General features: G+C 44.1%; 3 protein-coding genes, 1 long non-coding RNA gene and 1 pseudogene across 12 annotated transcripts in view; 3 read left to right on the forward strand and 2 right to left on the reverse strand.

Annotated features, from left to right (window-relative positions):
* The window catches only part of LOC129838695 (uncharacterized), a 3,736-nt gene extending 2,941 nt beyond the window's left edge, over nt 1-795 (reverse strand). The window contains exon 1 of the long non-coding RNA XR_008756888.1: nt 1-795. This exon is cut by the window's left edge and continues 1,444 nt beyond it. This is a non-coding gene — a long non-coding RNA (uncharacterized LOC129838695).
* Nucleotides 796-13,001: 12,206 nt separating this feature from the next.
* LOC129838842 (inosine-5'-monophosphate dehydrogenase 1b) lies at nt 13,002-35,065 on the forward strand. 4 transcript variants are annotated; one of them, XM_055906063.1, is made up of 15 exons: nt 13,002-13,343; nt 18,937-19,035; nt 19,183-19,263; nt 23,559-23,607; nt 26,298-26,399; nt 26,881-26,955; nt 27,097-27,391; nt 27,586-27,785; nt 28,140-28,230; nt 28,348-28,443; nt 29,123-29,266; nt 30,027-30,171; nt 31,676-31,819; nt 31,912-31,995; nt 33,032-35,065. In XM_055906063.1, exons 1-15 carry the CDS (start codon nt 13,099-13,101, stop codon nt 33,051-33,053), a joined length of 1,872 nt encoding a protein of 623 aa, XP_055762038.1. In that variant the 5' UTR covers nt 13,002-13,098; the 3' UTR covers nt 33,054-35,065. The 4 variants fall into 4 exon arrangements, with proteins under 4 accessions (XP_055762038.1, XP_055762039.1, XP_055762036.1 ...); XM_055906061.1 differs by lacking the exon at nt 13,002-13,343 and adding an exon at nt 16,194-16,459; XM_055906064.1 differs by lacking the exon at nt 19,183-19,263 and having other exon boundaries at nt 13,028-13,343.
* A 397-nt stretch (nt 35,066-35,462) lies between these two features.
* On the reverse strand, nt 35,463-84,610 carry LOC129838841 (proline-rich transmembrane protein 4-like). 2 transcript variants are annotated; one of them, XM_055906060.1, is made up of 3 exons: nt 84,404-84,610; nt 72,677-73,930; nt 35,463-38,406 (listed from the first exon to the last, which is right to left on the reverse strand). In XM_055906060.1, exons 2-3 carry the CDS (start codon nt 73,824-73,826, stop codon nt 36,344-36,346), a joined length of 3,213 nt encoding a protein of 1,070 aa, XP_055762035.1. In that variant the 5' UTR covers nt 73,827-73,930; nt 84,404-84,610; the 3' UTR covers nt 35,463-36,343. The 2 variants fall into 2 exon arrangements, with proteins under 2 accessions (XP_055762035.1, XP_055762034.1); XM_055906059.1 differs by having other exon boundaries at nt 84,400-84,610.
* Nucleotides 84,611-95,571: 10,961 nt separating this feature from the next.
* Nucleotides 95,572-100,190, forward strand: LOC129838522 (uncharacterized; annotated as a pseudogene).
* A 15,399-nt stretch (nt 100,191-115,589) lies between these two features.
* LOC129838520 (uncharacterized) lies at nt 115,590-119,539 on the forward strand. 5 transcript variants are annotated; one of them, XM_055905552.1, is made up of 3 exons: nt 115,590-116,579; nt 118,114-118,756; nt 119,118-119,539. In XM_055905552.1, exons 1-3 carry the CDS (start codon nt 116,490-116,492, stop codon nt 119,477-119,479), a joined length of 1,095 nt encoding a protein of 364 aa, XP_055761527.1. In that variant the 5' UTR covers nt 115,590-116,489; the 3' UTR covers nt 119,480-119,539. The 5 variants fall into 5 exon arrangements, with proteins under 5 accessions (XP_055761527.1, XP_055761528.1, XP_055761530.1 ...); XM_055905553.1 differs by having other exon boundaries at nt 115,592-116,579; nt 118,110-118,756; XM_055905555.1 differs by having other exon boundaries at nt 116,558-116,633; nt 118,110-118,756.
* Nucleotides 119,540-144,179: the final 24,640 nt, after the last annotated feature.

The raw sequence follows: 144,179 nt of genomic DNA on the forward strand, positions 1-144,179 counted from the left end.
AGGAATTAGACTTTAGACTTTTAAGTAGTATTTTACTGGGTTACTTAAAATTTTACTTGAGTCATTTCCTTTTAAGGTATCTTTACTTTTATTCAAGTATGACAACTGGGTACTTTTTCCACCAGACATAATATAGAACCCTACAAACTAAAACTAGTAACTGTATTAGTAGGCCTAACGGTATTTTCTATAGGATAGCTCTCCAAAGATGAGTCACATCATATTTAATATTCTTGAAGCTAACAAGGACCTGCCTAAATGACTATCGACATGTAGCACTCACGTCTGTAGCCATGAAGTGCTTTGAAAGGCTGGTCATGGCTCACATCAACACCATTATCCCAGAAACCCTAGACCCACTCCAATTTGCATACCGCCTGTGATAAGGTGCGTCTCGGTGAGAGGTGTAGGAGTCAGGCGCAGGAGAGCAGGGATACTGAGAAGCGTGTTTAATATATCTATAGTCCACCAATACAAAAATGGCACAGATCCCTCTATATAAGGTCTCACAGTTCATAGAGCAGATCAGTGAAAACAAAACCGAAACTCGTGCAAAACGCACGGAAGAACAAACTCAGTTCCGAAAAAATAAACTACACGTGCGTAAATACGAGAACAAGAAATATCAACGATCAATGAGCGCAAAACCCCCACAAGCTTAATCCCGCACGAAATAAGGCAGGAAACAAGTACCCTATATACACACAGAAATAAACGCAATTGAAACCAGGTGTGAAAATGAACACAGACAAAAAAAACAGAAAAGGAAAAAGGGATCGGTGGCGGCTAGTAAACCGGCGACGCCGAGCTCCGAGCGCTGCCCGAATCGGGAGAGGGGCTATCTTCGGTAGAAGTCGTGACACCGCCCTAACAAATTCACAGATGATGCAATCTCTATTGCACTCCACACTGCCATTTCCCACCTGGACAAAAGGAACACCTATGTGAGAATGCTATTCATTGACTACAGCTCAACGTTCAACACCATAGAGCCCTTTCACCTTTATTTAACCAGGTAGGCAAGTTGAGAACAAGTTCTCATTTACAATTGCGACCTGGCCAAGATAAAGCAAAGCAGTTCGACACATACAACAACACAGAGTTACACATGGAGTAAAACAAACATACAGTCAATAATACAGTAGAAAAAATAAGTATATACAATGTGAGCAAATGAGGTGAGATAAGGGAGGTAAAGGCAAAAAAAAATGTAAAGGCCATGGTGGCGAAGTAAATACAATATAGCAAGTAAAACACTGGAATGGTAGATCTGCAGTGGAAGAATGTGCAAAGAAAGATAGAAATAATGGGGTGCAAAGGAGCTAAAATAAATAAATAAATACAGTAGGGGGAGAGGTAGTTGTTTGGGCTAAATTATAGATGGGCTATGTACAAGTGCAGTAGTCTGTGAGCTGCTCTGACAGCTGGTGCTTAAAGCTAGTGAGGGAGATAAGTGTTTTCAGTTTCAGAGATTTTTGTAGTTCATTCCAGTCATTGGCAGCAGAGAACTGGAAGGCAAGGCGGCCAAAGGAAGAATTGGTTTTGGGGGTGACAAGAGAGATATACCTGCTGGAGCGCGTGCTACAGGTGGGTGCTGCTATAGTGACCAGCGACCTGAGATAAGGGGGGACTTTACCTAGCAGGGTCTTGTAGATGACCTGGAGCCAGTGGGTTTGGCGACGAGTATGAAGCGAGGGCCAGCCAACGAGAGCGTACAGGTCGCAGTGGTGGGTAGTATATGGGGCTTTGGTGACAAAACGGATGGCACTGTGATAGACTGCATCCAATTTATTGAGTAAGGTATTGGAGGCTATTTTGTAAATGACATCGCCGAAGTCGACGATCGGTAGGATGGTCAGTTTTACGAGGGTATGTTTGGCAGCAGGAGTGAAGGATGCTTTGTTGCGAAATAGGAAGCCAATTCTAGAATTACCTTTGGATTGGAGATGTTTGATGTGAGTCTGGAAGGAGAGTTTACAGTCTAACCAGACACCTACGTATTTGTAGTTGTCCACATATTCTAAGTCAGAACCGTCCAGAGTAGGGATGTTGGACGGGCGGGCAGGCAGGTGCAGGCAGCGATCGGTTGAAGAGCATGCATTTAGTTTTACTTGTATTTAAGAGCAGTTGGAGTCCACGGAAGGAGACTGTCTGATTTGTAGGGGTCCAGATTTTGCAGCTCTTTCAGAACATCAGCTGACTGGATTTGGGAGAAGGAGAAATGGGGAAGGCTTGGGCGAGTTGCTCTGGGGGGTGCAGTGCTGTTGACCGGGGTAGGGGTAGCCAGGTGGAAAGCATGGCCCGCCGTAGAAAAATGCTTATTGAAATTCTCAATTATAGTGGATTTATCGGTGGTGACAGTGTTTCCTGTCCTCAGTGCAGTGGGCAGCTGGGAGGAGGTGTTCTTATTCTCCATGGACTTTACAGTGTCCCAGAACTTTTTTGAGTTTGTGTTGCAGGAAGCAAATTTCTGCTTGAAAAAGCTAGCCTTGGCTTTTCTAACTGCCTGTGTATATTGGTTTCTAGCTTCCCTGAAAAGTTGCATATCACGGGGGCTGTTCGATGCTAATGCAAAACGCCATAGGATGTTTTTGTCTTGGTTAAGGGCAGTCAGGTCTGGAGAGAACCAAGGGCTATATCTGTTCCTGGTTCTAAATGTCTTGAATGAGGCATGCTTATTTAAGATGGTGAGGAAGGCATAAAAAAAACAGGCATCCTCTACTGACGGGATGAGATCAATATCCTTCCAGGATACCCCGGCCAGGTCGATTAGAAAGACCTGCTCGCTGAAGTGTTTCAAGGAGCGTTTGACAGTGATGAGTGGAGGTCGTTTGACCGCTGACCCATTACGGATGCAGGCAATGAGGCAGTGATCGCTGAGATCTTGGTTGAAAACAGCAGAGGTGTATTTAGAGGGCAAAGTGGTTAGGATGATATCTATGAGGGTGCCCGTGTTTACGGCTTTGGGGTGGTACCTGGTAGGTTCATTGATAATTTGTGTGAGATTGAGGGCATCAAGCTTAGATTGTAGGATGTCTGGGGTGTTAAGCATGTTCCAGTTTAGGTCGCCTAGCAGCACAAGCTCTGAAGATAGATGGGGGGGCAATCAGTTCACATATGGTGTCCAGAGCACAGCTGGGGGCAGAGGGTGGTCTATAGCAGGCGGCAACGGTGAGAGACTTGTTTTTAGAGAGGTGGATTTTTAAAAGTAGAAGTTCAAATTGCTTGGGTACAGACCTGGATAGTAGGACAGAACTCTGCAGGCTATCTTTGCAGTAGATTGCAACACCGCCCCCTTTGGCCAAAATGTTGTAGTTAGGAATGGAGGTTTCAGAATTTTTGGTGTTCTTCCTAAACCAGGATTCAGACACGGCTAGAACATCCGGGTTGGCAGTGTGTGCTAAAGCAGTGAATAAAACAAACTTAGGGAGGAGGCTTCTAATGTTAACATGCATGAAACCAAGGCTATTACGGTTACAGAAGTCATCAAAAGAGAGCGCCTGGGGAATAGGAGTGGAGCTAGGCACTGCAGGGCCTGGATTCACCTCTACATCACCAGAGGAACAGAGGAGGAGTAGGATAAGGGTACGGCTAAAAGCTATGCGAATTGGTCGTCTAGAATGTGCAAAACAGGGAGTAAAAGGAGGTTTCTGGGGGCGATAAAATAGCTTCACGGTATAATGTACAGACAAAGGTATGGTAGGATGTGAATACAGTGGAGGTAAACCTAGGTATTGAGTGATGATGAGAGAGATATTGTCTCTAGAAACATCATTGAAACCAGGTGATGTCATCGCATGTGTGGGTGGTTGGATAAGGTATAATGAGCAGGGCTAGAGGCTCTACAGTGAAATAAGCCAATAAACACTAACCAGAACAGCAATGGACAAGGCATATTGACATTAAGGAGAGGCATGCTTAGTCGAGTGATCATAAGGGTCCAGTGAGTAGTGAGGTTGGTTGGGGTAACGGCGATTCAGACAGCTAGCTGAGCCATCGGTAGCAAGCTAGCATAGGATGGAAGTCTGATTTTAGCCACCTCGTGCGGTTCCGACAGTAGATTAGTGGGGTTCCGTGTGGTAGAGTGGATCAATCCAATTGGCAAAATAGATATAGTTATAGTGACCCAAGAAAAATTGTCCGATAGATAGACCTATTCAGATAGCAGCCGATAAGACAGCTAACGATTAGCGGGCCGCAGATGGGCGTTCAGGTAACGTCGCGACGGAGGGGCCAGTTTGGATAACTCCCTCGGGCAGATAACGTCGGAAGTCCAGTCGTGAAGGCCCGGTGGGGCTCCGCATCGGCAGTAAAATGGGTCCGGATAGGTGATTGTAGCCCAGGAGTGGCTGATGGAACTTTTCAGCTGGCTAGCTCTGGAATAATTGATGTGTGCTCCGGGATCGACGTAAGCCAATAGTCACACGGATTGCAGCTAGCTAGCTGCGAGATCCAGGTGTAAATATCCAGAGCTTGCGGTTGAAATCCGGGGATATGGAGAGAAAAATAGGTCCGGTATGTTCTGGTCTGAGTCGCGTTGTACAAAACTGGCGATAGCTTTTCGAGCTAAAGGATAGCTGATGACCACAAACCGTGGTTAGCTGAATACTAACATTAGCCAGTAAACTGGCTAGCTTCTGGCTAGCTTCTGGTTAGCTTCTGGCTAGCTTCTGGCTAGCTTCTGGCTAGCTTCTTTTGTGGATTTCAGATTTTACTTAAATAATACTTTAAAAAAAAAAAAATTGGTGAGGCGGGTTGTAGGAGAGTGTTTTGAAGTTGAGTTTTTGGAAAAGAAAATATATAAAAGATATGCAAAGAAAGATGTAAATATATATATACACGTGACACGACAAGACGAGGACAAAGGACGTCTGACTGCTATGCCATCTTGGGACGACAATCAATAAGCTAAGGACCCTAGGACTAAATACCTCACTCTGCAACTGGATCCTAGGCTGCCTGATGGGCCGCCCCCAGGTGGTAAGGGTAGGTAACAACACATCCGCCAAGCTGAACCTCAACACAGGGGCCCCTCAAGGGTGCGTGCTCAGTCCCCTCCTGTACTCCCTGTTCACTCATGACTGCACGGCCAGGCGCGACTTCAACACCAGCATTAAGTTTGCCGATGACACAACAGTGGTAGGCCTGATCACCGACAACGACGAGACAGCCTATAGGGAGGAGGTCAGAGACCTGGCCGTGTGGTGCAAGGACAACAACCTCTACCTCAACGTGATCAAGACAAAGGAGATGATTGTGGACTACAGGAAAAAGAGGACCGAGCAATCCCCCGTTCTCAACGACGGGGCTGTAGTAGAGCAGGTTGAGAGCTTCAAGTTCCTTGGCGTCCACATCACCAACAAACTAACATGGTCCAAGCACACCAAGACAGTCGTGAAGAGGGCACGACATAACCTATTCCCCCTCAGGAGACTGAAAAGATTTGGCATGGGTCCTCAGATCCTCAAAAGGTTCTACAGCTGCACCATTGAGAGCATCCTGACTGGTTGCATCACTGCCTGCTATGGCAACTGCTCAGCCTACGACCGCAAGGCACTACAGTGTGTAGTGCGTACAGCCCAGTACATCACTGAGGCAAAGCTTCCTGCCATCCAGGACCTCTATACCAGGCGGTGTCAGAGGAAGGCCCTAAATATGGTAAAATACTCCAGCCACCCTAGTCATAGACTGTTCTCTCTGCTACCACACAGCAAGCGGTAGCGCCAAGTCTAGGTCCAAGAGGCTTCTAAACAGCTTCAACCCCCAAGCCGTAAGACTCCTGAACATCTAATCAAATGGCCACCCAGACTATTTGCATTGCCCCCCCTCCCTCTTTTACACCTCTGCTACTATCTGTTGTTATCATCTATGCATAGTCACTTTAATAAGTCTACCTACATGTACATATTACCTCAACTAACCGGTGCCCCCGCACATTGACTCAGTACAGGTACCCCCCTGTATATAGTCTCGCTATTGTTATTTTACTGCTGCTCTTTAATTATTAAATTATTAAATTATTTCTTATTATTCTTATTCATATTTTTTTCTTTAAACTGCATTGTTGGTTAGGGGCTCGTAAGTAAGCATTTCACTGTAAGATCTACACCTGTTGTATTCGGGGCGCAAGTAACAAATAAAATTTGATTTGATTTGACTAGGGAATGCCCAGACAAATAATTAGTAGCTTGTCCTCAGAAGGAATGTATGGAGGAAATCACAGGGGATATTGCATTAAAAGTCCATGACCACTAGATGGCGATGATTAACAGTAGAACACCAGGGCAGCAACCTGGGCCCGTTTTCTAAGCGTCTCAGTGTATTAGGGAAAGGGGAATACCTAGTCAGCTGTACAACTGAACACATTCAACCGAAGTGTGTCTTCTGCATTGAACCCTTCTGAATGAGAGAGGTGTATTTAACAATGCCTTAGAGTAGGAATGAGGATCAAGTATCACTTTGCCTTTCAGATCACAATGGATCAGATGATCAGGGACAGGGGTAGAGGACCTGCTCCTAGATCCGCACTCCAACTCTGAGACTCCTCATGAATACTGGCACAGGGGTGTCAAAGTCATTTCACTCAGATTACTATATTTCTGTTCCAGCTAATGCCAGCAGGGAAATATAGATGTGCATTGCGGGTAAAACAATGACAACCTAATGGCTGTGCGGTACAAAATAACCCCCTGTGACACAATATACATTAAAGCAGTAACGCAACGAAAAATAAAATCGCCAACAACACATTTTAAATACTGTATTCAACGAGGCTATATTGCAGTGGAGGTTGGTGGGAGGAACGGGCTGAGAAAAAATTAAGCCTTGAGAAAATTGAGACAAAATTGAGACATTGATTGTGTATGTGTGCCATTCAGAGGGTGGAAGGGCAAGACAAAATATTAAAGTGTCTTTGATTGGGGTTTAGTAGTAGGTGCCAGGTGCACCGGTTTGTGTCAAGAACTGCAATTCTGCTGAGTTTTTCACACTCAACAGTTTCCTCTGTGTATCAAGAATGGTCCACTACCCAAAGGACCTCCAGCCAACTTGACACAACTGTGGGAAGTACTGGAGTCAACATGGGCCAGCATCCCTGTGGAACGCTTTTGACACTCTTGTAGAGTCCATGCCTCGATGAATCGAGTCTGTTCTGAGGACAAAAGGGATGGTGCAACTCAATATTAGGAAGGTGTTCTTAATGTTTTGTATACTCAGTGTAGAGTGGACGTAACAGTAAATGTAAATCCGGGGCACTCAAATTAGTATGATATGTTACGTTTGGTGTGGTTACATAAGACAGAAGGTTAATAACCTTTTACTGCAGTGGGCTAAATTAGGGTTGCACACAGTGACACACACTTTGAAACCAAAGTATACACCTCGCACACATGGTTATGGGCTTAAGAAAAAGAAGACACCTGTACAATGTACCATGTCAGATATAGAGTTTGCATCCCAGTATTACACTTTATTTACATCACCGTCACGTCTATTCCCGCTAATCCCCTCTGGTGTTCGACGTCGCTGGTTTACTAACTACCGGTCCTGGCAACCATCATTACGTGCACCTGTGCTTCATCATGAGGCACACCTGGACTCCATTACCTCACTTATTACCTCCCCTTTATCTGGCACTACATTAGGTTCTCTCCCCAGGCTGTATTGTTTCTGTGTTTCATGTCAATACACTATTCCTGTGTTATATCGTTCTTTGTTATATTAAACTTACCACCTGCTTCTCGTCTCCCAGCGTCTGTTTCTACAGCATTAGTGGATTCCGGAACTTTACTGACCAGACTCTTGCCTCCTCTCTTAACAACACCGCATACCTGCTCTCCTCTCCTTTCCATGTTCAAGCCCTCGATAATCGTTCATTAGGTCCCGGGACCATCACATCCATCACCGACCCACTCACCCTCACCGTGGTCCATCCGTCAGGAGAACATTCCCTTCATCACCAGTGCACCAGCTCACAAGATCATCCTCGGCCTCCCTTGGCTTCAAAGTCATAACCCCATCATCTGATGGTCGGGGATGAAAATCATGGACTGGGCACCCGAATGCCGGAGGGCCTGCATTCCCATCCCCTTTGGTTCCACGTCGGTTGGGAGTCCTGTGGTTGCCCTTCAGCCCAACATCCCGAAGGTATACCAGGACCTGGGGAAGGTATTTTCCAAAACCTGCGCCACATGTCTCCCTCCTCATCGCCCCTGGGACTTTGCCATTGACCTGCTTGCAGGCTCTGCGCCCCCACCCAGACACATCTACCCTCTGTCGGTGGTTGAAACCAAGGCCATGGAGGAGAACATCCATGAGGCGCTCCAACAAAGTTTCATCCACACCTTCTGCAGGCTTCTTCTTCGTGGCCAAGAAGGATGGAGGGTTACGCCCGTGTATTGATTACAAGAGGACACAATGACATCACCACCAAGTACCGTTACCCTCTCCCATTGGTGCCATCGAACAGCTCCGCGTGGCCCGGTTCTTTACCAAATTGAACCTGCGGAGTGCATACAATCTCATCCGCATCCGGGAGGGAGATGAATGGAAGACAGCTTTTAGCACGATGTCTGGTCACTACGAGTACTTGGTGATGCCATTTGGCTTAGCCAATGCTCTGTCAGTGTTCCAGGCATTCATCAATGATGTGTTCCGGGATATGCTCGGAATCCTGGTGTTGTGTATATCGACGACATCCTGGCTACCTTGGAGGATCACATCTCTCACGTCCGAGGAGTCCTGGAACGCCTCCTGGCTAACCAACTGTTTGTCAAGGCTGAGAAGTACCAGTTTCATCAGGAGGCTGTCTCCTTCCTAGACTACCAAATCAGCCCGCAAGGAGTGAAGATGGACGTCAAGAAGGTAGATGCAGTCAGTTTATGGCCAGTCCCAACCACCATAAACGGGTTACATAAACATTTTTGGGGTTTGCCAACTTCTAACGCCATTTCCTCAGGAGCTTTAGCTCCATCGCCACTCCTCTCTCCTCTCTCTTCAAGGGTGGTCCCCAAAGGTTGGTGTGGAGTCCCGGTGTACTAACCACCGGTCCTGGCAACCATCATTACGCACACCTGCGCTTCATCATGAGGCACACCTGGACTCCATTACCTCATTTATTATCTCCCCTTTATCTGGCACTACATTAGGTTCTTTCCCCAGGCAGTATCATATCAAGATGCTACTCCTGTGTTGTATTGTTCCATGTTTGTTATATTAAACTTACCACCTGCACCTGCTTCTCGACTGCCAGCGTCTACGTTACAATCACAGAAGACTGAAATATAACAAAACTGTTTGACATAGAAAACACTGGATTTTTGTTGTAAAAAAAATAAAAAAAATAATAATTAATTATTATTAATAACATTCCACCCATGAGACCAAAGAGGGCACTTTTGATCACTGACTGCAGGAAAGGGGTACGGCCAACACCACCTTGCCACATACTGCACACGAGACCCATTATCATTATGGTAATACAGTGAATGCGTGGGGAGGGGGTCACACACACATGAGCGGAAGGGTCACAGAGTACAAATAATGGACTAAAGTGACCCAACTCCATATGCCATTGTGTGTGTGTGTGTGTGTGTGTGTGTGTGTGTGTGTGTGTGTGTGTGTGTGTGTGTGTGTGTGTGTGTGTGTGTGTGTGTGTGTGTGTGTGTGTGTGTGTGTGTGTGTGTGTGTGTTTGTATATATGCTTTCGAGGTAAACAACACAGAGGGGCACAACGGAACTTGAATTGACACACATATCACATGGATAGCAGTGTGTAATTTCCACGAAAGTTTAGAGTAACAAGCGTGCTGATCTCACGTTAGGCTTCGGCTCCAGTGTTAACCTAGCTGTGAAAAGAGGGTTCCATGGAGTGGTTGACTGGGGGGTTGACTGCACGGACAAGGATGGGGCGTTGCTATGCTCTCCACGGGCAGCATAAGAGGATTTTCCGTCCTCGAGTCTGAACAACTGTCACAAACACTCAGTCACCTGTTCCTGATCCCTTTCAGACACCAGGTCTCGAGTGGGAGAAAGGGGTGATGGGGAGATACCTCTTTCTAGGTGGTACCTATTTCTTTCCCTTTCTCTTTCTCAGCCTCTTTCTCTGACATTGTTTTTAAAAAATGAAGTGAAGAGCACATTTAAGAGATGTTTTCCCCATTGCAAGTTTCTGCCGACATATACAGTGCATTCAGAAAGTATTAATTAGCCTGGCTTGGAAAATAATTTTTCCACATTTTGTTACGTTACAGCCTTATTCTAAAATGGATTAAATCATTTCCCCCCTTATCAATCTACACACAATACCCCATAATGACAAAGCGAAAACAGGTTTTTATAAATGTTTGTACATTTATAAAGAATAAAAAACAGAAGTACTTCATTTACATAAGTATTCAGACCCTTTGCTATAAGACTCGATATTGTGCTCAGGTGCATCCTTTTTCCATTGATCATCCTTGAGATGTTTCTACAACTTGATTGGAGTCCACCTGTGGTAAATTAAATTGATTGGACATGATTTAGAAAAGGCACACACCTGTCTATATAAGGTCTCACAGTTGACAGTGCACGTCAGAGCAAATTCCAAGCCATGAAATCGAAGGAATTGTCCGCAGAGCTCCGAGGCAGGATTGTGTCAAGGCACAGATCTGGGGAGGGCTACCAAAAAATGTCTGCAGCATTGAAGGTCCCCAAGAACACAGTGGCCTCCGTCATTCTTAAATGGAAGAAGTTTGAAACCACCAACCTGGCCAAACTGATCAATTGGGAGAGAAGGGCCTTTGTCAGGGAGGTGACCAAGAACCCAATGGTCACTCTGACAGAGCTCCAGAGTTCCTCTGTGGAGATAGGAGAACCTTCCAGAAAGACAACCATCTCTGCAGCACTCCACCAATCAGGCCTTTATGGTAGAATGGCCAGACGGAAGCCACTCCTCAGTAAAAGGCACATGGAGTTTACAAAAAGGCACCTAAAGACTCTCAGACCATGAGAAACAAGATTCTCTGGTCTGATGTGCAGATGTTTTTTAGCGGGAGGGACTGGGTGACTAGTCAGGATCGAGGGAAAAATGAACGCAAAGTACAGAGAGATCCTTGATGAAAACCTGCTCCAGACCGCTTAGGACCTCAGACTGGGGCGAAGGTTTACCTTCCAACAGGACAACGACCCTAAGCACATAGCCAAGACAACGCAGGAGTGGCTTCGGGACAAGTCTCTGAATGTCCTTGAGTGGCCCAGCCAGAGCCCGGACTTGAACCCGATGTAACATCTTTGGAGAGACCTGAAAAAAACTGTGCAGCGACACTCTCCATCCAACCTGACAGATCTTGAGAGGATCTGCAGAGAAGAATTGGAGAAACTCCCTAAATACAGGTGTGCCAAGCTTGTAGCGTCATACCCAAGAAGACTCGAGGGAGGTTGCTTCAACAAAGTACTGTGTAAAGGGTCTGAATACTTATGTAAATGTGATAATTACATTTTTATTAGCAAACATTTCTAAAATGCTGTTTTTGCTTTGCAATTACGGGTTATTGTGTGTAGATTGATGAGAGGAAAACCATGTGAATCCATTTTAAAATAAGACTGTAACGTAACAAAATGTGGGAAAAGTAAAGGGGTCTGAATACATTCTGAATGCACTGTATATGCCTACTATACAGTATTCACTATGTGGGGCCCATGCTGGAATTGAACCCACTACTTTGGTTGTTGCTATAGCTAGCTCCATGCTCCAGTCAACTGACCCTTTAACATTCTATTCTGTAAGTTGTAAAACACTGTCGGGAAGATGTTAAGAGTACAGACCTCAAACTGTCCTATTTAAAGGTATATCCACACACAGTTTTTGGGAGCAGAATGGTTTGTACTGTGCATATACTGTAGATTGTACTGAACATTTGAGGCCTATTTCAGGGACTATGTAAGAAGCTGTCACCCTTGTGTTAGCTATACTCTCTCCTGTGGTGCAGTGTGAGCACTGTTTGTATGTCCCTGAACCTGTCTGTGTCCAAGGCAAGCCAGGCATCCTCCTCAAGGCCATACTTTGGTACTATCTCAAGCAGTTTGTGGAATTATTGTATATTACTGTGGGTTTGTCCCACGGCCACACACACACACAGAGACACACACGCACACAGACACACACGCACATTGGCGACAGTGCTAGTCTGTTTGGAGTGTGTTTAAGTGCCCCTCTCTGCCTCCTGCATGTATCTCCTGCCCACTGTATTCTAATTCCCCAATCCTCTTTGTGAAAGCGACGTCTGCCACTGACAGAAAACAGGGTTAAGCTGTACGCAGAGAGAGATTCATAGAGCAGCACTCGACTAGACAAAAACACACTGAGTATCCCATTCTGCTTCTCCTCTATCCCAGCAGGCATTCTCTTTCTTTCTTTCTATCCACCTCTCCCTCCCTCTATAAGTCTGGGCCCTTTCTCTCTGCCATCTCACTCCTCCCATTTCCACCACAATCTCCCTTCAGGTCAGTGAGTATTAGTTCTCTCACAGGGGCAAGGGTAACGTTGGGACGGCGACGACTCCACGACGACAAGCCTCTCCAGCATCATTTCCACGACAACGCCATCTCGGCAGGAGCATTACCACGGTGACACCCTCTGCTGACACGCCTAGCGGACACTGTGGGTTGGTTAGCAGGTGCACCCTGCGCATAGACGGGGGAGGGAGGGACATAACTATCTAACTTCTGTCTCTCTCTCTCTCATATCTCTCTGAGTATTTTTGTATCTGACCTGGGATTCGACAACAAAGTGGACGGTAAAGACAACACTGGAGCTATGAGACCAAGATAAGAATGTGTTGAACCAGAGAACGTGTTGTGTCTCTCACAAGTAGCTCTGTTTTTCAAACTCAGGTCCTCAGCTCCTTTGACTCGTCTGGTTGGTTGGCTGAGATCGTTCTAATTCTTTCTGTTCTGTGGGAATTGTTTTGAGCTGGTAGGCCGGTTCAGGGACACCTAGTCCCTACGTGACTTGAGTCCACTTGAGGGACGTCACCGACAGAAGGGTCAGAGGGCGACGGTGAGGTCACCGACCAGAGTGAGAGACTGGAGCAAGAGAGCTTGGCAATTGGACCCAACATGGAAGGGTACGGCTACGAACACTTTGGGGTGGATGGAGAGCGAGACAGCCACCAGATGGACTACCGGAGGATCGTAGGGGACACAGAGCTACCCCGGCCCAGATCCAACCCCTCACAACAAGACGCGGAGCACCTCTTCCCCCTCAGCCCCCATGGGCATGGGCATGGGCACGGGCACGGGCATGAGACGGCCGCACAGCGATACAGCGCCACCCGCATCCAGGCTGGCTTTGTCCCCGAGAGGTGAGTCGGGCAAAGCAAGATTATGGTTAAAGCTGTATTAGAGTATTACTTAGTGAAATAAACTGCCATCCATTTGAAAATAACAACATATTAGTGAAGGGCCAGGCAAAGAAGATTTTTAGATACTTGCTGAAATGTAGAATAGTTTACTTGTGTAGCAACTCTGGAGCTGACTCATGTTGAAATCCAACCTGAGTTGGAGTTGACCACAGGGGGTTGGTGGCACCTAATTGGGGAGGACGGGCTCATGGTATTGGCTTGAGCCAATGGTATCAAATATATCAAACACATGGTTTTAATGTGTTTAATGCCATTCCATTTACTCCCTTCCAGCCATTATTATGAGCTGTCCTGCCCTCAGCACCCACCCGTGAGTTGCACCCCATTTTGCCCTCAGAACAGCCTCAATTCGTTGGGGCATGGACAAGGTGTCGAAAGCGTTCCAAAGGGACGCTGGCCCATGTTGACTCCAATGCTTCCCACAGTCAAGTTGGTTGGATGTCCTTTGTGTGGTGGACCATTCTTGATACACACGGGAAACTGTTGAGCATGAAAAACCCAGCAGCGGTGCACTTCTTGAGACACTCTAACCGGTGGCCTCCCACCTACCAGCATACCCTGTTCAAAGGTACTTAAATATTTTGTCTTGCCCATTCACCCTCTGAGTGGCACACACACACAATCAATGTCTCAATGCTTAGAAATCCTTCTTTAACATGTCTCTTCCCCTTCATCTACACTGATTGAGGTGGATTTAACAGGTGACATCAATAAGGGGTCATAGCTTTAACCTGGATTCACCTGGTCAGTCTATGTCATGGAGAGAGCAGGTGTTTCTAATTTGTTGTACACTCAGTGTATATTTGACTAGTGAGCATTCAAGCTGTAGCATTAGTTCCTCCCACTTCTTCTGACTACTTTTCATTACTCTGCTTTCACCATGGTTACAATATGTAAATACAGCCCATTGAGTAGTATCAGTTTACATAGCCCTGTGTTTAGCCTGGCTTGTAAATAACCTTGAAGTTAAATCTCCTTGTTAGCCTGTAATGAAGCTCTAGGACGCCTGTGTCTTATGTGGTTTATGGCGAGTCATTCTGAGGGTGGCCCCTAAACACATTGAAAAGCTATGATTCAGTGGCGTACTCTGATACCAAAACAACAGTAACTGCCTCAAGGCTATTTTCGGAGTGGCAGGTCCCCCTTATGCCTTGCAGCTTGGGCAGCAGGTGGAGAGCTTAATGGGATCAGATTTGAATCAATGCTTGAAATAGCCACAGGGTGTGCATAGAGGAATCTCTGACCCATATTGTGGGTGACCCACATTTAAAGCAATGAACTCACGCACAGACACAGTACCCGCCAGATCACCTTGGTACTTGTCAAGGCTGGGAAGGCCCTCTGTGCTTTGCTTAGTACTGGAGGAGGGGCTCCTGGTATAGTGCCACACAGGGAGTAGGCCAAGGGACAATATACATCCCCATGATAAATGTACTTGGGGCGAATTATGTTTTAATGCACGGTGGATCACTAGTCACCATTACAAATGCATTTGGTTTTATTTGCTCTGAATATCTGTGTGTTGGTTGAGTGAACACAGCTACAGCAGTCCCACTCCATTTCATCCACAGGATCAAGAGTGCATGGGTTAGAATTCCCCACTCTCCAGGAAACGACGGTGAGAAGGAAGAACAACATTTGAATTTATTGCGACATTGCTTGCGTGATGGTAGGTTGCAATTGTCTGTCAGTGACTACCGTCAGCCACTGATGGTATTGTCAGCAGTGAGCTGGCCGTCCTCCTTTAACAAAAGTGTGTACTTGTGAGGGAGGTCTACTTCATCTGTCTGTGTATGTCTGTGTACGTGTGTGTGTGTGCTCCTCTTCCCAACCCTGAACCACCACAGACATGGGAGAGTGTGGAACTGTTCGGTAAGCAATGCTTGTGGATTCACAGGTCAACATACAGCACAATAGGCCAAGCCTAAATAATTCAGTCTGATTCTCCCAAATCCGTCAGCTTGAATGCCAATGGTCTATTGGCTTTTGTGCTTTTATCATCTGAATGGTCTCGACAGATGATAAAGGAGGGGGCCATTCTCTCTTTCTGTTTTAAACAGTCTGTCCTGTATTTGAAAGTGAAAGTCATACGCCATGATATATAAGATAAGGAGAAAATTAGGGTAAATTCAGTCAATGTGTAGCCTCATCTACTGTAAATGTGTAAAATGTGATCTAGGCTATTTAAGGAGGTATGTAGCCTGGCTGGCTCTACTGGTCAGATGAGATCAATCTAGACTAGAAAATGCCACTGTCATCCGTATAATTGGTTACTAGTAACTGGTTGCATGTGACTTGTAAATCTGACAGTGGTGCTGTTCAGTTAATACCCCCAAACGTTGCACCTCACTGAACCATCTGACAATAGTTGATTTGTGGGTTTTGTCAAAATACAAAAGTCACTTTAGATTGATAAGTAGATAAGCATTATAAAAGTTGATTTCTACACATTTGAATGATTTAAGATTCTTGATTGATCCTGATAATAGAAGCCCAAGGCCTAATGTTCCAAAAACGGATGGTAGGAGGGCCTGCTGTTTATGTGGTTATATGTGGGTTAAACAATGATAATATATGGACATTGGCACTGCCAGACTACAGTGCCAATTTCCCTGTAGCCTAAATGCATGATTTTCTCCTCAAAACGATGTATGGTCTGCACTTTGCAGTGCAGATATTAGGTATATTACATAAATTACAAGGACATAATCTCACTAAAATGCAAAGTCTGTGATTGAGTTGAGATTTTTACCCTCGTGTTTTCGAATTCAATGAGCGCCCCACGTGGGAGGAGAGGGGATGTGACGCATCCATTTTCGACGATTCTGCGAAAATATTATTCTTCATAACGCCGATACACTGTAGCAGCGACAGGCAATCAAATTTGGACCAGCCTCCCATCATCACTTGAGTTTGTAGTAGGGGAATTAATTGTGGGTTGGTTCCCTCCATAGTAGAGAAAGCACACTTTGCTTCCGCTCATTTTGGACTTGCTAGCTAGCTACAGCTGGAAAGTTCGCATTTCCTTACACCTTCAACGCGGTCTGCTTCAAGAGGTAGAAAACGGGCTGGAATTTATTTTTTGTTTCACATTTTCTTAACGTAACTAACATTAGGTAACTGTAAGTAAGACTAAGAACGTGGTGAGGTGGCTAATTGCATAGAATACAGATCTTCAGTAATGAGTTGAAACATGTTAGTTAGCTTGCTAGCCGGCTACCGCTAGCTGACACATGCTCCTGCTGAATAACGCACGCACTCTGATCATTTTGACTTGCGTGGCAATAAATTAGATGGCTAATTTATAGTGCAGCTTTGGTGATAAAATACATTGCAAACGATATGTTAAAGACATGATGGCTGGAAATCTATAACTGCGGACAGTTGGCTAGATTCGTCATTAATCGTTAATATAGACATGTTTTATTCTCCCCGCATGTATTTTGTGCTCAAGGCATTGTAACCATTGTTAGGTACTCAGCTGTACAGTAGCCAGTTAACGTTAGTAAGTGCTAGCGAACTACTGTAGCTAGGCATTGCTCACGGTTCCCTTTCAGCAGCTATCCAGAACACTGTGTAGGTAGTGTGAATAAATATGTGCTTGAAGGAAACGTTTTTGCTGGACAGATCATTGTTTAACATGACTTATTAGCTCATAGTGTCGCTTGATGGCTGTTTTGTTTGCATGGACAGCCACCACAAGCAATACAGATAACATTAGTGTGCTCTATTTTCCTGGTGTTTATCCAGTAAATTGTAAAAAAAAAAAAATGTATATCAAACATGAAAAAAATGTAAAGCAACGTGTTTTATTTAAACATGTAGCTAACATTAGTGCTGCTGCTATTTTTGCCATGGATATTTACACAACAGTGCATTAAGGGGTTAATTTCGTGAGGCTCTATTTTGCCAGCATGACCCTTCTAATAGAAAGGTTTCTTATAGATGTTAGTGGGTCATCCACATTTTGAAAACGCATAGTCGTTAGTGCGCAGCGATCTGTGCGTGTGAGGTCGGTTAGGTTTCAGTTTAACTATTTGAAAAAGTCATGATTTCGGGTTCGATAATAACAACACATAATGAAACGGTGAATAAAATGTCCATGATGGTAGTGACTGTCATTACTGCTTATCAATTAACAATTTATTCACATTATTTTACTTCAATACAAATTTTCAGTTTGGTATATTACGTTTGTTTTATTTGATGACAATTTCATGTCAAGTCATCTCACCTCTATAGAGCTGCTGTCTGACAAAATCACAATTTCAGTATTTCTTCAATGTAAACAGGGCATACTTTTTTGACTGCTGAATACCAACTATCAATTTCAGGTAGAGATACTTTTGTGTATGTGGACACACCTTCAAATGAGTGGATTCGGCTATTTTAGCCACACCCGTTGTTGAGAGGTGTATAAAATCGAGCACACAGCCATGCAATCTCAATAGACAAACATTGGCAGTAGAATGGCCTTACTGAAGATCTCGGTGACTTTCAACGTTTCACCTTCATAGGATGCCACCTTTCCATTAAGGTAGTTAAATTTCTGCCTTGCTAGAGCTGCCCTGGTCAACTGTAAGTGCTGTTATTGTGAAGTGGAAACGTCTGGGGGCAAAAACGGATCAGCCACGAAGTGGTAGACCATACAAGAACACAAAGCAGGAGTGCTGAAGCGCATAGTCTGTAAAAATTCTGTCCTCGGTTGCAACACTCACTACCAACTTCCAAACTGCCTCTGGAAGCAACGTCAGCACAAGAACGGTTCGTCGGGAGCTTCATGAAATGGGTTTCCATGGCCGAGTAGCCACACACAAGCCTACAATCACCATGCACAATGCCAAGCGTTGGCTGGGGTGGTGTTAAGCTCGCTGCCATTGGACTCTGGAATGATGAATCATGCTTCACCATCTGGCAGTCCGATGGACGAATCTGGGTTTGGCGGATGCCAGTAGAACGCTACCTGTCTGAATGTATAGTGCCAACTGTTAAGTTTGGTGGAGGATGAATAATTGTCTGGGGCTGTTTTTCATGAGTGGAGGCTGTTGTAGCAGCAATGTGTCCGTATAAATGCCCATAATTTTGGAATGAAATGTTCGACGAGCAGGTGTCCACATACTTTTGGTCGTGTAGTGTACCTCGTGAAGCAACTGCTCTCCTTTCAAACGAGTATTCTTGTCTCTTTAATGTAGCAAGCTAAAAGAAACACAGATGGACAAGTAGGCATGCAATGGATTATGGTCATTATAGGTAAATACCACGTTTTCCATGCGAAACTATGTAGAATATTGGCCTTTTGGAAGCTACAACTCCCTACTACATCGAACAGTTCGGGCTTGATATCATTTGTCTCTAGAGAAACTGCGTTTTGGGTTAATCACTCAGCACTAATAGTCATTCACAGACGCAAAGCGTCGTCACCTTTTAACCCTTCATCTATTGATGGCTAATTATATTTGAAAATGCATTGAATTTTACACTTGAAACGATGGCTACAATCTAATGCCTGCTTGTCATCCTTTTCATTTGACAGCATGGCTGATTTCCTGATCAGTGGTGGTACGGGCTATGTCCCAGAAGATGGACTCTCCGCACAACAGCTTTTCTCCGTTGGAGACGGCCTCACCTACAAGTAAGTTCAGTTCAACCATAATACAAATGCCAAATAGAACCGGATTGTGCAAGTACGCTCTCGAACTGTCCAAACCTAAGCGCAGGCGATGATGGACGAGATGCGGGCGGCGCTTTGTAATGATGGCCAACACGTTTTGAATCGCAGATCTGCTCAACAACAGTCTGTTGTCGCTGATGGTCAAACGGCAGAAGAGCTATGCTCTAAAGGCGACGGGTTGACTTACAAGTGAGTAAAACGGTTGACTTTTCAACCATTTTGACACTATATACACTATACTGTAAAAACCTCTTGTCAACAAACGATGAGTTCATATAGGGGAAGCAAATGATTGTCCCATTAAAAATAGATTTGAATCAATAAGGTACCTTGTTGATGAATTTGGCAAAAGTAAAAACCACATTCGCCACCAATTGTATTATTGTAATTTTTAGCTGTCTGAGAAAACCACTGATCTATACGGATGAATGAGAAGGGCAGGGTGGTGGGGGTTGATTGCTTAACCTGATCTGCACCATAGGATGATATTTGCTTCCGGTAATGATATGGCTGCATCTTTAACTGCTCTGAACAATCATAGTGCATGAACTGATATTTGATTCTTTGAGACATTCAATCACTATCTAATCTATCTAGTAATGAAATCTGACTGCACTCATATCCTAAGGCCCTTTATCCGCTCATTTCATATTCACTTGTTTTTACTTTCACTGAATAACCCTCAATTCACTTTCACTCTGTTTAAAACTAACTTGATTTCAACAAGTAAAGCATTGGGATGCCCCAATATGGCAGACGGTCATTGCATTGGTATGTTGCCACAGCAAGCTACTTCACTAATTTCACCCCTTTGCCCAAGACTGTTGCCCAAAACTCTGTGCATCGTTTTGCTTCTTGAACATACCTCTGGCTAGAGGACTTGGCAAAAATGACTAACTGCTATAAAATGCTTCCAACACCTACTTAAAATAGAGTAACATTCACATCCTTGTGTTGATGTTGTAGCCTATGTCTTCTGACTATATGTGGTGCCTTCCCAAATGGTACCTTGTCCCCTACATAGTGCATTACTGGAATAGGGTGCCATTCAGAACGCAACCTATGTTACAGATTAAATGGATACCCTAGGGCCTCCCAAGTGGTGCAGCAGGGCTCTGGCGAGCCGGGCGCCTGCACGCTGACACGGTCGCCAGTTGGACGGTGTTTCCTCCGACTCATTGGTGCGGCTGGCTTCCGGGTTAAGCGAGCAGTGTGTCAAGAAGCAGTGCGGCTTGGCAGGGTCGTGTTTCGGAGGACGCATGGCTCTTGACCTTCACCTAAACAGAGCCCGCAGGGGAGTTGCAGCAATCGTACAAGACTGTAACTACCAATGGAATATCATGAAATTGGGGAGAAAAAAGGGGGTTAAAAAAAATATATATATATATTAAAAAAATAATATTAAATGGATAGCCTGTTCATTCTAAACCGATTATGTGGCGTTTGTGAGACAAACAATATTTAGACAACAAGCAGGTACTACTCAACCATTTTGTTTCTTACAGTTTAACCCTAATTGCTCCTGTAAGTTGCGCTGGATAAGAGCATCTGCTAAATTACTAAATGTTATGGTTCAGACTTAACAACATCCGCACAATAAGGGTATTCACTATTTACACTACACATTTGAATGGAGACTTAGTCCCAGTTCACAGGGGTTAATTGATTAGGCAATGTATGTGTGTGTGATACCGGCGCGTCCCTCCTCCTTAATGAAGCACGTCCTGCTTAAAGGCAAGGCAGAGCGCATGACTAGCCCGAGGTACTGTCATGTGAGCGTCTCGGGGCACGACATCAGAGGAAGTGAGGATGCCCTCCTTTGCACCACATCTGGGCCCGTATTACCTGTATCATACAGCTGTGTTTCCACCATGGCAACCACAGACAACTGCCTCACAAACATGGCAACCCAGGGCGGTAGCGACAGTGGCTCAATCTCAATTCGTCTTTCCCTATCTCCTCTGCTCCTTTTTAACCGTATTAAAGGAGAAGGTTTAAAGTCACTCCCCTCTGACTTTCTTCTCCAATGTATTTTGAGAGGGAGTCGGGGAGAGAGGATGCAAGGAATCAAAGGCAAGATAAATTGAGAAAGCCAGATGTATTCTCACTGGCTCGAAGGCCTACTGGCTTTGAGGTGTTTGCTTACCTGTTGCTGCTGTAATCTGGCAGGCTTACTGTCCACACCAAAACACGCTGGAGCTGAATACACGCTCCCTTATGAAAGTGTTCGCCAGGGTGAGCTGAGATATTCTGTCGGGGTCTTAAGGCAATTTCACCAAGCTGGATCAATATTCTTTCAGCAACTCAACATTTTCTAGTACAGCAGATGACTCTGCTGCATGTTATTATCATATATTACCCCTGTCATAAAGAATTAATCAATGCAGTCATTTTTTGTCAATGGCTTCATGGGATGATTCCATGATGATGTCTTATGATCACAGCCACCTAATCATCCTCGGCTTCTAATTAGCCCCATTCAACCCCCTCATCTCTCCAACGCAATTCTCCCCCGGGACATTGGTGTAGAAGACAATGTATTCTCAATCCACTTACGTGGCAACGGGACGAGAAATGAAAAGATTACAATCGTGACATAATTCTAAATGTGTAGTGCACTGCCTTTGCAGAAGTGTAGCGTAGAACAAGGTTATGAAGTAGTGCTATCCAGGCTTGTGTCAAAAATGTCTAGCATGAAATGAAGATGAATCAAGTTGCACCCAGCATTACTAGGGCCTGAAACTGTTTTCATAACAGATGTCATGCAATAGATATTTATACATTAATAGTATGCAAGACTAGACAGGTGAGTGCACTCTAAATCAGATCTACCCACTTTCTCTACTTAGTGGTTGAAGGGTCATAATAATGTCCAACTCGGGCAGTTTGTGGTTGTCTACACCACTGGTGTGGCCGAAATGACATCATGCTTTTCTCCACATTCAACATTCGAATGCAAACCATATTGAAAGGTAGCCAGTGTTGTCTTTGGTATTTAAAACCCTAATGTGTCACGTGTGCCAAGTCACACTCTAGTTAGTTCTTCTCGAATGCCGTATATAATTATTTCCTCCAGTGGACAAAACATACATTTGAACCTGGACAAAAAAACTATTTCATTGCGTTTAGGTGGAGTGCCATCTCCACAAGGAAAGTCCTAATCTAGGTCTTACTCATCAAGATCCCATTTTCCACATTTTCTGTTGCATTCTGGGTCAACCTGGCCGCTTAAGTATAGGTTACAGGTTAAACCCAAGTGACAACTGTAACTTGCATTCTGTAATGGAAATTGGTGGCAAAACTCCTCAAAATAAATAAAATGGCTGCTTATCAACTGATCCAGTGATGCTTTTTACCATTTGGCTCATGCTGGTTAGGGGTTGGTCTGGCTAGTGAGAGCTGATCCAGAATCAGCGGAGGTTTGTGGTTTCCTTAAATGCTGGCAGATGTTTTCCCCTCAGCCTCCCTGTCCCAGACTGTGTTTATGTTTGTGAGGTGTCTGGCGGTTGCAGGAGGACCCCTCCCTGTCCCGTTTGGTAGACATATTTTAGGCCCCATCTTTTCACCCACACAGGCGGAGGAGAGAGGGGAATGGTCTGACGGATGATAAAGGACAGGGGGCCATTTTCTCTTTCAGTTTTTGTTTCTCTCGCTCGCTCCTCCCGTTCTGATTTAGAGCCATTCTCTCCTGCTCTCCTCCATCTTATTCTGGTTTTCACTTTAACCCCCATCTTTCTCTCAGACAAAGACTCACTTATTCGTCTCTCTCTGTCCAGTCTGTTTTCACACCCATCTGCCAAACCACCAGATCCACCCATCTGTGAAAAACACACATCATCCTTCTTTCTCCCTGTCTCATTTGCTCTCTACCGCTCTCTCTCTGCCTGCCATTGTGTTCATACAGTCTAAGAAATTAAGTTGAACCCCAGATGCTTTTGCTAAGCACTGTACTAACAGGGTGAGACAGTGTTTCTCTTTAGACTAGAGTACAAGGCAAAGGGAAGGGGCAGCTTGATCAGCGATAACTAGAGGGCGAACTTATGAGCGTACAATTTTTGGGATCAAGACATTTTCTATTAGTTCTTAACACAAACTCACGTTTAGTTTATTCAAATTTATATCACAGGCAACTTTCGGGTCAGACTCCTCAACCATTGCGAGAACTAGTTTTCCCTATGTCGTTACCAGGCTCGGTCGAAGTGGCAGTTCTAGGGGCTAATTTGCACATATTCCCCTTTTGGCTTTCAACACTTCCTGCTTTGGACCCAACTCCAACATGGTGGAGGTACTTGTTAACTTTGAAATTGGGTGGGGAAAATGGTGAGGGGTTTTTATAGGCCACTTCTGACCCACTCACCAGTTGGCTGGCAGTTGTATTGCACTGCACTATGAATCTTGTAGTCCTCTTGTCTTAAGCCATCTTTCTTTAGCCATGACAACCTGTGAACCTTGACCCCTGACCTCTTGCTCTGTCTGTCTTTCAGCGACTTCCTGATTCTGCCGGGCTTCATTGATTTTACCTCAGACGATGTGGTGAGTAGTCCTCTCTTCTCTGACTGTCAAGACCTTCCAGAAAGCTAAGACAATTCAATATGGGTTTTGAGCTACAGACTAGCCTTCGACCTACCTTCAGCATACTGTTCTGTTCATGGGCTCAATTCCACTGTTCCGAGACCCTCTTCCCTAGCCCAGTCCTCTTAAGTGTTCACCGATAGAGTCATGGGTAGGTAGGTGCAAGCCATACCATGAAGGCTGCTCTTAGCCTGTTGAACTTGGTAGTGTTCTCCAGTTTTTTTCATATAACCTTTATATAACTAGGCAAGTCAGTTAAGAACAAATTCTTATTTACAATGATGGCCTACCTGGGAACAGTGGGTTAACTCCCTTGTTCGGGGGCAAAACTACTAAATAAAAAAACTACACTTTTTTACCTTGTCAGCTCAGGGATTCGATCCAGCAACCTTTCGGTTACTGGCCCAACGCTCTAATCACGAGGCTACCTGCCGCCCCAGACTGTTTTTTCCAGATCTCTGAAAACTACAGGGATAATGATTATGGGTGCACCAAGTGGGAGCAGTATTGCTTCCTACACATTCCTTATTATTTCAGCAGACACTCCTTGCCAGAGCCACGTCTGAAACCAAAGCCTTTTTACAGTATGCTGTGTCCACACAGATGCACAAACCACCCTCTGCATTCAAAACCTCATTCTGTAATTGCAGCTTTTCCAAAAATACATTTTGCTCTCAGCTTCCTTCGTCATCCCTAACCTCCTAGCCACCCTATTTTTACCAAGATGGCCTCCCACGCCTGGTCTCTCTCTCTCCCTCTCTCTCGCTCTCTCTACACGGTTGTGCCTGGTTGGTTGCTCACTCTTCTCTCAGGGGATGATGTGAGCGTTAATCTCAGGCTTTATGTGAAATCCCCCTGCCCTTCTCTCTCATCCATCAGGAGTTTTTAATCTAATTTCTATCTCTAATCTCCTTTTTTGTCCAGACTAGAACACAACCTGTCTGCGTTGTTGCCGTGGCGTTGTGGGTAGTCTCCGTAGGGTTGTAACCTGGCCTATTTTCTTGAAGGTGGAGTCAGTCTCTGATAACTGGGACGAGGCTGTGTCTGTCTCTCAACTGTGAATACAGTCAAAGGTCATGCAATAATATTTGTTTAGACTGTATTCTAAAATAGACCCCCCCACCCTCTTCCACACAGGGGTGTTTTATAAGTGTGAGGTGGGCCTCTGTCTGGTGTTTCAATGTGCAGAGGTGGTCTCTCAATTTTAAAGGTTAGTAGAAGTTGGCAGGGTAGTGCAGTTGCGCTAACAAAATGGCTGCCAGTGTCTAGTCTTTTTCTTCACCCTCCCATTTCAGAAACACAATAGTTGGTATGGTAGTTTACATTTGCCAAAGATAAGGGAGGAAAGCTCTTGATGTCATAAAATGCACGCTCTGGTTTTCTCATGGGTGAGGAATGCCATGTTTTCCCTCCCAGCTGAGAAGACCGTGGAAGTGTTTTTATTTATTTTAGAGAAGGGAACTTTCCCAGTGTTGGCAGAGTTTCTAACAAGGTCACGGCCTGATTGTGCAAAAACATCTGTCACATGTATCTGTTTAGTCAAAGCAACATCGGTCTTGTCTCTCTGATGACAGATTTTAAAATATATTTTTTATTTTATTTAACTAGGCAGTTAAGAACAAATTCTTATTTACAATGACGGCCCAGCCCGGATGATGCTGGGCCAATTGTGCGCCACCCTATGGGACTCCCAATCACGGCCGGATGTGATGCAGCCTGGATTCGAACCAGGGACTGAGATACAGTGCCTTACACTGCTGCGCCACTCGGGAGCCCAGATAAAATGCACCTGATAATTTACGTTTAGGCCAGATGGCGATGTCTGCTTTCCAGTTGCATGTTCTTTACTTGCTGTTGCCACTCTCGTCTGAGACTTTAAAACTCATCGTCCAGTCAGCCATTGAAAGCATGCTTGAGAGCCGTGACCAAAAGCTGTCATTTTCCTTAGGCCAATCCACAAAGGACAAACTTGCTTGTTGGAGCATGTATGCCCCCTAGTGGACAACTGAGAAAGCAACCTTTACCATTACAAGCAATGATGGTCAAGGTTCTCTTTTCTTCATGAAGTAAATGACTTACACTCTACTCTGTATTAGAAATGAATAATATTGAGTATATTTCCTCAGTGTGGACATTTACACTCACTGCAACAGATTGTAATACCTCAATTGAGCCGACCAACACAGTGGCTAACCGGGCTATCTGCATTGTGTCCCACCCGCCAACCCCTCTTTTACGCTACTGCTACTCTCTGTTCATCATATGCATTTTCACATTAACCATATCTACATGTACATACTACCTTAATCAGCCTGACTAACCGGTGTCTGTATATAGCCTCGCTACTGTATATAGCCTCGCTACTGTATATAGCCTCGCTACTGTATATAGCCTGGCTACTGTATATAGCCTGTCTTTTTACTGTTGTTTTTATTTCTTTACCTACCTATTGTTCACCTAATACCTTTTTTGCACTATTGTTTAGAGCCTGTAAGTAAGCATTTCACTGTAAGGTCGACACCTGTTCTATTCAGCGCACGTGACAAATAAACTTTGATTTGATTTAATATTATCTAGTGTGCTGAGTGACTGATTTCCTGAACATGTTGTGGGTTATTGAGCCAAGATGTCCTCCTTACTTTCTCCACCAGGACCTGACCTCTGCCCTGACCAGGAAGATCACCCTGAAGACGCCTCTCATCTCCTCCCCCATGGACACAGTCACAGAGTCATCGATGGCCATCGCCATGGCGGTAAGACCTTGCCGCCTGACATGCGAGCCAGTAAAACATATATATGTGTGTTTTCTATGCTAGAAATTACTGTGCGCTTTCCACGGCAGTCACATTGGAAGTCACATACCTCCCGGGTGGTGCAGTGGTCTAGGGCACTGCATCGCAGTGCTAGCTGCGCCACCAGAGTCTCTGGGTTCGCGCCCAGGCTCTGTCGCAGCCGGCCGCAACCGGGAGGTCCGTGGGGCGACGCACAATTGGCATAGCGTCGTCCGGGTTAGGGAGGGTTTGACCGGTAGGGATATCCTTGTCTCAGTATGTAAAATGTAATAAAATGTATGCACTCTACTGTAAGTCACTCTGGATAAGAGCGTCTGCTAAATGACTAAAATGTAAATGTAAAATGTAAGTGTTTTGTGTTGCTGGGGGGGAAACATACCATAAACAGTATTGCGGCTCCTAAAAGTGATTTTTATTTGTCGGGTGTTTTTGATGCCTTCAGCTCATGGGAGGCATCGGCCTCATCCATCACAACTGCACCCCTGAATTCCAAGCCAACGAGGTCCGCAAGGTTAAGGTAAGACCCCATAAACGCCTATGAAAACATTTACCCTTTGTAGTTAATGACTTTTATCATTTGATGTTGATTGGTATTAAATGGGTTGCAGTGCATCTATACACATGATAGTTTATTAACAGATATCTGTTGTTTGTCCAGAGGTTTGAGCAGGGCTTCATCACAGACCCTCTTGTAATGAGCCCGCGTCACACGGTGGGGGACGTGTTCGAGGCCAAGACTCGCCACGGCTTCTCCGGCATCCCCGTCACCGAGACCGGCAAGATGGGCAGCAAGCTGGTGGGCATCATCACCTCCAGAGACATCGACTTCCTCTCCGAGAAGGACCACAGCCGACCATTGGAGGAGGCCATGACTAAGAGGGAGGAGTTAGTGGTGGCCCCAGCCGGTGTCACGCTGAAAGAGGCTAACGACATTCTACAGCGGAGCAAAAAAGGTGAGCCAGTCGGTACAGTCCATGTCTATTGTGGCCTGTTTTCTGGTACGTTGTTCTATTGTATAATCCTCAACTTATTATTGATGAGGTTTTCTTTGGTTTGCTGTACATTGTCATTTATGAACGGTTTGAGGTTAGCTGGCAGAATTACTTGGTCACCTTTAACAAAGTCTCTTCGCTCTCCCCCCCACCAGGCAAGCTGCCCATCGTGAACGACAGTGACGAGCTGGTGGCCATCATCGCCAGGACAGACTTGAAGAAGAACAGGGACTACCCCCTGGCCTCTAAAGACTCTCGCAAACAGCTGCTGTGCGGAGCCGCCATCGGCACCAGGGACGACGACAAGTACCGACTGGACCTACTGATGCAGGCTGGGGTCGACGTGGTCGTACTGGTGGGTTTGAGGTTGGGGTTATGGTTATGGTTAGGATCCAGATGGGGTTTAGGTTGGGATCCAGTTGCGGTAGGTGGGAGGGTTGGGTTAGGGGTTGACCTGTTCATGTAGTTTAGGTGGACATGGTGGTTAGGGGTTGACCTGTTCATGTAGTTTAGGTGGACATGGTGGTTAGGGGTTGACCTGTTCATGCAGTTTAGGTGGACATGGTGGTTAGGGGTTGACCTGTTCATGCAGTTTAGGTGGACATGGTGGTTCCGGGTTGCGGTCGGGTTACGGCTGGGTTTCAGTTCTAATTGGCAGTAGACCGTGGCACTGCAGTGCAGACATGACTTGTTTTCTCTGTTTCTGCAGGATTCCTCACAAGGCAACTCTGTGTATCAGGTCAACATGATCAACTACATCAAACAGAAGTACAGCGAGCTGCAGGTGGTGGGTGGGAACGGTGAGAGAGGAGCGCTGGGACAGGATTTGTCACTATATGGCAGCTTCAGATCTTAGACACTTACACTCTAAACCTTTTTTCCTGCCGTCTGATGATGTTGTGTTCTGTCTCTTGTAGTGGTGACGGCAGCCCAGGCCAAGAACCTGATTGATGCAGGAGTGGACGCTCTGAGAGTGGGCATGGGCTGTGGCTCCATCTGTATCACCCAGGAAGGTAGCGACCCCACCCCCTGATACTATTAACGTTACAGGATCAATTCACATCTGAATGCAGGAGAGGATTGTTGCTGGTTTTAAATTTCAACCCACTTGCAGAATTGACTGAGTTGAAATGGAATTGACCCAACCCAGAATGCTACACCTTGAGTGCAGTGTGCGATTTGGAATAGTAGTATTACGACTAAATGTTATGATATATGAGTGTAGTGATATTAAGTAGAAATGTGATAGTACGTGTAGGATTCTCTACCCATAGCAGCTGGCTTTGGATCAGTTCTAATGTAAGGTCAACCGCTGAAGCTACATCGCAAAACTGGAGAAGGATCAGAGCAGCGAGTAACCAACCAAGATGCTACGCTGGTTGCTAGTCTCTGTCGTCATGGTGATTTATGAAGGCTCTGTTCTCGGTTACCATGGCGACGACTTTCTCCACAGCATTACTACGTTCAGCAAATGATGGCAAACGTTTTTCAAGCGCAAAACAAACATCCTTATTGGAAGAACTTAGACATATTCAATCATTTTTTTTTACTGAACACTTCGATTCTGATAATATAACTTCCGTAAAAAAATCCATCCATCCATCGGGCCCAACCAAACATCGCCTGACTACACCGGTCATAGGATATGTTACCATGGTAAGGTGACGCATTTCCTGTCTCCGTCTCCCGTAGTGATGGCGTGCGGGCGGCCTCAGGGCACCTCGGTGTATAAGGTGGCAGAGTATGCTAGACGTTTCGGTGTGCCAGTCATCGCAGACGGCGGCATTCAGACCGTGGGCCACGTGGTCAAGGCTCTCTCACTTGGGGCATCCACAGGTACCTTTCATTCACTTATTAATGAATGTGTTCACTCTTTCATAGTCATGCATTCATTACCATTCACTCTTCTGTTGTCACTTATTCACCCATTCATTCATTCGCTTAATCCTTCATTAACCCCTTTTATAGCATGCAGTAGGTCAATGTGGTTAATTTCATAGGCTAGAATAGGTGTATAGCAGGGCTGTCCAATGTCGGTCCTGGAGGGCCCAAACACTTCTGGTTTTCATTCTCTCCTTCTAATCAGGGACTATTTCAGACCTGGGAAACCAGGTGAACCAGGTGAGTGCAATTAACTACCAGGTAGAACCAGAAACCAGAAGTTTTTCAGCCCTTCAGGAACAGAATTGAACAGCCCAGGTCTATAGTCTTACAGTATCTTGATGTCTTTGCGCTAGTTTTCTGTTTACCACTGTTGATCTCATGTCTATTCCTCTAATCCACTGTTGATCTCATGTCTATTCCTCTAATCCACTGTTGATCTCATGTCTATTCCTCTAATCCACTGTTGATCTCATGTCTATTCCTCTAATCCACTGTTGATCTCATGTCTATTCCTCTAATCCACTGTTGATCTCATGTCTATTCCTCTAATCCACTGTTGATCTCATGTCTATTCCTCTAATTCATTCAAAGCTGATTTAAAGCTAATGTGAAGCTAATCGATGTAACAAAACACTAGCTGTACTGACAGTTAGTTGGAGAAATGCTTACCAACCAATGACTTTGAGTTATGACCTCTTCCGCCCCTCCCCAGTGATGATGGGCTCGTTGCTAGCGGCGACCACGGAGGCTCCGGGGGAGTACTTCTTCTCGGACGGCGTGCGGCTGAAGAAGTACCGCGGCATGGGCTCTCTGGACGCCATGGAGAAGAGCACCAGCAGCCAGAAACGCTACTTCAGGTAGGGAGGCCATCACACACTAGAGCTGCAGCCCATATCACATCCTATTCCCTGGCCTGTATAGTGCACTACTTCTGACCTGGGGGAATAGGGTGCCATTTGGGACGTAGACTAACTCTTGATCAGACACTAGAACTCATTGGAGGGTTGGAAAGAAGACCAGGTTAACCAAGTTGTTGCACATCAACTGTTGCTGACCTGTTACTGCTAGACGTTCCGCTAACGGAACCCCTCGACAACATCTGGTGAAATGGCAGAGCGCCAAATTCAAATTAAATTACTATAAATATTAAACTTTCATGAAATCACACATATGCAGTACACCAAAAAGGCTTTACGGCGAAAGCAAACCATGCTATAATCTGAGAATAGCGCCCCATCAAACACAGACAATCATATTTCAACCCTCCAGGCGCGACACGAAACTCAGAAATATAGATATAATTCATGCTTTACCTTTGACAAGCTTATTCTGTTGGCACTCCAATATGTCCCATAAACATCACAAATGGTCCTTTTGTTCGATTAATTCCGTCGTTATATATCCAAAATGTCCATTTATTTGGCGCGTTTGATCCAGAAAAACACCAATTCCAACTCGCGCAACATGACTATAAAATATCTCATAAGTTACCTGTCATCTTTGTCCAAACATTTCAAACAACTTTCCTAATACAACTAGGTATTTTTTAACGTAAATAATCGATAAAATTTAAGACGGGATAAACTGTGTTCAATACCGGAGGAAAACAAAGTGGAGCGTGCTTTCAGGTCACGCGCCTCTAACAAACAGTACACTTCACTCGACCCTCATTCTGAACAGGGCTACTTCTTCATTACACAAAGGAAAAACATCAACAAATTTCTAAAGACTGACATCTAGTGGAAGGGATAGGAACTGCCTTAGAATTCTAGATTCCCATTAAAAAAAAACATTGAAAAAGAGAGTGACCTCAAAAAATTTCCTGGATGGTTTGTCCTCGGGGTTTCGCCTGCCAAATAAGTTCTGTTATACTCACAAACATCATTCAAACAGTTTTAGAAACTTCAGTGTTTTCTATCCAAATCTACTAATAATATGCATATCCTAGCTTCTGGGCCTGAGTAGCAGGCAGTTGACTTTGGGCACGCTTTTAATCTGGATGTGAAAATACTGCCCCCTAGCCCGAAGAAGTTTTAATCGCTGATGAATGAAATTAATATTTTATGTCTGATTATATACATGTATTTATTGGTTTGTCCTTAATTCAGACGGTTCACATTGTGATACAATATATGACAAATGTAAGTCATTTTCTCAAAACAAAAGATGCCAACTTTCCTGGGTTTAAGCTGCTCTCTGTGCTCTCATTTGAGAATTTTGCTGTCCATCAGCAGTGTCTAAACCGTCTCTCTTCTGACTGGCTGATTCCACAGCAGTGTCTAAACCGTCTCTGTATTCTGACTGGCTGATTCCACAGCCGTGTCTAACCCGTCTCTGTGTTCCGACTGGCTGATTCCACAGTGAAGGGGACAAGGTGAAGGTGGCTCAGGGTGTGTCCGGCTCTGTCCAGGACAAGGGCTCCATCCACAAGTTTATCCCCTACCTGATCGCTGGCATCCAACACGGCTGTCAGGACATCGGCGCCAAGAGTCTCTCTGTTCTACGGTGAGTTGTGAGTGAGGGAGAGGGGACCAGTGTGTGATCTCTGATAGTAGTGTGTGTGACTGAGTGATCTCTGATATTGTGTTTTTCCACAGCTCCATGATGTACTCTGGAGAGCTGAAGTTTGAGAAGAGGACCACGTCCGCTCAGGTGGAAGGAGGAGTCCATGGGCTTCACTCGTACGTTGGACTCTGTCTCCCACACACACACACACACACACACACACACACACACACACAGTGGAATTTAAATGTGTGTAGCAGTAGATAGCCATGACTTTTCTACGACTGATAGTGTTGACTCTTTCTCAGACATCAGTCCTCTTCCTCTCTCTGTCTTTCACCATAGATGCTCTGTTGTTCCATGTAAGTACATAGACCTGTGAAGTGAAGGGTGTGGCCTAGTGGAGGGCCCCACATAGCCATTTGCATGTAGAACAACTCTCCCCTTGTTTCTAAATTGATTGGCTAAGTTTGCTTCTTGATTAAATGATCCAGGTGGGAAATGTAAATCTTCCCTTTAGAGAAGTGCTTCCCATCTTGATGTTTGAATCTGGCAGCTAGCCTATAATGACGGCTAATATGGCGATGTGACGTTCCCCGTCAGATTATTATCTTGTTAGTGGGAGGAGGGGTGCTCGCCATTACGTATTTCATCTTTGAATGGGTATGAATTATGGGAAGCTTTGTTAGTCTCCTCTCTCTGTCCACTAGCCTCCTTCCCTCCTCTCCTTCCCCAGTTATCCATAGGCCGATACCCCTGTAATAAATATACTGGCAATATGATGGGGGATTGAATGGGATTTGTCAACCTTTGTTTTATAGTTGAATCAGTATGATATTGCTTAGACAGATTGATAGCTGATGTAGTAGGAAAGGGTAATTGATAAGTTCTATCCAGTTGTTTTAGGGCAGGTAATATGAAATGTTCTGTGTGTTTTAGGGCAGATAATAGGAATTGTTTTGTGTGTTTTGGGGCAGATAATAGGAATTGTTTTGTGTGTTTTAGGGCAGATAATAGGAATTGTTTTGTGTGCTTTAGGGCAGGTAATAGGAATTGTTTTGTGTGTTTTAGGGCGGGTAATAGGAATTGTTTTTGTGTGTTTTAGGGCAGGTGATAGGAATTGTTTTGTGTGGTCGTTATATTGTTGATTATCATTGATCACTGATTGATGGTATCATTATTGTGTTTTCACGATGCCCTCTCTCTCTGCAGTTACGAGAAACGACTTTACTGATGAAGGGGCCAGAAAGAAGCGGACTAGGGCCGCCCCCGACGCCCCCACCCCTGTTGTGACCAAACGTAACCGCCACATCTGACACCCACCTCATCACTCTCCCTGCCGACACCCCGCACACCCCACGGGAGAGGTCTGGGGGGAACACCTGCAAAACAAACACCATCACCTGGGAAACATGGGATTTTGCACTTACGAAGCGGAATATCAGGGTTTTCACCATAACCCCCTCCCAGAATACTGGTGTGTGTGGGAGTTTGTTGAAGGAAGTATTTGATTGTGTGTGTGTGAGAGAGAGAGAGTGTGTGTGTGTGAGGACAAACTCAGTGAAGAAGGTGCTGTTGTGCCAACTTCCTCTTCCTGGTGAAACTGAGAGAGCCATGCTGTTACCCCTCTGTATTCTTTGGGATCTGCTCGTACCGGCACCTCCACATCAGAAGCCACAAACATCCCAATCAAACTACATATGTGGAAAAACACTTGTCTTGCTACTCTGTGTGCAAGTGTATTGTGGCAATCCTCCTTTATCTATGTAGTTAGCTCTGTTTATGCAGAAAGATGTTAACTGGTCTGAGAAAAGTCTATTGTTCTGTTAAACTTTTGACTGTGATTCAACCGACAGACTCATTGGCTGGGACTATAGACTAGGTGACGTTCCCTCGCCGTAGTGGCCATGTCAAAACCCCGTTAGTCGACGTGAACCAATAAACGAATGGCCTATCACAATGCTTCTAGTGTGTTGAGAGCACGGTCGGGGCCAAAAGATAGACATCGGCCATAGATCAAGGAACGTGTTTAAAACCACAGTGTCGGTCAACGATGGGTAATACGGTCATCTTTTAGAATGGAATGAAACGAGTTTAGAGAGAATTGTTTGATTTAAAAGCTGTAAACCAGGGTTCCCCAACTGGCAGCCCACGTGGTTTCATTTGGCCCAGTGAATAAATAAATAATTATTATGCTTGGAACAAAAGAGTGTAAAAACACCAGTTAATTAGAACCAAGTGATTTTATTTTTGGAAACCTGTTCCCAAATATTCCTACAGATAATACAGAGATGTGATCGTATACAAAAGGTAAGCAAGGTTTGCAATGATTAAGTCATATTATATCTGTTTGGGCCTCCTGCGGTCAATTTGCAGTCTACAAATGATTTGTAATTATGTTCCGGCCCATCCACCCAGGAAATGGTCCCGCGGCTGAATGTAGATGCCGATCTCTGCTGAAGAACGTCCCAGTGGCTCTAAGGAGCATGAAGGCTTTTCATATGCATGCTTTTTAGTTTTTTAAAGCCAACGCGGCTCTATTTATATTCCGCTTTTTTCTAATTCCGTACATACTGCCAAATGTATCAACATGCTCTCTGTGACACTTTGGTGTTATTCATACTTAAAGCCCAAATGAAAGCTATGAATCGCCAGCAGTGTAGTCCCTCGCTCCACCCCTGTCCCAGATTGTGGCACCGATTGCTAGCAGCTTTGACCTGTTCTGATTACCAGAGTTATGCCTTGAAATGGGGGTAGATGATGACCGCACACGACGGAAAGTCTTAAATTCCCGTAAGAACTGTGTTGTATGTGCATGGCGCTATACGTCCTCCTCACCCCCTTTCTCACTGTTTTGAGATACTGTATATCATTCAGCTTATGTAGGAATAGATTTTTCTAAAGTTTTTCGTAAACAGATGTCCTTTTTGCCAGATGTTTTTTTTAGGATGTCTCTAAGCTGTAGGAGTGACTTTCTTTCCGTTTTGTGCTCATGTACTTTGCCCTACCGGGACCTCACTTGACTAACAGTACTCTTACAGCTGACATGAATATTAAGTAAATATGTACATGAAGATGTATGGAGAGTTATATACCTGTATCCTGTTTTAAATGGTTGTTTGCCGTCTCCCACCTTTTAGTTATGAAAATCCCCACTGACTATGAAACAGGCCTTGTTTACAATGGGATTACAACAGAAACCAGTTGCTAATGCTGTAAAAAAAAATAAAAGTCAAAATATGTTGATTTGTGGGTTGTTATTAAGGCTGGGAATTGCCAGGGACCTCAGGATGCAATATATTATCACGATACTTGTGTGCTGATACGATATGTATTACGATTCTAACGATACTGTATGTAATGCGATTCAATGTTCCAAACATATTTCTCACCATATGTCTGTTGCAGAGGGACAAGAGTCATGAGTTTTGATCAGTCATGGAAGTAAAAGTGTTGAATACAAATTGTCTACCTTCCTTAAAAAGCTGGAGATCAAGCTATGAAGGAAAAATACTGGTGTTTTGGGGCAGGTACAGCCAACTGGTGCAAAAATAATATTGCCTTGTCAAAAATATCCCCAAATGTAACGATAGAAGATACATTATACATGACCTGAAACTTGGTGAAAACAAAACATACACACTTAAATGTTGACATTTCTCTTTATTTAATCATGTTTTGAGTAAAGTTTTTTTAAACATTAATAAAATATTAAGCGGCTCATATAAAATGTACTGTGTGTCAGTCAGAAGTTAAAGCACAATAGTATCGGCGCTATCCTACCAGTATAGTTCACTGCTGCTCCACTACAATGTTGCTGTTAGTTCAAATCAAGCTTTCCTTTATTGGATGGATCTTAAAGCACATCTCTAACATGTCTAATTCTTGATGTAGAGGCTCACAAACAATATATTTTACTGAATTGAAACAACTGCATTGAATTACAATCTTACTCTATGAAAATGTAAAGTACATTTGTTTTATAAGTCCCGTGTAGCTCAGTTGGTAGAGCATGGTGCTTGCAACACCAGGGTTTGATTCCCACGGGGGACCAGTATGGAGAAGAAGAAAAAGTATGCACTCACAATCTGGATAAGAGTATGCTAAAATGTTAAAATAAGATTTCAGTAGTTGTTTATTAAGTGCTTATTTCAATCACAGTGTTATTTATTTGAATGCAAAACGTTTTGTACAAATCTATTTTGCTTTCCTGTTCCCCTCTTGAAATGTACAGGAAAACGCAACTTTTATTAACGTATCAAACTTCATCATCCAATAGCAAATGTGAAAAAAATGTCACAAATTTCTCCTTGGCATGTGGCATTCTGTGCCACTTAAAAGACTCTTGTCAACATTCTCAAACAATCCTTCAGTTCATTTACTCAAACATTTGGCACTATTTTACCTTTCTTGACAATGAAGGCTAGCTTGTTGCTCCTTACAGATTGTGACGCCATCTTGAATCCTTCTTCACAACACCTTATTTCAGTCCAGTCCTCAGTCTTTAGCCCTTAACTGCCCTGCCTACAGGTCAATTGTCTCACTGCAGATGCTCATCGCATCAATCTGTCTGCAGACATTGATGAACTCCTCTTGTACGGACCGGTTGGCTTCAGACTCTAGGTCAAGACTCTCCTGTGAGGTTGACCCCAGTGTGCGATAATGTCTCTGCATGTGTGAGCCCTGGTGACTGGAGGCTGTAATGCGGCTTGAGCTAACGCCTAGGGATGGGGGTTGGGCGTGCCCCTCTGGGCTGGAACAGAGGACCAGAGAGGACCCCCCTAGTGAGGGTCTGTACAGGGAGCAGGAGGAGGAACTTCCCCTCCAGCGTTCTGGGGAAGAGCAGCTGGAGTTGGAGGACAGGGAGGGAGATGGTGGAGCACCCAGGATGGTGTCGCCCGCCATAGGTTGGTTTGGTATAGGGGTTGGGGGCGGAGGGACCATCTCCACGCAGGAGGTCGTCCGGTACAGGCCTGGGTCGGCTGAGAGGGTCTCTCGAAGCACCTGGCCACCATTGGGCAGGGTGGACGTTGAGTAGGGGATGTTGAGTGACAGGTCACTGCAGCAAAAGGGTATGGACGGTCTGAAGAGGCTTATGGGAAAGAGGTCCTCGCTGAAGAGTGCCTCGTCAATACTACGGCGCAGGTTGATGGGCGATGGCGGCCGCAGGTCAGCCGTGGAGTCGCTGGTGAAGGAGGAACCCCCGGACACCTCTCCACCACCCCTGTCCTCGGGCTTGCTGGAGCCAGGCAGATCCAAATTCAGGTCCAGGTCTCTGTAAGCCAAGGCCCGGTTGCTGTGGTACAGGAGGTCCAGGCCGTTCAAGCTGCTGCCTAGCCTTTCATCCACCAGCGTGTAGAGGGGCAGGCATTCTGTCTCCCCGTGCCCAATGTCGCAGATGGCCAGCTTCTGCTGGCTCAGGGTCCACTGGTAGGTTCCCGGCATAATGGGCGACTTGATCGCCAGCAGCTCCGTCCAGCAGCTTCCAGGCTGGGGAAGGTGGTCAGAGCAGTAGATTGGCTGGGCCACCACCAGGGCTAGGGTGAGACAAACTCCGGCCTCACAAACCCTACAGCTGAGCTGGAAGGTCCACCAAGGCCAGGGGCGGAACACATCTGCTCCTCCGGCGAGCCCCAGCGAGTGGAGCATGGCGTACAGCTGCAGCCCGGCGCATGCCAGGCAGAACAGAGCCGAAAGGCACACTGTCGCAGCCGCACGGTCCCAGTCCCTGCTCTCTGCGAATGGACAGCGGTTGTATCGCTCAGCTGGCGTGGGCGAGGTGTTATTGAGGTGGTAAATATGCTTTGAGTCCGCCCGTACGTAGCAGAAGAACACAAAATAGGCGACCGATAGAAAAGAAACCAGCGCCACAAACGCTCCCCGGGAGATGAGCAGGATGAAGAGGCAGAAGGGCACCCTCCTTTGGTAGAGCCTCAGCAGTGCGATGGGACCGAAAGCTGCTGCGAAGTGCAGCAACACCAGACAGGCCAGGAAACAGGGTCTCTGGAAGGCTGAGTAGGATAGCTGCATCCTGGAGCGCATGGAGAGGAGCAGGAAGACCAGGCCGAAGGCTGCAGTCAGGCAGGGGAATGGGGCTTCGTAGAGCAGCAGGGAGGCCTCGGTGGAGGGCAGCCGGTCCTGGTGGCCGTAGGCATCGTAGAGGAGGGAGAAAGCCCTGGTACACCCTGCAGCCAGGAGGAAGACGCTGACCAGAGCGAAGTAGCCACAGCCGGAAGGGCAGCGCAGGGGCAGGCACAGCAGGTTGAGTGCCGAGGCCAGGGTCACCATGGCGAAGATGGAGCCAAGACCGTACACGTGTGCATCCCAGGCTAACCCCCAGGCGGCCATGGCGCTGTTCCAATCAGAGTGCAGGGATATGAACATGGGCCGGGCCAGAATCAGGAAGGGGTTATTTGATTGGTTAGCGGGGGGGGTGTTGGCGGTGGGGAGGACGTCAGAGGTGGTAGGCGGCGCCCAGGTGTCGGAGATGTTGCAGATTCCCGAACGTTCCTGATTGCAGTCTGGGAGGTAGGTTGCTTCACTGCCCGTTGGGTCAGACAGCCAGTCTTCAGGATCAGGAAGGTTACCTGAAAAAAACATTGGGAAAATATAGAATTTCAATTTCGATTACGTAAAAAATTTGGTCGCTTCCTAAAAAAACAATTTGTCATGAGGTTTGACATGTGAAATCCACCTGTGGCCATCTGACCGTCCAAAATATAGATCAATACCATATGCAGCAGCGTCTATACAGCGCAATGCTGCACAGCCACATCCGTCCTCACGATGCTGTTTTCTGATAACAGCATAGTCATACAATTTACCAGCAGAGGGCAACACCCAAGAGATTCCATCCTAAACAGGCACACATGAGAATACACAACGTTTACTCAACATTCGAGCCTAGACACCAATGGGCTGAGGGCCAAGTCTGCGAAAGCATGTATAAAAGGCAGAAGCTGTAAGGAGGCAACTTCCAACCGGACTGGGCCTAGAAAGGGGGGAGGAGAAAAGGGCAGATCAGTGGGTCCTGAAGACCACAGAGCTGGTTCCTTCTTTCTATGACATTAACAGCCAGTGAACATCTGTTGTTTCCATACAAACATGGCTGACGATGATTGTATTATAAATGTTATATAGGGCACCGTGGGAGGAAATGGCTGTTTGTGGCTTGGTTTGGGACAGACTGAGAGTGTCCCTTTTTAAATTTTCCATGCGTGTATGTATGAACTCTGGCTTGGCTGCAAGACTCATCTGCACTGTTAAACGTATATGTTTATAAAGGCTACTGGTAAGATCAATGCATGGAAGATGACTTGGATGTGTACCTAGTAGTCATTACACACAAACAAATGCATCACGGATGGGCACCAGCGACGGTTTCCCTCGCACGGTTTTAGGCTCTTCCTTTTCAAAGCGAGCTTTACAGACTTCGCCAGCCAACATCTTACATGACGTCCCTAATAGCCATTAGCCAAAGCATTATCCTCAATCAATGCCACTTCAGTAAAACAGATCAGCTAGGACATCAAACAGACCAGTGGGTACCCATTTATTTCCATGCTGCTCCTCACTCCTCCTATAGAAGAGGTGAAAACAGAGAGAAACAGGCCGAATTACATCTTGTATCCAGACACAGACACACAGCCTCATCAGTCATTCAAGCCCAGCCCTATCAGATATCATCTACAGGAGGTTGGTGGCACCTTAATTGGGGAGGACGGGCTCGTGGTAATGGCTGGAGCAGAATTAATGGAATGGTATCATTCCGTTCGCTCCGTTCCAGACATTATTATTATGAGCCGTCCTCCCCCAAGCTCCTTATTGGGCTACAGAGACGGGGACAAACGAGCAGGATATCCCGGTATACAGGGAGGTACTAGCAGTTTATTTGTAGGCTGCTGGATGTAGAGTACCTTGTGACTGTGAAACGTCTGTCTGTGATAGTGGTGTGAAGTGGACTGTGTGGGTTGGATTTGAGTAAAATAAGGATGCGTTTGAATATTGTATAATACAACCCAGACATTTGTCAAATGGTCCCAAAATGTGGTCTTTATGGTACTAAAATGCAGTTTGGATGATAAAGTGGTCAGGTGGTACATTGATTGCATGTTGGTATACAACCTCGATTTATGTACAAACTTCTGTGCCACAAAACTAAGTCATGTATTTATACATTTAAGTTGTCCCTTTTCTCTTGTGATATATGAAACCCTAGCTCCTCTGATTGTGTTGTGAGGTAGCTGTCTGTTACCCCACCCCGTCTCAGTCCCAGACCCGTAATGGACTGTTTTGTTTGTGACGTCTCTTTTATACTGGTCCTGTTTCCTCCCTCGAAGACCACTCTTTTTTTCTCTTTCTCTGACACACACGCTCTCTCTTCCTCTCATAACCTCTACCCCATATTTTTGTGTGTCTCTCTCTTCCTCCTGCCTTGCCCCTTCTCTCTCTCTCACTCTCTCCCTGTCTAAATACATTGCCTGGCAAACACTGGCTCAATTGAGCTCTAATGTGAATAGCTTTGGGTATGGTGTGCGTGCATGTGGCCCTGCAACCATATTGTGGATGCTGAAACACAAAACCCAGTGCCTTTTTCTCTCTGTTTAATGCAAGAGTGCTTCCTGTTAACATGGTGTGTTGTAGAAAGGTTGTCATTAAGACTGTATTCTCCACTTCCCATCAGCTTCGCTGGTCCCTCTCATTAGCCGACCAAAGAAACCTCTCCACTCTAATCAGGAAGGCCAACCCACAACACTGACTCCTGAACATTTCTATCAAAGACTGACTCGAGTGGCTGATCCTTTTAAAGAGGGGCTTTAACATAAACCTCGGCGCTGTTCTGCAGAGTACTGATTGTTTTCTTTTGGCACTCGTTTAGTCTTCATTCCGTGCTCAGCCACCGACTCCCGAGATTCGGTGCGAGTTGATGACGAAACCGTCAAGCTCAGGGAAATATGAACCTGAGTGAGCGATTTGTCTCGCGGCACGACATCACCATTTATATTTTACCTCTGACAGACGGTTACGAGACGGGCGACCGTGGCTTTAATCATGGCGCTAATGCGGTGAAATACTGACTGACAATGTTTTAAGAGGCTTTGTTTTTCCCTGATGCAGGGTTTTTTAATTAGGCCCGCTGAATCTTTAATGGGCAGAAATGAAAAGCGGTTAAAGCGGTTCCACCGTGCATCGTTCCATGATGTTTCTCTATCTCTCTCTAGCCCCCTGTAGGATATAGTATAGCCTAGCACAACATGGCTATTGATAAATTCCCTTTAAGTTTTGCACAGTTGCACATTTAATGAGTGTCCGTTCAGCTGAATATATAGCAGACTCTGCAGTTACAACAGTCTTGTACACGTCTAAAATCCACTGAGGTGAATCAGCACACTAACAGCTCTGACACAGTTTATTACTCAACTAATCTGGAGGGTGAACTGAACAATACATTGTATTTGTTCTGCCAGGGTTAGAATTACACTGGCTGCCAGGGGTTCTGGGCACTCCCATAACAAATCACTGCCCCTCCCCAAAAGCAATAACATGGCACCCCCATAGAATATTAGTGTTGGTTCAGCACACTATTTTTCAGCCACCTGTATGAGTCAGTAACTCATTGGAACCATCCCTGATGATGACACCTACAGACAGTAGTTCAATTGTAATAATGTTATGATAAGAGGTGGTGCCTGATATGTTGCTTATCTGTCACTAAAAGATTCCTTTTGAAGATGGCTATTACTACAGGAGAGACGAGAAGCAGTGTCGTAACAATAATGATGTAATATTGTCATACCAGACACCCTGCCTGCACAGTGGGAGATGTGGGCGGGGTAAAACACAAACAGGAAGCGCCAGGCGAGGCAACTGCCACTGATAAGTGCGGTCATGTTGTGACAGGCCAGTCGCTTGTTCCGCCCGTTTGTTTACTTTCCTGGGCGATGCCGTAGCTGCCCCGCGGGCACAGTGGAAAACGTGACTGGCGTTTCTGGACTAGAGCCAAGGGTTCCTGCCTGTCTCGCTCGGGTCAAATAATCGCCCATCGGAGCGTCCAGCAAGTCAGCCAGTCCGCCGGCCTGGATATTTTTATAGATCATTAGAAAATAGAGAAAAATAAGGAAATTCCAACTCATCAGGTGCAGGACAGAAGGAACGTATTCAAGAAAAAGATGACCTGACGATGATCCAACCCGGATCAAAGTGTTGTATTTTTTGTAAGTCTGATTAAATTGCCATTGAAACATACCCGAGTTGCGAACATACTGTAAGGTTCCCATAGTTCAATAGAAGTTGAGAGATTAGTATCAGACAAACTTTTACTATTTTAATGTTTCCATGGTGATATATGTCTCCTACCTCAGCAGTTATGCCTTAAAGGCCCAATGCATCTGTTTTTATCTCAATATCAAATCATTTCTGGGCAACAATTAAGTACCTTATTGTTATTTTTTTCAATTAAAATTGTAAAAAAATAAACAAATTGCTTCTTAGAAAATACATATTTCTCAAGCAAGAATTTTGCTAGGACTATAGTAGTGGTCTGAGTGAGGGGCCTAAGCTTTATGGGAGGGATATGGAACCTCAAAACTAGCTGTTATTGGCAGAGAGGTTTAAAACTCTCTTTGTTATTGGTCTATGGGCGGCAGATAGCCTCAAGGTTAGTGTTGGGCCAGTAACAGAGCCGACAAGGAGAAAAGTCTGTCGCTGTGCCCTTGAGCAAGGTACTAATTGCTTCAGGAGCACTGGCTGTGACCCTGGCCGTGACCCCACTCTCTGTGGGTGTCTCAGGGAGAGTTGGGATATGCAAGAAACACATTTCCATTGTACACTTGTGTGTAACAGGACAAATATACGCACCCCCAAATGATTATTAACTATTGCCTGTCGCCAGGCAGTCCAAAACTACATCCCCACTGAGCAGGCAGAAATCGCAGCCGGTCTTGTCAAACAAAGCTCTTACGTTAATACGGCATTATCAGCATTTTCACAATTTCACACTATTATTCCAACCTCATAGTGTGGAAATACAGGTAACTGACAAAATAATGGAACCACCAACATAAAGTGTCATAATAGGGCGTTGGGCCACCACGAGGCACCTGAACACCTTCAATGTGCCTTGGCAAGTTGGCATAGATTCTACAAGTGTCTGGAACTCTATAGGAGAGACACCATTCTTCCACGAGAAATTCCATCATTCGGTGTTTTGTTGATGGTGGTGGAAAACACTGTCTCAGGTGCCGCTCCAGAATCTCCCATAAATGTTCCGTTGGTTGAGATCTGGTGACTGAGACGGCCATGGCATATGGTTTACATGGTTTTCATGCTCATCAAACCATTCAGTGACCTGTGGATGGGGGCTCCACTCCCATCAGGATAGACATGATTCACCATAGGTTGAAGGTGATCACTCAGAATGGCTGTGTATTCATTGACAGTTACCTTGCCCTCAAAGGGATCGAGTGGACCTAAACCATGCTAGGAAAATGCACCTCACAGAGCCACCAGAACCTTCATTTACTCAAGGGTTTCCATTATTTTGACAGTTACCTGTATATATAAAACACAGGGAAATCACGTTTTTGACAGCACTGGGCCTTTAATACTCTTAATATTCCCCCCTTTTATTGATTTTCATCACATCAACTGATAGGTAAATAAGAACATCAGTGGTCATGAAGGAAATAGGAGGAAAGGAACCAGTTGAAGACTCTTTGGTCCAGGATCCCAGTGTAAACCTTGACACCTGACTGCAGAACTCAACTCCCACCGACATCCTCCCCTCCATCTTTCTAATTGGTCTCCTGTTGTCCCCGCGTCAGGAAAATCCAAGGCTTCATTTAGCTTTCATCTGTTTTCCTTCACTTTCAATTTCACTGTCCTCAGAAAGGCAATTCAGCCGGAACGAGTGTTGGAGCAGCTGTCGTGCACATTGAAGAGGAGAGAATTGTATTTTGTGGCAAAATGGGTTGAGTGGAAAGATCTGATATGTTCTAAAAACTCCTTTACATCAACAGACCCTGGCCTGCTACAGTCCTACATAGGAACATGTTATGGACTAATTTGATAATTGTTAGGATATTTGATTTGCATGATAAGGAGGCAGATTCTCTGGAAGAGTTCAAATTCTCTCTCTCACACACACAAGCCTCTGTGGTGACACGTCATCTGCAGTAGCACATTTAACTAGTCTATTTTTAGTATTCGGCTGAATAGATCGGCTATTTCTGGGCAGTAATGTGGGTTACATCTGCTGCGGAGAAGTGGGTTTCAAATGAACTTCTTAATTAACACATGATGAATCATTACTGACCAACCACCAGACGTTTCTACTTCCTCCCTACCTGGGATGTTCTTCTGAAAAGGGTTGCTGCTAATCAAACAGAGAGAGGAGAGAGAGGAGAAGAGAGAGGAGAGAGAGGAGAGGAGAGAGAGAGAGAGGAGAGAGAGAGCAGAAAAGAGAGAGGAGAGGAGAGAGAGAGGTCCTTAGCTAGACTCCGGCTGGTAATTGTTCAACAACACGGTTCCAACCAACAGTCACCTCCCTTTGGAGGCAATTAGAGACTGTAGGAAGGGCTGAGGGAAATGTTTCTGCCTGGCTGCTATGACTCTCAGACAGATTACAGCAAGTTTGACAGATTGTAACAGTAATAGGCTGCTTTGCTCTTCAAACTGACAGTGTGTTGAGCTAGATCGGGAAAGTAAGTAAGCGAGGAGTGATTGGAGGGCTTGTGATGTATTCAAGTGTGTGTGTGTGTGTGTGTGTGTGTGTGTGTGTGTGTGTGTGTGTGTGTGTGTGTGTGTTTCTAAGGGTGTGTGCGTACGTATCTTTGTGTGTCCAGTATCTTATTTGTGTTTGTGTGATGTTAAGTGCGATCCAGTTACCTGTAATCAGTGGCTTTAATGTTGTCGTCGTAATGACTCCTGGTGGTGTTTGTATTTATTATGGATCCCCATTAGTTCCTGCCGAGGCAGCGGCTACCCTTCCTGGGGTTTATTATGGATCCCCATTAGTTCCTGTCAAGGCAGCAGCTACCATTCCTGGGGTTTATTATGGATCCCCATTAGTTCCTGTCAAGGCAGCAGCTACCCTTCCTGGGGTTTATTATGGATCCCCATTAGTTCCTGTCAAGGCAGCAGCTACCATTCCTGGGGTTTATTATGGATCCCCATTAGTTCCTGTCAAGGCAGCAGCTACCCTTCCTGGGGTTTATTATGGATCCCCATTAGTTCCTGTCAAGGCAGCAGCTACTCTTCCTGGGGTTTATTATGGATCCCCATTAGTTCCTGCCAAGGCAGCAGCTACTCTTCCTGGGGTTTATTATGGATCCCCAGTAGTTCCTGCCAAGGCAGCAGCTACTCTTCCTGGGGTTTATTATGGATCCCCATTAGTTCCTGCCAAGGCAGCAGCTACTCTTCCTGGGGTTTATTATGGATCCCCAGTAGTTCCTGCCAAGGCAGCAGCTACTCTTCCTGGGGTTTATTATGGATCCCCATTAGTTCCTGCTGAGACAGGGGTTTATTTATCCTGGGGTTTATTATGGATCCCCAGTAGTTCCTGCCAAGGCAGCAGCTACTCTACCTGGGGTTTATTATGGATCCCCAGTAGTTCCTGCCAAGGCAGCAGCTACTCTTCCTGGGGTCCAGCAAAATTAAGGCAGTTATACACTTTTAAAAACATTACAATACATTCATAGCAGATTTCACAACACACTAAGTGTGTGCCCTCAGGCCCCTACTTCACTAAGGTGTATTTTATTTATTTTTATCCGTTTTTTTATATGATTCTACTGCTGGCATTAGTTACCTGATGTGGAAAAGAGTTCCATGTAGTCATGGCTCCATGTAATACTGTGCGCCTCCCATAGTCTGTTCTGGACTTGGGGACTGTAAAGAGACCTGTGGTGTCATGCCTTGTGCATAGATGTCTGAGCTGTGTGCTAGTGGTTTGAACAGACAGCTCTGTGTTTTCATCATGTCAATACCTCTAACAAATACAAGTAGGGATAAAGTCTATCCTCCACTTTGAGCCAGGAGAGATTGACATGCATATTATTAATGTTTGCTCTCTGTGTACATCCAAGGGCCAGCCGTGCTGCCCTGTTCTGAGCCAATTGTAATTTTCCTAAGTCCCTCTGTGGCACCTGACCACACAACTGAACAGTAGTCCAGGTCGACCAAACTGGGGACTGTAGGACCTGCCTTTTTGATAGTGTTGTTAAGAAAGCAGAGCAGCGCTTTATTATGGACTGACTTCTCCCCATCTTAGCTACTGTTGTATCAATATGTTTTAACCATGACAGTATACAATCCGGGATTACTCCAAGCAGTTTAGTCACCTCAACTTGCTCAATTTCCACATGATTTATTACAATATTTAGTTGAGGTTTAGGGTTTAGTGAATGATTTGTCCCAAATACAATGCTTTTAGTTTTTGAAATATAAAGGACTAACTCATTCCTGTGGTGTCCTCTCTACAGGATCCACCCCATCTTCATCCCCATCGTGCCGCTCCTCATCAGGCACCACTGAGGAGATAGAGTTACGCAATTCAAACTCTGAGACAATAGAAAACAACATACTTTAGGGTACAGTACTGCACATGACTTAAATCACGACCGCTCTGAGATCGTTAGAGCAACACAGATTACGGGAATACTCTGTAATCTGCAGGTCGCCGAGAGAAAATGACAGTTTAATCCTGAACTGGCGTGTCTTGGAAGGCAGTTGAGAGATGGGCATGGCAGAATGGGAGGAAGATTTCATAACCCAGATATGTCAAATGCATCCTTCTCTCATCCGTTTAGCCGTAGCCAGCCATCCGTGGTCCAGTAGCCGGGCCTGTGTAGTCTAATCACATTGACTTCTTCCTCTCTGTGTGCGTGTGTGTGTGTGTGTGTGTGTGTGTGTGTGTGTGCCTGTGTGTGTGTGCGTGTGTGTGTGGATATGCATCCTGACCTGTTACAGCCTGACATCAACGTCTCTGCCACATCATCCATCTTACAGATGTAACAAGGGCAAAACAACGGCAGACAATTTCCATTTATCTCAAGTCAAAGCACTCATACAGAACAGACAGAACAGACTGAACAGAACAGAGACTGCCTTATTCTAAAGCCATCTCTCTCATTCTCTCTCACGCACTCGCTCCCTCTCTCCTCTCTCTTCTCTCCTTTCGATGCATCTTAAGCACTTATCTAGTATCAGCGTACCACAACTCAAACTCTTAATTCTTAATCTATCGCCAGTCCACCATTCCAAACCTCTTGGCCTAAAGGTCCATTCCCTGACAGACTTGGGTCTAAAGCAGAGCTCACCCATTCCCTGACAGACTGGGGTCTAAAGCAGAGCCCACCCATTCCCTGACAGACTGGGGTCTAAAGCAGAGCCCACCCATTCCCTGACAGACTGGGGTCTAAAGCAGAGCTCACCCATTCCCTGACAGACTGGGGTCTAAAGCAGAGCCCACCCATTCCCTGACAGACTGGGGTCTAAAGCAGAGCCCACCCATTCCCTGCAGAGCCCACCCATTCCCTGACAGACTGGGGTCTAAAGCAGAGCCCACCCATCCCCTGACAGACTGGGGTCTAAAGCAGAGCCCACCCATTCCCTGCAGAGCCCACCCATTCCCTGACAGACTGGGGTCTAAAGCAGAGCTCACCCATTCCCTGACAGACTGGGGTCTAAAGCAGAGCCCACCCATTCCCTGCCAGACTGGGGTCTAAAGCAGAGCTCACCCATTCCCTGACAGACTGGGGTCTAAAGCAGAGCCCACCCATTCCCTGACAGACTGGGGTCTAAAGCAGAGCTCACCCATTCCCTGACAGACTGGGGTCTAAAGCAGAGCCCACCCATTCCCTGCCAGACTGGGGTCTAAAGCAGAGCTCACCCATTCCCTGACAGACTGGGGTCTAAAGCAGAGCTCACCCATTCCCTGACAGACTGGGGTCTAAAGCAGAGTCCACCCATTCCCTAACAGACTGGGGTCTAAAGCAGAGTCCACCCATTCCCTAACAGACTGGGGTCTAAAGCAGAGTCCACCCATCACTGCATCACTCTGTTGACCTCTGCACAGCTGGATCCATACCTTGGCCAAATGAGAGGCTGAATTATGAGGAGTGCAGATGTGGTGACACACACACACTGGTATACACAGAGAGACACAGGGCATGTATACACACATGGCATCAATACACACACTGGCATACACAGAGAGACACACACGTGCTGGGTAGAGAGCTCTTGGTTCAGAAGCTGACAGCTCTTATGCCTGTCAGGAGAGTATTATCTGCAACCCTCAGCAGGCTGATACAACCTCAGTTAACTATTCAACCCTACACTACTGTCTCACTATAGTTGATACAACCTCAGTTAACTATTCAACCCTACACTACTGTCTCACTATAGTTGATACAACCTCAGTTAACTATTCAACCCTACGCTACTGTCTCACTATAGTTGATACAACCTCAGTTAACTATTCAACCCTACACTACTGTCCCACTATAGTTGATACAACCTCAGTTAACTATTCAACCCTACACTACTGTCTCATTATAGTTGATACAACCTCAGTTAACTCTATTCAACTCTACACTACTGTCTCACTATAGTTGATACAACCTCAGTTAACTATTCAACTCTACACTACTGTCTCATTATAGTTGATACAACCTCAGTTAACTCTATTCAACCCTACACTACTGTCTCACTATAGTTGATACAACCTCAGTTAACTCTATTCAACCCTACACTACTGTCCCACTATAGTTGATACAACCTCAGTTAACTATTCAACCCTACACTACTGTCCCACTATAGTTGATACAACCTCAGTTAACTATTCAACCCTACACTACTGTCCCACTATAGTTGATACAACCTCAGTTAACTCTATTCAACCCTACACTACTGTCTCACTATAGTTGATACAACCTCAGTTAACTCTATTCAACCCTACACTACTGTCTCACTATAGTTGATACAACCTCAGTTAACTATTCAACCCTACGCTACTGTCTCACTATAGTTGATACAACCTCAGTTAACTATTCAACCCTACACTACTGTCCCACTATAGTTGATACAACCTCAGTTAACTATTCAACCCTACACTACTGTCTCATTATAGTTGATACAACCTCAGTTAACTCTATTCAACTCTACACTACTGTCTCACTATAGTTGATACAACCTCAGTTAACTATTCAACTCTACACTACTGTCTCATTATAGTTGATACAACCTCAGTTAACTCTATTCAACCCTACACTACTGTCTCACTATAGTTGATACAACCTCAGTTAACTCTATTCAACCCTACACTACTGTCCCACTATAGTTGATACAACCTCAGTTAACTATTCAACCCTACACTACTGTCCCACTATAGTTGATACAACCTCAGTTAACTATTCAACCCTACACTACTGTCCCACTATAGTTGATACAACCTCAGTTAACTCTATTCAACCCTACACTACTGTCTCACTATAGTTGATACAACCTCAGTTAACTCTATTCAACCCTACACTACTGTCTCACTATAGTTGATAAAACCTCAGTTAACTCTATTCAACCCTACACTACTGTCTCACTATAGTTGATACAACCTTAGTTAACTCTATTCAACTCTACACTACTGTCCCACTATAGTTGATAAAACCTCAGTTAACTCTATTCAACCCTACACTACTGTCCCACTATAGTTGATACAACCTCAGTTAACTCTATTCAACCCTACACTACTGTCTCACTATAGTTGATACAACCTCAGTTAACTCTATTCAACCCTACACTACTGTCTCACTATAGTTGATAAAACCTCAGTTAACTCTATTCAACCCTACACTACTGTCCCACTATAGTTGATACAAAAAAAACTTGAAAAACTCCAAGAGGAGATGGAATACACAGCACCCATTATCGCGTCTTCATTCCCTCTACATTGAGTGACCAGATAATCCAAGTTTATCATGCTAATCCCATGAGTGGCCATCTTGGAGTTAAGACGTATCGAAGACTACAAGAGGTGGTTTACTGGCCGGGCATGTGGGTTGATACCTGGAAGTTTGTACAGCAGTGTGAAGTCTGACAGAAATACAAACCAAACATTGGCAGACCTGCTGGAAAAATGCAGCAGACCGTGGTGAACCATCCAAATGAAATGTTGGGAATTGACCTCATGGGACCTTTTCCTCCCAGCCGGGGGACCCGGAATAAATTGTTATTGGTGGTAGTGGATTACTACACACACTGGGTGGAGTTGTTTCCACTCCGCAAAGCCACTGCATCAGCCATTGCTCTAATTCTGCGACGGGAGGTCTTTACCAGATTCGGAATTCCAGACCAAATCCTCTCTGACCGAGGTCCGCAGTTCATATCAGGAATATACAAAGAGCTTTGTACCTACTGGGGTGTAATTGCCAAGCTGACCACAGCCTACCATCCTCAGACCAACCTGACCGAGAGGGTAAACCGTACCCTGAAGGGGATGATTGCTTCATTCGTGGGGGATCAGCACACTAGGTGGGATCAGCATCTCCCTGAATTTCGCTTTGCACTGAACTCTGCCGTGCAGGAGACTTCTGGGGTCACTCCCGCCGAACTCCACCTGGGAAGACCACTGAAAGGTCCGATGGACAGAGTCTTGCAAAGTTCCAATGTTTCACCTGACTGCCCAGCGTTTGATGCCGTACAACACCAAACACCATAAATACCGCTACAATACCACCTCAGTTAACTCTATTCAACCCTACACTACTGTCTCACTATAGTTGATACAACCTCAATTAACCTCTAACACCTCACAAACCCGGATCCGGGAGCACCCCCATCAGTAGAAAAGCTACTAGCATAGCCTAGCATAGCGTCACAAGTAAATACTAGCATCTAAATATCATTAAATCACAAGTCCAAGACACCAGATGAAAGATACACATCTTGTGAATCCAGACATCATTTCTGATTTTTAAAATGTTTTACAGGGAAGACACAATATGTAAATCTATTAGCTAACCACGTTAGCAAAAGACACCACTTTTTTTACTCCGACAGTTTTTTACTCCATCAGTAGCTATCACAAATTCGACTAAATAAAGATATAAATAGCCACTAACCAAGAAACAAATTCATCAGATGACAGTCTGATAACATATTTATTGTATAGCATATGTTTTGTTAGAAATATTTGCATATTTCAGGTATAAATCATAGTTTACCATTGCAGCCACCATCACAACTCGACTGGAATAACTACAGAGAGCAACGTGTATTACCTAATTACTCATCATAAAACATTTCTTAAAAATACACAGCGTACAGCAATTGAAAGACACAGATCTTGTGAATCCAGACAATATTTCAGATTTTCTAAGTGTTTTACAGCGAACACACAATATAGCGTTATATTAGCATACCACAATAGCAAACATCCCAACCGCATTGATTCAAGCCAAACATAGCGAATACGTATAAACCACCAAAAGATATTAATTTTTTCACTAACCTTCTCAGAATTCTTCAGATGACAGTCCTATAACATCATATTACACAATGCATATAGAGTTTGTTCGAAAATGTGCATATTTAGCGGCACAAATCGTGGTTATACAATGAGAAAAGTAGCAAAGCTGCCCAGAAAATGGCAGGAGAAATCTTTGAAGAGGCACCTATTCTAATCAGTAACTATTCCAAAACTTGACAAAAAAAATACAGGTTGGACAGCAATTGAAAGACAAATTAGTTCTTAATGCAATCGCTGGGTTACATTTGTAAAATTAACGTTACTTCAAGCATACAGCGTGCGCTAAAGCGAGACCGCACCATAATTCATGGCGGAATTATTATCTGACATTTGTCAACATAAGTACGAATTAACAGCATAAAGACTGCTTACTATTAGCTGAGCTTCCATCAGAATCTTGGGCAAGGTGTCCTTTCTCCAGAACAATCGTCTTTGGGTTGAAAGATGTCCTCTTGTCCGGTCGAAATAGCCGCTAATGTTAGCCGCCAACTGGAGTGGTGTCCAACTCGTGAAAGCGCATGGCAAAGAAATCCCAGAAAATCACACTAAACTGCTGTAAACTGCTAAGTCGGTTTAAATTAACTACCTTATGATGTCTTTAACACCTATAACGAATAAAAACATGACCGGAGATATAGAACTACTAAAACGAAAGCGTTTGCAGGACGCCATTGTGATGTCTTCATGCGTCAAGCGCACCGTTGAAAAGGACGGTACTTCCGTTCCACGGTCTATATATAGGGCCCAGATTGCGCAATCCACTCCATTCAAATTCTCCCCGCTTACTGACATCTAGAGGAAGACGTATGCAGTGCATGTAGCCCGATGGCTTACATTGGGACTTATAAACTGACCCCAGAACAGGGACCTCGATTTCTGAAATCTCACTCCCTGACAGGAAAAGTGCTGCAGAATGAGTTCTGTTTCACTCAGAGAAATAATTCAAATGGTTTTAGAAACTAGAGAGTGTTTTCTATCCAATAGTAATAATAATATGAATATTGTACGAGCAAGATTTGAGTACGAGGCAGCTTAATTTGAGAACGATATTTTACAAAGTTGAAATGGCGCCCCCATAGGCTCAAGAAGTTTTAACTATTCAACCCTACACTACTGTCTCACTATAGTTGATACAACCTCAGTTAACTATTCAACCCTACACTACTGTCTCACTATAGTTGATACAACCTCAGTTAACTATTCAACCCTACACTACTGTCCCACTATAGTTGATACAACCTCAGTTAACTATTCAACCCTACACTACTGTCCCACTATAGTTGATACAACCTCAGTTAACTCTATTCAACCCTACACTACTGTCTCACTATAGTTGATACAACCTCAGTTAACTCTATTCAACCCTACACTACTGTCTCACTATAGTTGATACAACATCAGTTAACTATTCAACCCTACACTACTGTCTCACTATAGTTGATACAACCTCTGTTAACTATTCAACCCTACACTACTGTCTCACTATAGTTGATACAAACTCAGTTAACTCTATTCAACCCTACACTACTGTCCCACTAGTTGATACAACCTCAGTTAACTCTATTCAACCCTACACTACTGTCTCACTATAGTTGATACAACCTCTGTTAACTCTATTCAACCCTACACTACTGTCCCACTATAGTTGATACAACCTCAGTTAACTATTCAACCCTACACTACTGTCCCACTATAGTTGATACAACCTCTGTTAACTCTATTCAACCCTACACTACTGTCTCACTATAGTTGATACAACCTCAGTTAACTCTATTCAACCCTACACTACTGTCTCACTATAGTTGATAAAACCTCAGTTAACTCTATTCAACCCTACACTACTGTCTCACTATAGTTGATACAACCTTAGTTAACTCTATTCAACTCTACACTACTGTCCCACTATAGTTGATAAAACCTCAGTTAACTCTATTCAACCCTACACTACTGTCCCACTATAGTTGATACAACCTCAGTTAACTCTATTCAACCCTACACTACTGTCTCACTATAGTTGATACAACCTCAGTTAACTCTATTCAACCCTACACTACTGTCTCACTATAGTTGATAAAACCTCAGTTAACTCTATTCAACCCTACACTACTGTCCCACTATAGTTGATACAAAAAAAACTTGAAAAACTCCAAGAGGAGATGGAATACACAGCACCCATTATCGCGTCTTCATTCCCTCTACATTGAGTGACCAGATAATCCAAGTTTATCATGCTAATCCCATGAGTGGCCATCTTGGAGTTAAGACGTATCGAAGACTACAAGAGGTGGTTTACTGGCCGGGCATGTGGGTTGATACCTGGAAGTTTGTACAGCAGTGTGAAGTCTGACAGAAATACAAACCAAACATTGGCAGACCTGCTGGAAAAATGCAGCAGACCGTGGTGAACCATCCAAATGAAATGTTGGGAATTGACCTCATGGGACCTTTTCCTCCCAGCCGGGGGACCCGGAATAAATTGTTATTGGTGGTAGTGGATTACTACACACACTGGGTGGAGTTGTTTCCACTCCGCAAAGCCACTGCATCAGCCATTGCTCTAATTCTGCGACGGGAGGTCTTTACCAGATTCGGAATTCCAGACCAAATCCTCTCTGACCGAGGTCCGCAGTTCATATCAGGAATATACAAAGAGCTTTGTACCTACTGGGGTGTAATTGCCAAGCTGACCACAGCCTACCATCCTCAGACCAACCTGACCGAGAGGGTAAACCGTACCCTGAAGGGGATGATTGCTTCATTCGTGGGGGATCAGCACACTAGGTGGGATCAGCATCTCCCTGAATTTCGCTTTGCACTGAACTCTGCCGTGCAGGAGACTTCTGGGGTCACTCCCGCCGAACTCCACCTGGGAAGACCACTGAAAGGTCCGATGGACAGAGTCTTGCAAAGTTCCAATGTTTCACCTGACTGCCCAGCGTTTGATGCCGTACAACACCAAACACCATAAATACCGCTACAATACCACCTCAGTTAACTCTATTCAACCCTACACTACTGTCTCACTATAGTTGATACAACCTCAATTAACCTCTAACACCTCACAAACCCGGATCCGGGAGCACCCCCATCAGTAGAAAAGCTACTAGCATAGCCTAGCATAGCGTCACAAGTAAATACTAGCATCTAAATATCATTAAATCACAAGTCCAAGACACCAGATGAAAGATACACATCTTGTGAATCCAGACATCATTTCTGATTTTTAAAATGTTTTACAGGGAAGACACAATATGTAAATCTATTAGCTAACCACGTTAGCAAAAGACACCACTTTTTTTACTCCGACAGTTTTTTACTCCATCAGTAGCTATCACAAATTCGACTAAATAAAGATATAAATAGCCACTAACCAAGAAACAAATTCATCAGATGACAGTCTGATAACATATTTATTGTATAGCATATGTTTTGTTAGAAATATTTGCATATTTCAGGTATAAATCATAGTTTACCATTGCAGCCACCATCACAACTCGACTGGAATAACTACAGAGAGCAACGTGTATTACCTAATTACTCATCATAAAACATTTCTTAAAAATACACAGCGTACAGCAATTGAAAGACACAGATCTTGTGAATCCAGACAATATTTCAGATTTTCTAAGTGTTTTACAGCGAACACACAATATAGCGTTATATTAGCATACCACAATAGCAAACATCCCAACCGCATTGATTCAAGCCAAACATAGCGAATACGTATAAACCACCAAAAGATATTAATTTTTTCACTAACCTTCTCAGAATTCTTCAGATGACAGTCCTATAACATCATATTACACAATGCATATAGAGTTTGTTCGAAAATGTGCATATTTAGCGGCACAAATCGTGGTTATACAATGAGAAAAGTAGCAAAGCTGCCCAGAAAATGGCAGGAGAAATCTTTGAAGAGGCACCTATTCTAATCAGTAACTATTCCAAAACTTGACAAAAAAAATACAGGTTGGACAGCAATTGAAAGACAAATTAGTTCTTAATGCAATCGCTGGGTTACATTTGTAAAATTAACGTTACTTCAAGCATACAGCGTGCGCTAAAGCGAGACCGCACCATAATTCATGGCGGAATTATTATCTGACATTTGTCAACATAAGTACGAATTAACAGCATAAAGACTGCTTACTATTAGCTGAGCTTCCATCAGAATCTTGGGCAAGGTGTCCTTTCTCCAGAACAATCGTCTTTGGGTTGAAAGATGTCCTCTTGTCCGGTCGAAATAGCCGCTAATGTTAGCCGCCAACTGGAGTGGTGTCCAACTCGTGAAAGCGCATGGCAAAGAAATCCCAGAAAATCACACTAAACTGCTGTAAACTGCTAAGTCGGTTTAAATTAACTACCTTATGATGTCTTTAACACCTATAACGAATAAAAACATGACCGGAGATATAGAACTACTAAAACGAAAGCGTTTGCAGGACGCCATTGTGATGTCTTCATGCGTCAAGCGCACCGTTGAAAAGGACGGTACTTCCGTTCCACGGTCTATATATAGGGCCCAGATTGCGCAATCCACTCCATTCAAATTCTCCCCGCTTACTGACATCTAGAGGAAGACGTATGCAGTGCATGTAGCCCGATGGCTTACATTGGGACTTATAAACTGACCCCAGAACAGGGACCTCGATTTCTGAAATCTCACTCCCTGACAGGAAAAGTGCTGCAGAATGAGTTCTGTTTCACTCAGAGAAATAATTCAAATGGTTTTAGAAACTAGAGAGTGTTTTCTATCCAATAGTAATAATAATATGAATATTGTACGAGCAAGATTTGAGTACGAGGCAGCTTAATTTGAGAACGATATTTTACAAAGTTGAAATGGCGCCCCCATAGGCTCAAGAAGTTTTAACTATTCAACCCTACACTACTGTCTCACTATAGTTGATACAACCTCAGTTAACTATTCAACCCTACACTACTGTCTCACTATAGTTGATACAACCTCAGTTAACTATTCAACCCTACACTACTGTCCCACTATAGTTGATACAACCTCAGTTAACTATTCAACCCTACACTACTGTCCCACTATAGTTGATACAACCTCAGTTAACTCTATTCAACCCTACACTACTGTCTCACTATAGTTGATACAACCTCAGTTAACTCTATTCAACCCTACACTACTGTCTCACTATAGTTGATACAACATCAGTTAACTATTCAACCCTACACTACTGTCTCACTATAGTTGATACAACCTCAGTTAACTCTATTCAACCCTACACTACTGTCTCACTATAGTTGATACAACCTCTGTTAACTCTATTCAACCCTACACTACTGTCCCACTATAGTTGATACAACCTCAGTTAACTATTCAACCCTACACTACTGTCCCACTATAGTTGATACAACCTCTGTTAACTCTATTCAACCCTACACTACTGTCTCACTATAGTTGATACAACCTCTGTTAACTCTATTCAACTCTACACTACTGTCCCACTATAGTTGATACAACCTCAGTTAACTATTCAACCCTACACTACTGTCCCACTATAGTTGATACAACCTCTGTTAACTCTATTCAACCCTACACTACTGTCTCACTATAGTTGATACAACCTCTGTTAACTCTATTCAACCCTACACTACTGTCTCACTATAGTTGATACAACCTCAGTTAACTATTCAACCCTACACTACTGTCTTACTATGGTTGATACAACCTCAGTTAACTATTCAACCCTACACTACTGTCTCACTATAGTTGATACAACCTCAGTTAACTATTCAACCCTACACTACTGTCTCACTATAGTTGATACAACCTCAGTTAACTATTCAACCCTACACTACTGTCTCACTATAGTTGATACAACCTCAGTTAACTATTCAACCCTACACTACTGTCTCACTATAGTTGATACAACCTCAGTTAACTATTCAACCCTACACTACTGTCTCACTATGGTTGATACAACCTCAGTTAACTATTCAACCCTACACTACTGTCTCACTATAGTTGATACAACCTCAGTTAACTATTCAACCCTACACTACTGTCTCACTATAGTTGATACAACCTCAGTTAACTATTCAACCCTACACTACTGTCTCACTATAGTTGATACAACCTCAGTTAACTATTCAACCCTACACTACTGTCTCATTATAGTTGATACAACCTCAGTTAACTCTATTCAACCCTACACTACTGTCTCACTATAGTTGATACAACCTCTGTTAACTATTCAACCCTACACTACTGTCTCACTATAGTTGATACAACCTCAGTTAACTCTATTCAACCCTACACTACTGTCCCACTAGTTGATACAACCTCAGTTAACTCTATTCAATCTTGCACTACTGTCTCACTATAGTTGATACAACCTCAGTTAACTCTATTCAACCCTACACTACTGTCCCATTATAGTTGATACAACCTCAGTTAACTCTATTCAACCCTACACTACTGTCTCACAATAGTTGATACAACCTCAGTTAACTCTATTCAACCCTACACTACTGTCCCACTATGGTTGATACAACCTCAGTTAACTCTATTCAACCCTGCACTGCTGTAACTTATCATCAAGACCGGTATGATTCACATGTTGTTATGGTAAGATAGTATGGAGTGTATTGTTGACATTGTGTAATCACTAAGTTCACACAGAGTGCTCGATCACTGCACTGTTTTTGGTGTGCAGGTCTAAGAGTGTTCCTCTTGCGTTAGTGGTAATTAGCATGAGTAACGAGCTCTGCACAAAGCGAGAGGGGGACAGTTAACGAGAGGCTGGTACTCCCACTACACACAAGTGCACATCCTTAGGATTGGCAGAGTTCTGTGCTTACTCCCAAACCCCCAGGGTGCGAAGAAGGGAATGCACACACAATATTTTCTCTCTCTTTCTCTCTCTCTCTTTCTCTTTCTCTCTCTCTCTTTCTCTCCTGCACCAGAACACAGAGAGGAGCAGGGATATTAGAACTGTACTCACACTGCTGATACCATTTTATCTGGTCATCACAAAGTTACATAAACCACTATATTAGCACCTCACATGGAAGATACTGGTGATCAGCTAATGTTGGGGATAATGAGAGAAAGATGGGGAGAGAGGTGGGGTGGTGGTGTTGAGGGCTGTTATCATTTTATCCTGATGAATATATATCACACTGTGCCTACGTTCTTATAAGCATAGCTTGTTGTATCCATATCATTTCCTGCTTAGTTATTACCTTTATCTGAACTGATCTGTTCTTACGTTGATTGCCTCTAGGTTCTAATGTCCATCTGTCTGTTAGCAGTGCTAAGGTTTATCCCTCTCTCCACTCTTAGAGGACATTTCTAATGTGCGTGTGTATAATGAGTGGCAGGATTATTTATAGATCTTGTTTGTGTACCCTCTTGACTTGGTTTTCTCTCGCTCTGTGTGCGTGTGTGTGTCAAAGTTCATATTTTTAGGTGTGATTCGCCACAGCTCCAGTATTAAAAGGATCTGGCTCAGTTTCTCTGCGTTGCATGGTTGGATACACAACCATACACGGAGACGGAGACGGAGACTGAGACGGAGAGATACACTACTCAAAAAAATAAAGGGAACACTTAAACAACACAATGTAACTCCAAGTCAATCACACTTCTGTGAAATCAAACTGTCCACTTAGGAAGCAACACTGATTGACAATACATTTCACATGCTGTTGTGCAAATGGAATAGACAAAAGGTGGAAATTATACGCAATTAGCAAGATACCCCCAATAAAGGAGTGGTTCTGCAGGTGGTGACCACAGACCACTTCTCAGTTCCTATGCTTCCTGGCTGATGTTTTGGTCACTTTTGAATGCTGGCGGTGCTTTCACTCTAGTGGTAGCATGAGACGGAGTCTACAACCCACACAAGTGGCTCAGGTAGTGCAGCTCATCCAGGATGGCACATCAATGCGAGCTGTGGCAAGAAGGTTTGCTGTGTCTGTCAGTGTAGTGTCCAGAGCATGGAGGCGCTACCAGGAGACAGGCCAGTACATCAGGAGACGTGGAGGAGGCCGTAGGAGGGCAACAACCCAGCAGCAGGACCGCTACCTCCGCCTTTGTGCAAGGAGGAGCACTGCCAGAGCCCTGCAAAATGACCTCCAGCAGGCCACAAATGTGCATGTGTCTGCTCAAACGGTCAGACACAGACTCCATGAGGGTGGTATGAGGGCCCGACGTCCACAGGTGGGGGTTGTCCTTGCAGCCCAACACCGTGCAGGACGTTTGGCATTTGCCAGAGAACACCAAGATTGGCAAATTCGCCACTGGCGCCCTGTGCTCTTCACAGATGAAAGCAGGTTCACACTGAGCACATGTGACAGACGTGACAGAGTCTGGAGACGCCGTGGAGAACGTTCTGCTCCTGCAACATCCTCCAGCATGACCGGTTTGGCGGTGGGTCAGTCATGGTGTGGGGTGGCATTTCTTTGGGGGGCCGCACAGTCCTCCATGTGCTCGCCAGAGGTAGCCTGACTGCCATTAGGTACCGAGATGAGATCCTCATACCCCTTGTGAGACCATATGCTGGTGCGGTTGGCCCTGGGTTCCTCCTAATGCAAGACAATGCTAGACCTCATGTGGCTGGAGTGTGTCAGCAGTTCCTGCAAGAGGAAGGCATTGATGCTATGGACTGGCCCGCCCGTTCCCCAGACCTGAATCCAATTGAGCACATCTGGGACATCATGTCTCGCTCCATCCACCAACGCCACGTTGGACCACAGACTGTTCAGGAGTTGGCGGATGCTTTAGTCCAGGTCTGGGAGGAGATCCCTCAGGAGACCATCCGCCACCTCATCAGGAGCATGCCCAGGCGTTGTAGGGAGGTCATACAGGCACGTGGAGGCCACACACACTACTAATTCTCATTTTGAATTGTTTTAAGGACATTACATCAAAGTTGGATCAGCTTTTAGTGTGGTTTTCCACTTTAATTATGAGTGTGACTCCAAATCCAGACCTCCATGGGTTGATAAATTTGATTTCCATTGATAATTTTTGTGTGATTTTGTTGTCAGCACATTCAACTATGTAAAGAAAAAAGTATTTAATAATTTTTTGAATTTCATTCATTCAGATCTAGGATGTGTTATTTTAGTGTTCCCTTTATTTTTTTGAGCAGTGTATATAAAGAGAGAGATATATATATATATATAAAGAGAGAGAGAAATAAAGAGAGAGAGAGAAATAAAGTGAGAGAAATAAAGAGAGAGAGAGAGAAATAAAGAGAGAGAGAAATAAAGAGAGAGAGAGAAATAAAGAGAGAGAGAGAGAGAGAGAGAGAGAGAGAGAGAAAAAGAGAGAGAAAAAAAGAGAGAGAAATAAAGAGAGAGAAATAAAGAGAGAGAGAGAGACAGGCCGTGAGAAACCCTAGAGACTTCCACAGAGGAATGTTTCATCAGATCTCTGACACCATGCCCAGACGAGACACGCGCGTCCGCCATTGTGCACAAATAGATTTTGTCGCCCTACACCAAACGAGATCACGACACGCAGGTTGAAATGTCAAAATATATTAATTTGGGGACAGGTCGGAAAGCATTAAACATTTATGTCAATTTAGCTAGCTTGCCGTTGTTAGCTAATTTGTCCTATTTAGCTAGCTTGCTGTTGCTAGCTAATTTGTCCTGGGATATAAACGTTGAGTTGTTATTTTACCTGAAATGCACAAGATCCTCTACTCCGACAATTAATCCACACATAAAATGATCAACCGAATTGTTTCTAGTCATCTCTCCTCCTTCCAGGCTTTTTCTTCTTTGGACTTTATGTGGTGACTGGCATCTAAACTTTCATAGAATTATCACGACTGACCAACCGACCTCAGTTTTTCTTTCAATCCCCCACGTGGGTATTACCAATGAGGAGATGGCACGTGGGTATTACCAATGAGGAGATGGCACGTGGGTATTACCAATGAGGAGACGGCACGTAGGTATTACCAATGAGGAGATGGCACGTGGGTATCTGCTTCTATAAACCAATGAGGAGATGGGAGAGGCAGGACTTGCACCGCGTTCAGCGTCACAAATAGAACTGACTTCTATTTTAGAGCTTGGCAAACGCAGATGCTTGCGAGCGAGCAGTGTGGGTGCAATGATTGAATAACATGTATGTGTACATTTATTTTGCAACGCTCGCACACGCGACACGAGCGGTGTGGTCAGCATGTGAGACTTCACCCTCCAAGGTGCATGATGTCAGGCAGTCCAATTGACCCTTTGCTAAGCCCTGCCTCAACTTTTGGGGCAACCAATCGCAGCACTCCAATGGATAGCAACTGTCGTTGAGTCCGACACCTCGGACTCACGTTTAAATCTCATGAAAGCCAGTGAGGCCTGTGGCAAAAAGTGACCGTGTTCTTCAGAAAAAGGTTAACCCTAAACCTAACTAACTGAACAGTGGACCAGGAGTATCCTACCTGCTATTGTGATTCCTGAAATGCAGAGCCAGTTGATGGAGTATTTTTCAATTCCGAAATTATACTTTTGTTATATTGTTTGCTAGCTCAGCTGATTAGTTAGCTCTGTCTGATTAGCCACAAAATTATGATATTGCTAGCTAGCTAGCTAGCCACTTATGAATACAACTTTCATCTGCTGCCGACATCAGGATACTAGAGCACTATACTAGATCACTATACTAGAGCACTATACTAGAGCACTATACTAGAGCATTATGCTGGATCACTATACTAGAGCACTATACTAGAGCAATATACTGGATAAATATACTAGAGCACTATACTAGAGCACTATACTAGAGCACTATACTAGATCACTACACTAGAGCACTATACTAGATCACTATGCTAGATCACTATGCTAGATCACCATACTAGAGCACTATACTAGATCACTATACTAGAGCACTATACTAGATCACTATACTAGAGCACTATACTAGAGCACTATACTAGAGCACTATACTAGATCACTATACTAGAGCACCATACTAGAGCACTATACTAGATAGCTATACTAGAGCAATATACTGGATCAATATACTAGAGCACTATACTAGAGCACTATGCTAGATCACTACACTAGAGCACTATACTAGATCACTATGCTAGATCACTATGCTAGATCACCATACTAGATCACTATACTAGAGCACTATACTAGATCACTATACTAGATCACTATACTAGATCACTATACTGGAGCACTATACTAGAGCACTATGCTAGAGCACTATGCTGGATCACTATACTAGAGCACCATACTAGATCACTATACTAGATCAATATACTAGATCACTATACTAGAGCACTATACTAGAGCACTATACTAGAGCACTATACTAGAGCACTATACTAGATCACTATACTAGAGCACCATACTAGAGCACCATACTAGAGCACTAAGCTAGATCACTATGCTAGATCACTATGCTAGATCACTATACTAGATCACTATACTAGAGCACTATACTAGATCACTATACTAGAGCACTATACTAGAGCACTATGCTGGATCACTATACTAGAGCACCATACTAGATCACCATACTAGATCACTATACTAGATCACTATACTAGATCACTATACTAGAGCACTATACTAGATCACTATACTAGAGCAATATACTAGGTCAATATACTAGAGCACTATACTAGATCACTATACTAGATCACTATGCTAGATCACTATACTAGATCACTATACTAAAGCACTATACTAGAGCACTATACTAGATCACTATACTAGATCACTTTACTAGATCACTATGCTAGATCACTGTACTAGAGCACTATACTAGAGCACTTTACTAGATCACTATACTAGAGCACTTTACTAGATCACTATACTAGATCACTATACTAGAGCACTATACTCGATCACTTTACTAGATCACTTTACTAGATCACTATACTAGATCACTATAATAGAGCACTATACTAGAGCACTATGCTGGATCACTATACTAGAGCACCATACTAGATCACTATACTAGATCACCATACTAGATCACTATACTAGAGCACTATACTAGAGCACTATACTAGAGCACTATACTAGAGCGCTATACTAGATCAATATACTAGAGCACTATACTAGATCACTATACTAGATCACTATGCTAGCTCACTATACTAGATCACTATACCAGAACACGATACTAAAGCACTATACTAAAGCACTATACTAGAGCACTATACTAGAGCACTATACTAGAGCACTATACTAGATCACTATACTAGATCACTATACTAGATCACTATACTAAAGTACTATACTAGAGCACTATACTAGATCACTATACTAGATCACTTTACTAGATCACTGTACCAGAGCGCTTTACTAGATCACTTTACTAGATCACTATACTAGAGCACTATACTAGAGCACTATGCTGGATCACTATACTAGAGCACCATACTAGATCACTATACTAGATCACCATACTAGATCACCATACCAGATCACTATACTAGAGCACTATACTAGAGCACTATACTAGAGCACTATACTAGAGCACTATACTAGAGCACTATACTAGATCACTATACTAGATCACTATACTAGAGCACTATGCTAGATCACTATGCTAGATCACTATACTAGATCACTATACCAGAGCACTATACTAAAGCACTATACTAGGGCACTATACTAGATCACTATACTAGTTCACTTTACTAGAGCACTATACTAGATCACTATACTAGATCACTATGCTAGATCACCATACTAGATCACTATACTAGATCATTATACTAAATCACTATGCTAGAGCGCTATACTAGAGCACTATACTAGATCACTATACTAGATCACCATACTAGATCACTATACTAGATCATTATACTAAATCAATATACTAGAGCACTATACTAGAGCACTATACTAGAGCACTATGCTGGATCACTATACTAGAGCACCATACTAGATCACTATACTAGATCACCATACTAGATCACTATACCAGATCACTATACTAGAGCACTATACTAGATCACTATACTAGAGCACTATACTAGATCAATATACTAGAGCACTATACTAGATCACTATACTAGAGCACTATGCTAGATCACTATACTAGATCACTATACTAGATCACTATACCAGAGCACTATACTAAAGCACTATACTAGGGCACTATACTAGGGCACTATACTAGTTCACTTTACTAGAGCACTATACTAGATCACTATACTAGATCACTATGCTAGATCACCATACTAGATCACTATACTAGATCATTATACTAAATCACTATGCTAGAGCGCTATACTAGAGCACTATACTAGATCACCATACTAGATCACTATACTAGATCATCATACTAAATCAATATACTAGAGCACTATACTAGAGCACTATACTAGAGCACTATACTAGATCACTTTACTAGATCACTATACTAGAGCACTATACTAGAGCACTATACTAGAGCACTATACTAGAGCACTATACTAGAGCACTATGCTAGAGCACTATGCTGGATCACTATACTAGAGCGCCATACTAGATCACTATACTAGATCACCATACTAGATCACTATAACAGATCACTATACTAGAGCACTATACTAGAGCACTATACTAGAGCACTATACTAGATTACTATACTAGATCGATATACTGGCGCACTATACTAGAGCACTATACTAGAGTGCTATGCTAGATCACTATGCTAGATCACTATACTAGATCACTATACTAGAGCACTATACTAGAGCACTATACTAGATAACTATACTAGAGCAATATACTAGATCAATATACTAGAGCACTATACTAGAGCACTATACTAGAGCACTATGCTAGAGCACTATGCTGGATCACTATACTAGAGCACCATACTAGATCACTATACTAGATCACTATACTAGAGCACTATACTAGATCGCTAGAGCGCTATACTAGAGCGCTATACTAGAGCACTATACTAGATCACTATGCTAGATCACTATACTAGATCACTATACTAGATCACTATACTTGAGCACTATACTAGATCACTATACTAGATCACTATACTAGAGCACTATACTAGAGCACTATGCTGGATCACTATACTAGAGCACCATACTAGATCACCATACTAGATCACCATACTAGATCACTATACTAGATCACTATACTAGAGCAATATACTAGATCAATATACTAGAGCGCTATACTAGATCACTATACTAGATCACTATGCTAGATCACTATGCTAGATCACTATACCAGAGCACTATACCAGAGCACTATACTAAAGCACTATACTAGATCACTATACTAGATCACTATACTAGATCACTATACTAGATCACTATACTAGATCACTATACTAGATCACTGTACTAGAGCACTATACTAGAGCACTTTACTAGATCGCTATACTAGAGCGCTATACTCGATCACTTTACTAGATCACTATACTAGAGCACTTTACTAGATCACTATACCAGATCACTATACTAGATCACTATACTAGAGCACTATACTAGAGCACTATACTAGAGCACTATGCTGGATCACTATACTAGAGCACCATACTAGATCACTATACTAGATCACCATACTAGATCACTATACTAGATCACTATACTAGATCACTATACTAGATCACTATACCAGAGCACTATACTAGAGCACTATACTAGAGCGCTATACTAGATCAATATACTAGAGCACTATGCTAGATCACTATGCTAGATCACTATGCTAGATCACTATACCAGAGCACTATACTAAAGCACTATATTAAAGCACTATACTAGAGCACTATACTAGATCACTATACTAGATCACTTTACTAGAGCACTATACTAGATCACCATACTAGATCACTATACTAGATTACCATACTAGATCACTATACTGGATCACTATACTAGATCACTATACTAAAGCACTATACTAGAGCGCCATACTAGATCACTATACTAGATCACCATACTAGATCACTATAACAGATCACTATACTAGAGCACTATACTAGAGCACTATACTAGAGCACTATACTAGATTACTATACTAGATCGATATACTGGCGCACTATACTAGAGCACTATACTAGAGTGCTATGCTAGATCACTATGCTAGATCACTATACTAGATCACTATACTAGAGCACTATACTAGAGCACTATACTAGAGCACTATACTAGAGCACTATACTAGAGCACTATACTAGAGCAATATACTAGATCAATATACTAGAGCACTATACTAGAGCACTATACTAGAGCACTATGCTAGAGCACTATGCTGGATCACTATACTAGAGCACCATACTAGATCACTATACTAGATCACTATACTAGAGCACTATACTAGATCACTATACTTGAGCACTATACTAGATCACTATACTAGATCACTATACTAGAGCACTATACTAGAGCACTATGCTGGATCACTATACTAGAGCACCATACTAGATCACCATACTAGATCACCATACTAGATCACTATACTAGATCACTATACTAGATCACTATACTAGAGCAATATACTAGATCAATATACTAGAGCGCTATACTAGATCACTATACTAGATCACTATGCTAGATCACTATACTAGATCACTATACTAGATCACTATACCAGAGCACTATACTAAAGCACTATACTAGATCACTATACTAGATCACTATACTAGATCACTATACTAGATCACTATACTAGATCACTTTACTAGATCACTATACTAGATCACTGTACTAGAGCACTATACTAGAGCACTTTACTAGATCGCTATACTAGAGCGCTATACTCGATCACTTTACTAGATCACTATACTAGAGCACTTTACTAGATCACTATACCAGATCACTATACTAGATCACTATACTAGAGCACTATACTAGAGCACTATGCTGGATCACTATACTAGAGCGCCATACTAGATCACTATACTAGATCACCATACTAGATCACTATACTAGATCACTATACTAGATCACTATACTAGATCACTATACCAGAGCACTATACTAGAGCACTATACTAGAGCACTATACTAGAGCGCTATACTAGATCAATATACTAGAGCACTATACTAGATCACTATGCTAGATCACTATACTAGATCACTATACCAGAGCACTATACTAAAGCACTATATTAAAGCACTATACTAGAGCACTATACTAGATCACTATACTAGATCACTTTACTAGAGCACTATACTAGATCACTATGCTAGATCACCATACTAGATCACTATACTAGATTACCATACTAGATCACTATACTGGATCACTATACTAGATCACTATACTAAAGCACTATACTAGAGCACTATACTAGATCACTATACTAGATCACTTTACTAGATCACTATACTAGATCACTGTACCAGGGCACTTTACTAGATCACTTTACTAGATCACTATACTAGAGCACTTTACTAGATCACTATACTAGAGCACTATACTCGATCACTTTACTAGATCACTATACTAGAGCACTTTACTAGATCGCTATACTAGAGCACTTTACTAGATCACTTTACTAGATCACTAAACTAGAGCAATATACTAGAGCACTATACTTTATCACTATACTAGAGCACTTTACTAGAGCACTTTACTAGATCACTAAACTTTATCACTATACTAGAGCACTTTACTAGATCACTATACTAGAGCACTATACTAGAGCACTTTACTAGATCACTAAACTAGAGCACTATACTAGAGCACTATACTGGAGCACTATACTGGAGCACTATACTATATCACTATACTAGAGCACTATACTAGAGCACTTTACTAGATCCCTATACTAGAGCACTGTACTAGAGCACTGTACTAGAGCACTATACTAGAGCGCTATACCAGAGCACTATACTAGAGCACTATACTAGAGCACTAGTTAGCTCCAAAAGAGGTTATATCTTTGACTGCATGCTGACAGTGAATTCCGAGCCATTCAGTGACTAGCTACACGACAAACATAATTTTACCAGGTTCCTGTGAAGCACTTGTAATTAAAGTCCACCACAACATACAGTACCCAAGAGCTTCCTGATGGGGTAGTGTGTGTTTAATTTCATTGTGTATTAGAAACACAGCGTGAGATCATTGTGATGGGATTTCACCAGTGGTTGATCAGGCAGTATAATTCTGCTCTCACTTCTGCCAGCATACACTATTTAATCTCCATCACTGTCATACACACACACACACACACACACACACACACACACACACACACACACACACACACACACACACACACACACACACACACACACACACACACACATGGAGCTTAGAGTGATGAGAAATAGAAGCCGGTAGGATAGGAGGGTGAAGAGAGGCAGACAGTCATATTAGGTTTCATTAAAACTGGATATAGCTACAATACCTCACCCTCAATTTCCTGCCCTTCCCACTCTTGCTCAATGCAATCAGAATATTGCATCACTGTGCACAGGCTTATTTGGTTAGTTTTGTAGACTTCATACTAATGGGGTTACGTTGCATTCTCTAAACGCAAATTTCAATGAGTATTAGTAGTAACCTTGGGTGATGAAATGTGTGTGTGTTTGCCTGATCAATAGTCTACTCCCTCAATTTACATTTTGAACCAAACAAACACATGAGCCTAGCGATGCACAGGATGGCAACGGCTAATCAGGGTTACCGTGGTAACGCGGTGGTGGCATGTTAGCCGACGATGTCGGGTCTACCGCTGGGTTCAAGTAATTTCCCCGAGCTGCCGTGCTTCAAAGTAGAAACACAAACAGGCTGAACCACGCAGTTTATTACAACATGCGGGTTGAATCACCTCGGGGTTGCTTCGTTCCTGGTCTATTTGTGATTGAAGAGATTGACCATAGTATACTGCATTTCTGACCCCGGCTGACCTCCACGCTCTGATTTGCCATTGGTGCTTTTAAGAGCATCTAAATGAAATCAGCCACGGTTCAAATCACATGGTTGATGTGAAAATAGATCTAGCTATATATGTGTGTAAAACCACTAATCAATCCAACCATTGAAATTACATTGGTTCAAGGCCTCCCGAGTGGCGCAGTGGTCTAAGGCACTGCAGCGCAGTGCTAGCTGTTCCACTAGAGATTCTGGGTTCGAGTCCAGGCTCTGTGGCAGCCGGCCGCGACCGGGAGACCCATGGAGCGATGCACAATTGGCCCAGCGTCGTCTGGGTTAGGGGAGGGTTTGGCCTTGTTCCATCGCGCACCAGCGACTCCTGTGGCGGGCCGGGTGCAGTGCACGCTGACACGGTCGCCAGGTGTACAGTGTTTCCTCCAACGCATTGGTGCGGCTGGCTTCCGTGTTAAGTGGGCATTGTGTCAAGGAGCATTGCGGCTCGGTTGGGCTGTGTTTCGGAGGACGCACGGCTCTCGACCTTCGCCTCTCCCTAGTCGGTACGGGAGTTTCAGCGATGAAACCAGACTGTAACTACCCATTGGGATACCAGGAAATTGGGGAGAAAAAGGGGTAAAAAAATGATAATAATGCATTGGTTCTGCTATAAGTCCTACGGCTGTGTTGTATGGTATCTACAGTGCCACTGTATCATATGCAGGTCGTTATGGAGTGTGTATGGTTTAGTCTTGCCACACCCCATTAGTGTTGATGATAATGCTAATGTAGGGACAGGTAAAGGTAAAGGGGTAATCTGTTTGGGGGGAAAATGAGTGGAGATGGTGATCTGAAGCATTGGGATGGGTTTAAAGAGACAAATTTATCATCCCCCACACCTCCTCAGCCACAACCCCCCTTCTCTTCCTTTACTCAAGCCTTTCTTTACCCCCTCCTCCACTTCCCTCCTCTTATCTCATAAGTGACCTTGCTTTGCTTTCTGCAGCTGGAGTGTGTCTTTGAAAGGGATGAGATAGGCATAGTGTTACCGCACACACACATACACACACCCGTCAAGGACGAAGGTGACACAACAAGCGTATTCTGAATCAATGGAAGCTGATTGGTTTTGGTTGTGATTTGCACGTCTCCATCAGTGAAAAGCTGTATCTTACTTACACCTCTCTGAAACAGAAGGCTTTGACGGGTGGACATTCTCCTTCATACCCGAGGGATAGGGGATCATGTATTATAGTACCGGGTGTCCTGCACTCTTTTCACATTTGAATCTCCGCTGGGGGTGTTTGGCGACGTAGGAGGTTCACTTGTTTTGTCGCTGCAGGATTCTGCACAAGACAAATGCATAGATTGTATCTGCACTGGAACAGAACGAAATAGCAGAGTTATCTCCCTCCTCAGTTTTCATCCCTGCTTTGATAATCACCAGCATCATCCCTACAGAGACATTTCAGCCCTCCACAACAACCCTTGCAGGAGGAGGGAAGGAGGGGTGGATGGATGGCTGGAGGGAGGGAGGGAGGGTAGACAGGGAGAGGGGGAGCCTAAATGACGAGGCACATGTTCAGCATCCATGAACAGGGGATGTGGAGGAGAAAGGAGTGGATGGTCCCATAGGATTGGGGTTTGCTGTTGGAATACTGATACAGACCACAGAGTATTCCCTCCTACACTCTTAGAACAAAAAGGTGCTATTTAAAACCTTTTTCGGCTGTCCCAATAGGATAACGCTTTGAGGAACCCTTTTTGGATCCAGGTAGAACCATTTTGGGTTCTATTTAGAACCCTTTCCACAGAGGGTTCTACCTGAAACCAAAAATGGTTTCTCCTACGGGGACAGCCGAAGAACCCTTTTGTACTTTCCGTCCAACCGGTTGACTTTATCTGCACACTGTCTGTCACACCGTACAGAAACCGCGCCAGAGCAGAACAGTCATAATAGTAACCAAACAGCACCCCTGGACACAACACAGTCATAATACAACACAACACACTGCTATATTTAACATAGAGGACATCTAGATGAATGCATCAGTGTACTGATTCAAAATAAGAACACACAAATACTTACCAGATCCAAATATTACACATGACCAAAAATATCCTAAAACACTGCGTACTACCACAGCTATCCCTAGACATAACGAACGAAACGAAAGCTGCCAATGGGATTCTCCTCCAAAGTTGTGCTCATGCCCAGACACAACAAAAGTAAACTATTCTTCTCACTATCACTCGTCCGTATATTCATCACAGATAATCAGTCCCTCAGGATTGTTGCTGATATTTGCAGGCTAAGGTGCTTGATTTAGCTGCAGCAATTCTGGCAATCTGCACGGATTCTGTCTTTTATTGTGAAACAGCGCTGACGAGGGGAAATGTTTGTTGACGTGTCGGTTGATTGAACCATATTATGCAGTAAATGTACGGTGATTGGTTGAAATTGTGTGCCTTCTTTTTGTACTGCGGCGATGGGTCAGTGTTATGTGATAATATTGCGATGATTCGACTGTTTTATGCGAAAATAGTGCAGTGATTGGTCAAATTTGCAAGCCCTTGCATTATATGCAGGGAATTGTTGATTTTTCCAAAAGATTTGCGATCGCGGAATCCTGTAGGGACGGATTGCTGGCATGTAAAGTGGCAACATAAAAGGGGTTACGGGGGTTATGCACCAACGATATGCTTATGCTCTCTATTATCATACATTGTTTGCTGTTAGTAATGGTGTGCTGAAAGTGACAGAAATGTGTAATAATGATGATAATTGCATAAATTCCAGTGCATAGATATTTGCAATAGTAGGCCCCTTTACCATTCTCCTGTGACACTGCCTTCTGGTTGGCCATAATCGTCTCATCATTGTATCACCTGACCTTTGACCCTCCTATGATTGATGCGCCTGTACGGGAGGGGCTTCCTGAGGTTTATTATAAATACAGACTCCAAACAGAGCCAGCGTCGCTACAGTGGCGGTGGGGGTTGGTGCCGGGCTACGGGTACTCCCTCAATGTCATGTGAAAGTGATACTAACCACCCCCCTTACACTACCTCTCTCTCCTCCCCCACCCCTTCAGGCACAGGGGAGCGTTCCAATATCATCTGTTTAGAAAAATAAAACAACTGCATCATTTTTAGGGTCTGTTCTAATGCGGTGGAATTGAGTCTTTTCTTCCTTCCGATCTTCCTTCCTTGGAGTGATCATGTATGATAGGGACATGATAGGGTAGGGGACAGTGTGGTTTCCACTACTTTGCTTTCACCAAGTGATTATCTCAAGGAAGGAGAATAATAAAGATGCAATAGAGATGTAAGTATTTGAACTAGTACTTGGGCTATATTAGCTAAAGATAAGTTAGTGGCGACTCATGGCTGCCATTTCAGAGATGCCATCCATCATTCACTTTCTTCAGCCTTTTTCTTGAACAGACTGAAGACCCCCATTTGGTTTGAATGATTGATCACATCCATTGATTGTCATTTAGCCTGCCCATCACTAATACTAAATCAATATGTCTGTTGGAGACTTACCTCCAGGTGTTGGTGAGTTAACCCTTAGTGTTCTATCCTCTGTCCTGGTGGTGGTGTTTGCTCCCAGTTGTTCCTCCACAGGTCCTGCTTTGGCCTCGGAAAAACCCAGGTCTGGTGAACTCTGACTGGGCTGAGTTTCGGTGACTGGGGCCTCTTTAGTTCCAATGTCGGTGCTTACGGTCGAGGCCAGACGTCTTGTGGTGACCTTGGTTTGTGGGGACGTGGGTGGGGTGCCAGAGTCAAAGGGTTGGCTGGTCAGTGTGGTCTCTACCTGTGTTGGGTTGACGGTGATCCTTGGTGGAGTTGTAACCAGGGTTGTGGGGACTGTGGTTTGTGGGGACGTTAGGTGTGGGACAGAGGCTGTGAGAGGGTCACTCTGGGGAAGTAGTTCATCTTGGATCTTTGTTTCCTTGGGGAAAGATTTAGTGGTGACACTCCAACTGTGCTTTGGCGTTTGGGCCGTTTCTGGTGACAGAATTGTCTGTGGCAGTATGTTTCTGCTGGTGAGACTATCAGAGGATATATCAACCCCCTGTGACACAGAAATAGAGGATATGGAATCTAAGACAGCGGTTATAGAATCTAAGATATCTTGGGTGTTTGGTTGTGTGCTCTTGTTAGGAGTGACTGTCTGTGGGTTTGTTACTGTTCTTATCTCAGTGGAGCTGGGGTGACTTTCAGTCCAAGAGGTGATGGTGGAGGACTGAGGGCTTTTATTAATACTCTCCTCCACAGACCCTGAATGTCCCGGGGAATTCTCAGGCTCCGTTCGTCCCTCTGTTGGTCCCTCTGTTGGTCCCTCTGTTGGTCTCTCTGTTGGTCTCTCTATCAGTCCCTTTGACAGCTCCTTTGTTGGTCCCTCTGATGGTGTGGTCCTTTGGGGCCCTGCATTCTTAGTCTGTGACTTCCCTCCAAACGGGTTGAGCGAAGAAAACGGAAACGACGGCGCCGCCGGGAGTGATGGGAACATGGACAAGCTGGGCTGCTTTGGCAAGGACCAGCCTGGCCAATAGGGCCATTCCTTACTGGCAGGCGGTCCTGTCGGCTTCATAAGATCCGCCTCTTCATCCGCAAACACCGTCGTGTGGAGAAGAATGGCGAGGAGAGAGCACCATAAGCACAAAGACATCATCCGGCGAAGATGATGCATGTTGCCGACAGTGAAGCGGAGCGGTTAGTTAGGCACCGGTTACATACCGTCCTCCATTCCCCGAGCCCCCTAGGCCACGTTGGCTCGCTCTCCTGTGAAGTGACCTAAAAGACAGATGCACACAGGGCATTGAGTGACATACTTTCACTTTGTCACAGTACAGTTAGTTTGACTTAATACAAGGATATGTGTTGTTGAGCCGAAATGTGTCTGCTGGCTTGTTTTTGCTGTAGAGGTTATTTAAAGGGGACGTTTCTGCTCTGTTTCATTTCGTGCTTGACCTGGTTTTTGTCTGTTTTTCCAGAGAATATAATATCACATGTTGATGAAATTGTGCGACCCATAATACAGCAGGGCAGCCATTGAAATGGACTGCTGAAGTTAGCAGGGTGGGAAAATGTTGTCCACCACAAATCGCCACAAGAACGACGATATTATTGGACACATATACTTAGTGGTTTCAGATTCTGCGGTCAGTATTTGTGTTAGGAAGTTATGTGTCATTCATATGTATACTTGGTAAGAGTCTTGGGACAACCAAACGTGAAATATACTTCTGACCAATCACAAAAGAGACTTTCCAGATGTCATGTATTTTCTCAGCACTTTAGTTAGCGCTAACTTTTACATAATGTGTGTGTGTGTGTGTGTGTGTGTGGGGGGGTCTGTCCTCTGTATAGAAATGGAATGGGAACTCTTTTCTTGGAGGGGAGGAACGGGTGGTTCAAAGTCTCTGCCCAGTTGCCTCAGTGAAGAGATTGGAGCACCGATGGAATGTTCCATTGAGAACAACCTGAAGTTGTGTTTGAACCCACCTCCCTCCAACTCTCCTCTGCTTTCTTTCATTCCCACTTTGATTTGTTCTTTAAAACGGGGAGAAACCCTCTGCTTGAGTAGGAGTGTGTTTTCCTGTAGTGAGATAATAACATCAGTATTCAAGACAATCAGCCATTTACTCTCTCCTGCTCTTCATCTAGCTCTTTCCTTCTTTCACTTTCCCTGCAAATATATTCATCTGCTTTTTCATCTCTCACCCCTTTTCAGTACCTCCCCCTCTATCTCCTTCACTCCTTTACACCTCTCCATTTATTTCCCCATACCTCTCTCTCTGTGACTCTGTCCTATGCTACATCTCTCTCTGTTACTCTGTCCTATGCTACATCTCGTTCTCTCTCTGTTACTCTGTCCCATGCTACATCTCTCTCTCTCTCTGTTACTCTGTCCTATGCTACATCTCTCTCTCTCTGTGACTCTGTCCTATGCTACATCTCTCTCTGTTACTCTGTCCTATGCTACATCTCGCTCTCTCTCTGTTACTCTGTCCTATGCTACATCTCGCTCTCTCTCTGTTACTCTGTCCTATGCTACATCTCGCTCTCTCTCTGTTACTCTGTCCTATGCTACATCTCTCTCTGTTACTCTGTCCTATGCTACATCTCTCTCTCTCTGTTACTCTGTCCTATGCTACATCTCGCTCTCTCTCTGTTACTCTGTCCTATGCTACATCTCGCTCTCTCTCTGTTACTCTGTCCTATGCTACATCTCTCTCTCTCTGTGACTCTGTCCTATGCTACATCTCTCTCTGTTACTCTGTCCTATGCTACATCTCGCTCTCTCTCTGTTACTCTGTCCCATGCTACATCTCTCTCTCTCTGTTACTCTGTCCTATGCTACATCTCTCTCTCTCTGTTACTCTGTCCCATGCTACATCTCTCTCTCTCTGTGACTCTGTCCTATGCTACATCTCTCTCTCTCTGTTACTCTGTCTTATGCTACATCTCTCTCTCTCTCTCTGTTACTCTGTCCTATGCTACATCTCTCTCTCTCTCTGTTACTCTGTCCTATGCTACATCTCTCTCTCTCTCTCTGTTACTCTGTCCTATGCTACATCTCTCTCTCTCTGTTACTCTGTCCTATGCTACATCTCTCTCTCTCTGTTACTCTGTCCTATGCTACATCTCTCTCTCTCTCTCTCTCTCTGTTACTCTGTCCTATGCTACATCTCTCTCTCTCTCAAGTGTAGCTCATAACACAAACAGATCAATCACCTTTTAATAGCACTATCCTAGGCCTGATCTCTCTGCAGGACATTCAGGGACTTGACCTTGTCTCTGTGCCCCATGTAGTCTTGACCTTAGTGGGCCTCACTACCTCTCTGAGCCTGCCTGGGGTAGTTGGCTGGATACTGAGGCATGAGTAGTGGTGCTGAGGGGCACACTCAGAAACATACAACTGCCCACACGTTACTGCCTTCTGTGTATATGCTTGAAATACATTTACATTGAGGAATGGTTGTACTTAGAGACCCACCCACGTCCACCCACATACATAGTCATGACACGCACGCACGCACGCACGCACGCACGCACGCACGCACGCACGCACGCACGCACGCACGCACGCACGCACACACGCACGCACACACACACACACACACACACACACACACACACACACACACACACACCAAAGCCCCCAATACGTTAAAACCTTTTGCCAGAGTTAGTAAATTCTTGGTGTGTTACAGAAAGGCAAATAAATGGTACTTATTGCTGTCTTTGTAGAAAATGTAGATATTTGTTGTGACAGAAGAAACACATTGCCTTTTAGTTTCACGCTAAATAAACCATTCCAATTAGCTATTAAGCTTGAGAAAAACACTGATTGGGGTTTTGTTCAATTTGACACATATTGATCAATTATTTACACAAGGGGGATTATGCATAATTTAACTTGGCTAACATTCTCAAATTTCACTTCCCTCACTATCAATTACACAGGCATGCCAGCTCTCTGTTTCAGTCAGAAGATTACCTGACTAATTAGTGTCTATGCCTTTCATAGAGAGCAGAGTTAAATATACCCCCCCCCCCCTTAACCCACATGGTACATCCCTAATAAGCCCATATAGGAAGATAGACAGCCCACTTTCAGATAACAGGGGGTCTGTTAGGGAGCCCTCTATCTTTCCTGACATGCAGCAGAACAAGTGGAAAGAGAGAATGAGAGAGAGTAATAAAATAAGATAAACGTGTCTGTGGGAAAATTTACAAGCCTTCTCTTTCTTCACTGGTGTTTTGTTCCACAGCACCTGACAAAGACAGGTCCTGTCCCACTGCACTGTGCTCAATGGAGCAGAGAGAGAGAGAGTGAGAGAAGGAGAGAGAGGGTTGGAAGTCACGTCACGACAGGGGGATATAGATGGAAAGAGAGAAGGAGAGAGAGGGTTGGAAGTCACGTCACGACAGGGGGATATAGATGGAAAGAGAGAAGGAGAGAGAGGGTTGGAAGTCACGTCACAACAGGGGGATATAGATGGAAAGAGAGAAGGAGAGAGAGGGTTGGAAGTCACGTCACGACAGGGGGATATAGACGGAGAGCGCGAGAGAGGGTGAAATATAGATAGTGGAAGGAGAGGAGATATATATAGAGAGAGAGAGACATGTTGCATTATGACTTCATGATAGTCTACTACTTCCTTTCTATTCTCTCTAATGCTTCACTCAGTCTATTGCTAAATCTCTCCTTTTGTGTATGTATGTGTGTGTTCGTGCGTGTATGTGTGAGGCGTGCACTTCCATACGTGTGCGTGTACCCTCACCCACTCTCTTAACCACCACCCATCACCATGCCAATCACATCACATCCTCAAACACACTATTCCCCATGAGGATTATCAGCATTATTCTGTCATTTACATTCATCTCCAGGACTTATGTTGGACTTCTCCGGCTTTAGTGGTCTGCTGTGTGACCGCTGTGGTACTGAGAGGATAGAGATGGATATCTGATTGGAGACCGGTCCTTCAACAGCCTTTTAACACTAATGAAGTGATTTTAAATTAAGAATATTGGTTAGGTTTATGAGAGAGAGAGAGAGAGAGAGAAGGGCTGAAGGGTGTCCAGTGAATTAGAGGTGTGGACTCTTGTCCTCCCTGTAGGGTTTAAATGGATTTCTGCTGGATTTGAGAGGATTCCCAAATGGAGATGACTTGACTCTGGGCGACACCACTTATGTTTAACAGGTTGACCATAGTCTCATGAAGGCACAGGGATTGATGTTTCACACTCCTTGGTAATGGACTGATGTTTGTGCACGTCTCAGATTTGCTAAAGTGTGTGTTTGTACAGTGCCTTCAGAAATAATTCAGAGTGAGCGAGTTGGAGAGTGAGGAGGGCTATATTAACGAAGCCCTGACACCCCAGTCTCTATGGCTTCATCCTATCTAGCTCATTTCACTGGCCTTGGGTCTGGACAGGAATGTCAATAAAACAGACTGAATCAAACTGTCCACGTCATCTTTAGCTGGTACAGATTTATTCAGTCATGTAGGTGGCCGACACTTCATTTGAAGGTAGAAACATTATTATCTGAAAGTATTAAGATTAAGACTAGTCTTGGACTAAAAAGTGCTTTCCGTGGAGAATCTCCATTGCGAATCCTTTTTGATCCCAGACTAGGCTTGATCTGTGTCTGGAGAAGCGTCCCTATGGGTAATACTCCTGCTTTCCTTCCTGGCGATTGTTGAGAAATAATGAGACATTATTATCCAGAATTTTATCCTACATTTGACTGAATATTACGATTTTTCCTCAGTATTTCACAGTACAGTATCTGTCTAATATTTGCATACTAGTACACTTCATTTATTGTATAAGTATTTCATAATGATCAAATATATTATTCTAAAAGCTAGACTATTTCAAAACAAAACATTTCACGTTTGCCCTGATCAGTTCAATCAATGATTGTATCCAAGTATGAAATGGCTTCTTCAGGACCATGTTTTACATTGTTACTGAGATAATGATCTAGATGTAAAACAAGGGGGTCCATACTAAAGCCTGGCAGCCCGGATGTTGTTGACGTAAAACAAGGGGGTCCATACTAAAGTCTGGCTGCCCGGATGTTGTTGACGTAAAACAAGGGGTTCCATACTAAAGCCTGGCAGCCCGGATGTTGTTGACGTAAAACAAGGGGGTCCATACTAAAGTCTAGCAGCCCGGATGTTGTTGACGTAAAACAAGGGGTCCATACTAAAGTCTAGCAGCCCGGATGTTGTTGACGTAAAACAAGGGGTCCATACTAAAGTCTAGCAGCCTGGATGTAGTTGACGTAAAACAAGGAGTTCCATACTAAAGTCTGGCTGCCCGGATGTTGTTGACGTAAAACAAGGAGGTCCATACTAAAGTCTAGCAGCCTGGATGTTGTTGACGTAAAACAAGGAGGTCCATACTAAAGTCTGGCAGCCCGGATGTTGTTGACGTAAAACAAGGGGGTCCATACTAAAGTCTGGCAGCCCGGATGTTGTTGACGTAAAACAAGGGGGTCCATACTAAAGTCTGGCAGCCCGGATGTTGTTGACGTAAAACAAGGGGTTCCATACTAAAGTCTGGCTGCCCGGATGTTGTTGACGTAAAACAAGGAGGTCCATACTAAAGTCTGGCAGCCCAGATGTTGTTGACGTAAAACAAGGGGGTCCATACTAAAGTCTGGCAGCCCGGATGTTGTTGACGTAAAACAAGGGGTTCCATACTAAAGTCTGGCAGCCCGGATGTTGTTGACGTAAAACAAGGGGTTTCATACTAAAGTCTGGCAGCCCGGATGTTGTTGACGTAAAACAAGGGGTTTCATACTAAAGTCTGGCAGCCCGGATGTTGTTGACGTAAAACAAGGGGGTCCATACTAAAGTCTAGCAGCCCGGATGTTGTTGACGTAAAACAAGGGGGTCCATACTAAAGTCTAGCAGCCCGGATGTTGTTGACGTAAAACAAGGGGGTCAATACTAAAGCCTGGCAACCCGGATGTTGTTGACGTAAAACAAGGGGGTCCATACTAAAGTCTGGCAGCCCGGATGTTGTTGACGTAAAACAAGGGGTTCCATACTAAAGTCTGGCAGCCCGGATGTTGTTGACGTAAAACAAGGGGGTCCATACTAAAGTCTGGCAGCCCGGATGTTGTTGACGTAAAACAAGGAGGTCCATACTAAAGTCTGGCAGCCCGGATGTTGTTGACGTAAAACAAGGGGGTCAATACTAAAGCCTGGCAGCCCGGATGTTGTTGACGTAAAACAAGGGGGTCCATACTAAAGTCTGGCTGCCCGGATGTTGTTGACGTAAAACAAGGGGGTCAATACTAAAGCCTGGCAACCCGGATGTTGTTGACGTAAAACAAGGGGGTCCATACTAAAGTCTGGCAGCCCGGATGTTGTTGACGTAAAACAAGGGGGTCCATACTAAAGTCTGGCAGCCCGGATGTTGTTGACGTAAAACAAGGGGGTCCATACTAAAGTCTAGCAGCCCGGATGTTGTTGACGTAAAACAAGGAGGGCCATACTAAAGTCTGGCAGCCCGGATGTTGTTGACGTAAAACAAGGGGTCCATACTAAAGTCTAGCAGCCCGGATGTTGTTGACGTAAAACAAGGGGTTCCATACTAAAGTCTGGCAGCCCGGATGTTGTTGACGTAAAACAAGGGGTCCATACTAAAGTCTGGCAGCCCGGATGTTGTTGACGTAAAAACAAGGGGGTCCATACTAAAGTCTGGCAGCCCGGATGTTGTTGACGTAAAACAAGGGGGTCCATACTAAAGTCTAGCAGCCCGGATGTTGTTGACGTAAAACAAGGGGGTCAATACTAAAGCCTGGCAACCCGGATGTTGTTGACGTAAAACAAGGGGGTCCATACTAAAGTCTGGCAGCCCGGATGTTGTTGACGTAAAACAAGGGGTTCCATACTAAAGTCTGGCAGCCCGGATGTTGTTGACGTAAAACAAGGGGGTCCATACTAAAGTCTGGCAGCCCGGATGTTGTTGACGTAAAACAAGGAGGTCCATACTAAAGTCTGGCAGCCCGGATGTTGTTGACGTAAAACAAGGGGGTCAATACTAAAGCCTGGCAGCCCGGATGTTGTTGACGTAAAACAAGGGGGTCCATACTAAAGTCTGGCTGCCCGGATGTTGTTGACGTAAAACAAGGGGTTCCATACTAAAGCCTGGCAGCCCGGATGTTGTTGACGTAAAACAAGGGGGTCCATACTAAAGTCTAGCAGCCCGGATGTTGTTGACGTAAAACAAGGAGGGCCATACTAAAGTCTAGCAGCCTGGATGTTGTTGACGTAAAACAAGGGGGTCAATACTAAAGCCTGGCAACCCGGATGTTGTTGACGTAAAACAAGGGGTTCCATACTAAAGTCTAGCAGCCCGGATGTTGTTGACGTAAAACAAGGGGGTCAATACTAAAGCCTGGCAGCCCGGATGTTGTTGACGTAAAACAAGGGGGTCCATACTAAAGTCTGGAAGCCCGGATGTTGTTGACGTAAAACAAGGGGGTCCATACTAAAGTCTGGCAGCCCGGATGTTGTTGACGTAAAACAAGGGGGTCCATACTAAAGTCTGGCAGCCCGGATGTTGTTGACGTAAAACAAGGGGGTCCATACTAAAGTCTAGCAGCCCGGATGTTGTTGACGTAAAACAAGGAGGTCCATACTAAAGTCTGGCAGGCCGGATGTTGTTGACGTAAAACAAGGGGTCCATACTAAAGTCTGGCAGCCCGGATGTTGTTGACGTAAAACAAGGGGGTCCATACTAAAGTCTGGCAGCCCGGATGTTGTTGACGTAAAACAAGGAGGTCCATACTAAAGTCTGGCAGCCCGGATGTTGTTGACGTAAAACAAGGGGGTCAATACTAAAGCCTGGCAGCCCGGATGTTGTTGACGTAAAACAAGGGGGTCCATACTAAAGTCTGGCTGCCCGGATGTTGTTGACGTAAAACAAGGGGTTCCATACTAAAGTCTGGCAGCCCGGATGTTGTTGACGTAAAACAAGGGGGTCCATACTAAAGTCTGGCTGCCCGGATGTTGTTGACGTAAAACAAGGGGTTCCATACTAAAGCCTGGCAGCCCGGATGTTGTTGACGTAAAACAAGGGGGTCCATACTAAAGTCTAGCAGCCCGGATGTTGTTGACGTAAAACAAGGGGGTCCATACTAAAGTCTGGAAGCCCGGATGTTGTTGATGTAAAACAAGGGGGTCAATACTAAAGCCTGGCAGCCCGGATGTTGTTGACGTAAAACAAGGGGGTCCATACTAAAGTCTAGCAGCCCGGATGTTGTTGACGTAAAACAAGGGGGTCAATACTAAAGCCTGGCAGCCCGGATGTTGTTGACGTAAAACAAGGGGGTCCATACTAAAGTCTGGCAGCCCGGATGTTGTTGATGTAAAACAAGGGGGTCAATACTAAAGCCTGGCAGCCCGGATGTTGTTGACGTAAAACAAGGGGGTCCATACTAAAGTCTGGAAGCCCGGATGTTGTTGACGTAAAACAAGGGGGTCCATACTAAAGTCTAGCAGCCCGGATGTTGTTGACGTAAAACAAGGGGGTCCATACTAAAGTCTGGCAGCCCGGATGTTGTTGACGTAAAACAAGGGGGTCCATACTAAAGTCTGGCAGCCCGGATGTTGTTGACGTAAAACAAGGGGGTCCATACTAAAGTCTGGCAGCCCGGATGTTGTTGACGTAAAACAAGGGGGTCCATACTAAAGTCTAGCAGCCCGGATGTTGTTGACGTAAAACAAGGGGGTCCATACTAAAGTCTGGCAGCCCGGATGTTGTTGACGTAAAACAAGGGGGTCAATACTAAAGTCTAGCAGCCCGGATGTTGTTGACGTAAAACAAGGGGGTCCATACTAAAGTCTGGCAGCCCGGATGTTGTTGACGTAAAACAAGGAGGTCCATACTAAAGTCTGGCAGCCCGGATGTTGTTGACTCAGATTGAGGATCTACAACCATCTAATTTTCCACATCACTGCTTATCTTTCTGAAACCAAGCTAACCAATGTTTGGCTGTCATTTTAGGAAAATACCTGGTGTTGTATGTCATTGAAGCTTGAATGCTTCATAGTCCAAATTGAGGTAATTTCATTCCAACTTCAAATCCAATCCATTAGTCAGATAAAATCTTAATTGAAAATAATGGTAAACTCTCCTATTTCTACAGGGTCAGTTGAATTGAGTTGAGGTGGAGTTGACCCCAGCCTGCAGATGCAGTATGTCAGAGAATGGATTTGGCATTGCCGGGCAGTCACGGTCAATAGTCCCCAGTGGTTATTGACTGTGACCACTCCTGTGTTCCTGGATGGTTGTCCAGGCTAGGATCCAACAGGTCTGAAACACGACTGCTCAGGTCCAGAGGAGTCAGAGTCATGGCAGCTAGAGGAGACAACACCCCCCTTTTCCTATTTCATCCAGTGGTACTTCAATCTGATCAGGTGTCACACTAAAATGAACAACTAAACATCTTGCCATCTGTGGTCTATCAAATGTAATTAGGTTCATCTCGGATCATGACTGAAATTTGCTCGATTAACATTAGTATCTAAGTAAGAACAGAAGCTGTTTATACTCCCCAAAGAGTTATATTACATCTCAGGTATTCACCTAATCTGAATACTGTTCCCCCATGACGTATTCAACCATTCAACCTGCTTGATCATAGATCCTATGTTCATCCAGCCTTTCTCTGGTATCCCATTTCCCCCCTGGCCTTACTACTGACAGAATGAACTATAGCCTACCTGCCTGTGAATACCTAGTTATTAGAACATCACACCAACGTTAGTTTTAGCCTTTGAGTCAATGAATGTGACGAACCTGCCTATGACAAGCGTCACCCACTCAGACACCAGCGTTCCACTGACTAGCTTTGCCATGGTGACGACCGTAGCAAAAGACGTCTTGCTAATCCCGTGATGTGACGGGCTTTAGTGGTCTGCTCTGCTGCTTTTACCAAAGTGCTGCTACCGCTGATCCTTTTACACACACACACACACACACACACACACACACACACACACACACACACACACACACACACACACACACACACACACACACACACACACACACACACACACACACACACACACACACACACACACACACACACTGTCATGCTATAGAGGTGGAGGATGTTTGTATAGACTCCAATACACGTGCCTATAGTATTCACTGGCTCACATGATGACATGAACGCCATGAATTTCTACAGTACACATACACGTTCATATATTCATCAGAATGTACACACACACACACCTATGTGGACAAGCAATCCCAGGCATACAGTAACACAGGCACACACACTGCTGACCATGGCTGTGCTGCAGATTTAGCCCAGAATGATTCCATCCCTCCTCCTGATGCTAGTCAACAGCCTCAGCTGCTGCCTCCGTGTGTGTGTGTGTGTTAATGTATGCCTGGGATTGCTTGTCTACACAGGTGTGTGTGTCTACCTATTAAGGCTGTAATAGATGAGTGTGTGTCGTGTCATCTGGAGAGATTGAGCAGCTGAATCCACACCCCCAAATGTGAGCTTGTAGAAATGGTGTTTTTCTGTAAGAGTAAGAGAGTCTACCTATAAAGGCTGTAGAGGAAGAGTGTGTTGTCTCGGTGACGGTGTGTGTGTCAATCTCTAACAGCTCTTTACCCCTTTTCTCTATACATGAGGATCATAAACTACACACACAAGCACACACACACACCATCGAAAGTGTTCAGAATGAAAAAGAGCCACTCACCCACCACACGTGAAAGGGAAGAGATTGTGAATCCACTAAATCCAGCAGGGAGCTGCAGCAGAGGACCGTCTCCCTGTGTGTGTGAATGTGTGTGGATGTGTGTTCCAGGCACTCACTCTATCTCACTCTCTCGCTCCCTCCTATTCTCTCTCTTCTATTCTCTCTCGTACTCTTGTTGGCTCCCTCTCTCTCATTCTCTCTCTTCTTGCTCACTCTCCTCTCTGTCAGCCTCTCTTCTCCCTCCCTCTTTCTCTCCCTCCCGTCTCTCTTTCTGCCCCTAACCCCCTGCATAAGTAGTCCAGTGTGAAGCTCTGTGACAATGCCTGTGGTCACACCTCACTGAGCAAATTGTTCATTAGGAGAGTCTCTCTACAGTGTGGACACTGGCCACTATATAGTTAGACGAGCAAGAATGTCTAGTACACTCAATTCCACACAACAGACACAAATGTATTAGCAAGATAATGTACATGCACACACACTTTGACAGTGTACAGTCGTGGCCAAAAGTTTTGAGAATGACACAAATATTAATTTCCACAAAGTTTGCTGCTTCAGTGTCTTTAGATATTTTTGTCAGATGTTACTATGGAATACTGAAGTATAATTCCAAGCATTTCATACGTGTCAAAGGCTTTTATTGACAATTACATGAAGTTGATGCAAAGAGTCAATATTTACAGTGTTGACCCTTCTTTTTCAAGACCTCTGCAATCCGCCCTGGCATGCTGTTAATTAACTTCTGGGCCACATCTTGACTGATGCCAGCCCATTCTTGCATAATCAATGCTTGGAGTTTGTCAGAATTTGTGGGTTTTTGTTTGTCCACCCGCCTCTTGAGGATTGACCACAAGTTCTCAATGGGATTAAGGTCTGGGGAGTTTCCTGGCCATGGACCCAAAATATTGATGTTTTGTTCCCGGAGCCACTTAGTTATCACTTTTTGCCTTATGGCAAGGTGCTCCATCATGCTGGAAAAGGCATTGTTTGTCACCAAACTGTTCCTGGATGGTTGGGAGAAGTTGCTCTCGGAGGATGTGTTGGTACCATTCTTTATTCATGGCTGTGTTCTTAGGCTGAGAAGCAACCCCACACATGAATGGTCTCAGGATGCTTTACTGTTGGCATAACACAGGACTGATGGTAGCGCTCACCTTGTCTTCTCTGGACAAGCTTTTTTCCAGATGCCCTTGTTTACTTGTTTTACTATCCTTGCAGGGACTTTTGGTCTGCTATCCAGTTTCAAACACACACACACACACACACACACACCACACTAAACCCTCACATTATGTCATGCCTCCAGGTCTGTGAAGTTCACCTTGGACATGATTCAGAAATGTCCATTTCTCAAACTCTGGCCGACTTATCTTTGATGCCAATCTGAGATCTAAGATGTCCATTCAGAAATGTCATTGTGAAGCCCAACATTCCCCAGATGATTGTTTCTCTCCCGTCTGTAGATCCTCAGGAATTTACTAAATATAGAAACAATCAGAGGTTCACAGCCCAATGAAGCATAATTTCCTGAACAGCCAGGTCTCCTCCATGATGAATTCCTTCCCGGTTCGGTCCCTTTTGACATATTATTGTCTCTAACGGATTTGACCTTGAGCCACCTTTCTATTCTTACCACTTGACCTTTGCCCTGGCGTGATATGAGGTGCTAGTTCTATTCCAGTTATGGTAGCGGCTTTGAGGTCTCCTAAAAAATGGCTATGCTGATTTGTATTGTTGAATAATAACCCTTGAAGTTGAATAGTACGACACATTAATTGTGTTCACTAGTTCAGGCTAATCTGTTGTGCCATACAAAACATTACAGGTAATTGTTCAACATGAACTGTTTCAGCTTTTATTAGCTAGTTCTAGTCGCTACTGTTGAACAGTTTGATTGAACAATCCAGAATGTTAACGTTAGCTAACGTTCCACAGACCTATGCCTTGTTGAACGCACTACTGATGAACATCAAATGAATTGAGCATTCCAAATGGTATATCCAACATGGCCGCCAGCCCACCCACCACTGAATGTCTGTGAGGGTGCGGACATCTTTGATGTTGCTGTCTATTGTGGTATGAGCTTTCATGTCTAGGTATAACTGTGACCTGTATGCTCTAGTCGGCTGACCCTCGCTACATATTCGTCGCCAGACCCACTGGCTCCAGGTCATCTATAAGTCTATGCTAGGTAAAGCTCCGCCTTATCTCAGCTCTCTGGTCACGATAACAACACCCACCCGTAGCACGCGCTCCAGCAGGTATATCTCACTGGTTGTCCCCAAAGCCAACACCTCCTTTGGCCGCCTTTCCTTCCAGTTCTCTGCTACCAGTGAATGGAACGAATTGCAAAAATCGCTGAAGCTAGAGACTTATATTTCCCTCATTAACTTTAAACATCAGCTATCTGAGCAGCTAACCGATCGCTGTAGCTGTACATAGTTCATCTATAAATAGCCCACCCAATCTACCTAACTCATCCCCATATTGTTTTTATTTACTTTTCTGCTCTTTTGCACACCAGTATCACTACTTACACACCATCATCTGCTCATTTATCACTCCAGTGTTAATCTACTAAATTGTAATTATTTCGCTACTATGGCCTATTTATTGCCTTTCCTCCTCACGCTATTAGCACACACTGTATATAGACTTTCTTTTTTTCTATTGTGTTATTGACTGTATGTTTGTTTATTCCATGAGTAACTCTGTTGTTGTTTGTGTCACACTGCTTTGCTTTGTCTTGGCCAGGTCGCAATTGTAATTGAGAACTTGTTCTCAACTAGCTTACCAGGTTCAATAAAGGTGAAATAAAAGAAGAAAAAAAAGCTCTCTTCATTAATTCATATCTAATATTCGTAACAACATAATACGAGTCTGCCTCCCCCAAACTCTCCTTTCTGATAGTGCCGCAATACAAATCCTAAGTAGTACAAGCAGCTTCAAAGGGGCTTGATTTTAAACATCACACAGCTGTTATGTAGACCTCCTGTGCAGAACATGTTAATGGTAACCAGGGGCTCAGCAATGGGCTCCCAGCCTGCGGGCCCTGGTGAGGTGAAAATGTAATATTTCCCATGAGGCCGTAGTAGTCTGCGTTGGAAATTTCAGGTTCTGTCTAGAGCGATCTAGTCAAACAAGCATTGATCTGCCTGTGTGTGTGTGTGTGTGTGTGTGTGTGTGTGTGTGTGTGTGTGTGTGTGTGTTTAGGCCTACACCATGGCTCTAACAACGATCATAATCCAATCCCAACACACATCTACAGTATGTACAGTATGAAGATGTATTGAACAGTTGACCAAGGCACTGACTTTCTGTTATGGGATTTTTGTGAATAATGACTAAAATATGTATACATTTGACTTAGATTTAAACAGAATGAGAACGCTACAGAATACTACTATGTTACTGTATGAATGAATCTTATTATAATCATAATGCTGAATGTAATGTGTTCCTTGTTAGAAATAATGGGTTTATCTTCAGACAGGCTAGAATGATGTGTCTACCCAGGGAGGGGAAAGACCTTGGGTTGGTTGCAGATAGTTTAACAGGTGGCAGACAGTAATGAGAACGCTAACTGTACTGCCATTGTATCCGAGAGGAGGATGGACATTAAAACCTATGACATCATCTTTATTATATAACCTGATGTAAATTGTACTATGATCAGTACTCTCGAGAATAAACGCTATTGATTGATTGATTTTGAGACTGGTTTCTGTCCATTTTATGCTGATAAGTATCTTATAAATTCTTATGTATGGGCAGAGTGTTTTAATTGAATTGGTTGATAAACACATAGGAATTAAATTCCTTTAACACTTTCTGAAGACAACAACATAACCCATTGACACACAATAACCTTTGCTGAGATATGGAAGTCCCCTTGGTATGTTCTTGTGATTGGCATCTGATGGAGTTGTTGTGCGTGTCGGGGGGATTCTACTGCCCGACAATGACTGGTGTCTTTAGAACAGAGGAGGTAGACAGGCGTTTTCCCCAGAGAATAGGCAGTGTGTGTGTTCACTCTCTCTCCGACCCGTCCCTAGGCTCCTTGCATCCGGACACTATAAAACAATGGCAGCCTGTGAGGTTCATAAAGTTGCTTTGTTTGAAGGAAACAATGGAGTCGAACAGTCCATATTAGCTGTGCCATCTATAGCTCCACTATAGTTCCACTGCCCCTTCCCCCTGTTCCTTTTCTTACAACACAGGATAACATACGCTTTTGTAATGGAACTATTTCAGTAGTGTTATGATGCTGTTGAAGTAGGTCTGTTTTTATGTTATCATTCTGTTGTTGTTGTGGTCTAGAAGGGTAAGGTGTGTGTGTGTGTGTGTGTGTGTGTGTGTGTGTGTGTGTGTGTGTGTGTGTGTGTGTGTGTGTGTGTGTGTGTGTGTGTGTGTGTGTGTGTGTGTGTGTGTGTGTGTGTGTGTGTGTGTGTGTGTGTGTGTGTGTGTGTGTGTGAGAGAGAGAGATGGGGAGAGAGATATAACATACAGAGGAAGAGAGAGATGGGGAGAGAGATAACATACAGAGGAAGAGAGAGATGGGGAGAGAGATAACATACAGAGGAAGAGAGAGATGGGGAGATGGAGATAACATGGAGAGAAGAAGAGAGATAGAGATAACATACAGAGGAAGAGAGAGATGGGAGAGAGAGATAATATACAGAGGGGAAGAGAGAGATGGGGAGAGAGATATAGATACCATACAGAGAGGAAGAGGGAGATGGGGAGAGAGATAGAGATAACATACCGAGAAGAGAGAGATGGGGAGAGAGATAGAGATAACATACAGAGAAGAGAGAGATGGGGAGAGATATAGAGATAACATACAGAGATGGGGAGAGAGAGAACATAGAGAGGGAGGGAGAGATGGGGAGAGAGAGATAACATACAGAGAGGGAGAGAGAGAGATGGTGAGAGAGATAGAGATAACATACAGAGAGGGAGAGAGAGATGGGGAGAGAGATAGAGATAACATACAGAGGGAGAGAGAGATGGGGAGAGAGATAGAGATAACATACAGAGAGGGAGAGAGAGATGTGGAGAGAGATAGAGATAACATACAGAGAGGGAGAGAAGGGGAGAGAGATAGAGATAACATACAGAGAGGGAGAGAGAAATGGGGAGAGAGATAACATACAGAGAGGGAGAGAGAAATGGGGAGAGAGATAACATACAGAGAGGGAGAGAGATAGAGATAACATAGAGAGATATGTGGAGAGAGATAGAGATAACACACAGAGAGGGAGAGAAGGGGAGAGAGATAGAGATAACATACAGAGAGGGAGAGAGAGATAACATACAGAAAGATGGGGAAGATGGGGAGAGAGAGAGACATGTATGTTGTAATGTACTGTGTGCACGTGTATGTGAGAGTGTGTGTACTGGTATACGCTTAATTGTGTGTATACGTATGTGTTATAATCAGGGCTTCAAATAAACTTTTTGGTCCACTAGCCACTGTGGCAAGTACCAGACAAAATATTTTTGGGGTGCAATAATTACACCAAAACACACCAAAAAAATGACAAACATGCTTTGTAATGTTTCTAAAACAATAAATGTATTACTAGTAAGAAGTAACTAATGTGGTATATTTAAACAATAAGGCCTGAGGGGATGTGGCATATGGCCAATATACCATTGGCTAAGAGCTGTTCCTGCTCACGACACAACACAGAGTGCCTGGACACACTACGGCTTCAGCCAATCAGCATTCAGAGCTTGAACCACCCAGTTTATAATGTTTAATTACATGTTTTGTGACCTGAGTCTTTTAACCAAAATATCACAGATGAGACAAAACATTTCACCTACCGCCTTTAAGGTCGGGAGGTTACTGTGGCAGCGCGACTAGAGTCATGTTTGTGGCTGTGAGTTTCAGGCTGACTAGTAGAAGCGTGGTCTTCTCTTCCCTAGCATTTAAAACTCAAACATAGAAAAACAACCTAACTTGTGAACAAAACATTGTAAATAGCCGAGAAACACAACAACAAAGTCTCACTTCAGTACACTTTCGTTTCAAATAAATTAGACCAATTTTTATGCATGTGCGCAGCGCTTCTAAAAATGAATGTCACTCAGCTCTTCACGTGCGCACAGCCAGGCAGTGTTGCAGCGCTACATAGGAGTCGTAGTTCTTTGACTTTGTGCAAGTAATTGACCAGCCACGAAACAAAACGGCAGAAATACTTTGACAGCAGCATTTGCTCATTTATAAAACCCTGTTAGGCCTCACTTCCCCCGTCTGAGATATCTATTGCAGCCCTCTTCCTCCACATACAACACCCGTTCTGCCAGTCACGTTCTGTTAAAGGTCCCAAAGCACAAACATCCCTGGGTCGCTCCTCTTTTCAGTTCGCTGCAGCTAGCGACTGGAACGAGCTGCAACAAACACTCAAACTGGACAGTTTTATCTCAATCTCTTCATTCAAAGACTCAATCATAGACACTTACTGACAGTTGTGGCTGCTTTGTGTGATATATTGTTGTCTCTGCCTTCTTGCCCGTTGTGCTGTTGTCGGTGGCCAATAATGTTTGTACCATGTTTTGTGCTGCTACCATGTTGTTGTTATGTTGTGTTGCTACCATGTTGTTGTCGTGTTGTGTTGCTACCATGCTGGGTTGTCATGTGTTGCTGCCTTATGCTGTTGTCTTAGGTCTCTCTTTATGTAGTGTTGTGTTGTCTCGTTGTGATGTGTGTTTTGTCCTATATTTATATTTTATTTATGTTTTATTTTGAATCCCAGCCCCCATCCCCGCAGGAGGCCTTTTGTTAAGCCATCATTGTAATTACGAATTTGTTCTTAACTGACTTGCCTAGTTAAATAAAGGTAAAATTAACATTTATTTTACTATAAATGTGATCATACTTGACTATTTTTTATTCACAAATGTGAGTGAAATGGACATTTTACCCGCCAATGCCAAAATCTGGTGGATGTTAAATTTTTATTTAAACCCTGGTTATAATGCATTCTAGTAGCAGGTAGCAGATAGCTGGTAGATGCTGTTAGATGGCCAATAGAGATGACTTTGGTGGCCATACTGATTTCCATTGGAGTGACAAGATACAGAGGGATACCTCACGGGTATATACACTATTCACTCATTGAAGGACACCGAACATTCTATATTGAAAACCTCAAATCAGGCAATTATGCTCACTTTTGAGGATGAAATGACATCTACAGTACATGGATTTTGACAGTGCTTGACTTGGACAGGAATAGGTGCCGGTATTCATGTTGGATGCTGTTGATGTTTAGGTGCGGGAGCTCCACAATACGTTTGAGCTAATATTCTATAAGAGGAAGAGGAGCTCAAGCAGTAGAATATTTAGGTGCCGGTACTCAGCTCCGGTGAGCTCCTGCCCAAGTCAACCACTGGATTTTGAGGATGGCATTTAAATAGAATTTAATTGATTGATTAATTGATTGAAACACAAATGACACCCAGTTTTTTGGCAGTACAGGAATGCAAGTGTAATGAGTCTATTCCTGTGGGATGTTGCCTGATCAATGAGTGTATGTTTAATACATTAGGTTGTTAGCCCAGGGGGATTAGACAGACTGTTCCATATGAATGATAGGTGATCGATAGAGCAAGACAGGGGACATTGTCACGTTCGTCATAATGATGAGACCAAGGCGCAGCGAGAGTAGAGTTCCACATCATTTTAATAAACTGAAACTCACCTAACAAAACAACAAACAACCAAACGAAATGTGAAGCTGTGGATGTGCACTAAGGCAACAATACATAGACAAGATCCCACAACACAAATTAGGAAAATGGCTACCTAAATATGATCCCCAATCAGAGACAACGATAAACAGCTGTCTCTGATTGGGAACCATATCAGGCCAACATAGACATACAAAAACCCCATGACATACAAAAACTAGAGTACCCACCCTAGTCACACCCTGACCTAACCAAAATATATAGAAAAACAGAGATATCTAAGGTCAGGGCGTGACAGACTTGTCATAGACTGGAGAAAGAGGGATCTAGTTATTTGACAAATAGAGATTGGAGTCTGTACAGAGAAGAAGGGAGAGATACAGAGAGAGTGAAAAGCCAAAAGAGAGGAAAGGGGATGAGAGACAGGCAGAAAGACAAAGGAAAATAGGTAGAATGTTGCATAGAGAGAGATCTTCTCACCAACCAAGAATTCACAAAATGGGACAAACACCAAACTGAGACTCTGCATGCAGAATTCTGTTAAAATATTCTGTGTACAACGTAAATCACCAAATAATGCATACAGCGCAGAATTAGGCAGATTCCTCTAATTATCAAAATCCAGAAAAGAGCCGTTCAATTCTACAACCACCTAAAAGGAAGAGATTACCAAACCTTCCATAACAAAGCCATCATCTACAGAGAGATGCACATGGAGAAGAGTCCCCTAAGCAAGCTGGTCCTGGTGCTCTGTTCACAAACACAAACAGACCCCACAGAGCCCCAGGACAGCAACACAATTAGACCCAACCAAATCATGAGAAAACAAAAAGATAATTCCTTGACACATTGGAAAGAATTAACAAAAGAACAGAACAAACTAGAATACTATTTGGCCCTAAACAGATAGTACACATGGCAGAATACCTGACTACTGTGACTGACCCAAATTTAAGGAAAGTTTGACTATGTACAGTCTCAGTGAGCATAGCCTTGCTATTGAGAAAGGCCACCGTAGGCAGACCTGGCTCTCAAGAGAAGACAGGCTATGTGCACACTGCCCACAAAATGAGGTGGAAACCGAGCTGCACTTCCTAACCTCCTGCCCAATGTATGACCATATTAGAAACATGTATTTCCCACAGATTACACAGGAAAGACAGAAAAGAAAGGGATAGAAATAGAAAGCAGGAAGCCACAGTGGAATCTCCACACCCCTCTGTGGGTGGACCCTCTAGCCAAAGAATAGAGAGGGCAAATGTTCTACCTCACCCCTCTCTTTCTCAACAATAGGGGCCATGGAGCAACAATGACTGCTGGGGGAAAAAGTCTAGTTGAATATGCGACAGCAACATTGGGTGGTCTGGGCTGAAGGGGAGGGGGGGGCTGAGGGGAGTCTGGGGTGTGTGTGTGTGGTTGTTGTTGGAGAGTGTGTGTGTGAGGTGGGGTGAAGGCACGAGGAGGGCACTTCTGGGGCATTGCCCAGGGGGACTAGGAGGTGTTTTCTGGGACTCTGACATTTATCTGCCTGACTGCTCCTGAAAGTGATCCTGCTGAGTCTGGCACAGGAAATCTCAGGCTTTCCAAACACACATCAACGCCACGGAATAACAACACACACAGCCAAACTGACAACACACCTACACACACACAGCTCCACTGGAAACAGACACACAATCAAACTGACAACACATACACACACACAGCTCCACTGAAAATATACACTGACAACATACACACAATCCAACAGACAACACATACACACACACAGCTCCACTGAAAATATACACTGACAACATACACACAATAACAACACACAGCCAAACAGCTCCACTGAAAATATACACTGACAACATACACACAATCCAACTGACAGCACACATGGCCCTGGTGCAAACCCAATGAGTAGAGTGATAAAGTGGGATGGGGGTTTTGAGGTACATGGGACCCTCCTCAGCAAAGGCACAAAATAAACCTTTAATTAATGGTAATATGATTAGATCATTACATATGTTATAACCAATTTCAATATATTCTTATAGTAGTAAATGATCTCAAAATGAAGTATAACAATGAATGTCAATGGTTTTAACATAATGGAGCTAATTACATCATCATTGATTAAAGGTTAGACAAAGAGGGATTTTCTTTCCTTAGCAACAGTAACTACGGGCTTGGGGTTTTTCTATGGAAATTAAGAGGTTGGGTGTGCCCAGGTAGCTATATTTAAAAAAACATTCTATAAGGAGTTTAATTAATTCAGTTTCACTTGCTTTCAAAGCAGCGGAAAGAGTATTGCATTTGGACATGACTACCTGTGTGCACTTCATTCTGATGTGAGTTTAGACCACACACACTGGGCTCGGTCAAAAGCCTGCATACCTTGTGGGTCCCTAGGACCAGAACTGAACAACAACAATTCTACCAATGATGAGACATACGCCTTTGTTAAATCCCCTAAAAATGCAGTAACCCACCCTCCTTTCCTTGAGGTAATGATAGGATAAGTGAATACTAAGTCTCCACTCCTCATTACTTTATGAAAGGAGAAATCCTTTCTATATTTAAACTAGGCCTGAACTTCCACTTTGACGACAATTGACAGTAATGTACTTGGCGTCTGACACCATCATGTGGCAGCACAGGGAATGGCTTTGGTATGCATCTAGAACAGTACAAGTACTTTTCTCCATGTCTGCTAACAATCCCTCATCATGATAGAATAACACACAGTAACAGCCTCATGTACTGCGGTGTGTGCATACTGTCGTGTTATTATCTACTTTTGACAACGGAAGGTCAAATCAGGTGACATAACAGAGGCCTACTTTTCCAGTTGACCCCTCAGCACAGATCTGCTGTCATACTTGGCAGGAAACCGTCATACTTGGGGCGGCAGCGTAGCCTAGTGGTTAGAGCATTGGACTAGTAACCGAAAGATTGCAAGTTCCCTCATCATGACCAATAGAATAACACACAGTAACAGTCCCAGTAACAGTCCGAGCTGACAAGGTACACATCTGTCGTTCTGCCCCTGAACAAGGCAGTTAACCCACTGTTCCAAGGCTGTCATTGACAATAAGAATTTGTTCTTAACTGACTTGCCTAGTTAAATAGAGGTTAAAAAAATAAAATAAAAATACTTGGCAGGAAGAGGCTGTTCTTTTCAAATATTTGCCTCTGTCGAACAGCCAAGCGAACAAACATGCCTTTTCGTACAAGATTGGCGCGAGCCCGATGCCATTTGTGAAACTATGATAAATAGGTTATCGATGTACAATTATTTACAAGGTAATGATGACAGTTCAAACAGTACTAAAATGCAACGGAAAGACAGGTCCGATAATATTATTTCTGTCCGTGGACCGTGACAACGGACCTGGGCTCTCGTGACATTTAACGGCAAACGGCAATGCGCATGTGAATATGCAGTTCAGTTTGTTTTTGCGCGCCCACTAGGTGAAACGAAGGGCACGAGCAAAACCAGGACACGGAAATGACTGGGGCGGCGCAGAATCGAATAAACTCAGGATCTTGAAAGTTGTGGTTATTTCCAACCCTACCGAGTTCGTTTATAACGGACGGTTCGATGAATGCTCGAATGTATTAAAGAGGTTAATTCACAGAAAGAAGACCGTGGAAGTTGGGCAGATTTTCAACTGCTATGAGGATTCTCAAATTCTTCATGGGGTACAGTTGCAGAACTCTATGAACGCTGCCTGCTGTGTGACGTTGGCTTTGTTTGAAGAAGTTGCGTGAAACTGGCTATGTTGAAATGACAGATGCTGAGCTATTTAACCATTTAATTATTTGCCTAATATAAGTTATTTGGCATAAAGTAGTAGAGCATATTAACAAATGTCTGTTTCTGATGAAAATGGACCTGTATTTGTGTTTTTATTTAACCTTTATTTAAGACTGCTGTAAGACTGCTTTTTTGAGGTCTAATACAGTCCAAGGCAGGGCTGTGCACAGACCTTTTGGGGGGCATGTGCTATAAAAAGGGGTCACCCCAAAAAAAGGTTTCCCACAACCGCAGTCACAGACTGTTTGAGCAATTATTACAAGAAAAAGTGGAAAGCAGCTATCTACACCCTCTAACCAAATGAGTCTGTATCTGTAGACTACTATCTACACCCTATAACCAACAGAGTCTGTATCTGTAGACTACTACCTACACCCTCTAACCAACTGAGTCTGTATCTGTAGACTACTACCTACACCCTCTAACCAACTGAGTCTGTATCTGTAGACTACTACCTAAACCCTCTAACCAACTGAGTCTGTATCTGTAGACTACTACCTACACCCTCTAACCAACTGAGTCTGTATCTGTAGACTACTACCTACACCCTCTAACCAAATGAGAGTCAAGCCTGATCCCCATAAGATGGATCCCACAACCTTACATGTGTGTCTGGGTGCACATGACTGTGTATGTAGGGTATACATTCATTTCATTTGAGGTATATTGGTTATGCCTCAAGTGAATTTCAGATTTTTTTGTTTTGCTCATATTTCCTGGCCTGGTCCCAGATCTGTTTGTGGTCTTGCCAACACCTGTCATCGTCAAGCCAAACATGACAATGAGTGACAAAGAGTTTGCATGATGGCACAGACTGGCACTCAGGCAGTTTTCTCCCTCTGTAACTTAACTTCCCATCCTGCTCTAATTCTTTCCCCATTTCCTTCACCACAGTAGCTTCCACTCGGGGTCAGACATGTCTGTGATAGTGGGAGAGGGGCGGTTCATAGCCCAGAGGGTCACCAGAAGCATCACCTACTACTACACCAGCCGGACACCAGGGGGCGATATCCCATCCCCCTCTCCTCCCACCATCTCCCCCACCTCCTCACATCTAGACGCTCCTTTTCCCTCACCCTCGTACTCCCTCTCCACCCCCTTGCTCCCAGACTTGCCCTCTCACCACGACGTTTCCTCAGTTCTCACCCATTCCGCTTTGGATGTACCATCCTTCTCTCCATCCTCGCCCTCCTCCCACCGTCCCCCCCTCCTCCTTTTCCCGTGGCTTGGCGCCCGACCGGGGGCCATGGTGAAGTACCGGGACCTCTATCTGGAACGCGGCCTGGACATCCTATCGGTGGAGAGCACTGTGTGGCACTTCCTGTGGCCTCACTGGGGCTGGAGTATGGGGCCGAGGTCCTGGAGCTCCTTGACGACCCGTGTTTCAAAGGTAGCCCCCTTCTGGTCCACGCCTTCTCCATCAGCGGGTACACTTTCTCCCAGCTTCTCAGCCAGATGGTCAGGGAGCCACACAAGTACCCAGGCCTGGCCCAACGGGTCGTAGGACATGTCTATGACAGCCTGGTGATCGGGTCGTTAGAGCATATGGCTACAGGTGAGAGAGAGGGGAAGGAAAGGAGGTAGGATTGTCGGTTTGGATTATTACTCTGAGAAAGGAGAGTTATCTGTTACTGAGACGGTGTGTGGGTGTGTGTATGAGTTAGTTTGTGTGTGGATGTGTGACAGAAAAAAAATTGAAATGTAATTAACCTTGACTGGTAAATAAAATAACCTGTGTGTGTCTATGTGTGTGCCTCAGGCCTGGGAAAGACCCTGTTCCCTCGTATCGAGCCCCTGGTGCGATACACCGCTCTGCTCTACTTCTGGCTCTTCAAGTCCCAGACGGTGCACTACTACGACAACGCAGTCCAGGTCTTCTACAACAGCCCCGTCACCGCCCCGGCGCGCTTCTGTGAGAACGACGCGCTGTGCGACCCCGTCGCCATGGAGGCGGTCCTCGACTTCTGGAGGAAGCGGGGCGTTACTGTGGAAACCAGGAAGTGGAAGGAGTCTGTGCACGCTGCTCATCTGCGCTGTCACCCAGAGGAGTACCTCTCCACGTTGGAGACATTTTTTTACTCGCTCAACATCGCCCCCCTCAGGGCTAAGATGTAAATGGCTCATGTGCTAATCACAGTGTGGTGTTTGATAATTCAATAAAGCCTGCATACGCATGCTCCAACACAAATGCTTATAACCCATGTTATAACATAGTATAACATATTGTAGTCATGTAGCAGAAACTTTTATCCATAGAAACTTGGTTGACACATACCCAGCATATGGGTCACGAGGGGTTAGGGAATCTAACCCACAACACACGTTTTACTTCCCTGTTGCTATAATAACAACATATCCAAACCTAACTCCTAGCATGTGTTTTGACTGTGTTACGTATTATTATCTATTTGTACAGATATAGAATCTTAATTTGACCAGCATTGTCATAGCAAAATAATGAATGTTTAGTCCATAATGTTTCTTGATCAGTGGTCAGGCTATTAAAAGTTGGCAACATTAAAAGTGCAGTACTGTTAATATAATTGTGTTAGTGTGGGTTTTCTGTGAATGTATGTAAATCACGAAGCTCATCTTAATTTCCTGCGGTACAGGAAAATTCTCAGCAACAGGAGTGATCAAATTAAGTTACTATATCTGTATGTGAGCTTGCACAATATTGTCTATGACACAGTCCCTATGCACCAGATAAGGCCAAGGTCACTATCTTTAAGATGAAACACATGACGGACACAACTCACTATACGTTGATTTGCAATAATGAATTATTTAGTATTTGATTGTAATTGTTTTTACATTAGTATATATTCATTCTCAATAGCTGGTGATAGGGAGTGCAGTGGAAGAGAGGGAGAGGAAACATTTTGAAGATGAGGAGGAATACAGCAAGAATGAGGGTGAGGGTAACAAGAAAGGAAAGAAATAGAAAAGAAACACAGGAGATAGGGAAGAGATAATATGAGGTGGAAAAAAAGAGAGGCTACTGAGAAGTCAAGATGAGGTACTGTATATGGAAACCTCTTCAGTCACAGAGAACCAGGACCTGTTCTGGAAGTAGTTCATGCTTGTCAATTCAATGAGTAGTGAGTGACAAACACAATCTGTGGGAGGTTTTCTTATCAGGCATTTCCGTTATCTGTTGCATATTCAATCTAGTTTGCATTAAACTTTTGCTGTCTGTTTTGGTCTCAGAAAACAGAGTTGTTAATGAGGAGTTAAAGGCTTAACTTGTGGTGAGGTATCTTGGCCAAGGGTACATCCTGTGAAATCCCATCCCCATGTGATATTGACTGCACACACCCCAGTAGGCATATGTTTGCACTTGAGGAACAACCTATGCCTAACCTCTGGCACCGGCACAAAGGGACTTTGAACCATACATAAATACGGGGTAGAACTGTTGATATTGTGAACGTAGCCTTGTTGGGCTGTCCGTCCCAGGTGTGGCTCATTGTTGATTAAGGGTGTGACCCACAGTATTTAAGTCAGCTGTTTGTTCAGTCAGGGGTTCCACTTTACTACGTTAATGTCGGTATGCCTTGGGTGTTTGGGAAATCCTGACCTAGACTTCAGGAATAGTATTTTGTATATTTTTCCCACATTACACACAGTAAGTGTGCAGAAAGAAGACTGAATAAGGATAGAAAATAAACTAATGGGTCAAATAGTATCAGAATAAAATAGACTGTTAGATACATGAACACTGTTGTTACAACTGGTAAGAGCATTTAGATTATTCTGTACGGAAATCCAAGACACTCCATTTAGTATGACATGTCATGGTTAGTATGGTTGCGTAAGACAGATGGTTACTTAGGGCAAACATGAAAGTAGGGTAGCTGGATGGGTGGGCGCATAACATAAACGTCTAGCAACCCAAATGTTGAGAGTTTGAATCTCATCCCAGACAACAAACATTTTAGCTAATGATCAACTTATTCCTCCCTATTTGACCTATATATTGTGTATGTATTGATATGTAGGCTATGTGTGCTGTTTTTAAATGTATGTAGTTCTGTCCTTGAACTGTTCTTGTCTATGTTGTGTATTATGTCATGTTTCCGGTGTCTGTATGTAGCCTCGCTACTTTTTATAGCCTCGCTATTGTATATAGCCTGTCTTTTTACAGTTTTTTTTTCTTTACCTACCTTTTGTTCACCTAATACCTTTTTTGCACTATTGGTTAGAGCATGTAAGTAAGCATTTCACTAAGTTCTACACCTGTTGTATTCAGCGCACGTGACAAATAAACTTTGATTTGAAAAGATGAAGTATCTTGGACAATGGTACACTCTGAACTACCATCCCCATGTGGTCATGTGTCTATCTCTTGGCTGCATACACCACAGTTGGCATGGGTTTACAGTTGAGGAACGACCTGTGCCTAACCCCTGGCACAAAGAATCACACACTCATGCGTGCCCACACTCTCTCTCGCTCACGTAGCAAATAAGAGAAGCAAATAAGAGAAGGATAGTCTGAAAGGACTGTGCAGACAGGAGAGGTGAATAAAGATCAAACAGAAGCCAATGGGGTAAATAGTTAGACTGTTAGATGCATGAACACTAGATGGGGCCTGCTCTCTCTGCTGTCTCCTGAAGTCCACGATCCGCCCCTTCAGTTTGACTTTGAGGGAGAGGGTATTTTCCTGGCACCACTCCGCCAGGGCCATCACCTCCCTGTAGGCGGTCTCGTTGGTGATCAGGCCTACCACCGTTGTGTCGTCTTGATTGAGTTGGAGACGTGCATGGCCACGCAGTCATGGTTGATCAGGGAGTACAGGAGGGGGCTGTGGTTTATGCCCAGATATACCCAGTTCCTCTGCCAAAATGAAAGCCAATAGACAGGTTAAGAAATTAGAGAAGTATTAGGAAATTAAATTAAATAGTATCAAATACATCTAATCCAATCTAGTGTCTAATCCAAAGGTCAGTTAAGAATAATGTGTGCGTGTGTTTAAAACTTCTTATGGCTGCAGGGTGAATATTGAAAAAACTGGAAAATATGCGCACATTTTCAAACAGCCTCTTAAGAAATTTTTGATCTTCCAATATGCATATATTTACTACTGTTGGATAGAAAACAGTCTATAGTTTCTAAAAACGTTTGAATTATTTCTCTAAGTTGAACAGAACTATTTTTACAGCCCATTTCCTATCCAGAATTGAGATTTCCAAAATGCGATGTCTCTCTTTAAGACCTTGTCTATAAAAGGTCATATCACTTAGGACCGTAGAAACACGTCACACGCCTTCATCTGGGTGTAATGCGGAAGTGAGAGCAAAAAGCAGTCGAATATCTCTTCTAGGGACTGAACACAACATCTTCTTGTGAGACCTGCGCAGTTTAATTTTTTTTCTGGGCACGAGGAAGAACCTGGACTCGGCTCCTGGAATACGCTCGTTAAAGGTGAATATGACCTCTAGCTACGATATTATTTGATACATGTCACAAAATCATCCTAAAGTATGTTTTTTCAATATACTTTAATTATATTATTGCAATTTATTCTGGACTTTAGATGTGATGCGACGGAAGAATTTTTTGAAGAAAGAGAGATTAGCGCCGCACGGCCATTGTGCTTGCTAACCAAAGAGGGAAATAGTTCGTTCTGGAACCCAACTAAAGACTCTACTGGACAATGGACCCCGTTACAACATTCTGATGGAATATCAACAAAGATAAGGACCCAATTTGGGATGCTTTTTCATATATCTGTCGAACTGTGCTATGCTAGCGCTTGACTAGAATCAATGCTGCCGTATGCTAGCTAATGTTGTAAGCTAATATAACGATATATTGTGTTTTCGCTGTAAAACACTTCAAAAATAATATTGGCTCTATTCACACGATCTTTGTCTTTCATTAGCTATCCACCATATGTTTTTCTGAAATGTTTTATGAGGTGTAATTAGTAGTTGACGTTGGTGTCTGTATTTTCTCTGGCTACTCCCGGTCGATTTCAGACTGTAGCTATGATGTAGCTATGATGGGAGCAGTAATGTAAAACTGATTTATAGCTAAAATATGCACATTTTTTGAACAAAACATAGATTTATTGTGTAACATGTTATAGGACTGTCATCTGAGGTAGTTTTTTCTAGGTTATTTAGGTTGGTTCTAGGTTAGTTAGGTTGGCTTGTGCATGCTACTTGAATCCTACTTGGGCTGCTGCTACTTGTCTGTCTTTTTTTATTTGGTGGTGAGCTAACATAAATATGTGGTGTTTTCTCTGTAAAACATTAAAAAAATCGGACATGTTGGCTGGATTGACAAGATGTTTATCTTTCAAATGCTGTATTGGACTTGTTAATGTGTGAAAGTTAAATATTTAAAAAAAATAGATTTTGAATTTCGCGCCCTGCAGCTGAGCTGGATGTTGTCATATTTGTACCGACGTCGGGCTTGCAGCCCAAACAGGTTTTAACCTACATTTCAATGACTTTCCAGCATGTGCCTCACACTGTGTTCGCTACACCACCATAAAATACTCAAGAGCTGCGTGTTTGTATTGTTCCCATCGTTGCAGCAAGGATTGGAGCATCGACTTGTCCCCTTGTTGTTTGTCAGAGATAAATTAGACGTTTAAATAAATGTGAAATTCAACCTTAAGGTTCAAGGTTTTTCTGTGTAGCTAACCAAATTCAGCAACTGGGGTTGATACGTGGTTAGTAGGAATCTTGTGTATTTACATCTGTAATCAAAGTTCCTTGACCTCACACAGGTGTGCTGCCTTCCACGAATTACCGTAGTCCTATCAAAGATGGTGGATAAATGAAGAGTTTACTCAGGCCGTTTACCATTGGAGGCAAAAAAAAGTCAGTAACGGTCTACTTAACCGGGTGTGTCTTGCATAGACATCAATGCAATAGGAGCTGGTTCTGGTCTACTTAACGTTAGTTAATTGACATTCATAGACGGATGGGTTGTTTAGCAACAAAACTGATGTAGTAAAACAGGCTGGGTTGGCTTAGAATCAAAGGATTGTTGATATCATTTAAACGATATTTCCCCTCAATGTTTTATTGAAATTAATAAATAAATGTGCACATGTCTCTCAAATACATCGTTACAGTTTTGGTTAGCTATCGTTACAGTTTTGGTTAGCTAGCTAGTGAATTTTAGCCATTATTCGCATAGACGTGACAAGAGTCAAAACATCTCAAAACAAGACATGGTATCGATAACAATATGTACAATGAGCCTACGATTCTCCACATGGCAGCTTCTTGTTGCTAGCTATCTGACCTTCCAGAACCATAACAACACACGGACATCTGCCCCATCGATGAGCACGCATCGTTTCTGTGATGTTTATGAACCAGAATAAACAGCAAGTGGGGTGTCTCGCTTCTTCTTTCGTTTCTGGTCCTATTTCGGTTGTCAAAAGTTACTGTAATATTCATATGTGTAAATATACTGAATTATAATTGGATGCATTTTACCGCCATATCATACTGTGCTATGATTGGTTAAGAACACCCAAATGGTTAGGTCATGGTCAGTTTGATCCTGGTTGGCGATACGTGAACATGCCAGTTATAGCTAACTAATAAAGAGCTACGTTAAGAAATATCCTGTAGTACTGCATTTTATTATTTTGTACAAAGTGTGCAAAACAAGACAGTTACCACAGCCACAAAGTCAAAATGGACTATATCATAAAAAATCATGAAAACCCTAAATGTTTTTTTGGTCATAATTTGAAGTTAGGTTTAGAATGAGTTTTTAAGAATAGAAATTGTTGAAATAGGTGGGTTTTAGCCATAACTATGACTTTGCGCCAACTAGATTTAGCAGATGCTCTTATGCATAATGATTTACAGAAGCAATTACGGTTAAGTGCCTTGCTCAAGTGCACATACAGATTTTTCACCTAGTCGGCTGGGTGATTCAAATTAGCACGATTAGGTTACTGGCCCAAAGCTCTTAAACGCTAGGCTCCCGAGTGGCGCAGCGGTTTAAGGCATTGCATCTCAGTGCTTGAGGCGTCACTACAGACACCCTGGTACGAATCCAGGCAGAATCATAACCGGCCGTGATTGGGAGTCCCATAGGGCGGCGCACAATTGGCCCAGCGGCATCCGGGTTTGGCCGGTGTAGGCCGTCATTTTGAATAAGAATTTGTTCTTATCTGACTTGCCTAGTTAAATAAAGGTTAAAAAATAGAAATAGGCTACAGTACCTGACGCCCAAATAGTGACAACCTGTATTTCAGGACTGACGATGAAGACAACCAAGGCTGGAATTGAACAAGCTGATCCATGACTGACATCTGCTGGAAAAACAGTGCAGCAAAGTACAGTTTGTTGAAGTGATGCTCCATACTAAAACTGGATCACAGCAGCTTCATGCAACGATGTATAATCTTTTGTCATTTTCTTCATTATAATAGGACTACTGGTAGGGTGCTGACAGCAAAATATAAGCAGACTCTTACATTTTGACAAAAGGAGGCTATAGTCTGCTTTTTGGGCTCGGAGTTGCCAGGGACCTCACAGTACACGGCCGGACTACCTCTTGGGGGCCCTGGGGCTTCTATATATTTTTTTATTTTGGGGGGGGGGGACATCAGCTAACTTCCTGCATTTCAACACATTTGCAATGGTGCATAGAGAAAAAGGTGCAGCTTATAATGCTATTCTAAACATTTTGTTATGAGGCTAAGAGAAAATGTTGCAGTTTTAAAGCAAATTTCCTGCCCTTCTACACTTTTTGCCACGAGACAGGGAAGAAAATGTGCTTTTTTTATAGCTCATCTCATGCTTTTGTTCACATTTTGTCATCAGGCTGAGAAATCTTAGCAGTTGTAAAGCTAATATCCTGCTATTCTACACATTTTGCTATCATATGCTATCTGGGGGCTCCCCGACCTCCAGAGGGGCCCCAACCCAAAGGCCCAGGGCCACATGCCCTGTGTGCCCGTTCAGCAATCCGTCCCTGTCACAATATGTACTTAGGCACTGATAGGATATGTATTGCAATTCTCACAATTCTATATGTAATGTGATTCGATACTCACGACACAAGCTCCCTCAACTCTTTTAATGACCTCCACATAGGACATCCAATGGAACGCCCTAACTTTTGACACTTCAACCTCATGGAGTGCCTACTCTAGACATCCACTTCTGCCATGATCCACGTCAGCCATCAACCAACACTTCTGTTTCCTCTAACTTTTTAGCTTCATGTAAAGTTGAGACTTCAAGCTTTGACCCGGACCAGGCACTTCTATAGTCCGGGGCTTTAATAGTAAAAAACGTGACAAGGTAAACCATGCAATTTGGTACAAACATTCCTCGGGTGATATGAAAACATCCCAGAAGGGGTGCGCATTATTTCAAACTTAATCAGGAAGTGACTAATTGTGAAAATTCAAAATGGCTGCCACAATAGCTGCTATTTGACCATAAAAACGGTTATATTGCAGATAAAAGCATGCAATTGGTACAAACATTCCTCAGATGACATTAAAACATAGAAGCGTTGCTCATTGCAAACTTAACCACAAATGAATGGCAATGTACTGTAGATGCTAATTAATCCATAGTCATGTTTAAAATTACTTCAGTGAAATTCTCATAAAATAACATGAAATTGAGTCATAGATCAAATGTATTCTGTAAATTCTGATTAGTGGTGAAAATAAAAGACTTAGGAACCTGGCCCACATGTACCAGTATAATGGCCTAATGCAGTGCATGATAATTCAGCATCCTTGACACTTCTGAGAACAGAAGGCCTCATTTTTGCAGCCACACCCCAGGAGTTATCTGTAAGCTTTGGTAGCCTCTGGTAAGAGTGTCCACAAAGGTGTCCAGGAATCAACTTTTTAGCCCATCCAAAGGGCCAAATCAAACTTTCTGGTGTAGATGCCGATTGGATGGTTTTCAGACTTGTTGACCAAATGCTCATTTTGTACACTGCTCCGTTTGAATGTTGCAGCAGTGCAGCCTGTGTTGAGGGGATGTTCTCCATTGAGAATGACTTCTTAGAGAAGAGTTCCTGGTTGCTGGTTGTCTTGTCATAGAGAACACAGGTGTATCTCTCAATCAATGTGAAAGTGGACGATTCCAGATCAAGAGGTTGAAATGGTTTTGCTGACATGTAAATGAAGGCTTCAGTCACCTCTATCACCCTTTCATGAACCTGTTTGTATCACAACCTGTGAATGCGTTGAAAGCTGGCGAAGCCAAACTTGTGCATTCCAAGCTTCTCGCAAATGGTGTTTATAGAAATCTCCTAGTAGTTTTTACCCATATCAAAAGTAACCCACAGCTTTATGGCTCGCTAATCCTTGATAAGATGGAAGAAAAGCAAGGAGGACAATGATGTCTGTATCCACTGTTCCAATGGTAATGGTCTGTGCACCCTTTTTAAGGTCATCTATGAAGGCATATTCTTGGCACACACCTTCTGTGTCAACATGCTGAAAAGCTCCTGTTTGTTAGTAGGATTTCTGAGAAAGTGATAGAATTGACATGGATGCTTGTTTGACCCCCGCTTCTCTCCCATTGAGTCTGTTAGGCTGTCTGTGTCCCATTCAATATCGATTCTACTGCTGTTTTTCAACTGGTGCTCTACCAAAAGCAGGAAGACATTTGATTGCAGAATTGGAAACTTGGTGGATAGGCAAGGAATGAATAATAACGGCTCCATCAATGATTTTGGCAGCAAAAGAAGAGGGCACAGGTGTGTAGGAATCTACAGCGATCAAGTCTAGCAGATCAGATTTTTTTGTGTTGGCAGGTTAGGCATTCTGTTATTTGAAAGGGTTGGAGGAAATAGTTTATTCTCATGAGAGAGAAACTCATCCAGGTTTCCATCACATAACTTCTGGCTGAAAGTGTACAATCACTTTTTTATGCTGATACTGTAATTGCTTTGCCTGTTTTGTGACTGACTTTGCCAAATACTTTTGAAGCTGTGGTATATTATTCCTCTTAAGGGATGTGTTCTGATCAATAATTACTTCCTTGAGATATTTCTGATACTGAGGAATGCCTCGTTTCAATGTTGTGGACAGTGCTAATAACACCTTTGCTTGCACAACTGTGTGTATCCAAAACGAGAAGCTCTGGACATTATCTAAGACTAGACTACCCATGCTTGAAATATTGTTGTACAAGCTGGCAACTTGTTTTTTTTTTAATGTTTGCTGGTGTGATGAACTTTGCTCGTGTTGAAGATTTCATGTTGAAGGGGACACTACATTAAAAAGCTGGGCTTCAAAATCAACCAGTAGTCTGGCCTGCTCAGGTCCTGCTACCATCTATCTCCAGAAGGCAGTGGGGTTGTCTGTTATACCAATGGCTCCCCCTGTACCTTTTAATTAATAGCTCACTGTTTTGCTCATGGGCTTAATTGGTCAAGCAACATGCATGAGAAATTGTTTTGTGTATTTGCTAGTATCCCTGCACTGTTCTGTGAAGGGAGTAGTACACAGCGTTGCACGAGATCTTCAGTTTCTTGGCAATTTCTCGCATGGAATAGCCTTCATTTCTCAGAAGAAGAATAGACTGACGAGTTTCAGAAGAAAGTTCTTTGTTTCTGGCCATTTTGAGCCTGTAATCGAACCCAGAAATGCTGATGCTCCAGATACTCAACTAGTCTAAAGAAGGACAGTTGTATTGCTTCTTTAATCAACACAACCGTTTTCAGCTATGCTAACATAATTGCAAAAGGGTTTTCGAATGATCAATTAGGCTTTTAAAATGATAAACTTGGATTAGCTAACACAACGTGCCATTGGAACACAGGAGTGATGGTTGCTGATAATGGGCCTCTGTGCGCCTATGTAGATATTCCATTAAAAAATCAGCCGTTTACAGCTACAATAGTCATTTACAACATTAACAATGTCTACAGTGTATTTCTAATCAATTTGATGTTATTTTAATCAACCAAAAAATGTGCCTTTCTTTCAAAAACAAGGACATTTCTAAGTGACCCCAAACTTTTGAACGGTAGTGTAAGTAACACAGAAATTGAATTCGAAATACTGTTGGGAAAGGGATGCATTGTCTTTAAGAGATTTCAGGATTTACTCACTTATATGAAACCATATGAAACCGTCTTACAAAGGTATGGCAGACACAATAGAGCTGAGTGTCATGAAAGCCACACCTTCATTTACAGTTGAAATCGGAAGTTTACATACACCTTAGCCAAATACATTTAATTCCTGACATTTAATCCCAGTAAAAAGTCCCTGTTTTAGGTCAGTTAGGATCACCACTTTGTTTTAAGAATGTGAAATGTCAGAATAATTGTAGAGAGAATGATTTATTTCAGCTTTTATTTCTTTCATCACATTCCCAGTGGGTCAGAAGTTTACATACACTCAATTAGTATTTGGTAGCATTGCCTTTAAATTGGTAAACTTGGGTCAAACTTTTCGAGTAGCCTTCCACAAGCTTCCCACAATAAGTTGGGTGAATTTTGGCCCAATCCTTCTGAGAGAGCTGGTGTAACTTTCTAGGCCTCCTTGCTCGCACACGCTTTTTCAGTTCTGCCCACACATTTCTATAGGATGGAGGTCAGAGCTTTGTGATGGCCACTCCAATACCTTGACTTTGTTGTCCTTAAGCTATTTTGCCACAACTTTGGAAGTATGCTTAGGGTCATTGTCCATTTGGAAGACCCATTTGCGACCAAGCTTTAACTTCCTGACTGATGTCTTGAGATGTTGCTTCAATATATCCACATAATTTTCCTTCTCCTGCAGCAAATCACCCCCACAACATGATGCTGCCACCCCTGTGCTTCACGGTTGGGATGGTGTTCTTCGGCTTGCAAGTATCCCCCTTTTTCCTCCAAACATAATGATGGTCATTATGGCCAAACAGTTTTATTTTTGTTTCATCAGACCAGAGGACATTTCTCCAAAAAGTACAATCTTTGTCCCCATGTGCAGTTGCAAACTGTAGTCTGGATTTTTTATGGCGGTTTTGGAGCAGTGGGTTCTTCCTTGCTGAGCGGCCTTTCAGGTTATGTCGATATAGGACTCGTTTTACTGTGGATATAGATACTATTGTACCTGTTTCCTCCAGCATCTTCACAATGTCCTTTGCTGTTGTTCTGGGATTGATTTGAACTTTTCACACCAAAGTACATTCATCTCTAGGAGACAGAACGCGTCTCCTTCCTGAGCGGTGTGACGGCTTTGTGGTCCCATGGTGTTTATACTTGCGCACTATTGTTTGTACAGATGAACATGGTATCTTCAGGCATTTGGAAATTGCTTCCAAGGATGAACCAGACTTGTGGAGGTCTATAATTTATTTTATTTTTTCCCCCCATGATGCCAAGCAAAAAGGCACTGAGGCCTTGAAATACATCCACAGGTACACCTGCAATTGACTCAAATTATGTAAATTAGCCTATCAGAAATCAAATCAAATCAAATTTTATTTTATTTGTCACATACACATGGTTAGCAGCTGTTAATGCGAGTGTAGCGACATGCTTGTGCTTCTAGTTCCGACAATGCAGTAATAACCAAGTAATCTAACCTAACAATTCCACAACTACTACCTTATACACACAAGTGTAAAGGGATAAGGAATATGTACATAAAGGTATATGAATGAGTGATGGTACAGAACGGCATAGGCAAGATGCAGTAAATGGTATAGAGTACAGTATATACATATGAGATGAGTAATGTAGGGTATGTAAACATAAAGTGGCATAGTTTAAGTGGCTAGTGATACATGTATTGCATAAAGATGGCAAGATGCAGTAGATGATGTAGAGTACAGTATAAACATATACATATGAGATGAGTAATGTAGGGTATGTAAACATTATATTAAGTGGCATTGTTTAAAGTGGCTAGTGGTACATTTTTACATAATTTCCATCAATTCCCATTATTAAAGTGGCTGGAGTTGAGGCAGTATGTTAGCAAAACCACTAAATGTTAGTGGTGGCTGTTTAACAGTCTGATGGCCTTGAGATAGAAGCTGTTTTTCAGTCTCTCGTCCCTGCTTTGATGCACCTGTACTGACCTCGCCTTCTGGATGATAGTGGGGTGAACAGGCAGTGGCTTGGGTGGTTGTTGTCCTTGATGATCTTTCTGGCCTTCCTGTGACATCGGGTGGTGTAGGTGTCCTGGAGGGCAGGTAGTTTGCCCCCGGTGATGCGTTGTGCAGACCTCACTACCCTCTGGAGAGCCTCACGGTTGTGGGCGGAGCAGTTGCCGTACCAGGCGGTGATACAGCCCGACAGGATGCTCTCGATTGTGCATCTGTAGAAGTTTGTGAGTGCTTTTGGTGACAAGCCGAATTTCTTCAGCCTCCTGAGGTTGAAGAGGCGCTGCTGCGCCTTCTTCACAACGCTGTCTGTGTGGGTGGACCAATTCAGTTTGTCCGTGATGTGTACCCCGAGGAACTTAAAACTTTCCACCTTCTCCACTACTGTCCCGTCGATGTGGATAGGGGGGTGCTCCCTCTGCTGTTTCCTGAAGTCCACAATCATCTCCTTTGTTTTGTTGACGTTGAGTGTGAGGTTATTTTCCTGACACCACACTCCGAGGGCCCTCACCTCCTCCCTGTAGGCCGTCTCGTCGTTGTTGGTAATCAAGCCTACCACTGTAGTGTCGTCCGCAAACTTAATAATTGAGTTGGAGGCGTGCATGGCCACGCAGTCGTGGGTGAACAGGGAGTACAGGAGAGGGCTCAGAACGCACCCTTGTGGGGTCCCAGTGTTGAGGATCAGCGGGGTGGAGATGTTGTTACCTACCCTCACCACCTGGGGGCGGCCCGTCAGGAAGTCCAGGACCCAGTTGCAGAGGGCGGGGTCAAGACCCAGGGTCTCGAGCTTGATGACGAGTTTGGAGGGTACTATGGCGTTAAATGCTGAGCTGTAGTCGATGAACAGCATTCTCACATAGGTATTCCTCTTGTCCAGATGGGTTAGGGCAGTGTGCAGTGTGGTTGCGATTGCGTCGTCTGTGGACCTATTGGGTCGGTAAGCAAATTGGAGTGGGTCTAGGGTGTCCGGAAGGGTGGAGGTGATATGGTCCTTGACTAGTCTCTCAAAGCACTTCATGATGACGGAAGTGAGTGCTACGGGGCGGTAGTCGTTTATCTCAGTTACCTTAGCTTTCTTGGGAACAGGAACAATGGTGGCCCTCTTGAAGCATGTGGGAAAGGCAGACTGGGATAAGGATGACACCATTTTCTGGAATTTTCCAAGCTGTTTAAAGGCACAGTCAATTTAGTGTTTGTAAACTTCTGACCCACTGGAATTGTGATACAGTGAATTATAAGTGAAGTAATCTGTCTGTAAACCATTTTTGGAAAAATGACTTGTGTCATGCACAAAGTAGATGTCCTAACCGACTTGCCAAAACTATAGTTTGTTAACAAGAAATTTGTGGAGTGGTTGAAAAACAAGGTTTAATGACTCCAACCTAAGTGTATGTAAACTTCCGACTTCAACTGTACCTTGGCCATTGAGCAAGTACACTAATGTTGATGGCAAATTGGTGAGCCTCGTTTATTTATTCCAAGGCGTATTTAGAAAATCTATATAATTATTGGATCAAAGGGTGACTTGGGGATAACACTCAGTCAGGGGTGTTACATGAAGAGATTGAAAATAAGACTGTGTCAATGCATTTGGCATAAAAACAAATCCAAGCATCAACCACTATTATGGATGGCTATTTTCAAGACAAAACATGTTACATTATATGAACAGGACATGTTACATTATATAAACAAGACATGTTACATTATATAAACAAGACATGTTACATTATATAAACAAGACATGTTACATTATGTAAACTAAGGTACCTTGTGGCCTCATGTAGGTATTGGGGCCCAGTTGTAAACCACACTGCTCTCATCCCTATGAAATGAAACACACAACTGTTTAATAGGCCTGTATAACATGCTTCCATAGTTAATGAATGAATGAATCCACTAGTCAGTGAGTGTGAATAGCAGTGTTGCCAGTGCTCTCACTCTGAGTATGATGCCTTCAGCAGTGGGAGACATGAGGATGCGGTCGCACCAGGAGGGGCAGCGATTGTTCATTTACTGGTTTAGTGTAGTCCTCACTGTAGGGGTAACTGACAGACACACACATATGGCCAGCAGTATCACCCCTTCACCAGTTGTTATAGGGACAGGGCTGCTACGGATGGATGATGCCTACCTGGGTGGAAACAGGATTTCACGATCAGGCATGAGAGATCTTTCCCTGATGAGAGACACCATTCCTCTTCACTGCCAGAGTGATCCTCATTAAATGCGATGGCAGCCCAGTTATCAGCTATTAGGGACGGACTTTGTTATAGGTGTAAGATGGCACAGTGATGCCATCTGTTGGTAAATGCTAATTACTGCAACTGCAGTGTTTTTACCGGTGTGCTTGAGATACCCGGATGAATTGCAATGTACTGAACAAGACTGGTGACTCGCATCAAAGCCTCTGTCTCGTCATTTAACATGCAAACATACTTGTCCAAATTGCGTGAGAATGGGGGTTGGCGGAGGAAAAAGGGATACGGACTAAATTGAGGGTTGCACAAGTTAGATAGACTGACAACTGAATCTTTAACCGATTTATTGCCGTTATCAAATCAAATGATTTGCTTGCTCAATGCATTAGCTTAGTTCTGAAGGAAACATAGTGTCCGTTTTAGGAGTGATGCCGACTAAATAATAAATAGTCTATTAATGGTGTGAACGTTTAAATATTAAAACGTTTAAATCAAGCTGGGATCATCCCAAGAAACATACCTAAATGAAAAACAATGTTTGTTTCCCCCCCAAAATAATAGAAATCAGCCTAGGCAACAGTACCACCAAGTGGCTGTCGCTTACCACTGAACGTCTACGACTGACATGTCTAGAGCCATCGCGCGCATGTTTATTTTGTACGTCCACACCAGACACGATCAGGACACGTAGTTTGAAATATTCTAACGAATTCAGGTTGAAACACATGAAGCATTCATGAACATTTAGCTAGGTAGCTTGCTGTTGCTAGATCATTTGTCCTGTGATATAAACATTGGGTTGTTTTCACCTGTAATCCACAAGATCCTTTTTTTCTGGATCTTTGTAGAATTTGGACTCATTTTGAGTCACACAAAATCGTGTGTTCTCTACTCTGAAAATTAATCCACAGATAAGGAGTAAGACTCCTTCAGCAGTCTTCTACTGTTTACTTTATATGTCTGTTGGCAACCAACTTTAAAGTGCATTACCACCACCAACTGGGCTATCAACTTCTCAGTATTTTGTTTAATTATGTGTTATTTATTACATTATTAGCCCAGGACATTGTTTTGTGTTATTACATACAGCCGGGAAGAACTTTTGGGTATCAGAGCGGCGGTAAGCAAATTTGAGGAAAACGTTACCGAAGTTCTATCAACACATTGACTGTACTACTGCTACGTCTGGGATGCCTATAAGGCCCTCCCCCTCCCTCGACTTCGGCAAATCTGACCACGACTTCATTTTGCTCCTCCCTTCCTATAGGCAGAAACTCAAACAGGAAGTACCCGTGCTAAGGACTGTTCAACGCTGGTCTAACCAATCGGAATCCACGCTTCAAGATTGTTTTGATCATGCGGACTGGGATATGTTCCGGGTAGTGTCCGAGAACAACATAGACGAATACACTGATACGGTGACTGAGTTTATCAGGAAGTGTATTGGAGATGTTGTACCCACTGTGACTATTAAAACCTACCCTAACAAGAAACTGTGGATAGATGGCAGTATTTGCACAAAACTGAAAGCGCAAACCATCGCATTTAACCATGGCAAGGTGACTGAGAATATGGCCCAATACAAACAATGTAAATATTCCCTCCATAAGGAAATCAAACAGGCAAAACATCAGTATAGAGACAAAGTGGAGTAGCAAATCAATGGCTCAGACACGAGACTACAAAGGGAAAACCAGCCACTTCGCGGATACTGACGTCTTGCTCCCAGACAAGCTAAACACCTTCGTCACTCGCTTTGAGGATAATAGTGCCACCGACGCAGCCCGCTTCCAAGGACTGTGGGCTCTCCTTCTCCGTGGCCAATGTGAGTAAGACATTTAAGCGTATTAACCCTTGCAAGGCTGCCAGCCCAGACAGCATCCCAAGCCGCATCCTTAGAGCATGCGCAGACCAGCTGGCTGGAGTGTTTAAGGACATATTCAATCTCTCCCTATCCCAGTCTGTTGTCCCCACATGCTTCAAGATGTCCACCATTGTTCCTGTTCCCAAGAAAGCTAAGGTAACTGAACTAAATGACTATCGCCCCGTAGCACTCACTTCTGTCATCATGAAGTGCTTTGAGAGACTAGTCAAGGATCATATCACATATACATTATCTGACACCCTAGACCCACTTCAATTTGCATACCGCTCAACAGCTCCACAGACGATGCAATCGCCATCGCACTGCACACTATCCCATCTGGACAAGAGGAATACCTATGTAAGAATACTGTTCATTAACAACAGCTCAGCATTCAACAACATAGTACCTTCCGAGCTCATCATGAACCCCGCCCTTTGCAACTGGGTCCTGGACTTCCTGATGGGCTGCCCCCAGGTGGTGAAGGTAGGAAACAACACCTCCACTTCGCTGATCCTCAACACTGGGACCCCACAAGGATGCGTGCTCAGCCCCCTCCTGTACTCCCTGTTCATCCATGACTGCTTGGCCATGCACGCCTCCAACTCAATCTTCAAGTTTGCAGACGACACAACAGTGTAGGCCTGATTACCAACAATGACGAGACAGCCTACAGGGAGGAGGTGAGAGCCCTGGGAGTGTGGTGCCAGGAAAATAACCTCTCACCTAAAACTAAGGAGCTGATCGTGGACTTCAGGCAACAGCAGAGGGGAGCACCCCCCTATCCACATCGACGGGACAGCAGTGGAGAAGGTGGGAAGCTTCAAGTTCCTCGGTGTACACATCACTGACAAACTGAAATGGTCCACCCAAACAGACAGTGTGGTGAAGGAGGCGCAACAGCGCCTCTTCAACCTCAGGAGGCTGAAGAAATTTGGCTTGACACCTAAAACCCTCACAAACTTTTACAGATGCACAATTGAGAGCATCTTGTTGGGCTGTATCACCGCCTGGTACGGCAACTGCACCGCCCGCAACCACAGGGCTCTCCAGCGGGTGGTGCGGTCTGCCGAACGCAGCACCGGGGGCAAGTTTACCTGGCTTCCAGGACACCTACAGCACCTGATATCACAGGAAGGCCAAAAAGATAATAAGGACAACAACCACCCAAGCCACTGCCTGTTCACTCCTCTATCATCCAGAAGGTGAGGTCAGTACTGGTGCATCAAAGCTGGGACTGAGAGACTGAAAAACAGCTTCTATCTCAAGGCCATCAGACTGGTAAATAGCCACCACTAGCACATTAGAGGCTGCTGCCTATATACATAGGGCTCTGTGGCCTGCTGGAGGTCATTTTGCGGGGCTCTGCCAGTGCTCCTCCTGCTCAAAGGCGGAGGTAGCGGTCCTGCTGCTGGGTTGTTGCCCTCCTACGGCCTCCTCAACGTCTCCTGATGTACTGGCCTGTCTCCTGGTAGCGCCTCCATGCTCTGGACACTACGCTGACAGACACAGCAAACCTTCTTGCCACAGCTCGCATTGATGTGCCATCCTGGATGAGCTGCACTACCTGAGCCACTTGTGTGGGTTGTAGACTCCGTCTCATGCTACCACTAGAGTGAGAGCACCGCCAGCATTCAAAAGTGACCAAAACATAAGCCAGGAAGCATAGGAACTGAGAAGTGGTCTGTGGTCACCACCTGCAGAATCACTCCTTTATTGGGGGTGTCTTGCTAATTGCCTATAATTTCCACCTTTTGTCTATTCCATTTGCACAACAGCATGTGAAATGTATTGTCAATCAGTGTTGCTTCCAAAGTGGACAGTTTGATTTCAAAGAAGTGTGATTGACTTGGAGTTACATTGTGTTGTTTAAGTGTTCCCTTTATTTTTTGAGCAGTGTATAATCTAATGAAGTTAGATCTATAAACGTGTTTTGTTCCAGTAGGGGAGCCTAAAGATAACTAATCCACTTGGTTAGAGAGAAATTGTAATCTTTTTTTTTCTTTTTTCTTTCCCTTGTAGTTTGTATGTTTGGGGCAATTTTTTTCTTCCTCAAATACCCTACTTGGCAGGAAGAGGGTATTCTTTTGAAATATGCGCATGTCCAGCAGCCAACTGAGCCAAGCTAACTTAGACGTTTTAAAGTGATGTGTATTTAATCTTCAAGGGTGCATTTACATAGAGGGGGACGTTTTCCCCAATAGTGTGACCAAACGGCCCCTTTTTAAAGTTTCTGTTTTAATTTAATAACAATGTTTTTTAAATTCTGCCACTTGTGTGTTTGTCTAAGGATATCCATTATGTACATATCTAAATCTTACCAAACGTAGCTTTTTTCTGTCAGAAAATAGACATTTCCATTGCGCAAAACCGTGACACGCTGGGGGGTAGATCTTGACAGCTGTCTTTATTTCCCACCCTATTTGTAAACGGAGATCGGTTTTAACGGACGTGTCAGATGAATGCTTGAATCTACTAAACCGGTTAATTCACAGAAAGAAGACGGTGGACAGATTTTCAACTGCTATGAGGATACTCGATTTCTTCATGCGGTACAGATGCATAAGCAGGGCCTAAAATTAACACCCACCACCTGCCAAATGACGGTAGATTTTGGCATTGGAGGGTAAAATGTCTATTTCACCAGCCACGTTTGCAGGTGATCAGGGCTCCACAGTGCGAGCATTTCCCTCGCATTCATTTGGCGAATAAAAATAGTCAAGTATGATCTCATGTATAGTAAAACAAATGCTGCAATAGCTGTTTTCAAAGCATTTCCGACGTTTTGTTTCGTGGCTGGTCAATTACTCGCACAAAGTCAAAGAACTACGACTCCTATGTAGCGCTGCAACACTGCCTGGCTGTGCGCACGTGAAGAGCTGAGTGACATATTTTTAGAAGCGCTGCGCACATGCATAAAAATTAGTCTAATTTACTTGAAACGAAAGTCTACTGAAGTGAGACTTTGTTGTTGTGTTTCTCGGCTATTTACAATGTTTTGTTCACAAGTTAGGTTGTTTTTCTATGTTTGAGTTTTAAATGCTAGGGAAGAGAAGCCCACGCTTCTACTAGTCAGCCTGAAACTCACAGCCACAAACATGACTCTAGTCGCGCTGCCACAGTAACCTCCCGACCTTAAAGGCGGTAGGTGAAATGTTTTGTCTCATCTGTGATATTTTGGTTAAAAGACTCAGGTCACAAAACATTTAATTAAACATTATACCACGTTAGTTACTTCTTACTAAACAATACATTTATTGTTTTAGAAACATTACAAAGCATGTTCATCAATTTTGTTGTGTTTTGTTAGTGTAATTTTATGGGCAAAATATATTTGGGCTGGTAAAAAAAATTAGTGGCTGGTAGAGATTTTTTCATCTAACGTTACCTGCCACAGTGGCTGCTAGACCAAAAGTAATTTTTATACCCTGTACATAATGCTGTGAACTCTGCCTGCTGTGTGGGGTGTTGGCTTGGTTTGAAGAAGTTTCATGAAACTGTGTATGTCTAAATGACACTGAGCTATTTAACCATGTCAGAATTTGCTTAACATAAGTCATTGGGCATCAAAAAGTAGAGCACATTTACAAAGGAATGTTTCTGATCCAAATTGACATGTAACACAGTTGCTTACAGCAGCACATGGATACAAATATGTTTGTGTTGAGTCCAAAGCTTACTTCGCTTTTTTGGTCTAATATGGACCAAAGCAATTTGTACTGTCTAATGCTTCATTGTAACACTAATAGCCTACTGTAAGTCTTATCTGTATACCTATATATATATATGTGTGTGTGTGTGTGTGTGTGTGTGTGTGTGTGTGTATATATATATATATGTGTGTGTATATATATATGTGTGTATATATATATGTGTATATATATGTATACCAATGTGTGTGTGTGTGTGTGTGTGTGTGTGTGTGTGTGTGTGTCGGATCCAACAACCTTGCATGTGTCTGTGTATTTAGGTATACATTAATTTAACTTGAGGCATAACGTTTTTTGTTTAACCCATATTTTCTCCCTCTGTCATTAAACTTCTACTCCTGCTCTAATTCTTCTCCCTGTTCTTTCCCCCAGTAAGTCCCACTCTGGGTCAGACATGTCTGTGATAGTGGGAGAGGGGCGGTTCATAGCCTGGAGGGTCACCAGAAGCATCACCTACTACTGCACCAGCGATACCCCTGCCCCCTCTCCTCCCACCTCCTCCTTATCCTCCCATCTAGACTCTCCTCTTCCCTCCCCCTCCTACTCCCTCTCCACCCCCTTTATCTCAGACATGCCCTCTCACCCCACCGCTTCCTCAACTTTCACCCCTTCATTTTCGCATGTACCAACCCTTTCTCCATCCTCACCCTCCTCCTCCCCCCGTCCCCTCCTCCTGCTCCTCCCGTGGCTTGGCGCCCGACCGGGGGCCATGGCGAAGTACCGGGACCTCTACCTGGAACGCGGCCTGGACATCCTATCTGTGGAGAGCACTGTGTGGCACTTCCTGTGGCCTCGCTGGGGGCTGGAGTATGGGTCTGAGGTCCTGGAGGTCCTGGGAGACCCGCGTTTCAAAGGGCGCCCCCTTCTGGTCCACGCCTTCTCCATCGGTGGGTACACCTTCACCCAGCTACTCAGCCAGATGACCAGGGAGCCACACAAGTACCCAGGCCTGGCCCAACGGGTCGTAGGACATGTCTATGACAGCATGGTGGCCGGGTCGCTGGAGCATATGGCTACAGGTGAGAGAGAGGGGAAGGAAAGGAGGTAGGATTGTCGGTTTGTATTATTTGGAAAGGAGAGGGATCTGTTACTGAGACGGTGTGGATGTGTGAGAGAGAAAAGGCCTACACTTTACGTCCTTGTTTGTCACAATGGTGCTTTTTGTGATGAAGACCTAGTAATCATACTCCCACCTTACCTGCTCCACAATATTGTATTGTATTCAAATATATTTGCTGACTTAGAGGAGGACTTTCACACATGATAGTATGTTATTGTGTTTACTGTATGGGGAAATTACATAGGCCTATCCCATTGAATTAGCAAGAATTGAAATGTAATTAATAAAATAACCTGTGTGTGTCTATGTGTGTGCCTCAGGCCTGGGCAAGACCCTGTTCCCTCGTATCGAGCCCCTGGTGCGATACACCGCTCTGCTCTACTTCTGGCTCTTCAAATCCCAGACGGTGCACTACTATGACAACTCAGTCCAGGTCTTCTACAACAGCCCCGTCACCGCCCCGGCGCTCTTCTTTTTCTGCGAGAACGACGCGATGTGCGACCCCGTCGCCATGGAGGCGGTCCTCGACTTCTGGAGGAAGCGGGGCGTTGCTGTGGAAACCAGGAAGTGGAAGGAGTCTGTGCACGCTGCTCATCTACGCTGTCACCCAGAGGAGTACCTCTCCACGTTGGAAAAATTTATGATCTCGCTCAACATCGCCCCCCTCAGGGAGAAGATGTGAATGGCTCATGTGCTAATCACAGTTTGATAATTCAATAAAGCCTGCATACTCATGTTCAAATGAAGTCTGCATTATTTACTTCCCGGTTGCAATAATAACAACATATCTCCTAGCATTTGTTTACCTATTATTATTATCATTGCCAAGGCCTTGTGGGAACATGTACAGATATAGCATCTTCATTTTACCAGCATTGTTGTAGCAAAACAATCCTGCAGCAACGTTTAGTCCATAATGTTGCTTGATCGGTGGTTAGGCTATTAGCTGGACAAAAGTAGGCTACATGAAAAGTGCAATACTGTTAATATAACCGTGTGTTAGTGTGGGTTTTCACTGAATTTATGTAGATCACCAAGGCTCATCTGTATTTCCTGTGGTCCAGGATCCGAGTTTGGGAAACCCTGGTCTGTGACAGTTCATACGCACCAGATAACAGCAAGGTCACTATGTTAACGGTGAAACACATGACAGACACAGCTCACTATACGTTGACTCGCAATAGATATTTATTTAGTATTTATTGTAAATATTGATTGTAATTGTTTTTACATGAGTATATATTCATTCTCAATAGCTGGTCACAGGGAGTACAGTGGGAGAGAGAGGGAGAGGAAACATTTTGAAGATGAGAAAGAACTGAAGAGAAAGAATACAGAAAGAGTGAGGGTAACAAGAAAGGAAATAAATAGAAAAGAAACACAGTAGATAGGGAAGAGATAATATGAGGTGGGAAAAAAGAGAGGCTACTGAGAAGTCTGGACAAGAATTCCCAAGATGAGCTATATGTAAACCAAGTCTCCTGTCATCACAGTCCAAATACAGTATCATGTAATCTGCTTTCTCCTGTTTGTAACTTCTCTGATCCAACCCAAGAGGGTGGAGTTAAAACAGTGATATGCAATTTCCAAGCGTTGCTGACAAGATAACACAAAAGGTGATGTCTACACCTATGTTTGATGGTCAGCGATTAAAATGGTGCCATGTAAAACCTAAAAAAATGGCCCCTGTTGGCTGGGCAGGCCATTTTGCTATTCCGCCACAGCCGGACAATGTATTTTCCTTCATATTTGCTATACCAAACATAACACAGAAAAGGTGATGTCTACCCCTATGTTTTGATGGTTTAACATTACATTTTTGCCATGTACAACCTAAAAAATGCTGCCAAAATACAGTTAAACAAAGGACAAGAATCCAAAATGAGTTATATGTAAAACAAGTCTCATTTTGTCCTGTCATCACAGTCCATATAGCATACCGGCTGCTTTCCCCTGCTGTTGCTCACTTCTCTGATCTTACCCGAGAGTTCAAAGTTCATAACAACAGTGATACTCAATTCCCAAGATTTGCTGCCTCAGTTTTTCTCCACACTGTATGCTTCCTCCCATGCATCAGGCTTGTCCAAGCCAGGGTCAGCCCTCTTCAGTCACAGAGAACCACAACCAGGCCCTGTCCTGGAAGTAGTTAATGACTGTCAACTCTATGAGTAGCTACTAACACAATCTGTGGGTGGTTTTCTTTTCATGCATTTCCAGCATTTAATTGTTTTATTTTAAATTGAACCCTTATTTAACTAGGCAAGTCAGTTAAGAACAAATTCTTACCGGGGAACAGTGGGTTAAGTGCCTTGTTCAGGGACAGAACGACAGAGCATCTGTTGCATATAAATGATAAAGTGTGGACAACAATGCTATGCAGCAGAATTTTTTCCCCCTCTGCAATTCGATGTAGTTTGTATTCAACTTTTTTGTCTAGACAGTACATTTGTTTTGGTCTCAGAAAACAGAGTTGTTAATGAGGAGTTAAAGGCTTAACTTGTGGTGAGGTATCTTGGCCAAGGGTACATCCTGTGAAATCCCATCCCCATGTGATATTGACTGCACACACCCCAGTAGGCATATGTTTGCACTTGAGGAACAACCTATGCCTAACCTCTGGCACCGGCACAAAGAGACTTTGAACCATACATAAATACGGGGTAGAACTGTTGATATTGTGAACGTAGCCTTGTTGGGCTGTCCGTCCCAGGTGTGGCTCATTGTTGATTAAGGGTGTGACCCACAGTATTTAAGTCAGCTCTGTTTGTTCAGTCAGGGGTTCCCATTTACTATGTTATGGTCGACGTACCGTTGGAGGACGGTGACGGTTTAGCAAAAATAAATATGGAACTGTGGCAATTTTATACATAGTGTTTTAGGCTTAGTGCCATTGGCTCCACTAGACTTGAGGCTACAGATATAGTATTTTGTGTATTTCCCCCACATTACATACAGTAAGTAGGAAGAAAGGAGAGTTGGATAAAAAAAAACAATGGGTCAAATAGTATCAAGATTAAAATACTATTGGATGCATGAACACCATTATAGTCCTATGGTTTATGGAGAACAGGGAGCTATTCTACAATAACTATGCTGATCTCACCCCAGCCAAGGTAAGCACTCTTCAGAGGACCACCACCAGCCCTACGATGGAGGGTATGAGACTTCTTCGGAGGACTACCACCAGCCCTACGATGGAGAGTATGAGACCTCTTCGGAGGACCACCACCAGCCCTACGATGGAGGGTATGAGACCTCTTCAGAGGACTACCACCAGCCCTACGATGGAGGGTATGAGACCTCTTCAGAGGACCACCACCAGCCCTACGATGGAGGGTATGAGACCTCTTCAGAGGATTACCACCAGCCCCTACAATGGAGGGTATGAGACCTCTTCAGAGGACTACCACCAGCCCTACGATGGAGGGTATGAGACCTCTTCGGAGGACCACCACCAGCCCTACGATGGAGGGTATGAGACCTCTTCGGAGGACCACCACGAGCCCGTACGATGGAGGGTATGAGAACTCTTCAGAGGACCACCACCAGCCCCTACGATGGAGGGTATGAGACCTCTTCAGAGGACTACCACCAGCTACGATGGAGGGTATGAGACCTCTTCAGAGGACCACCACCAGCCTTTACGATGGAGGGTATGAGACCTCTTCGGAGGACTACCACCAGCCCTACGACGGAGGGTATGAGACCTCTTCGGAGGACCACCACCAGCCCTACGATGGAGGGTATGAGACCTCTTCAGAGGACTACCACCAGCTCCTATGATGGAGGGTATGAGACCTCTTCGGAGGACCACCACCAGCCCTACGATGGAGGGTATGAGACCTCTTCGGAGGACCACCACGAGCCCGTATGATGGAGGGTATGAGAACTCTTCAGAGGACCACCACCAGCCCCTACGATGGAGGGTATGAGACCTCTTCAGAGGACTACCACCAGCTCCTACGATGGAGGGTATGAGACCTCTTCGGAGGACCACCACCAGCCCTACGATGGAGGGTATGAGACCTCTTCGGAGGACCACCACCAGCCCCTACGATGGAGGGTATGAGACCTCTTCAGAGGACTACCACCAGCTCCTACGATGGAGGGTATGAGACCTCTTCAGAGGACCACCACCAGCCCCTACGATGGAGGGTATGAGACCTCTTCGGAGGATCACCACCAGCCCTACGATGGAGGGTATGAGACTTCTTCGGAGGACCACCACGAGCCCATACGATGGAGGGTATGAGAACTCTTCAGAGGACCACCACCAGCCCCTACGATGGAGGGTATGAGACCTCTTCAGAGGACCACCACGATGGAGGGTGTGACACTTCTGGACATCTTCATGCAGGGATGTTTTCTTATCATGCGTTTCTAGAATCTGTTGTATTTATTTGATAGAACTGTGGACACCAATGTTTTATAGGAGACTGATGGGAAGATGGAGCGCTCCAGCTATGTTCTGGTGGAAGAGAAGATCTGGAGGATGGGGGTGGATCAGCCACACCATCCAAACGCCCCCCTCCAACATCACCAGGCAAGCTGTATCCTGGAACCCACAAAGGAAAAGTGTTCCCAAGAAACACCTGGAGGTGAGAGCTGAAGGAAGATACAAGGAAAACCAACATGAGGTGGAACCAGCTGGAGAATACTGCCCAGAACAGAGTGCAATGGAGAGCAGTCGTCAATGGTCTAAGCTCCCGAAGGAGCGATGGGCCTAACCAATGAAATGGAAGGAGCGATGGGCCTAAGCAATGAAATAGACGGAGCGATGGGCCTAAGCAATGAAATGGAAGGAGCGATGGGCCTAAGCAATGAAATGGAAGGAGCGATGGGCCTAAGCAATGAAATAGAAGGAGCGATGGGCCTAAGCAATGAAATAGAAGGAGCGATGGGCCTAACCAATGAAATGGAAGGAGCGATGGCCCTAAGCAATGAAATGGAAGGAGCGATGGGCCTAAGCAATGAAATGGAAGGAGCGATGGGCCTAAGCAATGAAATAGAAGGAGCGATGGGCCTAACCAATGAAATGGAAGGAGCGATGGGCCTAAGCAATGAAATGGAAGGAGCGATGGGCCTAAGCAATGAAATGGAAGGAGCGATGGGCCTAACCAATGAAATGGAAGGAGCGATGGGCCTAAGCAATGAAATAGAAGGAGCGATGGGCCTAAGCAATGAAATAGAAGGAGCGATGGGCATAAGCAATGAAATAGAAGGAGCGATGGGCCTAAGCAATGAAATAGAAGGAGCGATGGGCCTAAGCAATGAAATAGAAGTTTTGCCTCTGCTGTTCATCTCAGTTTGTCTTTAATTTTACTGTCTCTACCAGGGTTTCCCAACTCTTTCCTCAAAGCCCCAGATGTTTCACATTTTTGTTTTAAACCTAAACTGGCACACTTGATTCAGTTAAAAGTTTGATTAGTTGACTAATTTAATCGGATGTGCCAGTTTAGGGTTAACAAAAAAAACTGAAATGTCTGGGGGATTCCGAGGAGAGGGTTGGGGAAACTCTGCTCTATACCCCTCAAATCTGGATCTCGATGCCAGGTGGGTGCAATTAATTCAGGTAGAACAGAACCAGCAGTAGTCTGGACCTCCATAGGATAAGATTTAAACAGCCCTGGTCTATACAGCACGTGTTAGTTTAATCCACAAAATACTAAGTGCATTACCAGCCACCACAGCTGGATGAGGAAGTAAAGGGTTAACTTATGGATAAGTATCTTGGCCAATGGTACACTCTGAACTACCATCCCCATGTGGTCATGCGTCGAGCTCTTGGCTGCAGACACCCCAGTTGGCATGGTTTTATAGTTGAGGAGTGACCTATGCCTAACCTCCCTAACAAAGATTCGCACACTCATGCACGCACGCACGCACACACACACACATTCTCTCTCTTTCACAGGCGTGCACGAGAGCGAGGGAGGGGCTGAAAGCAGTGTGCAGACAGGAGAGAAGGTGAATAAAGATTAAAAAAGAAGCCAATGGGGTGGATAGTTAGACTGTTAGATGCATGAACACTCTCTCTACTGTCTCCTGAAGTCCACGATCAGCTCCTTCATTTTGTTGAGAGGTTATTTTCCTGGCACCAGTCTGCCAGGGTCCTCAACTCCCTGTAAGCTGTCTCGTCATTGTTAGTAATCAGGCCTACCACTGTGTCGTCTGCAAACTTGATGATTGAGTTGGAGACATGCGTGGCCACGCAGTCATGGGTGAACAGGGAGTACAGGAGGGGGCTGAAGTTAATCAGACAGTGAGCGACTATTTTAAGAATGCATCTATAATAGGATATAACCACTGCCAAAATGAAGCAAAAAGACCGAGGTTAAGAAATTACATTAGTATTAGGAAATATAATGGCACCACTTTACATGGTGTTTGTACAGTATCAGATACATCTAATCCAATCTAGAATCTAATCCAAAGGTCACATATGAATAATGTGTGTGTGTGTGTGTGTGTGTGTGTGTAACCAGTGGCGGTCTGTACCTTTTAAGATGAGGGAAGATGATTGATAGCCTTATTTCTACTACAGCATAATGGATGACTGTCATTCATATTCCATTCACCCAGCTCAACGTAACATCGATAGGTTGAGGCTATTACATGATGCTCAAATTTCCCCTTTACCCATCATGAGGTTACTACAACCTAGCCTATGAATAAAAGTTTACAACGTAGGTGCACAGATCGAGAGAGTTTTGAATAATCAAGGTGACAGACAGTGACACATTCAACACTGCCTTACACACTCTGCTAATAGTTGCTTTGCCTCTTTTGTGACTGGCTTTGCATTATCATTTTTATGCATTATTCCTCTTAATGGATGTGTTCCTGTCCACAATGACTGATATTGAGGTGTGCCTAGTGTCATGACGTGGCCCTTTCTGGGTGTAGATCGTGACCTCCCCCCCCCCACCTCTCCCACTCTCTCTTCTACAACCAGGTTCTGTTATCTCAGGTCATAAATTCCTGATGGAGACTCTCTCCCCCTGGTCATGCAGAAAGAGAGGGAGAGAGCACAGAAAGAGGACAAAGGACTTCACTTGGCCGAACTCCTAAATCCCCAAAATGGGAGTATTAAACAATATTGCTACATTTGAGAATGTGGGAATGGTCCGTGGACACTTAAGGGACAGTTGTGACGAGTGTGTTTCAGTGATCTCATGAGGTACAGGAAACACACCCCGGGTCTGAAGCCCGCCGTTTGCAACTGGGTCCTGGACTTCCTGACGGGCCGCCCCCAGGTGGTGAAGGTAGGAAACAACATCTCCACTTCGCTGATCCTCCACACTGGGGCCCCACAAAGATGCGTGCTCAGCCCCCTCCTGTACTCCCTGTTCAACCATGACTGCGTGGCCACGCATGCCTCCAACTCAATCTTTAAATTTGCAGATGAGACAACAGTAGTAGGCCTGATTACCAACAATGACGAGACAGCCTACAGGGAGGAGGTGAGGGCCCTGGGAGTGTGGGGCCAGGAAAATAACCTCTCACCTAAAACTAAGGAGATGATCATGGACTTCAGGTAACAGCAGAGGGAGCACCCCCCTTTCCAAATCAATGGGACCGCAGTGGAGAAGGTGGAAAGCTTCAAGTTCCTTGGCGTACACATCACTGACAAACTGAAATGGTCCACCCACACAGACAGTGTGGTGAAGAAGGCGCAAAGGCGCAACAGATTACTTTACTAATCAAATAGATGATGACTCATTCTTTTATGTGAAAATGCATTACAATGGTGTGACTTTGATTGTATTTGATCGATTTCCATAATTCAAATTTCAATAAAAATACATTTATTGCCATAGGTAATTGTGTAATTTAGCAGTGAATGGAATTGGATTGTGGATTAAACTGTGACACATGGTGCACAATTTAGAAGATGAAAAATGAAAGAGCACTATAGTCCCAAAGACTATAATCAACCGAAGGATGCATTTACCTTTACTGAAGACACTGGTATCTCAATGCAGCACTGTTTCTTACAGCAATGTGCAAAGTGAATCAGCAGAACTAGTGAATGTTAACCTTTCACCTTTCACATGGGCATCTTGGGAACATGAAGCTGATTCTGCAATTCAAGAAGCTGATTCAGTGTTTATTGTGACAGTCTAGTAAAATGTAATTTTGACAGTATCATTTTCATAGAATTGAAAGAAACTGCCATAGTTGGCTGATTGCATTACTATTTGTAGCTAGTTAGCTAGCTACTTCTCTTAAGAAAATACAAATAATGCTGACTGCAGCTTTGAAACCCATTAGCCTTAACCTTTAAAATTATGAGTTTGTTTGCTACTGTATAGCATATCCTCTCACACCTTCTATCAGACAATGGATGCAACTGCACCACCCGCAACCACAGGACACTCTTGAGGGTGGTGCGGTCTGCCCAATCCATCACCAGGGGCAAACTACCTGCCCTCCAGGACACCTACACCACCCGATGTCACAGGAAGGATAAAAAGATCATCAAGGACATCTAACCACCCGAGCCACGGCCTGTTCACCCCGCTATCATCCAAAAGGCGAGGTCAGTGCAGGTGCATCCAAGCTGGGACAGAGAGACTGAAAAATGGCTTCTATCCTAGGCCCTCAGACTTAAATAGCCATCATTAGCCAGCTTCCACCCGGTTACGCAACCCTGCACATTAGAGGCTGCTGCCCTATATACATAGACTTGGAATCACTGGCCACTTTAATAATGGAACACTAGTTTAAATCATGTTTACATACTGCTTTCCTCATCTCATATGTATATACTGTGTTCAATTCTACTGTATTTTAGTCAATGCCACTCCGACATTGCTCAATCTAATATTTATATATTTCTTAATTCTATTCTTTTACTATTAGGTAGGTGTGTATTGTTGTGAATAATTTTTAGATACTACTGCACTGTTGGAGCTAGGAACACAAGCACTACACCCGCAATTCTGCTAAATAGGTATATGTGACCAATAAAATGTAATTTGATGAATAACCTAATGATAATACTACTGATATAGGGTCAACTGCATTTTCCAGCCATGATTTCATTTCATTAATGTGAAATGTCATTCCTCATTTTTGGTGTTTTTGTGATGTAGTTACTTATCTATTACCTGGGTAATTATGAGAAACAGAAAGTTATCACAACTAGTTACCACAGTAATACCTTAGCATTGCCTCTTTATTGTGTGCTGTAATGTTGCTAACAAAAAAACTAAAACAAAAAAACATTCTTGCATGTTTGTTTGTGATAATTAAGTAAGACTGAACCATTTACAGCACTTGTCAAACTCATTCCACGAGGCCTTCGATCCGGCAGAAGTGCCCCGCCATAACCTAACACGTCAAACTCATTCCACGAGGCCTTCGATCCGGCAGAAGTGCCCCGCCATAACCTAACACGTCAAACTCATTCCACGAGGCCTTCGATCCGGCAGAAGTGCCCCGCCATAACCTAACACGTCAAACTCATTCCACGAGGCCTTCGATCTGGCAGAAGTGCCCCGCCATAACCTAACACGTCAAACTCATTCCACGAGGCCTTCGATCTGGCAGAAGTGCCCCGCCATAACCTAACACGTCAAACTCATTCCACGAGGCCTTTGATCCGGCAGAAGTGCCCCGCCATAACCTAACACGTCAAACTCATTCCACGAGGCCTTCGATCCGGCAGAAGTGCCCCGCCATAACCTAACACGTCAAACTCATTCCACGAGGCCTTCGATCCGGCAGAAGTGCCCCGCCATAACCTAACACGTCAAACTCATTCCACGAGGCCTTCGATCCGGCAGAAGTGCCCCGCCATAACCTAACACGTCAAACTCATTCCACGAGGCCTTCGATCCGGCAGAAGTGCCCCGCCATAACCTAACACGTCAAACTCATTCCACGAGGCCTTCGATCCGGCAGAAGTGACCCGCCATAACCTAACACGTCAAACTCATTCCACGAGGCCTTCGATCCGGCAGAAGTGCCCCGCCATAACCTAACACGTCAAACTCATTCCACGAGGCCTTTCATCCGGCAGAAGTGCCCCGCCATAACCTAACACGTCAAACTCATTCCACGAGGCCTTCGATCCGGCAGAAGTGCCCCGCCATAACCTAACACGTCAAACTCATTCCACGAGGCCTTTCATCCGGCAGAAGTGCCCCGCCATAACCTAACACGTCAAACTCATTCCACGAGGCCTTCGATCCGGCAGAAGTGCCCCGCCATAACCTAACACGTCAAACTCATTCCACGAGGCCTTCGATCCGGCAGAAGTGCCCCGCCATAACCTAACACGTCAAACTCATTCCACGAGGCCTTCGATCCGGCAGAAGTGCCCCGCCATAACCTAACATGTCAAACTCATTCCACGAGGCCTTCGATCCGGCAGAAGTGCCCCGCCATAACCTAACACGTCAAACTCATTCCACGAGGCCTTCGATCTGGCAGAAGTGCCCCGCCATAACCTAACACGTCAAACTCATTCCACGAGGCCTTCGATCCGGCAGAAGTGCCCCGCCATAACCTAACACGTCAAACTCATTCCACGAGGCCTTCGATCCGGCAGAAGTGCCCCGCCATAACCTAACACGTCAAACTCATTCCACGAGGCCTTCGATCCGGCAGAAGTGCCCCGCCATAACCTAACACGTCAAACTCATTCCACGAGGCCTTCGATCCGGCAGAAGTGCCCCGCCATAACCTAACATGTCAAACTCATTCCACGAGGCCTTCGATCCGGCAGAAGTGCCCCGCCATAACCTAACACGTCAAACTCATTCCACGAGGCCTTCGATCTGGCAGAAGTGCCCCGCCATAACCTAACACGTCAAACTCATTCCACGAGGCCTTCGATCCGGCAGAAGTGACCCGCCATAACCTAACACGTCAAACTCATTCCACGAGGCCTTCGATCCGGCAGAAGTGCCCCGCCATAACCTAACACGTCAAACTCATTCCACGAGGCCTTTCATCCGGCAGAAGTGCCCCGCCATAACCTAACACGTCAAACTCATTCCACGAGGCCTTCGATCCGGCAGAAGTGCCCCGCCATAACCTAACACGTCAAACTCATTCCACGAGGCCTTTCATCCGGCAGAAGTGCCCCGCCATAACCTAACACGTCAAACTCATTCCACGAGGCCTTCGATCCGGCAGAAGTGCCCCGCCATAACCTAACACGTCAAACTCATTCCACGAGGCCTTCGATCCGGCAGAAGTGCCCCGCCATAACCTAACACGTCAAACTCATTCCACGAGGCCTTCGATCCGGCAGAAGTGCCCCGCCATAACCTAACACGTCAAACTCATTCCACGAGGCCTTCGATCCGGCAGAAGTGCCCCGCCATAACCTAACACGTCAAACTCATTCCACGAGGCCTTCGATCTGGCAGAAGTGCCCCGCCATAACCTAACACGTCAAACTCATTCCACGAGGCCTTCGATCCGGCAGAAGTGCCCCGCCATAACCTAACACGTCAAACTCATTCCACGAGGCCTTTCATCCGGCAGAAGTGCCCCGCCATAACCTAACACGTCAAACTCATTCCACGAGGCCTTCGATCCGGCAGAAGTGCCCCGCCATAACCTAACACGTCAAACTCATTCCACGGAGGGTTGAGCGCCGGCGGGTCTTTGCTCCTCCATTGTACTTGACTGATGAATTAAGGTCACTGTTTAGTAAGGAACTCCCCTCACCTGGTGGTTTAGGTCTTAATTACAAGGGAAAAGCAGCAGACACCAGGCCCTCCAGGGACTGAGTTTAACACCCCTGATTTAAAGAAATGTTAATTTGCTTCAGGGTGAAAAATCATTTCAGATCAAAGCTTCATATGTTCATTAGTTCGTCTCAGCTGTTGGTGCAGCTCTCTAGGTTGTGCTCTACTTCATCTGTGTGTAGACCTGTCAAAACACTTCAGCCCTCGGCCCAATAGGACATTTCCTCTTGGTCTATTGGTTAAGACATTGGTATCTCCCATGGGCGACCCGGGTTCAGATCCTGGCTGTGACACGTTGTCACGACTTCCGCTGAAGTTGGTCCCTCTCCTTGTTCGAGCGGCGTTCGGCGGTCGACGTCACCGTTCTTCTAGCCATCGCCGCTCCACCTTTCATTTTTCCATTTGTTTTGTCTTGTTTTCCACACACCTGGTTACATCTCCTCATGACTACTATGTGTATTTAGCCCTCTGTTCCCTCCATGTCTGTGTGGGGTATTGTTTATTGTCTAGGTTGGCACGCTTTCGGCTGGGTTGCGCCGGGTTTTATTTGTACCCGTGATTTGTGGCAGCTGGTACTTTGTACTTGGTTGTTGTACTTTGTGCTGCCTCACTTGTTCTTTGGGCATTTGTTTTTGTGACGTGGTTGCGTTCTGTTCTTACTATTGCCTCAGTAAAGTGCTTCTTTGTTCACTCATCTCTGCTCTCCTGCGCCTGACTTCCATGCACCAGCTACACCCACCGCATGACACACATACAGGTGTGTGTTTATGCATAATGTGTGTTTGCGTGCACTTGCAGTGTGTGTGTGTTTGTGTTTGGGTTCATGCAAGTGTGTCTGTGTTTGCACTTGTCAATGCCTGGGTGTCTCTGTGAGTTCACGTGTACATGTCTTTGGCTGTTTTATTTGGTTTCTGTGTGTGTGTGTGTGAGTGTGTGTCCGTGTCCATGTGTGTGTTTGAGTAACTGACTGATTGATGCAGCCTCTGGGTCTCTGCTCAGGATTGCTGAGACTTGAGGTATTTCTATTTTCTAGGTACTTCCAGGCATTCTCAACCCCATCAGCCAATGACAACAAAGCACATGACAGCACACGTCAATGGGCCAGCCATACCGATGAGGGACCATTTAAACGGAGTGCCAACCAGTTATTAAAACCTGTTATTTAAACCTGTTATTAAAACGTGGATCTGGAACTTCCTGTGTCTAAAAGGTGAGTTCAACGACAGCTCACCAGCAAACAGACCCAGAAGCTGGATTAGTGACAGTCTGTTTAAACGTTGTGTTTGTGTGTGTTGTGAGTTTTCATGGCTATTTGACATGCTGGAGACATTTTGGCTTGTTACGACTTTGCAGACCAGCAATCTTGAGTGTCTGTGCTGCAATGTCATGTTTTAATGCACAACTCACACTCCACGTGGGTCTCTGTGTCTTCTGCTGTCTGTTTCTCACTTGAATTGAATTGGTTAGCTTGAAGCCACTGGTTTCCATTGGTGTACTGTAAATTAAAAGAGGATTGTCCACAGTGGACAAAGAGGCTGGTGGTTCCATGTCATCTTCTTTTCTGCTACACATCTCAGAAGATTGTTCATGTGGATGCTAAGTGCTTCTCCATTACGCGTGATAATCTGTGCATCGCAGCTGCAAAAAGCGAATCTGGAATTCCACCATTATCAAGGCTGACATGGAGTTAGACTAGGGAAGCCAGGTTTATATGTTCTCAGAGCATCCTCATCAGGATAACACTTCCTCTGCTTGATGGCCCACTGGGCCAATGGATGCTCCGTACCAAGTACTCTAAAGTTTTCTCTGCCTCCATATGCTCACCAAGTGTCACAGATTAAACACATGCTCTATCCCCACAACATCCAAGCTCCTGGTCCCCGGAGCACGTCTCTGGGGCACAATTGCGCATCTGCTTCCCTATGAGTAAAACTCCATGTGACCTGTACCGTACGTGCTGTGTGTGTCTGTGGAGGGGACAGTGTGTGCATCACTAATTGGTGCTTGATTCTCAGTGAATACGCAGCAGCATTTGACTTCCGTTGCTTTAATTGATGGCAGCTGCCCTAAAAAAAACTATCTGTGTGTGTGTGTGTGTGTGTGTGTGTGTGTGTTTCGGGGAAGAGGGGAGCTGGCTGAGTAATAGGCCAGTGTTGGAAGCCGGTTGTGTGGTACAGTAATTCGGGCTGGCGCGCCGTCTAACAATCCACTGTTTGCAGACACATTAACGCCACAGCGGGACCCAGTTATGTGTGAGAAATGGCTGATGCAGCAGACGTGACTGGGACATAATACATGTTGTCCAGTGGGAAGGCTGCACTGTGTTTGATTAAGGAAAGGGAAATATGGGGAGGATGGTGTAAGGATGGGAGAAAGGAGTTGAGGGAAAGAAGTGAGGGATGGATAAAGGAGTTGGAGGGAAGTTGAGAGGGATGGATAAAGGAGTTGGAGGGAAGTTGAGAGGGATGGATAAAGGAGTTGAGGGAGAGGGGGATGGATGAATAAAGGAGTTGGAGGGAGAGAGGGATGGATGGATAAAGGAGTTGGATGGAAGGAGAGAGGGATGGATAAAGGAGTGGGAGGGAAGGAGAGAGGGATGGATAAAGGAGTTGGAGGGAGGGAGAGAGGGAAGGATAAAGGAGTTGGATGGAAGGAGAGAGGGAAGGATAAAGGAGTTGGATGGAAGGAGAGAGGGAACGACAAAGGAGTTGGAGGGAGGGATAGATACAGGGAGTTGGAGGGAAGTTGAGAGGGATGGATAAAGGAGTTGGAGGGAGAGGGGGATGGATGGGAAAGGAGTGGGAGGGAAGGAGAGAGGGATGGATAAAGGAGTGGGAGGGAAGGAGAGAGGGATGGATAAAGGAGTTGGAGGGAGGGAGAGAGGGAAGGATAAAGGAGTTGGATGGAAGGAGAGAGGGAACGACAAAGGAGTTGGAGGGAGGGATAGATACAGGGAGTTGGAGGGATGGATGAAGGAGTTGGAGGGAGAGAGGGATGGATAAAAGAGATGGAGGGAAGGAGAGAAGGATGGATAAAGGAGTTGCAGGGAGGGAGGGGGATGGATAAAGTTAAACAAGAGAAGATGGAGTGGAGTATGAGAGAAAGGAGGGGGGGTGGAGAAAGGGGGGCTTTTTGTCCATTCACAAACTTGGCCTGATACTTGATGTTACATCATTTATGGTAACATGTGCTCAAGCCATTTCCAGTAAAGTCAAGCTGATATGACATACAGTACCGTCCATTAAAAAGTGTAAACCCTTCTCACTTTCCCCCTCTTTTTCCCTGCTTCACTGGACTTACAAGAGGAGAGAAGAAGGAGAAGTGTGGAATCATTTTCCACATGAGGTAGCTACATACCTTCACCCCTCTTTCAATGTGGGATAGATACTGTACCTTCACCCCTCTTTCTCTGTGGTGTAGCTACATACCTTCCCCCCTCTTTCTCTGTGGGGTAGCTACATACCTTACACCCTCTTTCTCTGTGGGGTAGCTACATACCTTCACAACTCTTTTTCTGTGGGTTAGCTACATACCTTCCCCCCTCTTTCTCTGTGGGGTAGCTACATACCTTCCCCCCTCTTTCTCTGTGGGGTAGCTACATACCTTCACAACTCTTTTTCTGTGGGCTTGCTACGTACCATCCACCCTCTTTCTCTGTGGGGTAGCTACAAACCTTCACAACTCTTTCTCTGTGGGGTAGCTACATACCTCCCCCCCTCTTTCTCTGTGGGGTAGCTACATACCTTCCCCCCTCTTTCCCTGTGGGGTAGCTACATACCTTCCCCCCTCTTTCTCTGTGGGGTAGCTACATACCTTCCCCCCTCTTTCTCTGTGGGGTAGCTACATACCTTCACAACTCTTTCTCTGTGGGGTAGCTACATACCTTCACAACTCTTTTTCTGTGGGGTAGCTACATACCTTCCCCCCTCTTTCTCTGTGGGGTAGCTACATACCTTCTCCCCTCTTTCTCTGTGGGGTAGCTACATACCTTCACAACTCTTTTTCTGTGGGCTTGCTACGTACCTTCCACCCTCTTTCTCTGTGGGGTAGCTACAAACCTTCACAACTCTTTCTCTGTGGGGTAGCTACATACCCCCCCCCCTTTCTCTGTGGGGTAGCTACATACCTACCCCCCCCCCTTTCTCTGTGGGGTAGTTATTACCTTCACCCCCCTTTCTCTGTGGGATAGATACTGTACCTTCACCCCTCGTTCTCTGTGGTGTAGCTACATACCTTCCCCCCTCTTTCTCTGTGGGGTAGCTACATACCTTCCCCCCCTCTTTCTCTGTGGGGTAGCTACATACCTTCCCCCCTCTTTCTCTGTGGGGTAGCTACATACCTTCCCCCCTCTTTCTCTGTGGGGTAGCTACATACCTTCCCCCCTCTTTCTCTGTGGGGTAGCTACATACCTTCCCCCCTCTTTCTCTGTGGGGTAGCTACATACCTTCCCCCCTCTTTCTCTGTGGGGTAGCTACATACCTTCCCCCCTCTTTCTCTGTGGGGTAGCTACATACCTTCCCCCCTCTTTCTCTGTGGGGTAGCTACATACCTTCACCCCTCTTTCTATTTGGGGCAGTTACATACCTTCACCCATCTTTCCCTGTGGTGTAGCTACATACCTTCACCCATCTTTCTCTGTGGGGTAGCTAAATATCTTCACCCATCTTTCCCTGTGGGGTAGCTAAATACCTTCACCCATCTTTCCCTGTGGGGTAGCTAAATACCTTCACCCATCTTTCCCTGTGGTGTAGCTACATACCTTCACCCATCTTTCTCTGTGGGGTAGCTAAATATCTTCACCCATCTTTCTCTGTGGGGTAGCTAAATACCTTCACCCATCTTTCCCTGTGGGGTAGCTAAATACCTTCACCCATCTTTCTCTGTGGGGTAGCTAAATACCTTCACCCATCTTTCCCTGTGGGGTAGCTAAATATCTTCACCCATCTTTCCCTGTGGGGTAGCTAAATACCTTCACCCATCTTTCTCTGTGGGGTAGCTAAATATCTTCACCCATCTTTCCCTGTGGGGTAGCTAAATACCTTCACCCATCTTTCTCTGTGGGGTAGCTAAATACCTTCACCCATCTTTCCCTGTGGGGTAGCTAAATACCTTCACCCCTCTTTCCCTGTGGGGTAGCTAAATACCTTCACCCATCTTTCCCTGTGGGGTAGCTAAATATCTTCACCCATCTTTCCCTGTGGGGTAGCTAAATACCTTCACCCATCTTTCCCTGTGGGGTAGCTAAATACCTTCACCCATCTTTCTCTGTGGGGTAGCTAAATATCTTCACCCATCTTTCTCTGTGGGGTAGTTGAATACCTTCACCCATCTTTCTCTGTGGGGTAGCTAAATATCTTCACCCATCTTTCCCTGTGGGGTAGCTAAATACCTTCACCCATCTTTCCCTGTGGGGTAGCTAAATACCTTCACCCATCTTTCTCTGTGGGGTAGCTAAATACCTTCACCCATCTTTCTCTGTGGGGTAGTTGAATACCTTCACCCATCTTTCTCTGTGGGGTAGCTAAATATCTTCACCCATCTTTCCCTGTGGGGTAGCTAAATACCTTCACCCATCTTTCTCTGTGGGGTAGCTAAATATCTTCACCCATCTTTCCCTGTGGGGTAGCTAAATACCTTCACCTATTTTTCCCTACTAATAATTCACATCTGTACTTCTAAGAATCTGCACTCTAAGAATGTTGCATAACATTCACCATTTGTCATGTATCATATGAATGTGCAAATGCAATCTCCATATGTATCATATGAATGTGCATATGCAATCTCCATATGTATCAAATGAATGTGCATATGCAATCTCCATATGTATCATATGAATGTGCATATGCAATCTCCATATGTATCAAATGACCAGTAGCTTTATTGATCACCCTGGTTTACAGCACAGGAACAACTGGTTTTAATGAGACCAAACGTGCATTATTTTGTAATGAGGTAGGTTCGGACTTGGGACACACATAGGCCTAATATAAGCCAGGTTTTCACATCCCTACTTTTAATTGATGGATTAAAATGTGATGAAGCTGTTTAAAAATACCCCCAGCTGATTTAGGCTAGATGAATAAGTAAGAAATGCATAGTGTTGTTAATAATGAGGTGGTGGGTTAGCACGAGCACAGGAACTTGGCTTAACTCTAGACTTTTAACAGGAATAGGCCGTCTTAAAGCAATAGACCTGGGGAGAGTAATTTGAGTTTAATTTCAAATCAAATTTTGTCACATACTTTCTAGACGACAGTAAAATACTTACTCAAGGGTCCTTTTCCAGCAATGCAAATTTAAAGAACAAGAAATAAAATAAAAATAGAAAAAGTGACAAGACAAATAAATACGCTGCAAATAATAAAGTACTGAGTAAAAATAACATGGCTATACAGTACCTTTGGAAAATATCCATGGACTTTTTCCACATTTTGTTACGTTACAGCCTTATTCTAAAATGTATTGGTCCCGTGTGGCTCAGTTGGTAGAGCATGGCGCTTGCAATGCCAGGGTTGTGGGTTCAATTCCCACGGGGGGACCAGGGTTCAATTCCCACGGGGGACCAGGATGAATATGTATGAACTTTCCAATTTGTAAGTCGCTCTGTATAAGAGCGTCTGCTAAATGACTTAAATGTAAATGTAAATGTATTAAATAAATAAAAAATCCTCAGAAATCTACACACAATACCCCATAATGACAAAGCGAAAACAGGTTTTTAGAATGTTTGTTAATGTATAAAAAAATCTAAAACAGAAATACCTTATTTACATAAGTATTCAGACCCTTTGCTATGAGACTCGAAATTGAGCTCAGGTGCATCCTGTTTCCATTGACATTGCATGTCAGCACAAAAACCAAGCCATGAGGTTGAAGGAATTGTCCATAGAGCTCAGAGACAGGATTTTGTCGAGGCACAGATCTGGGGAAGGGTACCAAAACATGTCTGCAGCATTTGTATTTATTAGGATCCCCATTAGTTTCTGCCAAGGCAACAGCTACTCTTCCTGTGGTCCAAAATTAAAAAAAACATTGAAGGTCCCCAAGAACACAGTGGCCTCCATCATTCTTAATGGAAGAATGTGTGTATGTGTGTGTGTCTATATAATGTACTATGTTAGACAAGTGGGTTCGTAAGAGGGGTATACTGTGTGTGCACATTGCTGGGAAATGCAAAGCTGTCAGAAGAGCAGGGAGACAGAAGTGCAGTGTGTGTGTGTGTGTGTGTGTGTGTGTGTGTGTGTGTGTGTGTGTGTATATAGAGTCAATGCAGGACAGTTAGTGCAAAAAGGATCCATGCTGGTAGTCTGGGAAGCCATTTGATTAGCTATTTAGCAGTCTTGTTCAGAAGGCTTATGGCTTGGGGATAGAAGCTATTCAGGGTCCTTTCAATTTTTTAGACAGTTATCTTTTGATAAATCAGTGTTTTATGGCAGTTATTTTTCCAATATATTCTCAGAGCGGATGGTTAATCTTTAGGTTCCATGGGACGAGGATTGGTGATTCACTGGTAATGCAGTGAGGACATTTAGTCCACTGTGGGGGTGGGTTAGCATGAACATAAGAACTCAATTTAACGTAGGGACTAACTGCTAACAGGAATACACATACTCTTATTGGGAGTTTACAGATTAGTTTGAGTTTCCTTTGAATTGTTTTTGACAAGGCACTTCTAAACAGTTTTCTCACCATTTTTTAATTATTACGCCTACAGTTGTAAATTCTAGTAGGCTTTTTTATGTGATTTATTAATGATTAATAAGATAATATATAAGGTGTTTTATTATCGGTCCTTATAAATAATGAACTACTAAACATTAGTAGAGTAGTAGGCTACCTGATGTAAAGCGAACACTATTTACACTTTATAAATACTGACCAGTGAATGACCATTTCTCCCAGAAAGCTGGGCAGCTTTTATTCATTATCATACAATTGGGGATTGTTTTGTGCAGTCAGCGCAGGCACCCGCCTCCTCTTGCAACATGACTTGGACATTCGCTATTGTCGCATCAACCTCCTTCTGGAAATGATTGAAACCGCAAACATGGAGGGGATGCATGGAAGGCAGTAGATTTCCACCTAATGCACGAGGGACAACAACAACTAGCTCATTCCCATCAGTGTTTGCATAAATTGGCTCTTTTTAATCCAAACCTGGTTGAAATGGGTGGAAGGGCACCAGTGGTGTACCACAGTTTCACACATTTTTTAAGTACATTTTCTGCTATTCTTCACATGTTCCTAATGGCTGAATGAAAATGTTGAAGTTTTACAACTAATTTCCTTTCATTCAAGTGTTTTGTTGCCGTGGTTTATGCCATGTTCATGTGCTCCCAGAACCCGTGGGCTGTGTGGTACGCCAGCGCATGGCACCAACTTTTCCATTTCTGATCTTCAAAGACTGGTATAATTAGAGGATATTCAAGACTCAATGTGCATTTTACGGTAAACTCACCTTGTGATGTGAAACGTTATAGCCTCTCTGCTTCAGCACTGTGGGCACGGGGGTCAATGCATCTAATGTCTTGGCACTGACAAATTCAATGGCGCCTAACTGGATAGAATTGATGTGGTTCATGCTCTCTCTCCTTTCAACGGGCACAACTTCTCCTCGGGACTGAGAGGAATCATTTTGTAAGTGTGACCGGATGCATCTGATCTGATGCTTTTTGGAACCTGGGAAGCTTTTTGAAATGTTGCATCCCATTGCTTTCAAATGGATTAAGAACAAAGCCTTGATTTTGGTTTCTATACTCCAGATTGTTGTGTTACTGCTGGCCCAACGCAGCAGACAGGTGCAGTTCTGCAAATGACCTCTTGGGGGCTCTAGTCACCCACAGTTGCAATGTGAGAAAGGAGGCTATGGAGAATCATCTATGAATACAAAATGTAGGGGCTGCATCTCAATAGTCTTAACTGGCGTCCTCTCCTTGTCAACTCTATTTCATTTGCACTAATCTGAAAACAAAGAATAGCATTCACCACTACCACTCTTCCACATCAGTGCAGACGACTGTAAGAAGACAACGGACACTTCCTGAATTGATTCTAGCGAAATTGAAGTGAAATGGAATTGACCCCCAACCCTGCTACCCAGGTACAGTACATGCATATCAATGTATAGCCTGCACCATATTGTAAATATGATGTTGCATTTATACTGCAGTCTGACTTCTCTCCAGTTGGTTTGCTTACATGTACCAAGTCACGTGGCACCTTTATTTGCCAACCTCTCTGCTCTGTCCCTGGTTTATGAACAGGCTGTCTTAATCCACATGTTTTTAATGTGCTGTGAAAAGGAAGGAAGGGGATAATATATCAACAGCTGTACAGTGAAGATAACAACAACATTGAGGACGATCTACGTTAGCGCTGTAATCCAGAAATGTAGTGCTTACAGAATACTATGGTGGAAAAATACAGGTTAAGCTACACAGATTTCCATCTGCCTCTACTTTTGGCAAGAAGTTTAATGAGGTCGATGGAAGTACATAGAGAGTGAAGTTGGCATATCCTTCAAACAAATACACAGTCGTTAATGGCAACAATTTTACATTTTGGAAGATATCCAACAGTTCCAACAGACTATTCATTTCTTAAACACTTTTATTGAGTCTCTACTTCAATACAACATTGAGCCATAGATATTCAGCATGTGTCGCTGGATCCATGAGACCTGTTTACATTCAAATGGCTCAGCCCAACATTCACATTGACTTACCAACTTCATAAGATCCCTTACAACATGGACGGTGGACGAGGAGGGCAAAGTGCATCCACCACTCCGCGTCCCCGCCTGATGACATGGAGAAGGCGCGGCTCCATTTCCCAGGGCTACGGTGTGACACATAAATGGTGGGCGGCGTTGGGGCGTCCCTAATTCCCAGGGACTGCCGGACCCCATATGAAGGTCAGAGATGCGTTAGCTCAATTAAAGGATGCAGCAGAGCTCTCTGAAGAACACATTTAGGCCATTAGACTTGTAGTACGGTTAGTTTTGCTCAGCCACAGGGCAAGACGAGTGGAGTTGTCTGGGATTTGATGGGTTGTCTATGAAGATCAACTGGACTATGTTCATTCTGATACACTGACTCCAGAAAGACGGAATGTAATACTTGCTGAATGGTCATCTGTAGGGTGATTCGCGCTGGAATTCAATCTAATAGCTTTCTGGAGAAAGTAATCACTTCAGTATTAAACACAATACATTATTTGATTATTTAGACCATTTGGGGGGTGAATGAAAAATCGACTACATTCAACACACCTTTATTGTTAGTGAAAATACAGGATATGGCAGCACAAGGGCCATGTCCTACTTTCTGCAGGGCAGGTTTGATTGAATGTGTTCCTTGCTCCAAATAAACATGTTCCCTATTATCATGAATGAAGATCAAGTGAAACTTACATCTACAGTAGGAATCAAAGGCGTCAGCTTTCTCAGCTTCCTTGCTTTTTCATCAGCCAAAACCCCAACAATTACTGTCTGACATCCATCTACATTTCACATTTACATTAGTGAAACGATAGAAAGAGTGATAGAGATGGGCACACACACACACACACACACACACACACACACACACACACACACACACACACACACACACACACACACACACACACCCCTCCCCCCCCCAGGCACACGCAGTTGGAGAGAGGGAAGCAGCACTCAACTGGCTGTCCCAGTGAGTGCACAGGAGGCATGAGACAAGGAAAGCTGCAGGCATGGACGTACAAGAACCAGATTGTGTATGCCCATGGATTTGGATGAATACCAAGCTTGCGTAACCCTCAGACGGCACACATTCTATTCCAGATATTATTTTTTTTATCATCTGATGTGTGTATATACTGATATGTAGGTTAGGTGGGATGTTTTAAATGTATGTATTTCAGTCCTGGACTATTAATGTTCTGTACTATGTATTTGTCATGTTTCATGTGGACCCCAGGAAGAGTAGCTGATGCTTTTTCAGCGACTAATGGGGATCCTAATAAATACCAAATACCAAATGTACTAAATATCTGAAAGGGACTCATAGCTATAGCGTATACGCCAGTGGAGGCTGGTGGGATGAGCTATAGGAGGATGGGCTCATTGTAATGGCTGGAATGGAATCAATGGAATGGAGTGAAACACGTTAAACGTATGGAAACCACATGTTTGACTCCGTTCCGTTTATTCCATTGCAGCCATTACAATGAGACCGTCCTCCTATAGCTCCTCCCACCAGCCTCCACTAGTATAAGCATGATAACATTGTCCTTGCCGTCTGGTTGGCTAGGTGGAACCTTCACCAACATGTCCAATCCTTTCAGATCTATTTAGGTGTGTAGGCGGTAGGGGGGTAGGGGTTGATTTAGAATTGCACAGAAGATTACACCCGCTTGCTTCACATCCCTACTCTAAGTTTACACTTTGCTTGAATGGATACATTCACACTCAAAGCCTCTGATTTGAGAACATCACTGTCATTCAATTAAAACAGCCAATGAACGGTGGATGGAAGATGTGTCGATCATATTACCATACACCCATACACATTACACATGCCTGGTTTAGAGGTTGACTTACTGAGTGGACAAAACATTAAGAACACCTTCCTAATAATGAGTTGAACAGCCTCAATTCATAAGGTTATGGACTCTACAAGGTGTTGAAAGCATTCCACAGGGATGCTGGCCCATGTTGACCCCAATAATTCCCATAGTTGTCAAGTTGGCTGGATGTCCTTTGGGTGGTGGACCATTCTTGATACACATGAGAAACTGTTGAGTGTGAAAAACCCAGCAGCATTGCAGTTCTTGACAAAAACCAGTGCGCCTGGCACCTACTACCATACCCCATTCTAAGGAACTTAAATATTTTCTCTTGCCCATTCACCCTCTCAATGGCACACATACACATTAATATTATAGCTTGCTCCTGGATTCACCTGGTCAGTCTATGCCGTGGAAAGAGCAGATGTTCCTAATGTTTTGTCCACTCAGTGTATAGCTGTGTATATTGTTTTTGTGTATTTTAATGTAATGTGTCCATCATGTTTTGCTTAATGAATTGCCCCCCATGGATAATAAAGACTCTACTTTACAATGCTCCACATTCAAACCTCTCTGTGTAGAATGTAATAAGTAAGATCCACTTAATGACTTCCTGTAAGAGCAGGAAGTAAAGAGGTATCACATTACTTACTGTCCAATCAGGCTGCGAGGAGAGTAGGGACGGAATTCAATCACTGCAGATATGCATTGCCCTCCAGGTCGTCTTTATTGCAGCTGGGCTTCACATACAATAACATTCTATATTAAAGTAACATATTTCTTGAGATATTAAACACTTCTCCGGGTGTTATCTGTTAATCTGGGCAGCGCAGCTGCAATAACGATGGACTTGAACTCAACCTCTACAATACGATTACTCTCTGGTTGTTTATGCTGTATAGGAGTTGTTAACCGTGTTACAGCTGAAACTAGCCTGTGTACCAGTCTCTGTGTGCCATCATAACACTCCTTGGGAGAATCTCAATTGCATACTCCTTGCGTCCTCTCTCCTAGCCTCTTTCTCAAAATCTATTGGAGGAGAAGTTCAGAGGGGCGGGAGCTCTGGCTTTCTCATCCAATGGGTTTTGAGAAGGAGGTGAGGGGAGAGGACGCGAAGAGTATGCAATTGAGATACTTCCCTTGTCATGCCAAAACAAGGAGTTGACATGACAGCACAAACATATGTGGGATCAGGCTGATACCCCTCCCAAGCTGTTTCCTATCATCTTCCTTTACACTCACTTTTTATTCAATGTTAACACAATGCCACACCAGTCAGTTATATATGTATGATTAAACGTTAACACAATACCACACCAGTCCATTAGATATGTATTATTAAACGTTAACACAATACCACATCCTTCCATTAGATATGTATGATTAAACGTTAACACAATACCACACCCTTCCATTAGATATGTATTATTAAACGTTAACACAATACCACATCCTTCCATTAGATATGTATTATTAAACATTAACATAATACCACACCCTTCCATTAGATATGTATTATTAAACGTTAACACAATACCACATCCTTCCATTAGATATGTATGAGTAAACGTTAACACAATACCACACCCTTCCATTAGTTATGTATTATTATACGTTAACAGAATACCACACCCTTCCATTAGATATGTATTATTAAACGTTAACACAATACCATACCCTTCCATTAGATATGTTTTATTAAACATTAACACAATACCACACCCTTCCATTAGATATGTATTATTATACGTTAACACAATACCACACCCTTCCATTAGATATGTATTATTAAACGTTAACACAATACCACACTCTTCCATTAGATATTTATGATTAAACGTTAACACAATACCACACCCTTCCATTAGATATGTATTATTAAACGTTAACACAATACCACACCCTTCCATTTGATATGTATTATTAAACGTTAACACAATACCACACCCTTCCATTAGATATGTATTATTTTACGTTAACACAATACCACACCCTTCCATTAGATATGTATTATTAAACGTTAACACAATACCACACCCTTCCATTAGATATGTATTATTATACGTTAAAACAATACCACACCCTTCCATTAGATATGTATTATTATACGTTAACACAATACCA

This window comes from Salvelinus fontinalis, chromosome 39 (assembly GCF_029448725.1).
Source record: "Salvelinus fontinalis isolate EN_2023a chromosome 39, ASM2944872v1, whole genome shotgun sequence".
NCBI lineage: Eukaryota > Metazoa > Chordata > Actinopteri > Salmoniformes > Salmonidae > Salvelinus > Salvelinus fontinalis.

Excerpts from the sequence above, each read along its gene's own strand:
- LOC129838841 (XM_055906060.1), bottom strand. The coding sequence starts at position 73,826 with ATGCATCATCTTCGCCGGATGATGTCTTTGTGCTTATGGTGCTCTCTC. Across the intron at positions 38,407-72,676 it reads TAACTCACCAACACCTGGAG|GTAACCTTCCTGATCCTGAA; the intron begins GTAAGTCTCCAA and ends TGTTTTTTTCAG.
- LOC129838520 (XM_055905552.1), top strand. The coding sequence starts at position 116,490 with ATGCTTGAATCTACTAAACCGGTTAATTCACAGAAAGAAGACGGTGGA. Across the intron at positions 116,580-118,113 it reads ATACTCGATTTCTTCATGCG|TCCCACTCTGGGTCAGACAT; the intron begins GTACAGATGCAT and ends TCCCCCAGTAAG. Across the intron at positions 118,757-119,117 it reads GCTGGAGCATATGGCTACAG|GCCTGGGCAAGACCCTGTTC; the intron begins GTGAGAGAGAGG and ends TGTGTGCCTCAG.
- LOC129838842 (XM_055906063.1), top strand. The coding sequence starts at position 13,099 with ATGGAAGGGTACGGCTACGAACACTTTGGGGTGGATGGAGAGCGAGAC. Across the intron at positions 19,264-23,558 it reads GGCGACGGGTTGACTTACAA|CGACTTCCTGATTCTGCCGG; the intron begins GTGAGTAAAACG and ends TCTGTCTTTCAG. Across the intron at positions 27,392-27,585 it reads TCTACAGCGGAGCAAAAAAG|GCAAGCTGCCCATCGTGAAC; the intron begins GTGAGCCAGTCG and ends CCCCCCCACCAG.